The sequence below is a fragment of the Pararge aegeria genome, chromosome 20 (assembly GCF_905163445.1).
Source record: "Pararge aegeria chromosome 20, ilParAegt1.1, whole genome shotgun sequence".
Classification (NCBI taxonomy): Eukaryota; Metazoa; Arthropoda; class Insecta; order Lepidoptera; family Nymphalidae; genus Pararge; species Pararge aegeria.
The window spans coordinates 1,773,334-1,917,512 of NC_053199.1; the positions used below are offsets into that span (position 1 = coordinate 1,773,334).

At 35.4% G+C, this 144,179-nt stretch overlaps 3 protein-coding genes and 1 long non-coding RNA gene across 5 annotated transcripts; 1 reads left to right on the forward strand and 3 right to left on the reverse strand.

The window, feature by feature from the left end:
* Positions 1-18,974: 18,974 nt before the first annotated feature.
* Positions 18,975-97,143, reverse strand: LOC120632858 (gonadotropin-releasing hormone receptor-like). Its single transcript, XM_039902896.1, has 8 exons — positions 96,826-97,143; positions 92,481-92,602; positions 70,444-70,549; positions 63,659-63,863; positions 47,448-47,598; positions 41,356-41,546; positions 27,437-27,510; positions 18,975-19,076 (listed from the first exon to the last, which is right to left on the reverse strand). The coding sequence occupies exons 1-8, from the start codon at positions 97,141-97,143 to the stop codon at positions 18,975-18,977; spliced, it is 1,269 nt and encodes a 422-aa protein (XP_039758830.1).
* Positions 97,144-103,079: 5,936 nt separating this feature from the next.
* Positions 103,080-104,894, reverse strand: LOC120632796. Its single transcript, XR_005659150.1, has 4 exons — positions 104,800-104,894; positions 104,310-104,486; positions 103,793-103,903; positions 103,080-103,457 (listed from the first exon to the last, which is right to left on the reverse strand). It is a non-coding gene; the product is annotated as an uncharacterized LOC120632796 (long non-coding RNA).
* A 9,875-nt stretch (positions 104,895-114,769) lies between these two features.
* On the forward strand, positions 114,770-119,184 carry LOC120632740. The gene is made up of 2 exons (XM_039902727.1): positions 114,770-114,935; positions 116,801-119,184. The coding sequence occupies exon 2, from the start codon at positions 116,809-116,811 to the stop codon at positions 118,681-118,683; it is 1,875 nt and encodes a 624-aa protein (XP_039758661.1). The 5' UTR covers positions 114,770-114,935; positions 116,801-116,808; the 3' UTR covers positions 118,684-119,184.
* A 3,535-nt stretch (positions 119,185-122,719) lies between these two features.
* LOC120632571 (cytochrome P450 4C1-like) lies at positions 122,720-142,026 on the reverse strand. 2 transcript variants are annotated; one of them, XM_039902469.1, is made up of 10 exons: positions 141,887-142,026; positions 140,403-140,561; positions 137,712-137,821; positions 136,956-137,046; positions 133,095-133,286; positions 130,009-130,376; positions 128,696-128,764; positions 126,524-126,692; positions 124,416-124,589; positions 122,720-123,221 (listed from the first exon to the last, which is right to left on the reverse strand). In XM_039902469.1, the coding sequence occupies exons 2-10, from the start codon at positions 140,548-140,550 to the stop codon at positions 123,064-123,066; spliced, it is 1,479 nt and encodes a 492-aa protein (XP_039758403.1). In that variant the 5' UTR covers positions 140,551-140,561; positions 141,887-142,026; the 3' UTR covers positions 122,720-123,063. The 2 variants fall into 2 exon arrangements, with proteins under 2 accessions (XP_039758403.1, XP_039758402.1); XM_039902468.1 differs by having other exon boundaries at positions 141,883-142,026.
* Positions 142,027-144,179: the final 2,153 nt, after the last annotated feature.

Consider the following 144,179-nt stretch of genomic DNA (forward strand, 5'->3'; position numbering starts at 1 on the left):
TTTATTTTTAATTGTTTTATACTTATAAGGTATTCAATGTCATATACCGAGAAGGGTTAAGGCTGAACTACACACTTGTCTATATAATAAAGGTATACTTTTATTACTAGGTAACTAATATTTAATTAACTCTCACTCATCTAATTTTAATATCGTGCCGAAAGGAGTAAAAGCTCGTTTCTCAAATAGCGCTTTAAAAGCGGCGCCAGTTCATGCCGGAAGGCTGGTGTCGGCTTCTTCAAATACTCGGCATTTGGAGGATTCAGATAATTAAAGTCAAAGTCAAAAAAATATATTTCTTTATTCAAATAGGCACATAGATGGCACTTTTGATGCGTTGATTATATACAAAATGATCGCACGAATAGCCTTCTTCTGCAGCACGAAAATAGTGCCAATATCAGCAGCATTATTTACCCATAGTAAAATTCCATATGACATAATGCTGTGAAAGTAGCTAAAATTAATATTATTTCTTTAAGATAATTAAAAACTTAGTATTTATGTTATATTTATTAATTAGGGTTTATTTAAGTTATTCATAGATATTCTATAGCTGAATATCTATAATAAATTGTGTCACAATATAATTTAATTTCTTAAACCTAGCTGGCCGCTTCGCAATGAACACGACAACAAGCCCTTTTGTTAAACTGTACCTAATTGGAAGGCGTGAACTAATTAGACAGCAAGCAATATTGAATTACTATCGATACGCAGAACAGTAAAAGTTTGTGAACGCTTTAAGGGGATAATAAACTATGCCAAATTGCTGTCACATCGATATTTGAACCTTTTAAAAGGTTGTGAGAACAAAGTTGATAGAGACAAACTTTCAAAATTCAACAAAATTCAAAACGAAGATTCCTTGGCATTTTCACTAAGCAACTTATATTATAATTTATAACCTAACTTGTCTATGATTCTTAGCACAACGTGGTATATCGTTTTTGTGTTATCATTATTTTGGATTAAATAAAATCGAATTGATATGATGATCACGAAGTCAAAATAAAGACTTAGTGAACCAGAGAACGGCCTGATCATAATCCTTCTATCTTTTAGAAAAAAAATTGTTTGTTTATTTTTGAACGTTAAACCTTAAAACTACTGAAATCATTTTAATTATTTTTTCACCATTTGAAAGCTTTTTATACTAAATATCTAATTTGTCATTCCATCAATTGGACCGAAAAATACGTGCCGCTAAGCGGATTTTGCGTTCCGGTGCGATATCGCGTGGAAACCTATTAGGGTTAAACCTATTAGTATATATTAACCATATACTCCTTAACAGGTCAGCCCGTTACCATTTTAGACTGCAGCATCACAGGTTGTAGTCAAAGGCTAACTCGTAGTGCAATAAAAAAATGGTTTTGACACCATGTTCGTCTGTGACCTTTTCACGCCTTTTCCTTGAATGGACTTCGATAAAATTTTAAAAGGATTGAATTCGGCATACGATACTTTTTTCCCGTGAAAGTAATGAGTTCTCTAGGGAATTTTTAATAACTCTAACCCACACGCGCTATCTCGCGGGCATCAGGTTATTATATTTCAAAGGTTTTTTTTAGCTTAAAAGGAATATGAAACTCACAATTTCCTCACTGACAAAACTTTGTTTGTTAAAAAAAGATTTTTAAAATTTTAGGAAAATAATTATGTCAAAATAAGTATTATATATAAGATTTAAAGTTTTTGTTTTAATTTAATTTTGTTGTATAATTTTCGCTTGGTACTTATTCCTAAGCAATTGTGGTTAATGTTATCGTTTATGTATAACTAAGTTGTGATAGCTTCGTAGGTTTATGTTATATAAGAATATGGCATTACTCTTATGTGAATTAGTACTGTTTGTTTCCCTTGAAAAGCTAATGAATAAATAAAATAAATAAATTTCAACGTCACAATTAATTTGGATAGATAGATATAGTTACATCATATATTACCAGGGTCATCAGTGACGGCCGATTGGCGCAGTGGCAGCGACCCTGCTTTCCGAGTCCAAGGCCGTGGGTTCGATTCCTACAACTGGACAATATTTGTGTGATGAACATGAATGTTTTTCCGTGTCTGGGTGTTTATCTATATATTATAAGTATTTATGTATATTATTCATAAAAAATATTCATCAGTTATCTTAGTACCCATAACACAAGCTACGCTTACTTTGGGACTAGATGGCGATGTGTGTATTGTCGTATTATATTAATTTATTTATTCAAAGAGCCCAAAATAGAATACTCAGAACGATTGCAAATGCTCCCTGGTTTACACGCACCACTGAGATCCATCATTACTTAGAAGTGCTAACAGTAATCGACGAAAGTAATAGGTTTAGCGGTATAGGTAATAGGTAAATATCGGGAACGCTTGGTAAATCACCCAATCCACGGGCACACAGCATACTGTCAGTGGAAACAATCAGACGTCTGAAGCGGGCAGAAGTGCTCGATACTGTACAGACTTGAGGACGCTGGCCCTCATCACTGCAAAGACAATAAGAATTTCAAACAATCTAGTAGTAGTAGTAGCACAGGGGACGCTTTTGCCCGTGCACCGTTATATTCCCTCAGTCGCCTCGTACAACACCCGTTAAAAGAGGAGATTTGGGACAACTGTATTTTGATTTACATATGACATAGTCGGAAAGATCACAGAAACTACTCTTATATATTCATTACACTGACCTGTATTATAAAACCAATAAAGAGTATGCATAATAAAGTAACATATAAACATGAGCCAGTAACATTGCGCTTTATAGTAAGTTACTAGGGATAACAAGTAATTACAGACTACAGATAATAAACCACTGTTTTGAAGTTGCAATTTCATTTCTCGTGCAACGCTGAAACATTTTGTATCATTTAAGAGCGTTATCTCTATGGCGATAAAGCCAGAAGCACTCTTTCAAAACGCAATACTCGTGCTGAATTAATAGAAATTGTAATTACGACGTAATGATTTATATTTTTATCTAAATTACTGTTAACATGTCTATCCTTTTGTATATCATTGTATCTCTTGTTTTGTTAGTTTTCCTACCTTATTTATTGTAATTTGTTTAGTTTATTTTAATTGTAATGAAAGAGCGGAATATTCTGACACAGGGGTCGTAATACTACTCTTAAAATAAGGCTTCAGCGATATATGGATACCACTTTGTTTCTTACCGAAATAAACTATTAGTTATTATTTAACATATTTTATTCCTAAGGTAATTTTTGACCTACCAAAGAATAAGTAGAAATAATGTGTTAAGCACATATTTTATTACAGCGAGAATACAATACAATTGAAAATGTGTTATTAAAACATATTAATTACAGCGAGGTTACTATACTGTTTTAAGATTCGATGGCCGATTGGCGCAGTTTGCAGCGACCCTGCTTTCTGAATCCAAGGCCGTGGGTTCGATTCCCACAGCTGGAAAATGTTTGTGTGATGAGCTTGAATGTTTTTCAGTATCTGGGTGTTTATATGTATATTTCTATTCATTTGTTTATGTATATTATTCATAAAAATATTCATCAGTCATATTAGTACCCATAACACAAGCTACGCTTACTTCGGGGCTAGGTGGCAATGTGTGTACTGTCGCAGTATATTTATTTATTTATTTAGTATAAAGGAGAGTGTTCTGAAGAGTTTCTTGCATTAGTTCTTCTTCTCGGAACTTATAATCTGGATACCTGGTATTCTTGTACTATTTACAATACCAGATCATTTCTCCCGCGCACTTGCAATTTAGGTTTAGGTTTAAAGACATTTATTCCCATAAAAAGACTTAAGTCACTTACATAGGAAACTTAGTTTTCTATAATAAATTAATACACTTCGCCATTAGACTAAACTAAATTCAATTTTACTATTCTCTACTCATTCAATGTATTCGTCTTTATTTTATTGGTATTACTTAATATATAAGAAGCTAATTTAGTTTTGAATACATTGAATGAGTTTACATTTTTTATAAGTATAGGTATTTTATTATAAAATTTGGCGCCTTCTGTAAATTTGTGGTACAAATCCAATGGAATCTCCCATCTGATGTGTCCCCTCAAAACTACAATTTAGGGTTATTCAAATGGCGGATAAAGGCCGTCTTAAGGAGCAATCAGTCTATTTTTATTTGAATCGAAGCGTAGCGTCGCGTCGCAAAAGTATGTGTCCGCCTTCATTTTTCCGCTTGTGTACACTCGAAGTGATTAAAATCTATTATACGCTTTTCCGTTGTTACGAATGCAACAATTTTGTAATCACTTTGTTGACTACAGATCAGATCATTATTTAGACACTCCAGCTATTGCGAAATTTTCAAAAAATTAAGCTACATTATGACAGCTTAGCTAGCCTTATTGTATCTACGATTAATTATCAACAGATTACATCAACTTACTTACTACAGGATTTGAACCTGCGACTTTCTGGCAATCGCGGCCTGAGCGCTTTCTCCAATTAAGCATCCGGTCGGTTCCGAAAATTTTTATATGCATTTTGAATTTATAAATATTGATAGTTCCTCCAAGTGTAGGTAAAAACACTAATATAAATTATAAAAAAGCAATATGTCATCTCTTGTTACAAACGTGTCTCATTGTAATATTGACCTTAGAAAAAAGTAGATCGAAACTGCAACGTTTCATACTAGATGACGCTACAGTCGCTGTAAGACTGATGTGCAAGGCATATACTAATTTCGAAATATAATATATAAATAATTATAAAAAACAGATCATCACACAAATATTTTCCCTTTGTGGGAATCGAACCCACGATCTTCGGCTGTCTATTTTATTTCACAATTTAAGGCTTGATGCCTCAGGTTAATGTACAAAGGGCCGCATTTTGTAGGACGCCTTCCCGGCATGCCCTGCTGCAGTGTAGCACCGTTAAAAGTCGATGGTTTTTCACTTATCATCAGATATCCGTCAATTAGAAGTATAAAAAAATCTCACGATGTCGCTTAGGACAACTAAACAAAAACCAAAGCCTTAATTTATAAAACGTAGTCTTATTATGTCAGTGAAAATGTATTATAGTTATCTCAATATTCTACTAACTTAAAAATTTACGTAGGCCTCCCCTAAGTATTTAACACTGTACCTAATTAAACATAAAATATGCTTATTATAAATGTGGATGTTTTGTAAACGGAAAAAGTAAACACATTCTGAATTAACATCTTGAATAGAATATAATTCCGAGAAAGTTCATCATGGATTTAATTTAAATAATTTTTACGCTTTGAAATAGTTACTTTCACGTTTCTCTAACTTTTCTGTAAAGTTTTATTTTACCCGTACGCTCTGATGAACAAGAAACTCCCCGTTAAAAAGGCAAAAGGCGTTTTAGTTTCACGGTGCACATCGTCATGATCATATCACTACAGGGTACGGATCCCACAATGAGAATGGTCCCACAGTTTAATATGCTTAAAGCATGTGATATAGATCAAACTTGAAGGAAAAAAGTCGTGACGAAATCTGCATACCTGAGAGTTCGGCACGATGTTCTCAAGGGCGTTTGAAGTCCACGAATCCGAACTTGGCCAGCGTGGTGGATAACGGTCTGAATCCTACTCGTTCTGAGACCGGTGCCCTGAAGTGGGCCGGTTTGATGATGATGATGATGATAAATAATTTTTTTTCATAAAAATAAACATAAAAACATAAAAACTTTGTGGTAAATAATTGTTAACATTCCCGGCCAACTACCATCGAAAGAAATCGCTATGAAGCGATAAGGCCGCCAAATTGTAAGTATCCTTTCCTTTTTTTGTATGTACTTTTTGTGATGTGCAATATTCATTAATTCATTCATTCATTCGTGATAGTATAGATATATTCATCGATAACATACCTAGTGTTAAGCTTAAGTTAAAAAATAGGCAATTGCTTAGGTAATTTTATTTCCACAATATTTTTCCTTTTCTTAGTAATTTGTAATTTTTCTATATTATTTTTTTTTTTCAGCTGTTTGCAACAGTCTTATGTACCCAACGGATTTACATGCTACGTTCGCATCGAGAAGGCACAATTGTATACATATGCCAAATAGTGCTATAGTGTATATTAGAGTAAATTCAAATTCAAATTCAAAATTTCTTTATTCATGTAGGCCACCATCCCCTTACAATAATGTGTTTACATAATTGTAAGGGGATGGTGATAACTTCGTTCGCCAACTTAAATCTAAAGCTACGAGGGTTCCAAACGCGCCCTGGTCTAAGAAGAGCCCACAACAAACTTAGCCGGGTAATTTTTATTTTTGTCATCCCCATCTTCCAGTAAATTTATATTAAGCAATTCACACCCAAGCATTTTTATCGTTTAAGTAATCCTTAATATTATAATAGGATTTTTCTGTAAGCTTACGTTTTATATAAACTTTGAACTTATTGAGAGACATCTCAAAGATTTCATTTGGTAATTTGTTTTAAAATAATATACAATTGCCCTTGAATGAATTTGCAATTTCAGTAAGCAGTTGACTGTCAGTTTTGCGAACTAAATTAAAAAAAAAAAACATTCATTCATTTATTTATTGAATAAGCTGGCTTTCCAAACCCTCTCTCCTATGGAGGAGGGCTTTGCCGAACTGTGGAAGATGATGTTATTATTTATTGATATCATCACGATGTTGATTAACTACGATTTAAATATACAAATGCTACAAACTACAGAAAACTAAATATGTGAACTACTTTATAACTTTAACATTGATCGAGGTTGAACTGAACTTTAACAATGGCAGAGTGTCACGACATAAGATACTTATTCGAGTCATATAACAGTTCGAATCTTTCATGAATAGCTCATGCAAGTTTTTTTTTTACCCTATCGCTGGAAAGTAGTGAGTTTATCACAAAATGTTAGGTCTTGACAGCAATCTTTGCTGTTTGTTTTGACGGAGCTCGTCCGGGGAAGTACTATCGCCATGCTTTTTTCTGCCGCTAAACAGCATTGTTGCAATGCTGTGTTTTGGTCTGAAGGGCGTGGTTGCCGGTGTTACCTATTTAAAGGAAAATTTATGGACACCGGGCATGTCCCTTGCATACCCATTGCCCTGTGAATCGTTGCTGTCCGTCTATTTATATGTATATATATATATATATATATATATATGTATACTACGACAATAAACACATCGCCACCTAGCCCCAAAATAGCGTAGCTTGTGTGATGGGTACCACGTTGACTGATGAACAATTTGTAATGAATAATACACATAAATACTTATAATATACTTATAAACACCCAGACACTGAAAAACGGTTATTTTCATCACACACACAAACATTTTCCAGTTGTGGGAATCGAACCCACGGCCTTGGACTCAGAAAGCAGGGTCGCTGCCTACTGCGCCAATTGGCCGTCAATTAAAACTATAACGAAAAAATCGCTCTTGGTGTTATGTTATGGGCTAGACTGTTAGGAAAATGGCAGTTTTACTGTTTTATTGAACTTGGTGTAAATTACATTAAAATGGTACGATAGTTCGTAAAAAAGCGCAGCGTTTGGCGGGACGTCTTTCAGTGTGGTAACTAGCCGCGGTCAAGGCCTCCGAAAAAGCAGAAAGATGGTTGGGACCAGTTGGGAGAAGCATTTGGACAGGTTCAGGTCGCTGTAAAAGACACGTAATATACAAGAGATTGTTTATCTACGCCATTGGTTGCCTGGAAGAAATCGCTATGAAGCGACAAGGCCGCCAAATAGTATACGTTGTTTTGTTATACTTTTCTTTTGTTTATGTACTTTCTATGGTGTGCAATAAAAGTAATTTCATTCATTCATTCAAATATTCACATAGGGTACTCTATGGTCAGGGAAAGAAAACCCATGGTACTAAGCAGTGGCTTGCATATGGATATTGAACGAACGTCATAAATAAAGCAGGAATATCGCATAAAATTGGCGAATTTATTTTTGGAGTTTACTCCTTAAGAATCGATTTTCATATATAAGGCGCCCGGTATGAGAAAAATGTGAGGAGTAAAATCTACTGATGAATTCTGATACTCTACATCCACCTCAATCTCCCGTAGGCTACTTTTAAGAAGTTAAACTTCCGCTGTGTGTGAATAAATTGCACAGGATTTTTAATTTACCCTTTCATATGGTATTAATCTTTATTCAGCTAAATAAACTCTTTTTGTGTATGTTTCGATAGTCGAACTTAAGGAGTAAACTCCAGTCGTGCGTCGGAGCTGACACACACTTTTTCTATACGAGTTTTATTATTTTCTTAGGATAGGCAGAGTCTTTGTGCTTGTATGAATCGTATACCACTGGCGACGTTATCTATACTCAATCCAGAGGCGTTAGGAAGATTAGGATAATATATTTATTATCCTTGGCTAACGGGTGATAACTGCCCTGGGACTAAGAAACCATCTATTTAATGGAGTGGATATCTATTTAAATTTATTGGAGTGGATATTTATATATATTTTATATCTATGTGTATGTATGTCTATTTATTTTTGAATATATATGTATATAAAATTGCACTATCCCGCTCTCTTGCAGCTTTTCTTTCTGCCAGAGGTTGCCTGTAAGGGATTGTTTGCAGCAATAAGGCCGCCTTTGCATGCCTACAATTCTTGTTCTTTTGCTTATTCTATATTTTATGTATATTTTGATGTTTGTGTGCAACAAAGTATTTCTTCTTCTTCTTAAATACCCATTTGACATTGGTTTAATAAATAAAGAGTGCTGCTTCATATATATATAAAATATTTATATATACTACAATAATATACACACCGCCATCTAGCCCCAAAGTAAGCATAGCTTGTGTTATGGGAACTAACATGACCGACGTTTTTTTTTTATGAATAATACATAAAATACTAACAGTATATATATAAACACCCAGCCACAGAAAAACATTCATGTTCACACACACAAACATTTTCCAGTTGTGGGAATCGAACCCACGGCCTTGGACTCAGAAAGCAGGGTCGCTGCCTACTGCGCCAATTGGCCGTCAATTAAAACTATAACGAAAAAATCGCTCTTGGTGTTATGTTATGGGCTAGACTGTTAGGAAAATGGCAGTTTTACTGTTTTATTGAACTTGGTGTAAATTACATTAAAATGGTACGATAGTTCGTAAAAAAGCGCAGCGTTTGGCGGGACGTCTTTCAGTGTGGTAACTAGCCGCGGTCAAGGCCTCCGAAAAAGCAGAAAGATGGTTGGGACCAGTTGGGAGAAGCATTTGGACAGGTTCAGGTCGCTGTAAAAGACACGTAATATACAAGAGATTGTTTATCTACGCCATTGGTTGCCTGGAAGAAATCGCTATGAAGCGACAAGGCCGCCAAATAGTATACGTTGTTTTGTTATACTTTTCTTTTGTTTATGTACTTTCTATGGTGTGCAATAAAAGTAATTTCATTCATTCATTCAAATATTCACATAGGGTACTCTATGGTCAGGGAAAGAAAACCCATGGTACTAAGCAGTGGCTTGCATATGGATATTGAACGAACGTCATAAATAAAGCAGGAATATCGCATAAAATTGGCGAATTTATTTTTGGAGTTTACTCCTTAAGAATCGATTTTCATATATAAGGCGCCCGGTATGAGAAAAATGTGAGGAGTAAAATCTACTGATGAATTCTGATACTCTACATCCACCTCAATCTCCCGTAGGCTACTTTTAAGAAGTTAAACTTCCGCTGTGTGTGAATAAATTGCACAGGATTTTTAATTTACCCTTTCATATGGTATTAATCTTTATTCAGCTAAATAAACTCTTTTTGTGTATGTTTCGATAGTCGAACTTAAGGAGTAAACTCCAGTCGTGCGTCGGAGCTGACACACACTTTTTCTATACGAGTTTTATTATTTTCTTAGGATAGGCAGAGTCTTTGTGCTTGTATGAATCGTATACCACTGGCGACGTTATCTATACTCAATCCAGAGGCGTTAGGAAGATTAGGATAATATATTTATTATCCTTGGCTAACGGGTGATAACTGCCCTGGGACTAAGAAACCATCTATTTAATGGAGTGGATATCTATTTAAATTTATTGGAGTGGATATTTATATATATTTTATATCTATGTGTATGTATGTCTATTTATTTTTGAATATATATGTATATAAAATTGCACTATCCCGCTCTCTTGCAGCTTTTCTTTCTGCCAGAGGTTGCCTGTAAGGGATTGTTTGCAGCAATAAGGCCGCCTTTGCATGCCTACAATTCTTGTTCTTTTGCTTATTCTATATTTTATGTATATTTTGATGTTTGTGTGCAACAAAGTATTTCTTCTTCTTCTTAAATACCCATTTGACATTGGTTTAATAAATAAAGAGTGCTGCTTCATATATATATAAAATATTTATATATACTACAATAATATACACACCGCCATCTAGCCCCAAAGTAAGCATAGCTTGTGTTATGGGAACTAACATGACCGACGTTTTTTTTTTATGAATAATACATAAAATACTAACAGTATATATATAAACACCCAGCCACAGAAAAACATTCATGTTCACCACTCAAACATTTTCCAGTTGTGGGAATCGAACCCACGGCCTTGGACTCTAAAAGCAGGGTCGCTGCCTACTGCGCCAATCGGCCGTCGAATTATCTCCATTGAATTGTAAACTTTAACACACGTTGCTTTATGACATTAATCATAAACCCCACATTATAAATGTGTAACAAAATAGCCCGCAAGCAACATTATATTGTACTCGTACTTATAAGTAATGTGGAGAAATAAATAAATCATTCATTCATTCATTCATTAATCGCCAGGGAGGTGGGCAAAAACATAAAGCTCAAAGTCCAATGATCTAATTTCAGTCGGTGTTGATTCGGTATATTAGTGTGCGTAGGCCCTAAAGCCCTCTCATACGATTATGTCATTAAAATTAGCGTCGACCTATTTCGCTTTGTACACAACGCTAATAATAAGTTATAAATTAAAAATATTAAAGACCCCTGACTTTCCACGAAACGCCATTGAAACAAAAAAGCAAATTCGGTTCATCCGTGCAGCAAGACAGACAAGGATTCACACACACGCATGTACACACACACATAATCAATATAATCTTTATTAAACAAAACATAAGTAATTATAACCAAAAAGAAGATATGAACAGTCGACTTACTAGAAACGAACATAAATTATAATATGATACCGAAAGTAATATTAGATCTACCTTTACCTAAGTTTAAACAATATATCAAAACACATTTAACCAATCGTGGTTACCACACGATTGATAAATTCCTTAGCCACAAGGCTGCTTGGAAGCAGGCCACTCCGCTCTCATCTCTCACAAAACATAAAAAAATCTAAATATTGTTAAACTATAAAATGAAAATGATGTTGGAAAAGAGCAATCTGCTGAGTTTCTTGCCGGCTGTTCTCAGTGGAATCTGCCTTCCGAACCGGTGGTAGAGTCACTACAAACAGTTGACGTTTCAAAAGTGCTTATAAACTAGGCCTACTTGAAATAAATGAATTATGATTTTTTTCGACACACGCACACACACACATACACACACAGAGACGTCAATACATTCAAAGTTCATTTATTTCAAGTCGCCCTAGTTTATAGGTAAAATAAACTAACAACACCCCGTCGTTTTTTTGTCGGTTGTTAAAGTGATCGGAAATTGCTTTTTTAAAGACGTCCCTTTACTCGTAATCTTCTATATGCAACATTCCGGACTACAACGAAGTCACGTTGCAGACATTTATAAATGCGTCGCATAAATTAAGTTACGTGAACAACAAACATGTAGGGCTGTAACTGTAGTTAGTGTTATACGCAATTTTCAGTTTCTAAGCAGTCAGATAATTAGGTCGTTCTTCTAGTTTCATCATCATATCAACATGGGTCACCCCGAACAATGATAAGGGTTTAAGGCCGTAGTCCGCCACACTAGCCCAGTGCGGATTAGTGGACTCCAAACACATTCAAGAACGTTATGGAGAACTCTCACCGTTGAAGCAAGTGTTAATGCAAAAATAATAATTTAAATCAATTCATATTTGATAGAGTTATGGTGTAAAACCGTCAAAAACTATCGCGCTATTTTATTGGACGGTCGACTGGCGCAGTGGGCAGTGCTTTCTGAGTCAAAGACCGTGGGTTCGATTCCCACAACTGGAAAATGTTTGTGTGATGAAGATAAATATTTTTCAGTGTCTGGGTGTGTCTATTATAAGTATTTATGTATTTTATTCATAAAATAATTCATCAGTTATCTTAGTACTCATAACATAAGCTACGCTTACTTTGGGACTAGATGGCGATGTGTGTTGTAGTATATATTTATTTATTTACTAAGAGAACGTGCTGAATTTAGGGATAAAATGTATCCTATCTCCTAGCTCGAAGTATGAATTCAGTGTGATGCGGGTTTAACATAATGCTATGAAGGAATACAGACAGACAATGGTTAAAATAAATATTTTGACTACAGTACTGCCCCATTTGCACCCATTGCAAAATATTCATAAACAATATTAACATCTTCGTGTCTTAAGAAAGAACTTTATTAGAGTCAATGCACATATAAAGTGTCTGGGTGTTTATCTGTATTTTATAAGTATTTATGTATATTATTCATAAAAAAAATTCATCAGTCATCTTAGTACCCATACAAGCTACGCTTACTTTGGGGCTAGATGGCAATGTGTGTATTGTCGTAGTATATTTATTTGTTATTATTTATATATGTGCCGCGTGGTGGCGGAAATACCAAAATGTATACGTTGCTTTGTTATACTTTTCTTTTTTTCTATTTACTTTTTTTTGTGGTGTGCAATAAAAGTGTTCATTCATTCATTCATACAATATAGTTGTCTCCATACCCTCTACTCCGCGTGGATGTCGTACGAGGCGACTAAAGGAATAATCCCTTAGTCGCCTCGTACGAACAGTGAACGGGCAGGAGTGTCCTCTGTGCTAGGACTACCATCTACTGCGTCAACCCGTCTGCAGCTTGGTGATTATGGACTAATCCCCCTGTTTGCAGAGACCTTTAGTCCAACAGTGGACTTTTGTAGGCTATTGATAATGATGTCGTTGTTTAGATTTCATTTTAGAATACTCAGCATGTATATGAGCTATTTTATTTAATATTTTCTGCGGAAAATAAAACCGCGCTGACGAAATCGCTCGCTAATCTATGTACGTAGTTAAAGTCAAAAGCCAAATATTACTTTATTCAGGAGGCCCGCTGATGGCACCTTAGATACGTACATTACACAAAAGTGTACTACAACTAAAGCTCGTAGCTTTTTCCAAACTGAAGATGAATTTGAAGCTATTTTTAATGGTTAAAGCCGTATCAAAGACAGGAATCGAAGATATATTCCAGCTTCAGTATTTTTAACAGATCAAGGACCAAAAGTCATAGGACCAAAAAGCTAGATTTCGCCACATCGTGCTAGTGTAGTTTCTGCAAAAAATGACCATATATACGACTTCCAAAGATCATTCGAATGGTTGGACTTCAGTCACCGATACCCGACACTCGCTTGACCGCATCTTAGGTCCCGTACACTTATAATCACTGTTTAAAATCTTCATAGCGAAATTTATGTTATGTAATAAGTTAGCGAATTTTGTAATACGTATTCATTATCATCTTTATATTAAATGATAGACGTCCACTGCTGGACATCGGTCTTTTGTAGGGTCCAAGGTTCCAAGTTTTTGTGCCGCTTTCCATCTCGTGGTACACTGCCATTCTAGCACCTTGTGCCCCAACGTCCATCCGTTGCAACTTGATAAGCCATGTCGATAACTCTGATTCTCCTATATCGATAACGGAGAGATACTCCGAGCAACGCTCGGATGTCACGCATATTATGAAGTGTTAATGATAATGACGTAGGATTAAAGGCTTCTCTTATGTTCGGAGAAAAAGTTAAGGCTTAATTAGAATGTTCAAAGAGGGCTTATTAAGTCCTTAAAAAGGATTTTACATTAGAAATTTACTGGCATGAATTAGTTTGATGGAATTAATTTCGCTCGCAATTTCTCGTGTAAACCTCTTTGTTTACAATGCAGGCAGTTTTTGGGTTCCGTACCCAAAGGGACCCTACTATTAAGATCCACTGACCGTCCATCTGTCTCTTGTGTGCCTGCCTGTCTCTGTCTGTCTGTCTGTCTGACTGTCTCTCACTAGACTGTACCCCATGAAGCGTACTATCACGCTTTTAAACAGTTGAAATGATCACAGATGATGTATTTCTGTTGCCGCTATAAGAACAAACACTGAAAATAAAGAATAAAATAAATATTTATAGCGGATCGCATACAACAAACGTGATTTCTTTATGTATTAAATATTCACAGAATTTGTTCTAATTGATAAAAATAAAAAATTAAAATGGACATACAACAGACATGATTTTTTTCGGTATTAATAGATTCTCTATATTTTTGTAGCCTCGAGAAAATTAAGAAATTTTGAATTCGAAAATTGCCCCTGCCGCTAATCGACCCCGGCTCTTTTACAACTGACGACACCTGCAAGGAGTGATACGACCTCCCATGTAGGTTTATTAGTATGCGTGGGTTTCCTTCCGTTTCCTGTATAGTACAATAAGTAGAAATCCAGTCATGTGCCAGAGATTCCTCACTTTTGCAGGTACATTGCCAAAGATCTGTTTGGTGTGGAGTATAAGGATTGAAAAAGTTATAAATAACACCAAACAAATTCTGCTTAGCAGGAGAATCTGTTAAGCTTAATTTTCATAATAAAATATAAATTAATAATTTAAAACCGAACCGACTGTCAATATATTCTACAAGTAAATAAATGCGTAATCCATTTTGCGGCGGCTGCCATTTTGGACCTTCACCAAAACAAGATCAAAATCGGTTCGGTAGATACGAGGCCACAGACAGACACCCCCCCTCCCCCCCCACATACACACATACTCACAGACACGTCAAACTTATACCTCGGGGGTTAAAAGTGGCAACCTAACATATTATCCTGTGTCATCTGAGCTCAAAACCTATGTGAACTGCCTTATGTAGACGAACAATTAAGGCAGTGTAACAGACTCTGAAATATAACGGTTTCAATTCAAATGTCATAGTCTAAAATATTTTCATTAGAAAATCGTCGTATTGGACGATATTCTAATGGACGCCCCATCCCGTCTCTGGTATATACGTATTGATGAAGTCTGCAGACATATACAAAGCCGATTGGCGTGAAGTGGCGCAGAATAGGAGGCTCCAAACGCAGAAGAAGCCCACAACAAACATAGCAGAATCTGGTATGGGAGACCAAGATCTTTGGGTCACTGAGCTGTAGTAGTTTCAGTGTCGCTACACTCTTGTCAGAGTGGTCGTCGTGAAGTGACGCCGTTTGCAGCAAATGTGATTTTCTTTACGAGATTTTGCTACTTTTCCCTACTCGCAGGCAGTCTGGTACAGCCACTATCAAAAACTCATTTAAAAGGGTATCGACGCTCAATCCTCAATAATAAATGAAAGTTAAATTATTTTTCAGAATCACATATTACTCGTGTTTAATTTCATTCTTGCTGAAACAATATAAAAGTTCAACAATCAATGCCTTCGGAACCTCGCTTTAATAAACAAATCCCACTGCACTACCGTAGTATCGATAGTTCTAGAATAATGTGTTTTTTATTTCGTTTCGCGTTGGCGTTTTCGATTCGGAACTTTTATTAACAGTTAGCCTATATGTTTGACGTCTCGCTTTTCGCTAAGCCTCCCAGATTAATTTGTATAGAGTATAAAAGTATTTTTTCAATATTAAAATATATTTTGGTGGTTCGGTTAGTAGAATACATTTAAATGAAATTTTAAGTATATTTAATTATACAACGTGTAACGGAATTACGAAATACTGTTGAAGGGTGCATAAATATATTTCATAAGGAATTACCTTGTAAAAATAAAATATTAAATAAAAAAAATCATATTTATTTTTCCATACAAACTAATTCAAAACATTCTAAGTTATAACAACCCTATTGATGATAAAAGACCGTCACGTCCATAGTACCTGCGCTACGCGACACTTAACTACTAGAGTCACTGGAGTTTACTTTTGCATGTGCTATTAGGGCTGTATCTGATTTCTTTCGGTAAAAACTATGGTAATGTTTACTCAAAAACTAATAGCTTTTCGGTTTCACAGATAAGTTTCAGAAACTGTAAATAATGTACCTCTTAAGCATCTGAAGTATTATTTCGGGTTTTTATTTACACGTTGTATATGTTAAGCGATTGCAGATGTATTCTTTAGTAAACCTAATTTAACAAACAATAGCTTCTTTTGTTTTAACGCCCACCATAATACATTGTTATTATTCCTATACTTTTTCTTTAAATTTAGGAAAGTTTTTAGACAACTTTAAAGATCTTAATTAAATTTATTATATAGGCTGCTAGCCTGTGCCCGCGTATTTTAAGGTTATTTTTACAAATCCCATGGAAACCGTTTGATTTCCTGGGATTAAAAGTAGCCTACTCTCGGTCCTTTTGACTAACTATACGCCAAAAATCAAGCTGATTTGTCGCTTAGTTAAGACGTGAAGGAAGACAAACAAACAGACACGCTTTCAGATATTTTATGTTATCAGTAAAGATATCTGACCTGTTAGGGTTACGGGTAAATCTAGAGCTAATCTAATAAAGCTAAATCTCATCTCAAACTCCTTAATTTTCTGGCCGTGTGAAGTCTACCAATACCGCAACTTTGCCAGTGAACTACGGCATCAATCCTTCTCATTCGGACAGGAAACCCGTGGCCTGTAGTGGGCCGCATATCTTAATATATATAAATCTCCTGTCACGATGTTTGTCCGCGATGGACTCCTAAACTACTTAACCGATTTTGAATTAAATGGGCACACCGTGAGCAGTCTGGTCCAACTTAAGAGATAGGATAGCTTAGATCTTTAATTATAGTCGCAATTTTATTTTATTGCAAATTATTTGTCTATAATTCATTGACAGTCATATGTTATATATATATACTACTATAATCATTTAAGGCTTAGCGATACTGAATACTTTAAAAACAAAATCAAACGCAGACGAAGTCGCGGGCAACAGCTAGTGGGTTTATAAATGTTAGCAAATCTGCCTTTGTATGTACATTTGGTTAAAAATAATAATGTATATTCGTTCAGACTGGTCAAAATTATGCATAATCTGTGGTCGGTATAAGTTGGAGTAGAAAAAAAAAAATTCAAAAAAATTCAAAATTCATTTATTTCAAGTAGGCCTAATATAAGCACTTTTGAAACGTCAAGTCTGTCTGTTTGTAGTGATTCTACCACATAAAATCACAAGAACCCAGATCAAAAAGGAAGGTCATAAAAAAAAGAGGCGGGAAAAATAGAGGTACAGAAGGGAAGATTGAAGAATAATAAAATAATAAATAAATATACTGCGAGAATACACACACCGCCATCCAGTCCCAAAGTAAGCGTAGCTTGTGTTATGGGTACTAAGATAACTGATACGGAACGCCATAGAAGAGAACATATTAAAATAATGTGTAGGACAATAAAAGTATCGTCAATACCATACAAATACTACATTTCTTTTTTTAAATTTATTTATTTAAAATACACAAATATATACATTAAAGTTTTACACACTGATTCGATTCTTAATCTTAGTTAAAGTATGCCCATTTTTACCAAACCTAGGAAAAGCTTAAATCGGATACCTAATGATGGATGATGCGTAAAGAAAAAAGTTTCTCCAACTCTTTGGCAATGACTTACGACGTTACGCGTCGTCTAAAGCTATAACACCGATTTGGCGGTACGTAATGTTTAGGTAACTCGTAAACTGACACTTGACACTTGACCTTAATTCCATACGAAAAATGAAAAACATGATAATAGAAACACAAAATATCACAAGCTATTGGCTCTAGCAATTCAAAGGGGCAATAACCCATGCCCATAAGTGAACAGTTGACGGCTTATATTTTATGAAAATATTAATGTTACTTTGTAATTATTGTTACGTGTTTTCTAATTTGAATTCACCAATCAGAAGTCCACCAATCCACACTGGGCCAGCGTGGTGGGCTACGGTCCTAACCACTGCTCAAACACTGCTAAACGGGCCTTATTATTACAAAACCCGCAGGGTGATTACGTTTCTCGCGACAGGCTTGCGACAGGTGTAAATCTTTCAATCACTGCTGTCAAACGTCACTTTTCCATACAATAAATAAACAAAAGTGACGTTTGACAGTAGTGATTGAAAGATTTACGCCTGTCGCAAGCCTGTCGCGAGATACGTGATCACCCTGCCGGCACCACTCGTACCGCACGCAGTGCAGACGAGCGGGCCGGACAGAGTAGGTTTCGCGCGGTTTCATCGTCTCTAAAATCTATTAACACACTGATAGTTAACAAACTGAGTTCAGTAATATTAATGAAGTACTGGGCATCGCCTTTGCCGCGCAGCGCAGACAAACGTGTTGAATTCAGGCGGGCGCAGCTTTTTCACTGTTCCTTTAATGTATACTAGATAGTACACGCACTGTGTACAGTAATGTTCGTGAAGCACTTGGCAGCGCTTTTTAACTATTCATAAAATGAACACTTATTAGAAATAGAAATAGAAAATATTAATAAGAAAAACTCAGTACAATAAGATACGGGATTTCCTAAACTAGGAAATCCCGTATCTTATGGGCCAATGCCTTCCGAAACATATTTTCCAATAGTTCAAACACTAAGTTCACACACAAAATCCAATTATATTCGTGCAGCACCCAACCTGTATTTTTTTGTGCACAGTGAAGGCGAGCGGGAAGATGCTAGGTCGTTTTATAGCCCCCCAAATGCACAAATACTTGAGTTCACGCACAGGCTTTACACAGCCGTGGACTTGGACTTGTAGTACTCGTGCAGGACCCGGCACCGCTCGTGCCGCGCGCAGTGCAGACGGGCGGCCGGCTGTCAGGCGGGCCCGCGCGGTTTTGGGACCTCTAAGCGCTCGGGCACGGCTGTGAGCGAGGTCTCCGCAAAACGCACGCCTAGACGCGGCCTTACGCGCCCGTTCTACAAAAAAAATACTATTGTTTACTAGCTGTTGCCCGCGGTTTTTCACGAAGCCCGTGGAATACTTTGGTTTTCCTGGAATAGCATAATAGTAGCATAATAGATCATTCAACTAACTCTTTGTCAAAAATCAAGTCTATTGGTTGCTTGGTTCGGGTTAGGGGCATAAAGGACTAACAAACTAACACACTAAATCACTTCTTCAGGCAAATAGGCCCAAATAAAACACTTTTAACAATAACCCATAGGTACGTATAATAAAGTTGCAGTGTCTGTTTGTAACCTATACATAATAAGATGCAATGCAGCTATGAATTAATCAAGACAATCTTATTAATAAAAATGTAAAGTATGAGCTTTAAACCGAGTCAACCTAACTAACGTATAGCTAAGCGTTGTTACGAGTTCACCGTATACCCCGACCCACCGCGTAAGGTTGCCCACCTGTGCTGTTACTTCGTTTGCTCAGCTCTTGAAGGACGTGGCGTGACATGAACGGGCTCGATTTCAGAACGTTGCAAACTAAAACGCGACCTAATATGATACGTTGTTGCTCTGTTATTCTTTCCCATTTGCAAGATTTAACATAAAAAATTTAACATTACAAAAATAATCAGTAAAACCTACGTAATATGTAGTATTTATTATTATATCATAAAATTTAGTAAGCAAGTAGCTTATTGCAAATTTTTGTAAGAGGTGAGAGGAGCAGTTACATTTCTTACATTTTTGGGTCAAAATATGTAATCTGAAATAAGGTGCATTTCTAGGAATGCTTATCAATTTTATAAAATATCTTTATTTTATATATTTATTTTTTTATTACACAAACTACTAAAATTATTATTCTTCGCATCCTGAAACACACATGAGTTTATTTGGACGCTCCACATTCCTCTAAAATCTCATAAGTTTAAATATATACAATATCATATATTGACCATTAAAAAGCAATACAGTATACATCAGGTAGTACACTAATAAACCCATCTTAAACGTTAAGCATTAAGTACTTACTTAATGTTTCGTTTTGGGGATTTTTTTTTTATAATATATTTATAATCGTAATAATTGACAGACTAAGCAGATGACCCACCTGATTGGTAAGTGGAAAACCATAAGTTCAAATTCAAAATTTCTTGTAGGCCTATCACAGGAACTTATGAAGCGTTCATACATATATGCATACGTAATTGTAACGGGATGTCGATAACTTCGTTAGCCAACTTAAAGCTACGAGGGTTCCGCACGCGCCCTCGTCTAAGAAGAGCCCACAACAAACTTAGCCGGGTACATTTTCTGCATGCCTAAGAGTTCTCCATTAGGTATATTCTCAGAGAGGTGTGAAGTCTACCAATTCGCATTTTGACAGCGTGGTTGAAGATATCCTATATGACTATCCTACTCATTCTTTGACAAGATCCGTGGCCCTGTATTGAGCCGGAAATCTAGAAGGATCATGATAAAGAAATCCTTAATAAACGGAGAAGTTTAAACTTCGAGTGCAGTTCGACTTAAGAGTACATACGAGTAGTACTGACTTTGACTATGCCATTCCACAAAACGAAGTTTTAAAAGCATTCGTTCACTGTGCAAGCTGACAAACTGTGAACTTTCAATGATACAACAAAACGGATACAGAGTCGTAACAAGTAGAGTATCTATGTAAAATATTTAAGTGAGAGGCTTTGGCCGTGGCTAGTTACCACCCTACCGGCAAAGATGTGCCGCTAAGCGATTTAGTGCTCCGGTGTTATGTCGCGTAGAAACCGATTAGGCGTATGCCTACCATACTCTATAACAGATTAGCCCGCTACCATCTTAGACTGCAACATCACTTACCACCAGGTGAGATTGCAGTCAAGGGCTAACTTATAGTGGAATATAAAAAAAATATTATAACGATGATTTTTAATAATAACACTCTGTTTTATTTATTGTTAAGGTTGCCTAGAGATCGCTACGTAGCGATCAGGCCTTCATTTGTATCTTATTTCTTCATGTTTCCTTTCCTGTTGATGTAGTTAAGTGTAAATAAATAAAAAAGAAGAGATACAGTAATGAACGGTGTAGCGACCATATTTATAGAGCAGTGGCGTGCACAGGGTTTTTGACCAGGGTAAGCATAAAAAAGGAAGATGACATAAAAAATTTAAGGGTAGGCAGTGCTTTTGTGCATGTATGAAATGCACACCACTGTTATAGAGCCTATAAAGACTCCTACGCAGTGATGCCAGTTCTTTCCCTATCCCAAGCTTAACGCTCTGCTGTATCCAGTCGGCTTAGTTGGACCTCTGTAATTCTCTATGTTTCGTACTCTATGGTTGTATAGACTTAAAAAAATAAAGCCCTTGTCTATCCCAAAAAAGTTGTGTAAAAACAATTGGCATGATGACAGCAATAAAGAATCGTTAAAATATTGTATATATCTAATGAATCATGTATTATGGAAAACGTATTTTTATTTAGAAACTGCACAAAATCTAGCGTTCCGCCATGACAAGTGAAACGCAGAATTCAAAACTATGATGTCACGGATATACATACTTCTAGTGTAAGCATAAATTTGTACTGCTTAAACTTCCATGATCTCTTCCATATCAAGCATTTTGTGATTTCAAACTATCAGTTGCGAAGTTTATTATCAATGCGATAATAAATAATCTTTAGCTGTGGAACAAGGACTTCCTAGCCTGTGACGTCACGAGTGCGGCCATGACACCACCCGACGAGGGCTTTGGTGGGAAATATTTTTTAAAAATATCATTTTTTATTTACATCAACAAAACGTATAATTGCTGCTAAAAAATATTTTATTTTGATATAGTTAATATTTTCTTACATCATAGGGCAGTTTTTTCAAAATAATCGTCTTTTAGTAAGTGGAAAATCATCGCTTGATAACTAAACATAAACTTCGCAGGGTATGCAAGGAACACACTGTGACCATGAACGACACGAGCCGGTAATTAAAACGGCATCGTCTTTCAAACAAGAACACAAATCCAAATGCAAATTCAAAATTCATTTATTTTAGGCACTTTTGTGTTGTTTTGTTTATTAGCACTTTTGAAACGTCAAGTCAGTTTGTAGTCACTCTACCAATGGTTTGAAAGGCAGATTCCACTGAGAAGAGCCGGCGCGAAACTTAGCAGTTTGCTCTTTTCAAACATCATTTTATAGTTTAACATTCTTTAAAAATTTTCTGTTTTGTGAGAGATCGGAGCGGAGTGGCCTGCTTCCAAGCAGCCTTGTCGTTAAGGAATTCATCAATCGTGTAGTAGCCACGATTGGTTAAATGTGTTTTAATATAGTGTTTAAACTTAGGTAAAGGTAGATCTAATATTACCTTCGGTATCATTTTATAAAAGCATATACCCCACAAAGGATTTCTGTACTTTTCTCAGACGATATGCAAAAATCACGTATTTATGTCCGTTTCTATTAAGTCGGCTGTTTATATCGACTTTTTTTAAAATTACTTATGTTTTGTTTAGTAAAGATTATATTATTTGAAATATATTGCGAGGCTACTGCAAGTATACCTATTTCTTTAAATTTGGCACGAAGGGATTCGCGTGATCTAAGTTTATATATCGATCGCACAGCTCTTTTCTGTAGTATAAATATAGTTTCTATATTAGCAGCTCTGCCCCATAACAAGATCCCATACGACATTACACTATAGAAGCATAATATTGGAAAATAGACAAGCTTAGCAGTTTCAACATCTGTTAACTGACTAATCTTTCTGACAGCATAAGCAGCTGAGCTAAGCTTACCCGCTAGTGTCTCGATATGAGGCACCCCACGGTAGCTTACAATCCAAGGTTACAATCCTAGAAAAACTGTGGAAGTCTCAATTTTTAATGATTCTCCATTTATCATTACTTTTTTATCAACTTTCTTGTTACCATCTATCTAGTTTAATAAATATTATTTGTTTAATAAAGATATCATTATAAATACATGCGAGGCTACTGCAAGTATACCTATAAGTATACCTAATTAGAGGATTCGCGTCATCTAAGTTTATATATCGCAATGCATGACGGCAGGAATAAGCACAGCACAACTTCCCCGGACGAACTGCAAGACAAAGTTCTGCAACTAATTATTGCTTCTTCTAGATAGGAAAGTTATTAAATTTTAACGCAAATCTTGACTCCTGCTATTTTCACAAAGCAGATGTTTGCGAAGTTTTAAAACAAGGAAGGAGGCGAGGAAGTATCTCGATAACAAAACCTCGAGGCAGCTCAAAAGTTTACACAAGTCACAAGTTTTAATATGCTGGTATAAGTTAATCTATATATTAATATGAAAATATGTATATAGATATTATATTTTTAACAATTATTATTATTTATTAAACTATTTAAAACTAAATAAAAACGTCTTCGAAACCGCCGCAGCGAGGTACAGTTCCTAAGATTCTGGCAGCATTGCCCCTTTGGATGGCCAAACTAATTCGTTGGCCAAGGTAACATATTATATATATAACAAAAAGCGGTTCGTCTAGTCTCACTAAAACTCGAGAACGGCTAGACCGATTTAGGCCTTGAATTATGCGCTGCAGACCAGAAAGGTTTAAACGTTGTGATAGTACTAAAAACGACTACAATATACATAATTGTGTGTGTTTGTCACCCAATTTTTAAACACCGCTGGACCGATTTTGATGTAATTTTGTGTGTGTATTTCAATGGATTCCTGGATGGTTTGAACATAAAATCTTTACCGGGCAAGACGGCGCCATCACATTCCGTCCGAGTCAGATTAATAGAAATATTAATTTGGAATTACAGGTATACTTATATATATTTATATAAAGTCAATGAATACAAAGACAAACAGAATACAAAAAATTGTATACTGGTTGCGATTATTACAATCCTGGTGTCAGAATAATTTCGTTTAGAGTTTCATTTTCGTTTATTTACTTTGTAATTGCAAACATGTTTTACTCAGTAAGCACTTATACATTATTAACTTTATGCTTACTGAGTGGTTGAATACACATACACACACACAGGAACACGAGCTCACACACTACACACATACACACGCAAACACACTACATTTAGATACACTTATTGTGATTATCTTTGGTTAACCTATAAATCTTTAAATTACACATTAAGTAACTACTTATTTGTTTAAATTTTGCACGCCTCATAAGCGAAGCATTGAGGTAGGTATAACTGTCAGTTTACGCACACCGAGTGACTTCTTATAATGTCACTTAAAATGTCACTTTTTTCTTTATTGCTTTTATAAGTGAACATAAATAGACAAATGTTGAGAAAAAAACACTTTTTTTTTAACACTCATGATATTTTTTAATATCTTTTTATTATTTAAACTAATTAAAAAAATGTTTAAAAAAGTTCTGTCTTTGACGTCCGTGTGTCTGTATGTGCGGATCCCGTATCTTGTGATAACGAGCGAAATACTTCACTTATCGTTTTTTTTTATAGGCTTAAGGTATAATTAAATGTAGTTATATATCTCAATTTTATGGTAATGAATGAGATTATGAGGCGAGCACTTTTGGATTCTGCAACTATCTTTTTAAAAGATGTTATGGAAGAGCGGGGCCACCTGCCACAAATATAATTACAAGTAGTAACCTACTAGGATCGCCATAAATTCGATGTATTATTTTTTCAACTGTACGAAACGTAATAAATATTTTTTGATGGTCTGGTCTAAGTGGTAGGCTTCGGCCGTGGGTAGTTACCACCTTACCGACAAAGACGTGCTGCTAAACGTTTTAGCGTTCCGTTACGATGTCGCGTAGAAACCAATTAGGGGTACGGGTTTAATATAATCATATTAGAGATTGCAGTCAAGGGCGAACTTGTAGTGGAATAAAAAAAAACATATTTAAATGCTAAATCAAAATCAGAACAGAATGTTTCTCAGAATACAAACAATATGATAAATTCATTGGACCTTCTTAGAAAGAAGAAGATATTGGATAAGTTAAGGTAAAAACTGTTATTAACTAGATTATTAAGGTTCGAAATGAAAATGAAAGAACTTAATCTATTTATTACCTATCCATAAAAATATTCCGCACGTACCCAAAACGTTAACCAAAACTAAGAACAGATTAAACTATTTTATTATCTGTGCTTGTTTTGAGTTGTACTCAAGATAGGATGCTCTTATACACCCCCAAGTCTTATCCCCATTCTCACTAATCAAAGAGATCAGATGCCTAGTGATTTAGGAGATTCCTAGAGTAACAAAAACGTTTCACGAACTCTTATGTGATGTCTAACGACGTTGGGCGCCGTCTAAAGTTACGACACCAATTCGGCAGTGCGTAAGTTTAGAGGACTTGTAAACTGACACATGACAGATGTTAAAAAAATTAAACATGAACGATTATTTAGTAGTGTTTTAGAGGTCTATGATATCTATGCAAAAATATTTAGTAGTTCAACATAACACACATGAGATTTATGATAAAGTGTGTGGGTGTGTGGCCTCTAATCGGCGTTCAATAATTTTGAAATCAGACATGAGTATCTAGGTAGTTTCCGCGTGCAACTAAAAAAAAATTGACGGAAATTTACATAAATACTCCTTTAACGAATAAAATATTTTTCCGTCTGTAATGAAAGGATTGCAAATTTGACACTGCAATTTTTTTATAGGTTATACAATATTACTAAAATCTGATGTTTATATTCCAAAAGTATTGTACGCCATTTTGCTGTCTTCTGCCAGGTACCAATAGTTTAAGAAGTCACAAAGATCAGTGTGCATTTGTTCGGACTTATCAGCGAATGTCGTGAGGTCGAGTCTGGGTGGAACAAAAAGATTCTTCTTTCGCCCCAGGGCTCCACCGCTAACATACGGTTTTCCAATTAAAGAAAAAAAAAAATGTATATAGTTCTCATTAGATAAAGTATATCAGACAGACCAAATTGTTGTCCTCTTTTTACAATTAAGTAAAATTCGTGCGATAGAAATACCTCTAACAAAAATTTTAATTAGGTTTTTCTTAGTAATTTGTTAAAATTTTGGAATAAGTTTAATAGTACTACTTAAGTAGATATTAGGAAGTACATTGGTTGTTTTAATTAAAAAAGCACGAAAGTTTTGAATTTGAGTTTTGTTGTTAAGTAGTTTTTGGCGTTAGGTTAGGCACATAGTATAGTCGTTTCATATATGTATAGAAAGTATTCAATATGAGTTTTAATGTAATATTACCTCATCAATAGATCAATGGTGACGCACTAATGTATGCGTCCCTCCTTTAAACTGTTAAAAGCATCTTTGCCACGTTTTTTTCTGTTTTTTATAAAAACTCTAGGCGCCGTTTTTTTTCTCGTCATGAAAGTTTCCAATGTCTGACCTACCCGATAAAGGAACGTCGAGATTTTTTTTAATACCGTGTAAACCTACCATTTATGAACCAGCGACAGCGACATTATTAAGATATTTACGACGAGATACGACTGCCCTATACTGTGCCACTGTGTGAGAGTAGCAATCGGGCGAGTGTAGTATCGTTATTTTTATTATTTAAACGAATGAATAGGATAGGAACTAGGTTTTTTTTTTTTCTAAAATACTAAAAATCTATGGATTGAAATGTCTGAAATAAATGATTATTATACGACGATTTTCCACTTGCTGTAAGATTTTTCATCTGCTTTTAATATAAAAAAGTGTGTGCGTGTAACCTTTACGCGCGATTAAAGTAACACTTTTATTATTATTTATTGATGAAAGCGTAAAATGTTCCTGTGACTCCGCCATTTTATTTAATATTCAATATTTCATTTTATATTCTATTTAACTTCATGAATTAAATTAAATTTAATTTAAATTCATGAATAATGAATATCACTTTATAATTTTATAAAGATTTTCATTTGTTAAATGGAACAATTTAGAATGGAAAATTGAGCACATGTCAATATAACCTTGTCATTGAATATTATAGAACGTCGCAATCGTCGGAAAATTTATTAATAATTTATTTATTACTAAAATAATAAACAAACAACTATATTTAGAGATTTTTTTTTTTTTAAATGCAATTTAAAAACTTTTTTTAAAACTGTTGATTTTTTATTCACTTTGCTATTCACAATTTGTCCGTTTGAAAATATTGGAAATAAATAATCCTAATTGATTATGACATTTGCCACTAGCTGGCGTATAAGTCAAGAAGTGTGTAGTATATGACGCATACTTACGACCAATCCAAATAATTGGACGTTATATTACTGACGTAAGCGTTACTTCCGTCAGACAAAAATCTGAGTTCCCTAGTCGCGCCTAAAGAAGTTTTACTTCAAAAACAGACACACTTTCATTTATAATATTAGTGTGGGTACCTTGGTAGGCGTCGCGGCGAGACAGGCGCCCGGAGTGTTCCTGCGGTTCTTAGTTGAAGTCGAACCTGAGTGACCTGAAACAATGATGTTGCTGGAATTATACTGGGTTAACATTTGTGTGGTTTTGTTTGTGCTCGTGAGTAAACCAGCAATATTGCCTTTAAATAGAAGATAAATTTAAAGAGTAGAATATTAGTGGCTACCGGCGACCCGAGTCTTCGCTCATTATTTATTCTACCGCGCGGTTTACTTGACAAAGAAGTAAAAAAAAAAATTTTTTTTGAAGTTATACTTCTTTTGGCGCGTTAGGAAAAAATGATGAGAGTAAATTTTTATTCACAAAAAACCGACACCCTGAAGTTAGCCAAAGTCACCAAAGTAAAAGTAAGGACTTCTACATAAGTTTGCGTGAGAACAACTGTATTCACGAAATGTTTTTATTTGTGATATTAAAATAAACTTTATTTAACTATTAAAATAAATTTAAAATAAACTTTATGCGTTATAACAAAACTTTCAATTGATTAAATACCTTTTTTCTATTGTTAGTGTCGTTTTTTCTGCAAACGTAAAGTAGGGCGAAAGATAAAATTTTTGAAAACGTTTTTATATTGTTACGCCAAAGAAGTATAACTTCGAACGCGTGTACATAAGTACAATAAGTGCTATATTATATACCCGGACTTACATGGCCATCTTCTGGCTCCTAAATTTCATAGCGTACTGTTTAATTTCCTTATTAATGTAACCTTCATCTAGAATTTTGATGCATTGCGATATTATGAATCGTAGTATTTCGTAGAGCACCTTTTACGAAATGCTACGCAAGCAAAGACACACAGTGGGCAGCGACCCTGCTTTCTGGGTCCAAGGCCGTGGGTTCGATTCCCACAACTGAAAAATGTCTGTGTGATGAACAGGAATGTTTTTCAGTGTCTGGGTGTTTATATGTATTTTGTAAGTCTTTATATACATTGTTCATAAAAAAAATCAGTCATCTTACTACCCATAACACAAGCTACGCTTACTTTGGGGCTAAATTACAATTTCCTAAGTATATCAATATATAATACTAGCTGATACCTGCGACTTCGTTCGCGTGGATAAAGGTGTTTTAATCCCGCGGGAACTCTCTTATTTCCCGGGATATATGGTAAATTTTACTCGAGACTCTTTAAATAAAGCGCGTTTATAATATTGGGTAAGAAAATATATTAAACTAACTGTTGCCCGCGACTTTTCGCAGGATAAAATCTTATGTCCATGGGTGCAACCTAAGCAATGTTTAGGATATACCTTCGAATCCTTACTAATATATAAATATGAAGGTGGGTTTGTTTGTGTGTCCATCCTTCACGGCCTGAAACCAATCAACTTGATTTTTGGCACAGAGTTAGTTAATAAATAATAAATAAATATACTACGACAGTACACACATCGCTATCTAGTCCCAAAGTAAGCGTAGCTTGTCTTATGGGTACTAAGATAACTGATGAATATTTTTTATCAATAATACACTTAAATACTTATAATATATAGATAAACAGACACTGAAAAATATTCATGTTCATCACACAAATATTGTCCAGTTGTGGGAATCGAACCCACGAACATGGACTCAGAAAGCAGGGTCGCTGCCCACTGCGCCGGTCGGTCGTCAAATTATTATTCTGTTTAAAGGATCTATATGTGGTAGGTAAACCTTATATGGGGTCACAAAGTCCCTATGCGACGACATCTGATTCCATTCAAACTTTGTTTTCATCAAATAATTCCAAGCTCATGCAATAAGAGTTTATAATGGTTTCTATATCAATTCTATTTGGAATAAAATACTCGAGAGGATTTAATTTAATTACCCAAAGTCCTTCAGAGAATTAAAATATTTAAATTCACACTGAATTATTTCTTGTGTTTTTTTTAATTACTTGATGGTTGGATACCAAAATTAATTAAAGTTTTATCATTTTAAAATTTCTTGTCACAGAATGCTGGAATATAATAATAATAATAAAGTTTTTTATTAGAGGCATGTAAACCCATATATCAGCTTTTATATACAAAGAAATCTATAATTGAATGTATACATTAAAACTTACATCTAACTGAAATAGAGTATATCTACGCGATGGAATCAGAAATGTGGAGATTCGTAGAAGAACCAGAGTTACCGACATAGCTCAACGAGTCGCGAAGCTGAAGTGACAATGGGCCGGGCACATTGTCACTTCAGCTTCGCGATCGTTGGGGTCGTTGGGGTCCCAAGGTGCTGGAATGGCAGCCCCGAACTGGTAAGCGCAGCGTTGGTCGACCCCCAACGAGGTGGACAGACGACAGCGCGCGCGTATATTCTACTCAATTGATAATTACTATTTAATTATTAAATAGTTTTCCAAGAAACAATCAAAATAATATTTGATTAACAACCAATGTTCATGACATTGAGTTGGTGGGTATTTTGATATAAATACGACTGCATTAACGATGCACCGCAGTCCGAAGCATGTCCTTGACGACCCTGACGACAAAATAACTACCGACAACGTGTCCCAACAACACACACACACGCAACAAACACAGCGTCTTCGCCGGCGAAGACGAGGGCCCCGATTTCTGACGTCATGCGGACGTGGATCCTTACCACGGTCACGGGGGCGTTCGGACTAAACAATGATTAGTCCAAAAGTTCACCAACAGTCAGATTAACGTCGAACCGAGCCGAGGTCCGAGTCCTCGCAGGAGGCACCCTCGGGTCAACGTCACCCACTCTCCCCCCCGATGTCATCGAGCCCTGGGGCTCTTCTCATGGCGAGCTTTCGCGCTCGCCCCACTCCCCCGGGGACCGTTCAGGTGGTTATCGGCAAATGTCCATCCGAAAAAGTAAAAGATGCACCGCAGTCCTACATGGACTCGAACGATGCAAAGATAACTCCCGGTGTCTTAGTCGTTTATCACTTATCGGTCGAACCTGTTATTAGTTTTAAGTCAACCAATTTGTTAACTATTTAGTATTTACAACTGTTGGTTTTCCAATTAATAAAAAAAAAAAAATAACTACATTCGTAAACTGAAAACTAAAGCCACGGGTTCCAAACGCGCCTTGGTATAAAAATAATCTCACAAAAAACTTAGGCGGGTGTTCTTCTTAACACACCTTTACACACACAACGCAATCTTTCTACTCAACAATCTTTCAAAAGTGTCTTGTCGGTTTCTTCTCGGTAGAATCTGCCTTCCGAACCGGTGGTAGAGTCACTACACACAGACAGACTTGACGTTTCAAAAGTGCTTATAATAGGCCTACTTGAAATAAATGAATTATGAATGTTGAATCATACACCTCTCACGCAACGTGGAGAGGAGGCTATATAAGAGGTCTACCGGAAAGTTCTGTCCGCTCTGGTTACAATCAACAAGTATGCGCATATTCCTGGGACACATATTAGGCTCTCTCTTTTGACGCTAACTGAACTAGATGAACTAATACTAAGATCTTGTTATTAATTAGAGAGCCGCGATCGTGTACCCATGGCTACCGACAAAGTTCATTTACGCCACTGTATTTTGTACGAATTCCAACAAGGAAGGAATGCTACAGAAGCGTATAGAAATGTATTGAAAGTGTTTGGTGAAGGTACAGTTTCGGATACGAAAAATTTCATGTAGGTGACTTTGACCTTTCTGATAAGTCACACTCTGGGCGACCATCTTTGATCGACGACGATACTGTCAAGATCATTTTAGAGGAAATTCTGTCGCATCCACCATACTCCTCGGACCTAGCACCATCTGATTATCACTTGAATGAATGAATGAATGAATACACTTTTATTGTACAGCAAAGAAAAAAAAGTAGTTACAAAGATATAAATACATATAAAGAGAGTACAATTTGGTGGCCTTATCGCTACATAGCGATTTCTTTCACTTGTTTCTGTCCTTACAAAATTTCTTGCAGGGAAAACAATTCAAGATATCAGACAAGCACTGGTTCAAATTTTGGCCTCTAGAGATAAGACATTTTTTAAAAATTGGATATACAAATACGCTGGCAAGAAGTCATAAATAATGACGGCAATTGAAAAAAATGAAAAAATTATTTATTTGTTATCTAAATTTCATTACAAAACAATAGGCTAAGACCTCCATTTAAGTTTGGAAAAAACCTGTATTTGCAGGTCTCGCTCTTTCCGATACAAAGTTTACACATATACTAATAACATGACTTAACCAATTTAATACATTTTATAATTTTATACTTTTTTTTTGTTTAGAATTTTTCAAAATCAATCATGCAAGCATGCAAATTTGTGAGTGTGTGTGTGTGTGCTTTTACTTTAGAATCAGGAAGAGAGATTCTGTCTCATCGTACGTTAATGATTTTATCCAATTTGTTACTGTTTTTTTACAGTCATGCAGTTTCAGTGGATAAATATTCAAAACTCTATTTATTCTATTATAAAGCAGACAAGATGATCAAGATGGCAATTATTCTTCTACTCTTTATAATTATTCCTTTGTTTCATTCTAAAACGGAGACCTAATATATATATAGCGTCAGTTTGAAATTAGCCTTTGACTGCAAACTCATCTAGTGGAAAGTTATGATGCTAAGATGGTATGCAGATGGTAGCGGGCTAACCTGTTAGTCCCCTAATCGGTATCTAAGCGACATCATGCCTAAACGTTAAATCGCTTACTGGCACGGCTTCGTTCTGTAGGGAGGTAATTTTAGACTGGTAGAGCTATTCTGTGTAACTTCAGAACCGGTTGGTACGAATAGACACGAAGTTTAAATATAAATAAATATAGTATATAATATACTTCGACAATACATACATCGCCGTCTATCCCCAAAGTAAGCGTAGCTTGTGTTATGGGTACTAAGATAGCCACTGAATATTTTTATGAATACAAGAGAAGAGCAGAGTCGCACATATTACCCCTGTTGGGGATCGAAGCCGGGGCTAACTTACAAGACCACCGTGCTAACGCGCGAAGAAGGTCGAAAAAACCACTCAGAAAAATATGATATGAATTGAATTGCATAAAAATCTAATGCATACCTACCTATAATAAATTCAAAATACCTTTTTCATCGCTTTATAAAAATACAAGTGGAAATCTCTCACTTCAAGTTTTCCATTTAATTTTGAACGAATCATTCAATATCGTCTCTTATTTATTGTATTTATTGCCTCTATTCGTATTTGGTATTCAGATGAATAAAATTGATAAAATATATCTCGAAATTCGAAATGATTTTGATCAATTTAATATTCGTTCGTTTAACGTCCAGTTTAGGGCATGAGCCCTAAACTGGACGTTAAACGAACGGGTTCACTGACAGAACATATAAAAAAAACCTGCCTGCTACAAACATTATTTTTTTAATACTGGTTAGGTTAGCCCTTGACTGCGATCTCACCTGGTTATAACTTATAAGTGATGATGCAGTCTAAGATGGAAGCGGGCTAACCAGTTAGAGAGTATTTCTATTAAACCAATGCCCCATAATCGGTTTCCAAGGGACATCGTAGCGCAACGATTGATCGCTTATTAGCACGTCTTTGTAGGATGGTAACTAGCCACGGCCGAAGCCTTCCACCAGACCAGAGAAGAGAGAATAAATTCCCAAATTGGTCCTCCTGGGAATCGAACCCGGGAATTTGAACTAAAACCACAACGCTCACTGCTGTGCCAAGGAGGTCGGAGAATTGTGACAAATAGAAAATTAAAAGGACGAATAGTAATTTACTCTTCACTTAGTTTTAGTACAACCGCACTGCTTATATCTGCTGCCAAACAGCATTGCTGTGGGCTGGCATGGTAGCCAGTGTAACTCCAGGCACATGAGGTTAAAAACCAACACCTCAGGTTGGTGCATGCATGCACTTTTTAGGACGTATTCCTTGCATGACCTGTGCAGTTTTCTCTTACAAAATTAAAAAAAAAACTAAATTAATTCATTTCAAGTAGGCCTAGTTTTTATAATTTTTATTAGTGATTTACCTACACTTGGAGGAATTATCAATTTTATAAATTTAAAATGCATATAAAAATTATAAAAAAAGCAATGTGTCATCTCTTGTTTCAAACGTGTCCTCATTGTAATATGGACCTTTGAAAAAGTAGATCGAAACTGCAACGTTTCCTACTAGATGACGCTACAGTCGCTATAAGGTTGATGTGAAAGTCATTTACTAATTTCGGCATCGACGGTAGGAGAGCCGTAGCTTAATTGGAGAAAGCGCTCACGCCGCGATTGCCAGTCGCAGTTTCAAATCCTGTCGGTTCCGAAATTTTTTATATGCATTTAAAATTTATAAAATAGGCCTAGTTTATATACATTTGAAACGTCAAGTCAGTCTGTTTGCAGTGACTCTACCACAGGTTCGGAAGGCAGATTCCACGGAGAAGAGCCACTAAGAAATTTAGCAGTTTGCTCTTTTCCAACATCATTTTATAGTCTAACAATCTTTAGAATCTTTTTGTGAGAGATAAGAGCGGATTGGCCTGCTTCCAAGAAGCCTTGTCGTTAAGGATTTCATCGATCGTGTAGTAACCAAGATTGATTAAATGTATTTTAATATATTATTTAAAAGGTAGATCCAATATAACCTTCGGTATCATGTTACAAAAGCATATACCCATCCACACAAAGCAAAGCATTAAAAGGTAATTTTTTGATTTCAATTGATCAGGCAATTATTACTCCACCAAAAGTAAGCCCTTGACTGCAATCTCACCAGGTTGTTAGTGATTCAGTCTAAGATGGTAGCGGGCTAACCTGTAAGGGAGTATAATAATAAATAAATAATAAATAAATATACTACGACAATACACACATCACCATCTAGCCCCAAAGTAAGCGTAGCTTGTGTTATGGGTACTAAGATAGCTGTTGAATATCTTTATGAATATAATACATATGAATACTTATAATATACAGATAAATACCCCGACACTGAAAAACAATCATGTTCATCACACAAACATTGTCCAGTTGTGGGAATCGAACCCACGGCCTTGGACTCAGAAAGCAGGGTCGCTGCCCACTGCGCCAATCGGCCGTCAAAGTATGTACTAAAGTATGGTAGTCATACCCCTAATCGGTTTCAACGCGACATCGCACCGGGACACTAAATCGCTTAGAGGCACGTCTTTGTCGGTAGGACAACTAGCCACGACCAGTCTCCCACTAGACCAGAGAAGAGAAAAAAAATTCAGAAACTATAAATTCTTAAAGTGTCCCTACCGGCAATCGAATCCGGGACCTCCTACTTAAATTCACAGCGCTCGACGTTGCGCCCGGGAATTCGTCAATCTTGATGCGGGAAATAAGAGTTTGTTTAGGTGTATTTTAGGACACCTGGTATAAAAATTTACCGCTTGGCTTTTTGTATGGTTATTACACTTATGCAGCTAAGATCATTTCATAGCTATGTTAAATACTCACTAGAAGTTTCTACAAGCACTGCAAAGGTAATTAACAAGTTCTACTGCACCGACTTTCAAGCACTTAATCTAACTTGGATAGATGAGAGGAGAAATCTTCAGAATTTTTCTAATATGGAATCTAAATTGGATCACAATCTGCAGGTTTAAAAGTATCCTATGTCTACTTTCGAAATGTAAGCGTAGTAGTTTAGCTGACTATTATTTAACTCAATTAATTGCGTATAATTAAAAAAAAAAACATTGAATATCTATATGTATATATAAAAGGCAAAGGTGACTGACTGTCTGACTGCCTGATCTATCAACGCACAACTCTACTACTTGACTGACGGATCGGGCTGAAATTTTTGACACAGATAGTTATTACAACGTATGAATCCGCTCAGAAAATTCCAACCCTTAGAAGGTTAAATGGGGGATGAAAGTTTGTATAAAATCCTTCATTAACATTCTATTTTTCAAGTATACATACTTTGATTTTAGGTTTTCGATTAAAAATAAAGAAATACGTGTTTCACAAATTTTAACAACAAGGGCATTTTACTACTCCAACTCCTATTTGAATAGGGGATGAAAATTTGAAAGTTTCTGATTTACGGTCATATTTTTCTATTAGCAGCAAAACTTTTTATTAAGCTTTTGTAGTTAAAATGTACCAAATCAAAAATTGAACTTAACGTGAGTGAATCCGCGGGCAAAAGTAATATATTTATATACACACAAAAAATAAATTTCATAAGTATTCTTATTTTCAGCATTTTTGTAGTCCACTTTCGCAATGTTTTTGGAAATTATAAAATTTTAATTTTATCGACTTATAGAGTCCTACTCGGTCATTTTTATTATTCGCAACCACGGCCACGCAAAATAAAAAAAAAATAAAAAACTGTAGACTCTCCTGTAGATATAGGAATTGATGTTGATCAAATAGATAAATCTGATACCTAACAATTATTTGACCAAACCAAGAATCGAACGATACCTACCCCGGCGTTTTTATCAGATCTTGTCCAACGTAGTCTCAAAGAATATAGTTCAATAAATAAATATAAAACGACAGTAACACCTAGGCCCTAACACGAATATATATTCCCAAGTAACCGTAGCTTGTGTTATGTGTTCTAAGATGATCAATGAATATTTTTATGAATATTATACATAAATACCTACTCGTAATATAGAGATAAACAACCAGACATTGACAAACATTCTTAATTATCACACAAACATTTTACAGTTTTGGGAATCGAACACCCAGCCTTAGAACTCAGAAAGCAGGATCACTGCCCACTGCACCAATCGGCTGTTTAATAAATGTGTAATAAGTGTGTTCAACAAACCTGAATATTCTTTAGCAACATGTAGATAATAAAAATGCTTGTGTGTGCGTGTCGTGTAGATCGACGCAATATAACTTATTACTTTGGCATTTTATTTAGTTTTTTCGGAATCCTTTTTAATCTGCATTTATTACATTCAATATCTTTTATCCACCCAAGTATAGGTATTCGAAATTAATTTATTTCAAAGGCATACTTTATATACACTTACGATCTTGACGGCCGCTAGGACGCGCCGGCCGCGACCATACTTTCTGATTCCAAGGCTGTGGGTTCGATTCCCACAAATGGAAAATATTTGTGTGATGAACATGAATGTTTTGCAGTGTCTGGATGTTGATCTGTGTATTACAAGTAGGTATTTATGTAGTTATTTAAGATGACTGCATGATGCATCTTAGAACCCATAACACAAGCTACGGTTACTTTGGGGCTAGATGGCGATGTGTGTATTCACCCATCATCATCATATCAACCGATTGACGTCCACTGGTGGGCATAGGTGTTTACTCATTTGTAGGGCGTTCTAAATACCACGATTGTATCCAGCGGCTTCCCGCGACTTGCTTGATGTCGTCTGTCCACCTGGTGGGAGGTCGACCAACGTTGCGTTTACCGGTGCGGAGTTGCCACTCCAACGCCTTGGAACCCCAACGTCCATCGGTTCTCCGAGCTATGTGCCCTGTCCATAGCCACTTTAGCTACGCGACTCGTTGAGCCATGTCGGTAATTTTAGTTCTTCTACAGACCTCCTCATTTCTGGATCACGTAGAGATACTCCTAACATAGATCCTTCCATCGCAAGCTGAGTGACTCTGAGCCCTCAAAAAAAAATTTACAAATAGGCAATCTGTCCCATAAAAATCTTACTTGCCCCAACCTGGACCGGAATCTGGGTTCGCCCATACTCAGGTCCTATGCAGGTTGTCATAGGTTGTATATTACTGTAAGTTTTGTCAAAATGCATTCTGTAGTTTTTGCGAAGAGTAAAAAACATTTGAACTTTTGCATTTATAATTTTAGTAGGAAGAAGAATTCTCTTCCGATACGGTTTCCTAGTGATATTGAGTTATGTGAGACTCTAAACAGACCCACCCGTGAACATAGATACATGGCGCACAGACAGGTCGCTTCAAACGTTTGGTCATCTTGTTCGAAATGTTATGTTACCTCTACACATACTACGACGCGTCTTTCCGCTGTCGCCGTGGAAACGATTTCCACGACGCCGCGCCTCGCCTCCTCGGTAATTTCACTGTTTTCTATGTGGCAGGTGAAAAAGTAGCTGATGCGTGCTATTACACCACGCAATCAACATAATAGAAAGACTATCTCCATCTATCCGTATAAATGTTTTAGATGCTAAATGCTTCAATCTTCAGTCAATAATTTTTGCAGCTAATTATATAGCAATGGTTCGTGCCAACTTCTTAACCATTAGAAATGCGTTGTCAACAATAACACTTTAAATAAAAGAACAAAAAGTAGAAATCGAAAATACAATTTACAAATCTCATAAGATGACAAAAAAAAGTTAGGTAAACTAATCAGAAAAATATGAAAAATAGCTTTGTGATTAAGGATATATCTTATACTAACATATAAAGCTGAAAAGTTTGTTTCTTCTTTACTTGAACACGATGATCCCAGGAACTACTAGTGGACCAATTTTAAAAATTATTTCAATGTTGGATAGCCCAATTATCGAAAAGAAAAGCTATGGGCTATATATCATAACGCTGAGGCCAATAAGAGCAGACGTAGCACCAAAAATAACGTTTCCAAATCGTGGTTATTTCCCTTTTGAGACCCTTTTGAGTTTTGTTAAAATTAGGTATGAATGAATGAATGAATACACTTTTATTGTACACCACATAAACATATAGTAAAATAATAAATAAAAATTAAAATTTCACGATATGTAAAATATGACAAAGTTGTTCCCCTTTAAAAATCCTAAAAAAAAGTCTGCGTCAGTCAGCATATGTCTATCTTTTAAGGTTGACTCATACGCTAATGCAGTCTCAAAGCCGCTCGTAATTGATAAATTTGAAGACATGTTTCACTTCGAATAAAAGTTAACGCCCCCGATATCAGACCCAGTGCGAGCACCAATTCAATTCAACTTCAATTTTGGACACATTAGCAAAGACGGACACCAAAGGATTACCACCTTTATATATGTCAATGCCGGTGACATTAGCTCCGTCCCTGGTGACCTCGAGCGGGCGCGTGTATGCAATGGAGACGATACCGATGACAAATAGATAAGTCGACTTTTTATTTTAGTTTTTATTAGAAACCCACTCTCCTCGCACGGATGCAATATAGATACTAATGCAGACAGTTTGCAATAATATTCTGATTATAAATAGTGTTACCGGTTGTCCACCTGGCTGATACCTACGCTACGCCATAAACATGCTGTGACGTCACTACAAGATTCATAAATTTAGAATTGCTTTAAAAGTACTACTTTGCTTTATATAATTCATAATAATACTTATCTAAATATTTAATGTTTTTCCAAATAGAACTATATATATAAATAACTCACCGGAAACTAATAGAGTAAAATATTATTATTGGATCGTTTTGTTGTCAACATTGTAAGCGGTACCCGAGTCGTGTAAAAGTAGAAGCATTTCCTTCTCAAGCATTCATATTGCATCAAGTAAATGTAGGGGGAAACTCTGTTCGATTATATGTCAAATGAAAACTAGTATTATTCCAAGTGCTATCCCAACGTTTTCCAACAATAATCTATACTATAGAATTATCTGCCAACTGGGAGGGACGGACGCAGACGGACCGCCAGCCGATCTGCCCTCGCTTTTTAGTCAAAGTCAAAGTTAAATATTGCAGACCTCATAAGCGAAGCGTTAGACGGCCGTGTGTCTGTATGTGCGGATCCCGCATCTTGTGGTCACTTATTGTGACGAGCTGTACTTCACTTATCGATTTGTTTTTTTTATAGGGTTCCGTATTTTGAGGAATAGATATTACTTCTCACGGTATAATTAGATGTAGTTTTATTATTATTTACAAATAATCTCAATTTTATTGTAATGAATGAGATTATGAGGCGTGCACTTTTGAATTTTCCAACTATTTCTTTATTCAAATAAGCACATAGATGGCACTTTTGATGCGTTGATTACATACAAAATGTGTACATAGTAGTGAGGTGGTAGTTTTGCGATAACTACATTCGTAAACCTGAAACTAAAGCTATTAAGGTCTAAGACGAAGCCCACAACAAACTTAATCGGGTGTTCTTTTTGTTATCACCACTATCACTATTTAAATTTGTCATGTCTTCTGATATACTCATTTTAATGATTTGCTTTTAAATGCAATTTTGATTTACATGCAAATGCCCGTAAAACGTATCTTAATGATAAAGTGGGTAAAAATTTAACTTTTGATAACTATAAATTTATATTTGCCAGATATTCTTTTATTTATTAATAAATAGTTCTCAAAAAACAATTAAAAGTATACCAATTTCCATTATCCGAGAACTGGACATCAAGCAACGTCTCTCAACATTAGTGCATAGCCGCATATTAAAATTCTTCGGTCATGTCTCTCGTAAAGACAGCAACTCCATAGAACGCCTTATTGTGCATGGCAAGGTAGAAGGCACTAGAGCACGCGGTAGGTCACCCATGCGATGGACTGATCAAATCAAATCTTCAGTGGGAGGTCCCTTGCATGAGTGTAACAGACTATCTGCAAACAGGGAGAAGATGCGAATGATCGTGAGGCGAGTAACAACTGCCACAAACAATGTCCCACCGTGATGACCACGACCACTCTGGCAAGAGTGTTACGACAAAGAAGAAGAAGAATGTACATGATATTGAGTTTGTGGGTATTTCGATATAGATACGACTGCATTATCGATACTAATATAATATGGTCTAACATTTGGAATAAAAATAAATAATCAATTAGGTTCAAAGAACTTATATCGATACGACACCAGTTGTTGAGTATTCCCGACTCCTGAACGAAGACTATAGGTCTTGCTAGGAGGAATGGCAATGTCAGTGGGAAGAAAAAGGGAATTAACCGGGGCTGGTGGGAAAAACGAGCATAGTGAACTTAAAAGTACAGTTGGTAGGTTTAAAGGTGATTCTGTTCTCTTTCACCTAATAGTGAAAAGAAGTATTTGTCTATAAAGGAAAGTAAAACAAACAATCAATTACATTGACGGGAGTCGTTAAAACGTATTTTCTTACAAACCACAAGTTGCAAACGAGATTGGAAATGAGTACATTACATTTACATTAAACCTAGTTGCTAGGAGCTGTTATAAGCAACTAATGGTTAAAGTTTAGGCATGCTAAAGTCGGCAGTTACTATGACAAATTAATATAATAAATCGAAAGTAAATAAAATACAGTGCACATACTTACAAGTTATTTCTCATGTTTAGAAGTTTATGGTGGTAACTAAAAAAATTTCGAGGTTCAAAGCTAATAAATAAATTCTAAATATGTGCACTGTATTTTATTTATGTGAGCCTAACCCAATATATCTGACGATACGCATCGGTCCCACATGGTCTCGAACCATGCAAAGATACCGGTGTCTTAGTCGTTATCACAATCTTTGCAACGTTCGTTCCATACAGGACTGAAGTGTCGACACGAGTGACTGTGACACGAGACACTGTGAGTGTGTCAGGACGATAATGCAGTCGAATTTATATCAAAATACCCACCAACTCAAAGTCATGAACATTGTTTTTTAATCAAATATAATTTTAATTGTCATTTAAAAACTTTTTAATAATTAAATAATAATTATTAGCGTATATGTAAAAAAACCTAATAAATTTAATAAAGTATCTGGCCAATACGAATTTATAATTATCAAAAGTTTAATGTAATGTTTTACCCACTTTTTAAAATTACTGTAATATAAGTACAGAGATTAATTACAAAATAAACAAATTTATGCAGTGTTGTAGAGCGGGCATGACGGCAGAGTGTGTCATGCCATATTTCGTGACGGCATATGGGTCGATTTTAATGCCAATGCGCGCCAATAGATGTTTCACACAACCCCAACAAATATACATCATGGTTAAAAGTGAAGCCAACTTACCAGCTGTGTCAGTCGTGGGTGAAGCCCAGCAGCAGGAGCTCTTCAATAGCCGCTGGACGGTGCCGCTGAGCCGCAGTGCGTACGAGCCGTAGACAAGCGGATTCATGCACGAGTTAGACACCGCCATCGCGAACAGCAGGTCTTGGATCTGAGGCGACACCCGCGATGCAGACTCACGGTCTATCATGTACCTGTTCAGTTTGAGGGAGTGTAACTATGTAATAATTTAACAAGTTTTTGTAGAAAAGTTGTTGTTACGGTTCACAAAGGTTCCCTTTTACTAAGACTCCGCTGTCCGTCTGTCCGTCTGCCACCAGGCTGTATCCTTTGAACCGTGATAGTTAGACATTTTCGCAGATGATATATTCTTGTTTTCGCTACAACAACGAATTCTAAAAACAGCATAAAATAAATATTTAAGGAGGCTCCAAAACAACAGTTTTTATCAGTAATGGTACGGAATCCTTAGTGCGCGTGTCCGACTCGCACTTGGCCGATTTTTCAGCTTCAAGAAAAAATTAATAAATTTTTTTAGTAGCTCTTCAGCTAAATGATTATCAACTTGTCTTTTTATAGTATTCGCCTCTTAAGAAGCATTCTATGGGCCTCATAATAAGGCTCAAAATCACTCAGCAAGCGATGGAAGAGCTATGTTAGGAATGTCTGTGACGTGATCAAATAAGAAATGACGAGATCCGTAGAAGAACTAGAGTTACCGACATAGCTCAACGAGTCGCGAAGCTGAAGTGGCGATGGGCGGGTAATTAGCTCGGAGAACCGACGGACGTTGGGGTTCCAACGTGTTGGAGTGGCAACCCCGCACCGGTAAGCGCGGCGTCGGTCGACCCCCAACCAGGTGGACACACGATATCAAAAGAGTTGCGGGGAGCTGCTGGATACAAGCGGACCATAATCACAGAGTTTGGAACGCCCTTCAAAAGACCTATGTCCATCAGTGGATGTCGATCTGATGGTGCTGTTGAGAATTCGAGATACACATAAAAATAAATTCATTAATTTAGAGTCTCCAACAAGAGATTGGTGAAAAATTAATATTGTGAGCCGTCACGGGACGCCTGGCAGATGTGAAACATCAAAATTATTTTGTACAAGTAACAGGCACAAAAGTACAGATTATGACAGGAACTAAATATGACATGATAAAAAAATACAATATTACGAATTTTCTCCAGAACATGATGACTGTTTATTTAATATACATTTATTTTCTTCATATACAAAATGTTCTAATTCAAAAATTTCTTTAAACAGGTGACAACTCAAGTATTTTCATCAACGTATAGTGCATATTATATCATACAGCGTGGATATGCGTCGCCACGGCCTGTGTCGCCACGCCAAAAATCAGGTTTACCCTGCGCCTATAGATGTTTCACAACAAAACAAAGTGAGAAAAAAGTAAGGGTTTCTCGTCTGACTAGGTAACCCAAAAATAACAGAATGTGAAACAAAAATGAAGAAATACAAAAGATATTTAAGTAAACTCTGCAAGATATTTTACTTAATCAAGCGTATGCAAAATAATTTCGTTCTAAATGAATTCAACCCTTTGATAGCGACCTGTTTTATGCTTATATGAAAACGAAACAATGATAAAGGAAAAGAGAAAGAAAAGCAATACTAAAAATTGGGCAGAAATAATAAAAACCTGTTTGTCGATCTGTTACAGGATAACTCGTAACATGGTAAGTCTGTTTATGAATTCCTACTATCCTAACCTAACCTAACTAATGTAGCGATAGTATGTTTATTTGTCTGTCCTTCCTCCACGCCCTATCTAATCGACCAACCAACTTGATATTTGGCATAGAATTAGTTGAAATGGCTAGGGTAATATTTTAAAGAGTTTACATGGAAACATCACAACACAACTCTTCAACAACTTTCTAGAGTCGAGTCTGTGGTCGTAACTAATATTAGTTTTTTTTTTGTTTGTCATTCCTTCACGCCCTAACTAAGCAACTTTATTCATCGGTAAGTGATGATGCAGTCTGAGATGGTAGCGGGCTAACCTGTAAGGGAGTATGGTAGTCATACCCCAAATCAGTTTCCACGCGACATCGCAACGGAACACTAAATCGCTTAGCGGCCCGTCTTTGTAACTAGCCACGGCCAAAGCCTCCCACCAGGCAACAGCTGAAAAATAGGTAATTCAGGCTACCTTTTCATCCCAGAAAAACAAGTGGTTCCCATGGAATTTGTAAAAAACCATCGTAACCGCGACAGGCTTACTCAGTACAATAAATAAACACAAGTGACATTTGACAGCAATGATTGCAAGATTTACGCGTGTCGCATTTCTGTCGCGAAATACGAAATCACCCTGCGTAGTTTTCATGCAGTTTTAGCTTACCAATGTTCATGACATGGTGGTATTTAGATATATATATGACTGCATTATCGATACACTTCAGTCCTACATGGACTCGAACGATGCAAAGATACCTCCCGTAGGGTGATAACGTATCTCGCGACCGGCTTGCGACAGGCGTAAATCTTGCAATCACTGCTGACAAACATCACTTTTCCATACAATAAATAAAAAAAAAGTGACGTTTGACAGCAGTGATTGCAAAGATTTTACACAAACAAATTTGATTTTACTCCCTGAGCGCGTCGTTAAATACGCATCAGAAATGATTTTATATCATATTTCATAAAACCCCTAATGTGGTAAAGAGTTTGTAACCGTATTACATTTATAATTCATAATAAAAGTTTTTACAAAAAGTCCCTTTATAACATAAAAGATAAAAATAAAATGAAGCCTGGGACTTGAAAAGCTAGTTTTTAATTTTAAGTACTTTTAAATTAGATTTAGCTCGCATTATGTGATATTAAGAAAAACTTGTTGTGGCTTTCTCCCCGAGCACCCTTAGGGTAAGAACAGACACATCGGAAAAATGCGGAATTATCTGGTGATACTACTATACTAGTGCTACTTTGAAAATTCGAGCGTATATTCTGTTTTTATATTCCTACAATTTACTACTTTAAGCTATGACAATGCGGTCCTATTTTCAATGGTGCTAGTAAATTTTTTAGGCATTTCTCCGCCTAAGGGACCTGACCCTTAGACTGACACCTATACAGAGCGTACTACTTTGACTTTATTCGTGGCAAGTGCCAAAAGGTATCGATATATTGTATCAAATCGATGTTTAAGAAAATATTAATATATAAAATTGTGTTGATATAATTTTTTTCCAAAACACTTGCACTTCATGAAATATTGAATGTTTTTTTTACTTGTTCCTTAACACCAGCGGTTTCAGTCATTGAACATATATCGTATTCGATACTTTTTTAATATCAGATATTTTATATGTATCGACATAGTAAGTATAACCCGAAATCACTATATTTTGGGTTATACTTACTTCTCTACATTAGTAAGTATAACCCAAAATCGTGTTAAACAAAACCCACTTCTGTCTGCTCATAAGCTAAGACTCTTCTTAAATCAGTTAAAGGATTTTCTCACAGTTTTGTTGAGATAAATTTAAGCAAATGGTTTATAGTATAATATATTATATAACACTAGCGGACCCGCGCGACTTCGTCCGCGAATGAGCCGACTTAAGGTAATATTCGTATGTTGTCGCGGACTGTTTTATAGAATTCTAAAGAAAAAACAATTCCGACAATTCTGATATACTTACTACATACTTTCGTCGTTTGGTGTAACGTATACCGTTCACGCATCTCACGCATCAGAATCTCTCAAAAAGGATATTCTTTGCAGTTTTTGCCCGAGATTCCAGTATAAATGAATCCTAGCTAGATCGATTTATCGCCCCCGAAACCCCCTGAATACTAAATTTCATGAAAATCGTTGGAGCCGATTCCGAGATTCCAATTATATATATACAAGAATTGCTCGTATAAAGATAAGATAATATAGCCTAATCAAGTTTTTTGTGGGTAAATAAAACAATATTTTAAATAGTTTACATGGAAAATATAACTTTACTCTTTTTTTTCTTATTCATAACCGTTACTTTTCTTTTTGTTTTTTTTTGTCCTTCACGCCCTAACTAAGCAACCATTCGAATTGTTTTTTTTTTGCATAGAGTTAACTGAAAGTTTTTGGCGCATTCGGTATAATCACGAACTATGTGAACTTTTTAAAGAACCAAATGTCGTCAAGACTATTAAACTGTTAAGAATGCAATGGGCAGGGCATGTGTAACGCATGGAAGGCACGAGAGGCCCAAAAAGGTTGATGGAGGGCACTTTGGAGGGCATAGAGGCCGAGGGGTCGGTGGACTAATGGAGTTGAGAGGGATAAGGGTTCTGGGAGTTCGGAGCTGAAAAGAAGCAGCTTCTGACCGCCTCAAATAGAGAAATATGCTTGACCAAGCCAAGGCCCACCCAGGGCTGTAGAGCTTTGATGATGATGATAACTGATATTTTATACCAGGAAAACCAACGGGATACCATAGGATTTATATAAACGCGATTATATATAAAACGATATTTATATAAAACGATATTATAGATCGCGAGCGTTAACAGTATCAAATAAAAGTATCGATATTTTGCCTGCAAATCTAATTCTAGTATGTTATTAAAAAGTTATCAAAAGGAAGTTAGAGACTAATATATAAATAGTGTCGCAAGAAAAAGGCGGGAGGCTTCGTGCATGTCGGTTTTTTCAGATTTTTCTTTCAATTTACTGTGAACTCGTTTTGGGGAGGATTGGTGTTTGTATTGTGTTGTAGTTTTGGTGTCATTCTCATAAATCTCATAGTAGTTGACTGTTTGTATGGGTGAGTTCTTTTAAAGTTTTATAAAACTTTTAAATTTAAAATATAATATTTTGAAGAACTTGCCTGTATTCAAATTCAAATGCAAATTCAAAAATTTTTGACGTGACAACGTCTTATAAATTGGTTTGCCGGGTGACACTTCAAGAAACTGCGTTACGCTCCGCTCACGTTATGCGCTCACAATGAGAGCGAGTGAGAGGCACGCGCCCGCCTAAAGAGCGAGAGAGACAGACATAAAAAGTGAAAGGCACGCGTCCCTTTGTAGTAAACGCTGTTTCATTGTACGCAAATGTATTGCAAGTTATTGTATGTATATTTGTATATAAATACGTATGTATGTGTAAAGGTAAAAATAAAATTTTGTTAATATGAAATTCAGTGCGAGATTCTTTGTATAAATTAATGTTTTAAATATAATTCTTTGTATAAATAAATGTTTTAAATTGTTACTATTATTTCATCCTTCTTCCTACTATACGAATGAATATTCACATTAAAATTATTTTACCACTCAAAGTCGTTGTCACGTAAAACTTTCGCCCGTATACCGACTTTACAGGCAACCAATTTTTTTTATTCATGTAGACCTTATTACAGGCACTTATGAAGCGTTACATTTAACATGTTACATTAATGTTAGTGATGGTGATAACTGCATTCGTTAACTTAAAACTAAAGCTAGGAGGGTTCCAAACGTGCCCTGGACTAAGAAGAAGCCCACAACAAACTTAGCCGGGTTTTTTTTATCACCATCTCGCAGTCTAGTTAATGTTGAGCTATGAAGTTAGAGCAATTCATACCCAAGCTTTTTTATCATACATGTAATCCTTAATATAGGACTTTTCTATAAGCTTACGTTTTATATAAACTTTGAACTTATTGAGAGACATCTCAAGGATTTCATCTGGTAATTTGTTATAATAAGATATACAATTACCCTTAAATGAATTACAAATTTTATGTAGCCTAAAAAACTGCACTACAAGTTTATTTTTACTTCTATATAGGCCGCTAGCTGCTACTGGACGCTGGTACTGCGGTATGTACAGTATAACCAGTCCTTTTCGGGGCGAGTTTGCGCTAAGTTTCAGGAGGGTTTGGGGGGCCGCGTCCACCATTTGCGAAGGGTAGGAGCCCTTTTCGTCAGTCAATATTGCGTGATGTTTTATATTTTAAGTTTCACTAACTTTTATTAAACACGTATACAACTGACGCTTGCTTATCTGTGCGTTGCCAGAAAAAAAAAGGAAGTTGAATGGTGATAATGTGCAGAATGGTGCTGGATTATAGTTAACTCACCACATGGCCATGGTGGCGTATGGCAGCCAGCACAGCGCAAACACTGTGACGATGATGACGGTCATCCGTAACGTCCTCCGGCGGGCCCTTTCCAGGACGCGCCGGTCCGACCTCCGCAAATGCACGCTGGTGCCATTGTGCACGCACTTTTCTGCAACAAAAACCAGGAATTAACACCGACTCTGAATTAGTATGTAACCGAAATGAGGAATAAAAAAATTCTACTCACTTTTGTGCAACAAAAAACAGGGAATTAACATGGTCAACGCGAATGCGTAACTGGTTCTCGTTTTACGCACTGAGGAATCAACGTGGTCTTTAAACTAGGAATTAACAAGGTATTTATTTTATTCCACTACAAGTAAGCCCTTGACTGAAATCTCACCTGGTGGTAAGTGATGAAGAGGTCTAAGATGGTAGCGGGCTAACCTAACCCTAAAGTTTTTTTACCACGCTACATCGCACCGGAATACTAAATCGCTTAGCGGCACGTCTTTGTCGGTACGGTGGTAACTAGCCACGGCGAAAGCCTCCCATCATAAAAATGTTCAATGCGTTATTATGCAAGTAACATAATTCCTGGTTGCAATTTAAAAAAAGAAACACCCAAAAGCAGGTTCTTTTCATTAACAGTATTTTTTACTTAATGGTTTGCAATTCTTGTTCTCATTAATTAACGGCTGGTGATTATTTGTTGTATGGTGCCATTGGTTTTGTCCCTGTCACAACTTATAAGTAAGTATTTAGATAACTAAGACTTGTTTAATTATATTACAAAGAGGAAACAATGTCAACATTACGAACGACCTTGTCTTGTCTGAATTGTCTTCATGTTATTTTTTATGTTTATTGTTTTCGTCCGTTTGGACATGTACAGTAATTAGCCTCAACAAATATCAGGGCAGAGAGTATTAAAAGTATTTAGATAACTAAGACATGTTTAATTACCCACCTTATTTTAATTAAACATTGCTGTACTTGTTTAATTACATTACAAAGAGAAATTAGATAAGATACAATGTAAACATTACGAACGACCAATTGTCTTTTTTTATTATTTTTGTTTGTTGTTTTCGTTCGTTTGGACGTGTACAGTAATTAGCAGCCTCAACCAATATCAGGGCAGAGAGGGTGCTGATATAGATACTTAGGTAACTACAATTCGTATAAAGTTTTTCTAGCTCGCTAGCTATTCATTTATTTATTTATGAATATCCTTAGTATATTAACAGCTAGCCAAAACGTATACTAAGTCAGTTACAGATGTACATTACAAAAAATATGGTATGGTATGGTTACCGCATTATAATATAATGAGATATCTTCTATTACCATCATTATAAATTGCCTGTAACAGTTCAATGCTGGTTTAAAGGCCTCTCCAATGTACCTGTGTTTTATTTTGTGTTGTTTATGTTTATAATCAACACAAATATCATAATCTTCCCATCTGGGAGAATTCAGTGCTCAGAAGAAGTCCATTCGGGCTATTTTTGGTGCAGGCCCTCTCGCAAGCTGCAGTCCATTATTCAAAGAACATCATGTGCTATATATATTTTGATCAAAATATATCCTGGGCATTTTAAGCGCAAAAGGCGATTTTAATTAAAAGCAAAGATATTCAAATTAACTTTATGTGCCAAAATGTAATTTGAAAATATTAAAAACAGATTACCAGCACAGATACAGGCCATGCCGCTCCAAACTTTTAAGGTAAAAGTAAAGCTCTGGCTGATGGAGAGAAGCTTTTATAATATAAATGAATTTATGCGATTAAATTTTAATTAAAGCGTACCAAAAATAAATTAAATTACTGACATTGAAAGTTTGGACTAAGGCTGACAATATTATGACATTAAAATATTTTGTACGTAACTTTATAATTTGATATGCATCAATTAATATATTTTTATTAATACATAACTATAACCTAAAATAAACTATTTAAAAACTAAATAAAATCTAAAACGTCCTCGAAACCACCGCAGCGAGGCACAGTTCCTAAGATGCTGGCAGCATTTCCCCTCTGGATGGCCAAACTAATTCGTTGGCCAAGGTAACTGCCCGCTCTAGGATCACCGGTAGACTCGATAACCCTTTTCGATAATTCTTAATTAATTGTGTTAATTATTTTCTTTTTCTTATTACCTCTTTTTATTATTAATTTGATATAAATTATATAAAATCCGCGAGTTTTATTGCAGATTGCCCTAGATTTGTATAATCATTTATTTTAATTTTTATTTTTGGATACTATTTTATTAGTTGAGTGTTTATGAGTCTCAAATATTTATTGTAACACATAAATATTTAACACATTCTAGCAAATAAAGTAATTCTAATAGTAATTGAGATTGACCACAATGACGACGTTTTCTAAATTATTTCGTTTACGTTTAAGGTTTTTTTCTCATATTTTTTATATTTTTTGTCGCTGAATGAATTATTGTGGCCAATTAAGCATATTATTATTATTCATTATTCCGAGCATTTAACATTAAACTGGTGTAAAAGTAAATTTGATTCCTTGTAAATGGATATCGTCGTATACAAATGTTGTCTAACGACTATCTATCCCTAACCTTGACGTTTAAAAGACTTGGAGAGTGTGAAAGTTGCGGAACTATATACCAGCTGATTTTTATGGTCGGAAAAGCATGTTATTTATAAATAATATTAAAAATTAATAAGTACTTTTGAAATTGATTCCCTATGTTTGTACTGACTCTACAACAGGTTCTACCTAGAAGAAGTCAGTAAGAAACTCAGCTGTTGCGCTTTTCCAACATGTATATAATGTCTTGCAACATGCTTTTAAGAATTCTCCCCGCCCAAAATGAAAAAGCGCCATTAGGTAAATATAATCAGTACTGTAATACATATCCGTCGTCTATAATAAGAAAAATCCTTCATCATATTGCCGGAGGAAAAAATAAGTCATAATATTTCTTACATCGGGATTAGCTTAAGGAGTATTGTGATGAATTGACTATTTCTTGGCACTTCTATTATGTATTGTTTCTTTCCCTTTGTTATTTTTTGTTCTCTCGATGTTCTCGCGGATACGCTTCTAACTGCGTCCTGTGGTTTTACACGCGTAGGCTTATATTCCAACGGAATATAAGCCTACGCGTATAATAATAATATATTTTTTTTAGACTAAAATTTTTTTTTGAGGTTATAATGAGTACTTTAATCATGTAGTACCGACATAACTTTTATGCACGTCAACTAATAAATTCTATAGGCATTTTGCTACTTTGGATTACTTTGGGCAATATTCATATCTCTAATTTTTTATGCTGCTTTAAAATACAGAAATGCTGTAAATTATAATTTTATATCGATTAGTTAGCTGTAAATTATAATTTTATATCGATTAGTTAACATTTTGTTAACGTATTGTTAAAATAGGTCCCGTAGCTATGGAAACTATTGGGTACAAGCAAACGAACTAAGCAATTAACTAACCAATTTTTCTTCTTTATAATATTAAGTATAGACTAGCTGTTGCCCGCGACTTCGTCAGTATAATCTTACTGTGGGCAAATTTTTATCCAGATTTGTCAAGCCGTTCTGGCTTGGTTCTGGATTCTTTCCCACATAATAGTAGCAAGAATAGGTTAGGGCAGTATTCAGTTTCTAGGTAAGCCCGTAAAATAGAATAGAATAAAATATAATGAACTAGCGGTCCCTCGCGACTACGTCCGCGTATACCTTTGAAGATAGACATATGCTGTCACAAACTTTATAAGAACTTTTAAACATGATTTTGTCGAAACTTTAGCAGTTTAAGCAGCGCACGCAGAGGAAGCTTTCAAAAGAAAAATACCGCGTGATATTGGAAACATTCTTCATTGTTGCTATGCTCCTATTTGTCTTAGTGTGATGATATAGCTTAAAGCCTTTCTCGATAAATGGGCTATCTAACGCTGAAAGAATACCTCAAATCGGACCAGTTGATCCTGAGATCATAGCGTTCAAGTAAACAAACAAACAGACAAACTCTTCAGCTTTATATGTTAAGTATAAGATGTGTGTATTTACCAGAACAACACTAATAGACTTACATACGGAGTAACTCTATAATTTCACCCTTAGTTACTTATTATTAGTCTTATGTATGATGTGTGGTGCCAAATAAAAATGGTACCCAATTGGTATAAACGCGAGCTATAAAAAAATTTATAAAAAGGTTCTGATTCAGCCGAATGTTGCATATACTAATGTACAACTCTGAGTATTCTGTCAGTAAAGGTTAGTACCTACCGAGGCTAAGGCGGTCCTAAAGAAAGAAAATTTTATAATGGTAAAGAAAAGAATTGAAAATAGACAGACAGACAAACAATAAATGTTAAAACAAGCATTTTGTTATCGTTCGTACGCGAGCTTAATAAGTGGCAGTTATTTGAAGATCACTGTAGACGAACAAAGTTTTATATATTGTTTAACATGCTTTTATAAATCTGGGATAGTCGGCTTTAACGATTACATTCTCATGTAAGTTATAATAGCATCGGGATAGACCCCAGCAATTTCTTGAAGACCAATTCAATTCGTAGCTCGATCCAGGAATCGAAATCTCATGATCCGATTTTGAACATGCTAACCACTAAACCAACGAGGCTTTTAATATACAACCTTTAACCAAATTACGAAATACAATTAAAGATTGCATAAGGATATTTCATAAGGAATCACTGTGAAATATTTAATCATAAGTAGCATATTAATTTTTCATACAAACTAATTCAAAACATTCTAAGTGTTTACTTATGACAACCCTATTGAAGATAAAAGACTGACACGCGCATACTGCATGGTACCTACGCTACGTAACGCGTACGTCATAAGTAACAGGACTCACTTGATTTTAATTTTGCATGGTCCATCTAATCATAATTATCATCGTTGATGGCGATAAATAAATTCGTCAACTTAAAACTATCGACGATGGCCGACTGGCGCAGTTGGCAGCGACCCTGCTTTCTCAGTCCAAGGCCGTGGGTTCGATTCCCACAACTGGAAAATGTTTGTGTGATGAGCATTAAGTGTTTTTCAGTGTCTGGGTGTTTATATGTATTTTCTAAGTATTTATGTATATATAATTCATAAAAATATTCATCAGTCATCTTAGTACCCATAACACAAGCTACGCTTAATTTGGGGCTAGATGGCTATGTGTGTATTGTCGTAGTATATTTATTTATTATTTATTTATTTATCATATCAACCGATAGACGTCCACTGCTGGACATAGGTCTTTTGTAGGGAGTTCCAAATTCCACGGTTCTGTGCCGTTTGGATCCAGCGGGTCTGCGACGCGCTTAATGTGGTCTGTCCGCCTCGTTGGGGGTCGACCAATACTGCGCTTACCAGTTCGGTACAACGTACCATCAAATATGAATTATCAAAAACGCATATATGATTTTTTTCTTTGAGTCCAAGACTGTGGGTTCTATTCGTACAACTGGCAATTTTTTGTGTGATGAACATGAATGTTTTTCAAAGTGATTTTATCTGAATATTATAAGTCTTTATGTAAATTATTCATATAAATATTCATCAGTTATCTTAGTACCCATAAAATAATTACCCTTACTTTGGGGCAAAATTGCGATATTTTTACTGTCGTAACTCGGCCTATATGCCCCCCTATTTATAATAGAAGGCTTTGTCTAAGAGATTTATTTATTTGAATGATCAAGTAGTAAGTGCTATAAATAACGACTCTCAGCGGTGCAGTGGTGTGTGGTCTGAATCCACTTAATTCCGGATTTGCTTCCCCGAAATGAATGGTTCCAAATGGCCCTCCATTTTGGAATATAAATCAGATTTTTTTTCTGACGGAAGTAACGCCTTCGTCAGACGCTATATAGTTTCCGCTATTTAAAAATAATAATTTGGATTGGTCGTAAGTATATGTCTTATACTCAATGCAAGTATATGACTTATACGCCAGCTAGTGGCAAATATCATAATCAATTAGGATTATTTTTTTCTAATATTTTCAAACGGATGAATTGTGAATAGTAAAGTGAATAAAAATTCTCTGCTAAATGGTATGCAGTGACTGTTCGAGAAATACTACTAAAGTGGAGTGGTTTTTGTAGCGTCAATATTAGTAGTGTAAACGGTTTCCGTATATTCTTACTTCTGTGCAGAAATTATAAATTGCATTGTACAGATTTTCCTGGTTTTCGTGGATGATACCAAATTAAGCTTAATTTTTATTGCATAGAATTCCGCAAAATTACGCCTGCTTCTATCCAATAGATTATTCACTCTTAGCCCGTCCAGCCGCATTGATGCAGCGTGGTGGGAGTAAGCTCCAAAACTGTCTAACCTATGAGAGGGGAAGCTGGTGCCCAGCTATGGGACGTTAGTAGGCTGAGGATAAATAGCATACTACATTTACTTCTCAAAACAAAATACAAAAAAAGGTTTGTGTGGTTTTATGAAACCACGGTAAAACGGAAACTTTCTTCACATTATAGACATTTAACTAAAAAATTCCGGTATAATATTCCATTAAGGGTATAAAAATAGCTTCATAAAGCTTAATTTTATACTTGGAAAATGAGAATGATAATGGGAAATAATAAAAGTAGACTAGGTCTCCAACTAATATTTTAATTCAACTATGTAAGGCATACATAATACTAAACAATTATTTAGACGATGCACACATATTAAAATACTGTAAACAATATTTTATAATTGTTAAATCATTTTGATCAGTTTTTCAATTATTATCAATTCCAACTTCATCATGATTTTCACAGTTTATAAATGTAACCAATATTTCATGGAGCACTGGCACAAATTAGTGATAGGCTATCTACTACACGGTCTGCTGATGCGAACTATAGGCGCCGCCATATTGCCCTCGGCTGCTCTGACGAGCGCCTGTCACTTTATCCCTACTCCGCGCCCGACCGTCACGCGGCATGCAACACAAAAGTCTAAGACGATGTACCTAATAAAATTTCTCTTTAAATACAAATACAGTTTTAACGGTGTACCATAAATAGACATTACTCTCATTTAGTAAATATAATAATGTATAAATGTTAGCATATGACGTTTCTGGAGAGAACTGAATCAACTGGGTACATCTTGTTTTTTGAAGTGAAACTTCTTAAGAATCGTTGTGATTTCAAACTTGACGAAACGAAAAATAAGGCCATAGAAGACACAAACACATAAATGTATAGGATTCGGCCGGCGAGAAAATGAGATAGAACACATTAGACGTTCTCAGACTCCATGTGTTTAATGCATGTGTTTGCGCCTGAGTATTAGAAAGTTTTAGTATAAATCTGTTGATTGTTGATGAATTTTTTCATCTTCTTGATAAATTAATTTTTAAATTATGCCAAAAACTAAAGTTGAAAAAAATCGTCAATACTGGCGGAAAAAAAATTAAATAAAATGAAAATACCGCAAAAAGTTCTACGGAACACGTCCGAGAATTTCGTGCACGTCCAAAAAAGTTATTTTAGGTACTTATAAATATACAGTTTACATGAAGCGACTGTTAATTTTTTCAATAAGTTTTTTAATCAGGGAGTTTTCGGAAGTTCCACTTCTACCATATTTGACTTGCACACACACACACATTTTTGAGGGTATTTGGAAATAGTGTTTTTGTTAAAACCCATTTTAAATAATCTTCATACTGAAAAACCATCCCCGAATTATAAAACAAAAATATATATATTTAGGTGCCCGTTATTTTGTTGTTTTTAGTCGCTTAGATGTTTAAATGAGATAATTCCAGACATTTAATGTACAACAGGGGAGTTTGTCCGGACAGGCTAAATCCCCTGTACTTTCTAACTTCATTATAGGACTTTTATTGCCTTTCACAGCTTTTGATGTTCTTAAGAATTTGAGCCAATTTTGTAAATAATTTTTATTTAATAAGTAATAAACGCCTTTGATTATTTAGTAGTAGCTGTTGCCCGTGACTACGTCCTTATTGGGTTTGCCTTTGTGAGAAAATCTTGCGGAAACAGGTTATTTTCCGGTAATAAATGTATTCTATATTTGTCCCCTAGATCGGTTGAACACTCTACGCACGTTCCGCTCCGACACTGTAGCATCCTCAGGAGATGTTGACTTTGCAATGAATAATTGTTACGAACAATGTTTCATGGAATTCCGCAGAGAAACGCCTGCTTCTATCAGAGACGCGTATATAAGGTATGCACAGGGTATGCAGATGATATAAAAATTAAAAAATCTCCAGTACGAGTTATAAATACTGAAGGGTAGGCTTTTTATAACTCTTACAATGTCTATCCTTAAGTTTTTTATAACTCGTACTGGAGATTTAAATCATTTTATGTCTTGTGCACTAACCGGGCACTAACCGGGCACCAGGAGTGTGCCCGGTTAGAAGGTGATTGTGGCCCACAATCACCTTCTGCCCGTTCTCCGTCATATTCCTTTAGTCGCCTCCGACACCCGCGGGAATAGGAGGGGTCTTCATATTCTCATTAACATTTCTAAGGGTACTGCAGTGGTGTGCGCATTATGTATGCACAAAAACAATGCTTACCCTTAAACTTTTACGTAACCCTCATAGAAGATTTTTCCATTTTATGCCAGCTTCATGCTTTATGCCTACCCTGTGCTAAGCTAAGGGTGCTGACAACTGTATTCCGATCAGCCGACACTACATAGCCAAAACACATATCTACATATTATTTAAAATATTTTAATCCTAAACATCCCTATCCCTATCCCTATCCCTACTTAATATTATAAATGTCAATGTAAGTTTGTTTGTTACGCTTTCACGCAAAAACTCCTTAACCGATCCTCATGAAACTTTGTACACATATTCTTGGAAGTGTTAGGAGTAATAAAGAAAACTTTTTATCCCGACATTAAGCTCGGTTCCTTGGGAGAGGGGATGAAAGTGTTTGGCGATTTTACACCATAACTCCGACAGATTATAACCGATATAAACAATTATTTTTGAACTATAGAGGTTATAATATGTGTTTAATTTTGCCCAAACTTTGTGTGGATCTGATGAATGTTGTTGGAGAAAGATGACAGAACTGCTCAGCGGACAGCAGCAAACCCCTCATTTAAGGCTTAGCGATACTTTTAAATTTTTTTAGAACTATAATTAAATTGAATGCCACATCAAAAAACAAAAACAATACCAGACGAAGTCGCGGGCAACATCTAGTAAAATATACATTATACAATCATATGTAACTATTTTAGAGTCAGGAAGCCTAAAGGACAACTCGATGGAGTCCGCTGTTGTCATTTAATATCCGGCTCAACATGGCGATATCCGGCCAGGAAAAAAAGGTTTCTTTTCCGTTTAAAAGGAGGCGTGCCTTGGTGTTGGGTGACCTCTTACTAATATCATACTTTGAAACAAGAGGATAGTAAAAACAGAATCTCCATACAAACGTATTACCCTTTTCATAAAATTAAACTTAGAATTATTCCCACAACTGGAAAATGTTTCTGTGATGAACATGAATATTTTTCAGTGTCTAGGTGTTTATCTGTATTTCATAAGTATTTATGTGTATGTCTTCTTAAAATATCCATCAGTCATCATGGTTCCCATAGCACAAGCATACTTTGGAGCTAAATGAGAAGACGACAAAAAATTCACCTTTATTAGAGGACTCAATATATGAAAAAAATCAGCATGACAGACAGTAAGAGAAACCTAGATATCAGAGAAACATAAAAAGGCTAAAAACAAATAAATCGGCTCAGATTTTATGAGGAAACAGGGGAATACGGAACGTCGTTTCCCTTTATTTATTTTTTTAGGAAAAATCGTTCAGAGCTATGACAATCTATGAGGGAAGAAATAAGGAGTTTAGGCTCTGCGCCACGGCAATCCTTGTTTAAACAGCGGGATGTTATAAGTTTTCACAATGGCTTGCAACTGGCAACTTCAAATCAAAGATGGCCGCCACCACCAATTTTTTTCACAACTCTCTCAATATGGGTATTTCAGTTCAGTTTATATATTATTCATCGAATTTGACGCAGCGAAATACGCAGTAATAAAAGACAGATAAAAGATAGATCTTGCTAGGGCTGCCGCTATATGTACCTACTATATTGATTCTATATGTACTATGTTTTATGGCACAAAAGAGCTGCCCAATCAATATAGACACATAGATCACAGGGGGTTCTTGTGACCTAGGTTTTTATATTTACCGTGAAAAATTTAAAGGTACAAGTATACTTACGGTAGCTTCGCAATAAATCAACAATCGACTTCTTAGAAACGGACATAAATCAGTGATTATTTATGGTTTTATAACATGTTACCGAACGTAATATTAGATTTACCTTTACATAGATTAAAAACATGTATGAAACACATTTAGTACGTTGTATGTAGTATATAGTAACCTGCACTATTGATGAATATCATAATGATAAGGTTGATTGGAAGCAAGCCGCCCACCTTTCATCTCAAGCAAGTTAGAACAACAATTGTTAAATGGTAACATGTTGGATTATGGCAACTGCTGAGTTTCTTGACTGCTTCTTCTCGGTAGAATCTTCCTACCGAAGCGGTAGTTGAGTCACTACAAACAGACATACAAAATGCAGTAATTAGTAGCGACATTAATTTGTATTTATTTAATAACGATAATATGTATAATGTAAGTATATATTATGATAATAATGTGTATTTTAGTGTTGTGTTATTTTATTATATTTATGCTGTATACACTCATATCGACCCATAACCGGCCTACTACAGGGCATGTGTCTCCTTCCACAATGAGAAGGGGGTTAAGGCCAAGCTCCACCACGCTGGCCCTGTGCGGATCGGTGGGCCCCACATACCTTTGAGAAGATGTTGTATATATAAGTATATTAATATCATAATGTATTGGTTTAGTTTATTTACTTAACGTGTATGTTTATTTTATGTATAATATAAACATACAGTACAGTAGTATGGACAGACAGGTAGCTGGTACACCATTTTAATCCATTTATTTATTTATTTTTAATTCAATTAGTACGGTTAACACCAATTACACTAATTAAATACATAGCAGATTAAAACGAGAACAAAAAAATGAAAATCCAAAAATAAAAAGAGAAACAAAAACACAATTACAACAATTCATACTTCAATCCTTCAATATCTCCCTAGCCTAAAGGTTTTCTGGAAGAGATCGCTCTATAGCGAAAAGACTGCCTTTTTGTACAAACCTAGGTATAAGTTAAGAATTTTCATGTCATAATTTCTGTAATTTACAATAAAGTATTCATACTTGATGTTTTAAAAGTGCTTTTATTATTAGGTCTACATAAAATAACTATAATTTAGAATTGAATTTAAATATTCCCAGCTTCCCACATTGCTGAACACGGTCTGTTGTGAGTCTGTTATCTTGTGGTGAGTCATCTCGAGATGTTACCTCGACAACTCAATTATCGCCTTAAGGGCCTTCGCAGAATAGTTAAACGCACCGTCCGCACAGATTAATATGTTCGCCAACACTGTTAATGGAAAAGATACTGTAACAATGCGGACGTTAGTTTAAATTCGCAAGCAGCCACTCCATGTTATTTACCTAGTCTACAATATGTATACGGTATAAGCAATAGTCTAACATAACATCATACTAAACTGCATATTAGACGCAAAACTTGCTGCATTATGGACACGCTGTCAACGCGCGAGTGAATATTATGAGCTGCCCCGCGCGATTGTATAAAACAAAATAGTATATTTCTTAACAAAAAAACCTTCTGAAATAAATATAAATACATACTACGACAATACACACATCGCCATCTAGCCCCAAAGTAAGCGTAGCTTATGTTATGGGTACTACTATAACTGATGAATATTGTACATAAATTATTCACACAAATATTTCCCAGTGCAGAACGCCAGGGAATTGAATTCACCACAGCCTTGATTCAGGAAGCACGGTCGCTGCCCACTGCGCCAATCGCCCGTCGGTGTTAGTAGAAGCGCGGGGACAACAAGATATTACAGTTTTCGTAGCACTTTATACGAGACGTACTAAACATACATAAAAGACACATGCTTCGTTTATACGAAACGTACTAAACTTGCATAAACGACACTTGCTTCCTGTATATAAGACGTACTAAACTTTAATAAACGACACTTGCTTACTGTAAACGGGACGTACTAACTTGCATAAACAACACTCGCTTTTGTATGCAAGACGTACTAAACTTACATAAAAGACACTTGCGATCTGTATACGAGACGTACTAAACATACATAAAAGACACATGCTTCGTATATACGAAATGTACTAAACTTGCATAAACGACACTTGCTACCTGTATATAAGACGTACTAAACTTTAATAACCGACACTTGCTTACTGTAAACGGGACGTACTAACTTGCATAAACAACACTCGCTTTTGTATGCAAGACGTACTAAACTTACATAAAAGCCACTTGCGATCTGTATACTAGACGTACTAAACATACATAAATGACACATGCTTCGTATATACGAAACGTACTAAACTTGCATAAACGACACTTGCTTCCTGTATATAAGACGTACTAAACTTTAATAAACGATACTTGCTTACTGTAAACGGGACGTACTAACTTGCATAAACAACACTCGCTTTTGTATGCAAGACGTACTAAACTTACATAAAAGACACTTGCGATCTGTATACGAGACGTACTAAACATACATAAAAGACACATGCTTCGTATATACGAAACGTACTAAACTTGCATAAACGACACTTGCTTCCTGTATATAAGACGTACTAAACTTTAATAAACGACACTTGCTTAATGTAAACGGGACGTACTAAGCTTGCATAAACGACACTCGCTATTGTATGCAAGACGTACTAAACTTGCATAAAAGATACTTGCGACTTGTATACGAGACGTACTAAACTTACATAAAAGACACTTGCGACATTTATACGAGACGTACTAAACTTGCATAAAAGACACTTGCTCCGTATATACGAAATGTACTAAACTTGCATAAACGACACTTGCTTACTGTAAACGGGATGTACTAAGCTTGCATAAACGACACTCGCTTTTGTATGCAAGACGTACTAAATGACAGTTGCTTCCTGTATACGAGACGCACTTAACCTGCATAAACGAAACTTGCTTCCTGTATATGAGACATACTAAACATTCAAAAATTCTTGTTATATATCCTGTAGTCTTCTATAAGAATTGTCCTTTCGAATTTACACCCGACTTCTGCTTTATAATGACATAATAATAATTACAAACTAACATTAATATTTACAAAGAATATTTATTTTATTATTATTCTGCTTTATTATTTATGGATAATGCAGGAATATAAATTATTTAATCATCACTTAAACGCATAATTAAAATGCAAACTCGTAATTGAAACAGTATTTATAATGATTATCTTGTTTCGATTCTACGGAAAATTATATCAAATCTACTATATTCTTATTATTTAGTTACGAATAATCTTAACTGTCCATATTTATTCTCTCATTTAGATAGTCTAATAATAGATAAATTTTATATAAATTTTCCGCGTTATTTTCAAAAGTTAATTATTATTATATAATTACGTTTTGTTTAAATTTCGAGATTGCATTTTAATTGTGCTTTAAAGTGGTAATTAAATAATTTATATTTATGCAATATCAGTAAATAATAAAGCTACAGAGTTTTTTGCACATAGCCAGTGCTCTCCAGGTTTAGGGACCATAAGGCCCAGATCAGCAGATCGGCTACAGAGCACGGATCTCCTTCCACAAAAAGAACGGCCACGCTGGCTACGTGCGGATTGGTGGAATTCACACGCCGCCGTTTAGGACACTATGGAGAGGTCTAGGGCACGTAAATTTCCTCACGATGTTTTCCTTCACCAATTAAATACCACTTGCTTTAAGTGATATTTACAAGATGGCAAAAAGTTTAGTTTATAACGCACATAACTCAATTTAAAAAAGTTAGATGCGTACCGGGATCCCAACCAGTAGGCTATCACAGGTCAAATTTTAAGTTAACATTTCTTAATTTTACCATTAAACTGGCATAACAGAATAGCATTTCGCAGAATTTTGGCCGAGTTGAATAATTTAGAGCTGTCAGATTAAATTTTAGCTGAGCAATATCATTAAAGGGGTTTTCTGAATAGCATTTCTCTAAAAGGTTCGCTACGCCTAAAAAAGCAGTTTATTACAAGACGTGACAATGGAATCGGCACCATTATATTATTTAACTAGCTCTGCCCTGCGGTTTAAACCGCATAAGTTACATAAAGTAAAGATTTAATAAAGTATAGTAAGAGATAGCGATGAAACTTCTTTAACATAATAGGTTGGGGAAAAAGTCTTTTCGCATTATAGTATGTATGAACTTGTAATAAAATCTCTTTGGCTATACTATTTGTATCTGGCTGGTTTTGGTATCATTAAAAGTTTAAATTTTAAAGAAGAATATTCTAAATTGAAATTAGCAAAATGTGTGATGTTAAGTAGTTTTTCGTACTGAAGATGAGTGAGTGAAACTAATGAAGAAAATCGATACATTTTAAAATTTTACTACAAAAAAGGTTGAAATAAACTGGGTACACATAAAAGCTGGATATTTAGTCACCTCACGAGCTCAGTGAAAGAAACCTAATGAGCCGTGTACTCAATTGTGATTCTTTATTACGACGTAATTAAACCGAACCATTTTTGAAGAAGGTGATGAGAAGTGGATCATGAACGACAAGAACGTGCGAAAAAGGTCGTGGTCAAAGGCCGGTCCGGCTTCACAGACTGTGTCGAAACCCGGGTTAATTCGCAATAAGGTGATGATGTGTGTATGGTGGGATTGTAGGGGCATTATTCATTATCAGCTGTTACCACCAGGCATCCATCGATTCTGAACTCTACTGCGAACAACTGATGAGATTAAAGCAAGAAGTTGAGAGAAAGCGGAATTAATCAACAGAAGGGGTGTGGTTTTTCATCATGATAACGCTAGACCTCACACATCTTTAGCCACTCAGCAAAAATTAAGAGTTTAGCGTACCGTTTACCGTATAGTCCTGACCTTGCAACTTCAGATTTCCACCTGTTTCGGTCTCTTCAGAATTCTTTAGGCAGTGTTAGGTTATCGCGAGAGGACTGCCAATACTACTTGTCGCAGTTTTTTGATCAGATGCCCCAAAATTCCTATAGCAATCGGATTATGTCCCTCATCTGACCTACAAGATGGCAAAAAGTTATCGAACAAAATGGTACCTACATACTCTAGTTAAAGTAAATAAACTATATTAAAAAATGTTTTGAATTTTCTTAATTCAAACATTCTTAACGACTGAGTTGTACGCGAATAATTTATGTAGTGAATAATATATTTTCAATCACGTAAAGTGCGATTGCCAATTGCACATTTCCGTCCCGGGGAAAGTGAAGCTGGAGTAGGTACTCCAGCTTCACTTTATTTATTATAATTATAATTCCCTAACACTAATTACTGCAAATAATGTGTGGCCTTGTCTAAGTAAGCAACGTTGACCCAAGTTAGTAAATGCCACTCCAACAGCAGATAATTTTTATATAAACAAGGGTACCTGGTAGAACCCAGCAAAAATGCAGCAAACTATAACTAAAAATTAAGTTTACCTAACATGCAAAAGTTTCTCTAATGGGTTGCGACGTACACTATTCATATTACCATGAAATAATTTCGGGGTAATTGTTAACAAAATTAAGGAGGTGAGCGACACGGTTACAAAATAATTAAGTATTACTATTACTGTTCTACTATGGGCCTCATAAGAAGTATCAGAGTAACTCAGCCAGCGATGGAAAGAGGATCAAATCAGAAATAAGGAGATCCGTAGAAGAACTAGAGTTACCGACATAGCTTAAAGAGTCGCGAAGCTGAAGTGACAATGGGCGGGGCACATAGCTCGTAGAACCGATGGACGTTGGGGTTCCAAGATGTTGCAGTAGCAACCCCGCACCGGTAAGCGTAGCATTGCTCGATCCTCAACCAGGTGGACACACGATATCAAGCGAATTGCGGGGAGTTACTGGCCCAGAATCGTGGAGTTTGGAACGCTCTACAAAAGACCTATGTCAAGTAGTGGACGTCAGTCGGTTGATTTGATGATTACTGTTATCTTTGCGTCGTTCCCTTCAAGTTTTCTTCTATTCTATTCTACTCACCTTGCAGGTCGTTGCTGCTGCGCCGTATCTCGCAGAAGATGCACACGTAGCACACGCTGATGATGAGGAGCGGAGCGAAGTACATCGCGCACAGACAGAACATGTTGTACGCAAGCTCGAGCCGCGCGCTCGCGAACGCGTCGAACGACACGCACTGGGTGAAGCCCGCTACGTACGGGTGGTGCATCACCCGGAACACTACGCTCTGGGTGGGCAAGAAAACACGCCAATTAGAATTAATAAATAATTGTTGACGGCCCAATGTCGCAATGGGCAGCGACCAAAAACATGGGCTCGATTCCCACAACTGGAAAATGTTTGTGTGATGAACTTGAATGTTTTTTAGTGTCTGGGTGTTTATAAGTATTTCAAAAGTATTTATGTAGTTATATTATTCATAAAAATATTCATCAGTTATCTTAGTACGCATAACACAAGCTACGCTTACTTTAGGGCTAGGTGGCGATGTGTGTATGGTCGTAGCATATTATATTTATTTCTTTTTATTTAATAATAATAATAAATCTACTACGACTGATAAATACGAAAAATAAATATGCTTATTTTGATTTAATATTTTTACAGGAAGATTCCTTACAAAATATCCTTATGCGCGCCCTTCAACAGTATTTCGTTTTCGGTTACACGTTGTATTAATGTAGGTATATAAAATAGGTGGTTAGTAACAATGAAGGTTAAACGGAGGATAAAATTGCAGAATATCATTGTTTGAATAAAATATTACAATAGTCGATTATTTTATTTTACAATTAACTAACAAACTCCGCGGGGAAAATGTGTAATGTTTTTGGACGCGCTGTTTCAACATTGTTTAAATCTGTGGCGTTGGCGGTTTGCAACTTTCCAAGCGGATATTTCAGCTTCTACGTTGGTCGTTGTGCAGAGTTTTATGTTACAATATGGCGACGTGTGGTGACGGCAGAAAAGAATACAGTTGGCACTAAAACTCTTCTTACCACGGGTGTCGTACGAGGCGACTAAGGGAATATAACGGAGAGCGGCAAGCAGCGTCAGTGCTACTACTACTACCATCTACTGCGATGCCACCAACTGCCTGCCCAGCGTGGTGATTATGTGCAAATCCTCCAGTTGGGAGAGGCCTTTAGTCCAGCAGTGGTCTGCAATAGGCTGATGATGACATCTTAACTTTTAACTCATCTATTGACAAATTTCTGATCTGTCGTTTACGCTAAATCGGCGGTGAAGACTCGATTATTTGAGCAAAAGCTCTTGGTCAGTGAATAGTACACGGGGCGTGTGCGATAGTTGTACAATGTAGAAGTCTCTATATTGTGAAAATAAAGCTTAATTTCCTATACTCCGGGAAAAGCATGAGAATCCTTATGGTGTAAATCTTCGGCAATGTACCCTCTACGCACGTTTCGCTCCGAAACCGGAGCATCATCAGGAGATGTTGACTTTACAATGAATAATAGTTACAATTAGATTTTCCTGCTTTTCGAGGAGTATAACAAATTAAGCCAAATTTTCATAATATATCATGGTTTTCCGCAAAGTACCGACTGCTTCTATCCAAGTCTCTATATATTCTACCGCCCTTGTGAGAATTTCAGTTTGGAAATTAATTAACATGTTGTTTAACTCTTAGTAGGGCTCTTCAATTTACTATCCGAGATCGTGGTGGTAAAATATACTTATTTTGACGTGACAACGTCTTATAAATTGGTTTGCCGGGTGACACTTCAAGAAACTGCGTGACGCTCCGCTCACGTTATGCGCTTTCAATGAGAGCGAGTGAGAGGCACGCGTCCGCCTAAGAGCGAGAGAGACAGATATAAAAAGTGAAAGGCACGCGTCCCTTTGTAGTAAACGCTGTTTCATTGTACGCAAATGTATTGCAAGTTATTGTATGTATATTTGTATATAAATACGTATGTATATGTAATTCTTTGTATAAATAAATGTTTTAAATTGTTACTATTATTTCATCCTTCTTCCTACTATACGAATGAATATTCACATTAAAATTATTTTACCACTCAAAGTCGTTGTCACGTAAAACTTTCGCCCGTATACCGACTTTACAGGCAACCAATTTTTTTTAATTATTTACCTTTTTTATATATAGAAGTATATACATTTTTTTTTCTCTACATGTTTTTTTTTTTTAAATTTTATTTGAATTAAGGAAAAGTTTTTTGAAGTGAAACTTCTTTAGAATCGTTGTGATTTTAACTCGATGAAACGAAAAAAATAAGTCCAACGCAAACACATAAATGTATAGGACAGAGTGAAAGAGAAAACATTATAGGTTTTTTTACCTATTCTAGTTACCATGGAAACTAATTAATAAACCTTACATTTATCCTAATAGTTCTGATACTCTACATCCACCTCAATCTCTCGTAGGCTACTTTTCAGAAGTAAAACTCCTGCCGTGTGTGAATAAATTACACAGGTTTTTATTTATTAATCAACTACAAAGTAGCCCTTGACTGTAATCTCAACTGGTGGTATCGACCACCTGTTAGGGGTATGGCAGTTACATTAGATAATAATAAAAATAAAACCTCTTTATTGCGTTCGTCATTTCTAGACACTGATAAATATATCCTAAATAAACTTACCTACTTATAAATTTACAAGGAAAACTAACAAGATACAAATCACTTATCAATATAACAGAAGCTGTAACGCTTGGCCCGTCTTCGTCCGGAGGTTGGTAACTAGCCGCGGTGGAGCCTCCTACAAGAAAAGCACCATTGCTTTTTATCTGGTGGGAGGCTTTGGCAGTGGCTACCACCCTACCGATAAAGACGTGCTGCTAAGCGATTTAGTGTGCATGCCGGTGCGATGTCGCGTAGAAACCGATTAGGGGTATGACTACCATACTCGACGGCCGATTGGCGCAGTGGGCAGCGACCCTGCTTTCTGGTCCAATTCCGTGGGTTCGATTCCCACAACTGGACAATATTTGTGTGATGAACATATATGGCTTTCAGTGGCTGAGTGTTTATCTATATATTATAAGTATTTATGTATATTATTCATAATAATTATTCATCAGTTATCTTAGTACCCATAACACAAGCTACGCTTATTTTGGGACTAGATGGCGATGTGTTTATTGTCGTATTATATTTATTTATTTATTTATACTCCCTAACAGGTTAGCCCGCTACCATCTTAGACTGCACCATTAAACACCACCAGGTTAGATTGCAGTCAAGGGCCAACTTGTAGTGGAATAAAAAAAAAATAGTAAATACGAGTTCGCACAGAATTCCCTCCAAATTCCAAGAACAAGTATTAACTAGTTATTAACTGTAGGCAAGTATCCTCAAATACCTATAATGCTTTGAAGTTTAATACCTATTCAATTCTGGTACGGAATTATCGAAGTTTAGGTTCAGGTATCGTTATGTTGTAACAGTAAACCTAACCTAAACCTAGGCGCTTCAATGTTGTAACAGTACCAAACCTAAGCGCTCCACTCACACTGCTCAATACCTTATTAGTATTCAGTTTACATTACTTAACACGGACTTGCTTCTCTAACCAATTTCACCCAGTGGCGTGCACAGGATTTTTGACCAGGGTATGCATAAAGAAGGAAGATGGCATAACATTGAAAAATCCTTCCCCTTTTATGAGTTATACAAACATTTTAGGGTATGCAGTGCTTTTGTGCATGTATGAAGTGCACGCCACTGATTTCACCAACCAACTCACAGCAAGGCGCCGGCCGACGGGTCATCAAAAACAACAGGGATGTTAACTTAATCTATATCTATCTATATATATAAGAGAAAGTCGTGTTAGTTACACCATTTATAACTTAAGAACGGCTGGACCAATTTTCATGATATTTGATTTTTTGGATTCCTCTTAGACGGGAATAGGATAATAAGTAGTAAGGGAACCTTTAAAAAAAAAGAGTTCGCCGGGACAGCTAGTACTTATAATAAAACTGTAACTGGAAGATTTCTGTACATTTAATATTTTTTGAAAATTTTGACCGGGGGTTTATAATCCATACTGAGTCGAAAACAGATTTTAATTTAATTTTTGTCTGTCTGTCTGTCTGTCTGTCTGTCCGGGCATCACGTGAAAACTACTGAACGGATTTATAAAAAATTTGGTATACTTGTGGCTGATACCCCGGGCCAACATATAGGATAATTTTAATCTCGATAAACTATAAGTTTCTTACGGGAAATGGGATGAAATTTTTTATCTATTTTACTTCATAGCTCCGTTAAATTTGAACCGATTTGATTAACTATTTTTTTATTTGGAAGTGTATACTATCAAGTATGTATTGTTTAATTTTAATGAAGATTTGATAATGATTGTCTGAGATAAAGGACATAACTCTTTACAGATAACAGCAGGTCGCAAGGCACATGGGACAACGATCGAATGCATGCGTATCATCCTACTAATGTTATAAATGCGAAAGTTTGTGAGGATGGATGTATGGATGAATATAGTTTGGAAGTAAAACTAGACCTGGTAGATGGCGCTGCAATTAGTTTCTAGGTTTTTTAAGATATTAAAACCTGTAATTAATATCATTTGGTGCAGACGAAGTTACGCGGTTCAGCTAGTAAATAAATAAATAAATATACTACGACAATACACACATCGCCATCTAGCCCCAAAGTAAGCGTAGCTTGTGATATGGGTACTAGGATGACTGATGAATATTCTTGAATATAAACACATAAGTACTTATAATATACAGATAAATACCCAGACACTGATATACTTTCATGTTTGTTACAAAAACACTTTTTTTCCAGTTATGGGAATCGAACCAACGGTCTTGGACGCAGAAGGGTCGCTGCCCACTGCGCCAACCGGCTGTCTAATTTACGTGTATTGGTGGCGATTATAAGCAAACCCTTCCTTGGGAGCTCTGTAATTCAGCAATCTATTGACTAAAGATTTTAAACTAAGATTTTCGTGGTTATTCAACATTTCTTAAATATAGTTCAACGGGTACATACCACAATAATATTTTTGGATCTGTCGATATTTCGACTCAGTTGCATGGTCATACGGGACCACGATCCATGCAACTGGGTCAAAATATGTAATATGTACCCGTTGAACTATATTTAAGAAAAGTTACGTGCATATATATTATAAGTATGTATGAAAAGAAAAACCTTTAAAACCTTTTTCGCGTATTATCCTACGAAACAAAATAATTTACGTGTTACGGTGGTGATTATGAGCAATTCCTCCCAAGGGAACTCTGTAATCCAACACTGGACTGTTTATAAATAGGCTTTTGATTGATTGAAAAAGCAATATTATACGTGGATATAACAAGTATGCCAAGATCTGGAATGCTCTTTCTCCTCCGTTCCGTACATGTGATAATACTCTTAGCGAAATAGTAGTAAAACACAAACTAAAGAAATTCTACCTTACAATTCGAAGCTGCTAGATTTATCAAGGTCAAATGAGTTTGGTTTGCAATAAATTAATAAATAGTAAGTCGTTCATTCAGTTTATCAATGTATTTGTTGTTTTGTTTATTTTCTATTTAGATTTTTTTCTTTAATTATTTTTCTTTTTTTTACTTTTTACTGTTAAATATGTACTGATCATGTTCGTTTTGTTTGTTACACAATTTATTTCAATTTTTTACAAAAAAAAAAAAAAAAAATAACTACCTTTTTAAATTCTCCATTTAAAGTATAATAACTGTTATTGAAGTGTTCGCGTTATGAAAGTAGTTGGACCCGAACTTTTACAGCGGAACCCTTTTACCGGTAACACTCTGGTGACACTCTAATGTACTTGTCAGGTCGATGTCGGACCGAGTTCTCGGGGTAAGCTTCCGCTCAAGGATATTTTTATCTTAATAATTAAAAAGCTGGATATTAATTGTCTGTAAGATGGTGATAACAAAAAAATTACCTTTACAGTCGAACCCTTTTACCGGTAAGGCTCTAGTGGCACTTGTCTAATGCAAAAAATACCCGGCTAAGTTTGTTGTGGGCTCTTGTTAGACCAGGGCGCCTATGGAACCCTGGTAGTTTAAGGTTTAAGTTGGTGAACGAAGTTATAACCATCACCTCACAATTATGTAAACACATATATATACGATGTGGTAATAGCCCAGTGGGTAGGACCTCGACTTCACTTGCGTGGGGCCGAGTTCGAATCCCAGCACGCACCTCTAACTTTTCCAAGTTATGTGCGTTTTAAGGAATTAAAATTGTCGCTTGCATCAACGGTGAAGGCAAACATCGTGAGGAAACCTGCATGCCTCAGAGTCCTCCATAACGTTCTCAAAGTAGTGTGAAGTCCACCAATCCGTACTGGTCCAGCGTGGTGGACTACGGCCTTAATTGACGGACTGATTGTTAGCGGAAAATCATCGCCTATTATACAAAATGTAAATTAAAACCGTTATAATATTTCGGAGGCTATAGAGGTAAATTATTTACGGACTCTGAGACTTATTTATGAAACCGAAACTCTAATAGTTTTAGTCTAGACTTCGGGTAGCACTCCCACTCGGGTTCCTACTGTGCCAGGGTAGGTCTTGAGAAACCTACTTAAATATTCATTTTTTTTAGTTCTAAAGATTGTTAAACTATAAAATTATGTTGGAAAAGAGACATTTATTGAGTTTCTTGCCAGCTCTTCTCAGTGGAATCTGAAATCTGAAAATCTTCCGTACCGGTGGTAAAGTCACTACAAACAGACTGACTTAACGTTTCAAAAGTGCTTATAGTACTAGGCCTACTTGAAATAAATGAATTTTGAATTTACTTACTAACCTGTGGTAAGCTGCACGCCAAAGCAATGGCCCAAGCAGCGTACAGCATTTGCTTGCTTCTTCTTCTCGCTACGGACAGCTTTAAGGGGTACAGCACTGCAAAGAACCTGCGACAAGATATCAGTATAAAAGGCAAGTTGGATAACGAGTTACTCCTAACGTAGCGGAATTACAATATTTATATAAATGAAAGCTATGATAGCCTAGTGGTAAAGATTTTAGCTTCACTTTCGGGGGCCCGAGTTCGTATCCCAGCACACACGCACGTATTAAAATATATCGTAAAACTGAAACTTCTCCATAATGGTCTCAAAGACGTGTGAAGTCCAATCCAACAACCAATCTACACTTGGCCAGCTCGGTGGGGTTCCGCCTAAGCCCTTCTTGTTCTGAGAGAATATAGAAATAAAACTTTATAAGTTTTCATAAATAAATACGCAATGACAACAATATCAACAACTGCGCTTAATGTCAAATTAGCTGACCCGTGCAACAAATCGGTTATTACCGGAAAATACAAATAAAATGACATTTTCTAAAAATCGATTTATCGCCCCCGAAACCCTGTATACTAAATTTCATGAAAATCGTTGAAGCCGATTCTGAGATTCCAATTATATATGTACAAGAATTGCTCATTTAAAGATAAGGGCTGTCAAGCTGACATGTCGTATAATCAGCTGCTCGTATTTTATTTATAATTTAAGTTTTAATTTTAGTCTTAATATTCGTAAAACTGTGTAAATTATTTGTAAATAAGTGTTTGTTGATTTACGTTCAAAGGATTTTACTGGGGAGTATTGCTTTTATTTTCTTTATCGTTCTCTGTTATCACGTTATAATATCCCGCTAGCTATTAAATACATTACTCCCTACACAGTACATTCTCGTTGATCACGAGACACGTCCCTATATACACTCTGACAAAATCATTCTTGCTTTACTTGACGGATTTGTGGAAGTGAAGAAAAAGAATTATTGAAACTGTCTCAGACAACATTTACTGCATCTACTCATGCACACCTTATGATATAGGTCACTGTTCTAGTAATCTACTTTAGTAATTAATACATTTCAGAAATAACTTCAATAGTCAGCGCAAAAAATAGTATTTGTAACTGTTGGATATGCCAAACTAGTATGTTTTTATATTTCTAATCAGATCTTTAATATTACTCTGTTTAATAATAATTTGAATCCTACTTTTATTCCTTTGGTCTCTCTCTTCTGTAGGTCATCTATTTTCCTTCACTTACATACAGTGTTTGGTGTGTTTCAGAGACAAGTTCTATAAAATGGCTCCTCCAATGTTAACCAGAAGAACGGCTGCATTGGAAGAGCAATTAAAACTAAAGAATGCCCTCCGTGAACTCAAGTCACTCAAACAAGTAAATGCTGACTTGGTGAGGGAACAAGATGACAGTGAAGTTGAACTGAGAGCAATTATAGCCAAGAACTCCCAACTGAAAGGTGAACTAGCAGAGTTAAACAGTGCACACAATCTGGTCATAGAGGAGCGCGACCAACTCTAGAAGGCAGTCAGCTCATTTGAACAATGCATATCAACCTATGAAGAAGCTCTAGGGAAAATTTCTATGTTGGAGGGTGAATTAAGTAGGGCATGTTCAACAATCAATGACCTTCAGTCACAATTACACAGTGCTGAAATACTATCAACAAATAATCTGTACGATGAACTTGTTGCTTCATCCTCAACAATGCCAATGTGTATCGATCTGACTTGTGATAGTCCTTGTATTAAAAACCCCAAGCCTCAGCAACATTCCTGTTCCTATTTAAATAGCCATAACAAACAAAAAAAATACATTAAAATAAGTAAAATAATTAAAAAAACTCAAACTTTAATAAAAAAACAAAGGGCTGGCACAAAAAACCTGGTATTAAGAAAGGAACGCTCAGTTTTAGTAAATAAATTAAACACCCTTTCATTATCCTCTCAGAGAAGTAGAGGAAACTATGAAAATGAAATTCAAAGCCTCAATGATGTAATTAAACAATTGGAGGACTCACTTAAAACTGTAACCATTAAATATGAGCTATCACAAAGGCAGATTGATGAACAAATTCTGGCAGCTGATGAGTTGTTAGCCCTAGCAAATAAATGTAACTGTACTCATGAGATACCTATGACTAACCTAAAATTATGTGATACAGTATCTTCCAACCAATTAGAAACATGCCTGGAGCAGTGCACAACTGTCATACCAGACCCTTCACCTTTATTAAAAAGTATGCCTAAAAAACAGACGATTATATTTTCCGGCATGTTAGGTAAAGGTTTTGGACCTATTATGAACCATTACCTTGATCACTCAGTGACTAATAGATGTTCACCGGGGGCTAGTTTAGATTATCTTATTAATAGTTTGAATAGTGACTATTTAGATGTAAATAAAAATGTTGTTCTCTTAATAGGAGACAGTTTGAATGTCAAAAAGCATCAAATTATAAGATGCATTGATAAATTACTAGCTTTACATAGTAAAACTCAATGTAAATTCGTTATGTGTGCCTTTCCTTACTGTGGCACATTTAGTTCAAAGCAGAATGAACATATTTATAATTTAAATTTATTAATTTATAACCTGACATGCCGTCATAGTGACGCAGTTTTTTATTTTGACATCAATAAATCCATGTCATCCCTATTGTCTAGAGATAGTTTAATTTTATCTAAGAAAAGTAAGCATCACTTGGCATCTTTACTAGCTTACAACTTAAATGATACTGTTACAAGAATTGTAACTAAGTCTATTGACACCTCTACATATTGTACTTCAAGTACCACCAATATTTCTAATATTGACCCTAGTACTTGTTCTAGTACTATAATTAATTCAAATAGTTATTTAAACTAGACAGTGAGACAACGGGGAAGCTCTGTAATATGAACATTGTACATCAAAACATACAGAGCTTCACCGGCAAAGAATTAGAAATAGAACTGTTTGTTGAAAAATTCAATATACACATATTGTGTATAACTGAGCATTGGCTCACTGGAGCACAAAGAGCAGTTAACATCAATAACTTCAAAATGTCAAGTGTGTTCTTTAGAAAGACTGCTATTCATGGTGGATCCTTAATTTTTGTACGCAATAATATAACATGTAAGGAGTGAAAAGATATAGTTAGTCTTTCTGTGGAGCGCATAATTGAACTGTCTTGTGTGGAGCTGGAGCGTTTTATAATAGTGTGTGTGTACCATCCCCCCTCAGGTGATTTCAACCAATTCGAGGATGTAATGGAAGATGTCCTTAAGCGATTGTGTATGTCTACTAAAAATGTAATAGTATGCGGGGATTTCAATGTTGATATCTTATTACATAATACTACTACGACTAGGTTGTTAAACTTATTAAAATGCTTTAATTTGAATAATGCTTTCGATGAACCTACTAGAATCACAGCAACTTCAGCATCTTGTTTAGATAATATTTTTTTTAACTGTGATATCTTAGGTAAATCGATATTAAACAATTTAAGGTCAGATCATTGTGGCCAACAAATTACTGTTGTTGGTACAAATAGAAATAAACATATTGTTAAGTACAGGCCGATAACTCAGAGTAAACTGACGCGATTTGAAGGTGAAATATCAGCCAAAATTCCTGCTCTCTTTTTTGAAAACTGTCATCCCGACAATCTTTATCGTACGCTTTTCAATGAAATAGAAAGTGCATTTAATAAAGTATTTAATTTTAAATACATAGATTCTAATAAAAAAATGAGGTTTAGTGATTGGGCGACTATAGGCATTTACAAAAGCAGGGATAAGTTGTATGAGCTATATGATGAAAAACAATACAATCAGACTCCAACTTTCCTTGAATATGTAAAAAGTTACTCCAAAACATTTAAAAATGTTTGTAGACAAGCTAAGTCGCTATACATTAAAGATCGGATAGTAAAATCTGAAAACAAAATACAAACAACCTGGAAAATTGTTAATAATGAATCTGGGAAAACTAAATCTCGAGGCGGAAATTTTGAATTAATTATTAATAATAATATGGTAACTACTGATACAGAAGTTGCTAGTACTTTTGAAAACTTTTTTCAGAATGTTCCTATTTTGTTAACAGATTCACTAAATTCCTCACCTACTGCAGCTCAGAATTTATTAAGAGGCAACATTAATGAGTGCAAAGTTTTATTTCATTTCAAACATATAGATGCATCGGATATCAGTAAAAACTTCAAGTTGTTAAAATTAAAGAAAACAGGTGATATATGGGGAATGTCGGTAAAGGTAATATCTCAAATTATTGACGTCATTGCTCCTCTTTTAGCCATAATTTTCAATGAATGTGTTGATTTAGGTACTTTCCCGAACCTAATGAAACATAGTAAACTCATTCCTCTATTTAAATCTGGTAATAAAAATGATATAAACAATTACAGACCTATCTCAATCTTACCAGCTCTTAGTAAGATATTTGAAAAAATTATATTAAATCAACTCCTATATCATTTTAATGTAAATAACTTACTACACCCTGAGCAGTATGGCTTCACTAAAGGTCGTAGCACAACGGACGCAGGCGCTAAACTTATAAAACATGTTTATGATGCCTGGGAATGTTCACAGAACGCCATGGGTGTTTTTTGTGATCTATCTAAAGCTTTCGATTGTGTTGATCATAAAACCTTGCTTCTTAAGCTAAGCCACTATGGTATCCAAAACATTGCACTAAATTTGGTTGCCTCTTATCTCAGCAATAGAACCCAAAGAGTTTGCATAAATGATGCAAAGTCTCAGGGTTCAAATACCTCAATGGGTGTCCCACAAGGCTCGATTTTGGGTCCTTTTCTATTTTTAGTGTATATAAATGATCTACCGTACCATGTCAGTGGAACATGCGACATTGTATTGTTTGCAGATGAAACATCTCTAATTTTTAAGACTGATAGGAGTAAAGATAACTCTGACGAAGTAAACCGTGTTATGTCGCATGTGTCGCACTGGTTTACAGTTAACAACTTACTTTTAAATGCAAAAAAAACAAAGTGTGTCGAATTTATCTTACCAAATGTAAAGAAAATTGATAAAAATATAATGATAAATGGTGAAACACTAAAAATAGAGACTTCCACAGTTTTTCTGGGCGTGACCTTGGATAATAAGCTACAGTGGGGTGCCCATATAGATTCACTAGCGGGTAAACTAAGCTCGGCTGCCTACGCAGTCAGAAAAATTAGACAGATTACTGACGTTGAAATAGCTAGGCTAGTTTATTTTGCGTACTTTCATACTGTTATGTCCTATGGAATCTTGTTATGGGGTAAAGCAGCTGATATCGAAACTATATTTATATTGCAGAAAAGAGCTGTACGGTCAATATATAAATTTAAATCATGCGAATCCCTCCGTGAGAAGTTTAAAGAAATAGGCATACTTACTGTAGCTTCACAATATATTTATAACAATACATACATAAACAGTCGACTTACAAGAAATGGTCATAAATTAGTGTCATCTGCATATCGTCTGCGTAAGGTACAGGGATCATTTGTGGGATTGAGTATACGCTTTTATAATATGATTCCTAAGGTGATTTTGGACCTGCCAATGCACAAGTTTAAAGAATTTGTTAAAACACATTTATTACAGCGAGGTTACTATACAATTGATGAATTTTTTAATGACAAGGTTGCTTGGAAGCATCCGGCTCCGCTTTCAGCTCTCACAAGATAGAAAAATGAATGTTAAAATGCAAAATGTAAATTGTTGATGTTGGAAAAGAGCAACTGCTGAGTTTCTTGCCGGCTTCTTCTCGTTAGAATCTGCCGAACCGGTGGTAGAATCACTACAAACAGACAGACTTGACGTTTCAAAAGTGCTTATATTAGGCCTACTTGAAATAAATGAATTTTTAATTTGAATTGAATTGAAAAGGATAAGGATGCAGGTTTTCGGGATAGTGAGAGCTATGCTCGGAGTTTCTTTACGTCATCAAATCAGGAATTAGGAGATCCGTACGAAAACCATAGCTACCAACCTAGCTCAAGGAGTCACGAAGCTGAAGTGGTAATGGGTGGGGCACATAGCTTTTAGAACCGATGGACGTTTGGATAGCAACTCCCAAGGTGCTGTAATGGTGACCTCGCACCGGTAAACCCAGCGAGTTGCGAGCAACTGGACCCAAGCGGCACAAGACCGTGGTATTTGGAACACCCTTAAAAATAATTGGATGGCCAGTGGTTGATTGGTTTATAGGTCGCAGACGCATGTGGATGTGTGGGGATTTATCTATTAGCGAAATTTCAAAACAATTTTGAAAAATGTCGATATAAAAAAAAATAATTACCTCTACCGACACAACATCCCGTTTCCACCCCAACAAAGGGTTTTTTAAAGAGATACAAAATATAAAAACTTGATTAATATTTAAAGAGGATTTTTATTGAGTCTCGGTTAATATTATTAATTTCGCTTAGGAAAAAATTTTACTGGAAAAATTTAAGTTAAATTTTACCAATTTTAGTCTCTATTCCCACCTAAATCCCTATTAAAAACTGAATTTATTAATTGCTAGCTGATACCCGCGACTTTAAGATTGTTGGGATTGTTTTTAATCGCGCGATAACAAAATTAAATAAATAAAATGCATAAATAGTTTTACAACTGAAAAACCCGCGGTCTTTTGATATAATGTATTTTTATTTCTTTTATTAATTACTAACAATGCTTACAAATAAATTAAAAAACACTATTAAAATTTTATAAAAAAAAACTTCCACCCCCGCTTGCGGGGCTTTTGAATGCCCAAGCAATCGGTGGTCAGGGCTCCAGAGTGAGAAACCTCCTCACAATACGCGCCGTTTCAAGGACTACTGTCTTCTGTATCCGACCCTTGATCCAACAACCAAGCGAAAGCTTCTTGAGATGTTGGTCGAAGCTTTTCGCGAGAAGACCATTGACTGAAACGACGATCGGAACAACAACGGTCGACTCAACATTCCACATGGCGGTAATCTCGTGAGCAAGGTCCAAGTATTTAGATACTTTTTCCTTTTCAGCTTTCACCAGATTATCGTCGTGTGGAATAGTTATGTCAATAATTATTGCACGGCGCACTGATCGATCGACTAGCTCTATATCAGGTCTATTAGCTGTAATATACCTGTCAGTGATAATCGTTCGATCCCAGTAGAGCAATGCACTGCTATTTTCAAGAACTGACGCCGGGTCGTACCTATAGTAAGGCATCTCAAAATCGATAAGGCCAAACCGAAGAGCAAGTTGTTGATGAACTATCCTGGCTACTTGATTATGTCTGTGCAAGTATTCGCCGTTAGCAAGATGAGAACACCCGGAAACTATATGCCTGAGGGACTCCCCAGGACGATGACACGCTCGACATATGTCATCTTTCATAATGTGTTTCCGGTAGTTTCTCGTCTTGATGACTTCGTCCATAATTGCAAAGACAAAACCCTCGGTTTCCCCAAATAGGTCACCGAACTGTAACCAGGATACAGATGCGATTTGATCTACATCTGGTCCCGGGCCTTGTAGAATCTGCCATGCAACTCCTTACTCTTCCATACACGATCTGAGTTGCTAAGTACTTTAATATAATAGTAAAATAAAATAAAGTAAATAGTAAAAATAAAGTAAATAGTAAAATAAAGCTAAATACTTTAGTACTTTACTTTTTTAATATAATGTATATTATTATACTAGTAAAGCCCTTTCATTTGATACCCATATTGAGGGAATTATGGAAAAAAGAGTAATTTACCATTTTGTAGTGGCGGCCATCTTGCATTTGAAAATTTAATATACCTAGTGTTAAACACTGTACACTCTAATAAATTGATATCGGCTACAAACAAATCTTTCCACTCTACAATATTAGTTTAGAGTTATAGTAATAGATAAATAACTCACTCAACGTAGGATGGTAGTTTGAATGAATTTAAAGCCCCTCGCAAAGGAAATCCTGAATGGATTTAAAGTAAATACTTATAGCTAGAATTCTAGCTAGACGATATAGCGGCGGCGCTGGAAATCGTTCAATTCAGAGACATTGGAGTTGATTGGTGAGGAAACTGTTTACTTGCGAATGCGCCCAATACCGCCGAAAAAAAGCCGATATAGTAACAAATAATGTACCATACGCGTTTCTTAGGACGATTTGCATTACACTTGCGAGGAAAAAAACATGGTAAAGTTTTAAATACGTTCTCAGAAAATAGCAAACCACTTTTTGCTGTTTTCTGTTGCTGATAATATATGGGCGAAAGAGTAACGATGTTTAATTGTTGGAAATTAGGCTGCAAAAGTCTGTTTTATTTACATTAACTATTAGTTGGAAAATCTCTCTGGAGATTGACCACCAGGGGCAAAATCGGTAATAAAGTAGTTTTTCGTTACTAGTTAATCGTTAATATGACGATTACAATAATCTCCCCTCTAATATTTTTTATTCAGACGCAACTTTGTAACGAAACTCGAAAACGAATACAAAGCAAGCCTACAAATCTAAGAGAATACTTGTCATATAATACGATTCAACGCTTCTTGCCAGCTTAAAGCGAAAGGAATACAAATTGAGGATATAAATTTCGTTCAAGATGGGTCCACTGTGGTCGCAGGTCGTAACTCCTAATCCGTAAGGATTTAGTAATGTCACAGTTTAGCAACCTCACAGTATGCATTAAAGTAGAAAATGCTGCAGCGTTCAAGTATTTGAAAAGACTGCCTAAAAGTATTGCACAGTGTAAATTATCTAGAAAATTCGTAAGCGATTGTTTTCGATTTTATAACAGAGACTTTCTGAACAGAAGAGCTAAATTATATAAGTATCATAGCTAAGCTTAGCTAAACTCTTATGGAAGCGAGTTTGACGCAGCTATGCTTTTTGTTTACATGATTCGTGGTACGAATGGGAGCTAAGTATGTGAACTAGAGTGAATGAATGAATGTTTACACATTTATTGTATGTACAACAAAGAAAAAAAATTATCCGAGGGAAACAAACGCTTCCCACGAGATTTGTAAAACGAAAGAAAGAAAGAATATAGTATTTATTGATGATGCATTTTTATTAACAAATTACAGAATACAGTATAAATGAAAAGTAGTGTTTTAATGAAAACGGTCATATGGTTTCGTAATCTAGATTGACTTCGCTAACTGCTTAGCTGCATCAACCAGCTCTGTTGGGCCGACCGATCGCCATTTTGTATTAACTTTATAACTCTATTAAAATAAATAAAAACATTAATAAATAAACTACGACAATACACACATCGCCATCTAGCCGCTGAGTAAGCGTAGCTTGTGGTATGGGTACTAAGATGATTGATGAATATTTTTATAAATAATATACTTATCAAATACAGATAAAAACCCAGACACTGAATAACATTCATTTTCTAGATCAGGAAATCGAACCGACGGTTTTGGACTCAGAAGGGGGGGGCAGGGTCGCTGCCCTCTGCGCCAATCGGCCGTCAAAAACTCATGCCATCTTTTTTCGACGACTTCCCTGGCGCAGTGGTAAGGCGCTGTTATTTGTAAGTGGGATGTCCCGGAACCAATTAAGCATTGTGGTACAGATAAGGGGTATGGTTTTAATATAACTGACATACTCGAACAGCTTAGTCCGTACCATATAAGATCGGATCCGTACCATATGAGATTGCATTTCTTTGACTAAGTATGTGGTGAAAAACAAAACTTAAAATAGACCCATTCAACTGTATGATTGGTAAACTGTAATCACCTATTCTGTCTATACCGAAGGCCCTGTTAAAGGGTTCGAAAACAAACTCTAGCAAAGATAACACGTATTAGGTTCATTATAATTTGTATGGACTCGCCTCTAGATAATAATATCCCGCGACGTCGTCCGCGTTGATTTCGGGTCTTCTGAAATTCCGCAGCAACCGTTTATTTTGCATGCAAAACAAACAAATGCATTTTGCAATTTTCATTTCACTACGACTGGTTCAACGATTGAGTGTTAGTGCATACATCATCGTTTGCTTGCATATTCCTTATGTGTATTCCTGTGTTGCAATTTGCAATATGTTTGCCATTTTCATTTCACCACGATTGGTTCAACGGCCGAGCCGATCATACTGCATACATTTATAATTCTAATTACCTGACGCGATTTTGTGCGCTTGGATATTCTTTATTTATTTATTTCATTAGATATACCAACGATACACTGTATTATCATTAATCAGTTTACATTATAGTTTATTGTCCGAGTACAGTTATCACTTACAGGTATACACAACATTGAAGTAAATCCAGTTAAAAATTATTAAATTTAATTGTGTGTTTTCCTATGTCATTCTCTGATACCTGATCTACCATTATGCAAAATAACATGCCGATCCCTTGCTCTGGGAAAACCAAATACAAATCTATCTCACGCGAACTTTAGGTTTCTTTGGGATAGACACTTGCTTTTGTACCTAATTGCTTTAATTTTTTTTTTATTATTATTATTTTGTAGACCTAAATTTATGTTTGTAAATATTGTTAAGTTATAAGGACGTAGTGTTTGCGTTATATTTGTTATTTATAAATTACTTACCCATAGAGTATACAAACACTACGTCAGTCTTTGTCGCTGCCTGTCCGCGAAAACCCGTGACCTTTGGTCCCTACTGAAAATCAGCGTTGCAGTATTCCTTGGCACAGAGCTGTTTAGGTGACCCGTTGAACACAACGAAGCAACATACCAAACCAGACTATAATCTGTCTCTCCCTAGTAGTCAGTGGCGTGCATAGAGGGTATGCACAGGGTATGCAGATGATATAAAATTAAGAAAATCTCCAGTACGAGTTATAAATACTTAAGGGTAGGCTTTTTATAACTCTTACAACGACTGTCTTTAAGTTTTTGATAACTCGTACTGGGGATTTTCTTCATTTTATATCTTCTGCATACCCTGTGCATATCCTCTTTGCACGCCACTGCTAGTAGTAGTAGAGCTTTTAGTGACAGCTCGTCCGTGGAAGTACTATTGCCATGCTTATTTTTGTCGCTAAGCAACATCGTTGCAATGCTGTGTGTCGGTGTAATTACAGGCACGTGCGGAATAACAAGCGCTTTGAAGTGCTAGAAGCTTTTGTACACATAGCTCAGAGAACCAATGGACGTTGGGGTCTTAAGGTGCTGGAATGGCGACCCCACAAGCGCAGCGTAGTTCGGCCCCCAACGAGGTTGACAGATGATAAAGGTTGCTGCGAAAGGTGCAGGGGTCATTTGTGGGATTGAGTATACGCTTTTATAACATGATTTCTAAAGTAATTTTGGATCTACCAATGCATAAGTTTAAAGAATGTGTTAAAACACATTTATTACAGCGAGGTTACTATACAATTGATGAATTTCTTAATGACAAGTTTGCTTGGAAGCGTCCGGCTCCGCTTTCATCTCACAAGATAGAAAAATGAATTTTAAAATGTAAAATATAACTTGTTGATATTGGAAAAGAGCAACTGCTGAGTTTCTTGCCGGTTTCTTCTCTGTAGAATCTGCCTTCCGAACCGGTGGTAGAGTCACTACACACAGACAGACTTGACGTTTCAAAAGTGCTTATATTAGGCCTACTTGAAATAAATGAATTTTGAATTTTGATATCAGGCAAGTCGCTGGGAGCCGCTTGAGGCAAGCGGCCCAGGAGCGTGTATTGTGAAACTCATTACAAAAGACCTATGTCCAGCAGTGGACGTCGATTGGTTGACGATGCGGCTTAACGCCTCAGGTTAATGGACACAGGGGGGCACGTAACGACGTGTTCCTGGCATGCCCTGAGAAATGGTGCTCTGTCTATAGGCGATGGTTTTCCGCTGACCAATTATTATAATTTAAAAATTAATGGTATCCAAAGTCGTTCATCCGTTCTGGCGGGTTATAGTAACAAACATCGATCCAAACTTTGAGATATGTAATATTTAGATAAGGTTATACAGTTTCAACAAATGAAAAATTTATTAGTTCTTCTAGCTTGGGATTGTTAGAAAGGTTTCGATAGGCAGTTGATTGTAACTACCTCGTCGGTCTAGTTGTTAACATTCTCGACTACAAATTACAAGGTCCTAGGTTCAATTCCCAGGTCGGAAACTTATTCCACTACAAGTTAACAACTATACTAAAGTAGACACGATTGCAACCTCACTTGGCGGTAAGCAATGATTTTGTCTATAATAGTCTAGAATAGGAGTTGTGTTAAACCCCTAATCGGTTTCTATACAGCATTGACGGCCGATTGGCGCAGTTTGCAGCGACCCCGCATTCTGAGCCCGAGGCCGTGGGTTCGATTCCCACTATTGGAAAATGTTTGTGTGAGCATGAATGTTTTTTCAGTATTTGGGTGTATTTATGTATATAGTTTATAAAAATATTCATCAGACATCTTAGTACCCATAACACAAGCTACGCTTACTTTGGGGATAGTTGGCGATGTGTGCATTGTCGTAGTATATTTATTTATTATACTACAACGTTTATAGCTTAACTGCACGTCTTTTAGGATGTCCGCACACACGTAATTGTTATTGCCAATATTCTGTATATTGATAAAATATAGGGAAGCGGTGATAGCCCAGCTTCGACTTACCTTTCGGAGGGCGAGTACGAATCCCAGCACGCAACTCTAACTATTCCAAGTTAAAATATCACTTGCCTGGGAGTTCTCCATAATGTTCTCCATAATGTTCTCAAAGGCATGTCAAAGTCAAAGTCAAAGTAAAAAATATCTCTATTCAAGTAGGCCCATAAAGGCCCATAGGTGGCACTTTTGATGCGTACATAAGAATAACACGGTAGTGAGATGATGGCGATAACCACATTCGTAAACTTAAAACTAAAGCTACGAGGGTTCCAAACGCGTCCTGGTCTAAGAAGAAGTCCACAACAAACTTAACCGGGTGTTTTATTTTTGCGTATATATTACTTATGCGTATTTATTAATGGGAATTTTATGTAACCTAGTTGTATTGCACTGTAAGTTTATTCTTACTTGTAATGTTAAAATTATTGCAGTCAAATTTTTTTTTTAATTTAGAAATGTTTTTATGAACGTTTTTTATGAACGTTTTACATTAAATTTTCGAATATGTACTGACTATACACTGTCATTATTTTTAAATCTTTAAATTTTTCTCTCAAAAATGTGATGTCCACACGGCCCTGACTCCTTATTTGTAGAAGGAGATCCGTGCCCTGTAGTCTGCCTGTAGTTGATTGATATGTTAATAATGACAATAATATTGCCTGTGTGCAGGGCGTATTGAAGAGTTGAAATATTGGTATTAACAATATTTATATTGTCAATAATATTGGCAGTAGGATGGTAGCCAGCTACGACCGACTGTAGCAAACCAAAGATAATTCTGAGATTATAAATTCCCATATTTTCCCCTAACAACTGGTTTTGACGTGACAACGTCTTATAAATTGGTTTGCCGGGTGACACTTCAAGAAACTGCGTTACGCTCCGCTAACGTTATGCGCTCACAATGAGAGCGAGTGAGAGGCACGCGTCCCTTCCACTCGGGCCCGGTTAGCACGCCTAAGAGCGAGAGAGATAAAAAGTGAAAGGCACGCGTCCCTTAGTAGTAAACGCTGTTTCATTGTACGCAAATGTATTGCAAGTTATTGTATGTATATTTGTATATAAATACGTATGTATGTGTAAAGGTAAAAATAAAATTTTGTTAATATGAAATTCAGTGCGAGATTCTTTGTATAAATTAATGTTTTAAATATAATTCTTTGTATACCTAAATAAATGTTTTAAATTGTTACTATTATTTCATCCTTCTTCCTACTATACGAATGAATATTCACATTAAAATTATTTTACCACTCAAAGTCGTTGTCACGTAAAACTTTCGCCCGTATACCGACTTTACAGGCAACCAATTTTTTTATATTTAGTTTAACTTGTTAGACGGTTCTTGGGATCCCGTAGTCCCAAGAACCGTCTAGGCTAAACTGTAAGGGAAAAAGGTTTTCCCATAACCAAGCAATGAACGCTGGTGAGTTCCAAGACCAAGACCTTTAGTGTTTAAGTATTTCGTTTAACTTGTTTAACAACAGAATCCTAAAAACCGTCTAATCTACAGTGAAAGGGAGAAAGGTTTTTCTTCCCTTAACCAAGCAATTAAGAACACTGGTGTGGATTATGACGTCATTAGCAAAAATGCTGACGTCACCCCTTTTAAAACCCCGATGGCCCATTTACATCTTCATTGTCGATTTCGACGAAAAGTGAATAGCTGTAAGTCAAAATGGTTCTATTCTTTGCCTGAAATACGATTGCGGTGGTTCATAAAAAATATATGTAATATTAATATATATATAAGGGATAGGTTTATAATATTAGTATAGGACAGCGATCGAATGCATGCGTACCATACGCATGCATTCGATCGCTGTCCTATATGCCAACTTGGTGTTTTCTGTGAAGAGTTATGTCCTTTATCTCCGACAATATTTAGCAGATCTCCATTAATCTTCATTAATGAGACAGTACTTGCTTGGTAGTATACACTTTCAAACAAAAAAAGAGTTATTAAAATCGGTTCAAATTTAACGGAGTTATGAAGTAAAATTGATAAAAAATTTCATCCCGTTTCCCGGAGGAAACTTATTGTTTATCGGGATAAAAAGTATCCTATATGTTGACCCGGAATACCAGCTACCACTATGCTAAATTTTATTTAAATCCCTTTAGTAGTTTTCACGTGATGTCCGGACAGACAGACACAGACAGACAAAAATTAAATAAAAATCAGTTTTGGACTCTGCATCCCCAGGATACGATTTTCAAAATATATTAAATGTACAGAAATCTATCAGTTACAGTTTTATTATAAGTATAGATATTATATATAAATACTTTATGGGCATACGTGTACATTTAAATACAAAGATGTATTCAAAATTTCAAAAAAAAAGGCGTGCAAATAAATATGTATAATCTTATACAACGTGTAAATGAAAACTGAAATAAGCCTTCAGAGGCTTTAGAGGTATTATATTTGCTGTCTCTGAGACTCATCTATGAAACTGAATGATAATGAAGTCTTAATAAAAAAAAATGTGTTTCCGTCACGGGACGCCTGGCAGATGCGAAATATCGGAATCGTTATTTTATTAACTTTTAGGAACCGAATACGACAGGAATCAGATATTGCATTATGAAATACAACCGAATTCATAACCGAGTCATTGGACGGCCGATTGGCGCAATTTGCAGCGACCCTGCTTTCTGAGTCCAAGGCCGTGGGTTCGATTCCCACAACTTGAAAATTTTTGTGTGATGCGCATGAATGTTTTTCAGTGTCTGGTTGTATATTATTAATAAAAATATTCACCAGTCATTTCAGTACCTATAACACAAGCTACGCTTACTTTCAGAGGCTTTAGAGGTATTATATTGGCTGTCTCTGAGACTCATCTATGAAACTGAATGATAATGAAGTCTTAATAAAAAAAAATGTGTTTCCGTCACGGGACGCCAGATGCGAAATATCGGAATCGTTTTTTTATTAACTTTGAGGAACCGAATACGACAGGAATCAGATATTGCATTATGAAATACAACCGAATTCATAACCGAATCATTGGACGGCCGATTGGCGCAATTTGCAGCGACCCTGCTTTCTGAGTCCAAGGCTGTGGGTTCGATTCCCACAACTTGAAAATTTTTGTGTGATGCGCATGAATGTTTTTCAGTGTCTGGTTGTATATTATTAATAAAAATATTCACCAGTCATTTCAGTACCTATAACACAAGCTACGCTTACTTTCAGAGGCTTTAGAGGTATTATATTGGCTGTCTCTGAGACTCATCTGTGAAACCAAAACGCTAATAGTTTTTGAGTAAGCCAATTCCAAAGTTTTTACTGAAATAAATCAGATACAGCTCTACCTACATTACATGCGAAATGAAAATCAATCACTTTTTTTTTATGTTTATAGACGAGCGCTTGACTGCAATCACACCTGATGGTAAGCGATGATGCAGCCTAAGGTTGCGCGCTTGCCTAGAAGATACCTATTCACTCTTGATTTGAAGGTACTCATATTGTAGGCACTGGGAAAAATGGCATTCCAGATCCTAGCGGTGCGGATCAGAAACGAAGATGCGAAGCTCTTTTACTTTATAATAATTGTGTGTGCAATAAAGAATGCAAACAAACAAACAAAAATAAAACTAGATACAGAAAACAGTGTTACGAGATAAACTTGGAGCGAAGAGTACTTACGCGCGGAAAAGGGCGTAATTCAAACCTTTTCAAGAGATACTCCTTGACCAGTCTCTTAAATGGCTGTCTAGAAGGGGCTCTTTGTATCGACTTTGTCTTACAAGTAAGAGTTTAAAAAGGAAAATCAACCTTTTTAATATTTATTATACTCACAGTTAACCATAACTTACAATTAGTAAGCCAGTTGACGGCCGAGTGGCGCAGTGGGCAGCGATCCTGCTTTCCGAGCTCATTACTGTGTTCGATTCCCACAGCAGGAAAATGTTTGTGTGATGAACATAAATGTTTTTCAGTGTCTGGGTGTTTATCAGTATTAATGTTGTAAGTCTACGGAAAAAAATCTGAAATTAAAAAAAAAACCTCCGTACCGATAAAGACGTGCCATCAAGCTATTAAGCGTACCGGTACGATACCATGTAGAAACAATAGGGGTAAATCAATAACTCTCATACCCCCAATAGGTTAGCCCGCTACTATTTTAGACTGCAACGTCACTTACCATCACGTGAGATTGCAGTCTAGAGCAAGCCTGCGATCCCCCAGTTTGCCTACGATGTAGGTATTTGAACATACACGTGCAATAAATAACATGGAGCCTTTAATGGCTTCATCACACGATATTGGTTTTTGCCCTTTGGTGCCATTCACATGCGGACGGTATCAAATGAAATCTTCAAGCAACTCGCCTAGAAGGAGACATAAACACAAATTTAAAATTCCGTTATTTTAAGTAGGCCTAATATAAGCACTATTGAAAACTCAAGGAAAGGAAATTCTTGACCTACCAATGCATACATTTAAAAAATGTGTAAAAACGCATCTAGTACAGCGAGGTTACTATACATTTGATGAATTCCTCAATGACAAGGTAGAATGGAAGTAGCCAGCCTCGCTCTCATCTCCCGCAAGATAGCAAAATGATTTTAAATGTTGATGTTGGAAAAGAGCAACTACTGAATTTCTTGCCGGCAAACAAACATACATACTTGACGTTTCAAAAGTGCTTATAAAGTAGGCCTACTTGAAACAAATGAATTTGAATTTGAATTTGAATTTCAAGTCTGTCTATCTGTAGTGACTCTACCGGTTTCGCAGGTCCTATTTAGAAAAACCCGGCAAGGAACTCAGCAGTAGTTCTTTTGCTCCATAAGCAATTTATTAGCACTAATGTACCAACTAAGTAGTTAGGTACCCCTTTTTAAACAAGGCTTGTATAAGATTTGTTATCTGTGTATTAAGATGACTTATCTACTATTCTACTATCCTACTAATATCATAAACTAGCTGTCCCGGCGAACTCCGTATCGCGGATATATATATTTTATTAAGAATGTTATATTTTAATATTTTGTATTTTATTTTGATGAATCTCTGTGAATGGGCGCATTAAAGACTAAACATCACCTGGGTCTTCTCGCTTCTGTTCGCTTCATTAGTCAATACAATACCGCAGGTTCACTCGTTAATACATAATGGGTGAACCTGTATCAATTGTCTTAAGGGTTCCATGCTCAAGATGTGTATATGATATATCGGTTTGTGCGAATAACAATTTAAGCACAATTTGTCTTTATAAAGCGCTGCTTGCTTAGTAGTTAGAACTTCGGCCTGCCTTCGGATCTATTCTTTATTAATACACCAACGAAAAATATATTTTTCTAGGGTAATAATAATTACAAACTAAAATTAATATTTACAATAAATATAAGCCGTCTAACTATTCACTTATGGGCATTGTACCCAAAATGCTATGGCGCTATTGCCTCTTTGAATTACTAGACTTAGCCGTTGGGCTAAATAAACGCCAGCTCTTGGATCACCAGATGTAAGGACTAATTTTTGGGACACGACGCTAATAAAATCTTTCGTGTCCGAAGCCCATGGGCCCAGAGCCTCAAACGCAAGCGCTGCAAAAACGTAGTCATTACAAATAACGGATTATTTACGGCGCTTAAGCATTTGAGCAGATTCGGCAGCTGCTACCGCTTTTTGGGACGTACTCGGCAAGTGAGAAGCGTCGTGTCAACGCAGGTCGCATCCCACACCATCGCACGCCCCATAGACCGAGGTACTATAGTCATACTGTCGGGTCTCTTGCCGTCAACCCTTTCGAATTTACATTCAAATTCAATGTTCAAGTTCAAGTTCAAATATTCATGTAGGCCAGTTGTGAAGCCTTCATTCATATTTTATGTTACCATAATTGTTAGGTGATGGTGATAATTTCGTTCGCCAACTTAAACTTAAAGCTACGAGCAAAAACACTTACCATTAGGTGGGATATCTGCTTGGTCCATCAATTACCAGCTATAAAAAAAGCATAACTGGAAATCTTTAATACGAGATAAAGCAATCCCAGATCATTCTTCCGAACATATTGTTTATTTATCCCCAATCAGAAACGATTACCTACTATATTATATGTACTCTGCACTTAAATCGTATGTGGTTTTAGTTTTAACGATAAAAGAATATGATACTGTATTTTTTCTATTTATTAAGAAGATAGTGTAATATAACCAATATAAAACTAAACTCAATCTAAAAACTATACGTTATGACGGTGCGGTACGGTTTTCATTGAATCGCTTGAAGCGTTTGTTACGAGGAAATCTAGTCTTTAAAATTATTTAAACATCTGCTGAGGATGCTCCGGTTTCGGAACGAAACGTGCGTAGAGGGTACTTTGCCGAAGATCTGTTTTGTGTGGAGTAGAAGGATTGAAGATATTATAAATGACACCATACAGATTCTCCTGCTTTTCGCGGAGTATAGCAAATTAAGCTTACTTTTCATAAGGAAATCTAGTGTTTATATTATCTTCCTGGCGCGGGTCCCGGGTTGAACGTCGGCTGTTCAAATTTTGAATCTATTAATTTGGAAATTTTTCTAGACCAGTCATCCTTTACCAACAAACATGTGCCGCCAAATGACCGAGCTTTTAACCCGAAACGAATGTGTAAAGTACTCCCTGCGGCAGAAGGACGCACAAATTGTATTTTATAACTCTTAGTACCTACCCAGAATTTGCTTGACATAAAAATCTAATACTTAAAAGTTTCTGGCCCGTCATTTCAGTAAACTTCTGCGCCAATATACTAACTTCAAACCTATTAACAGGTGCATAAGTTAGGCCCCTCTGGATAGATTCTTTAGAAAATATTTTTCAGCGAGAACTTGCCATTAAAAAGTTCCAACAGTAATACATTGTAAAAAGTTGGAAACGAGTCCAAACTAGCAGCCTTTCTAGCGCAATTCTACAAGTTATATTTAGTTCTCCATGTAACTTCACACTCGTGTAAGTAGGTACCTACTGCGTGCATCGTGACTATGTTTTGACGACCTTCATGGCACAACAGTGAGCGCTGTGGTTCTAAGTGGGATGTCCCGTGTTCGATCTCCGGCTGGAGCAATTTCGGAATTTAAAATATATGCATTTTTAGTTGATAAAACCTTAACTTAAACGCAACATTGTTTTTACCGATGAAAATTAACAATTCTCGCGTGATATTGGAACCACAGAGAGCAATTTTAACGTACCGTCGTGATAAAAGTAGTACATAATATAGGGGTTTTCGGTATAAAAAGTGTCGTATAATGTTTCAAGACATAATATACCTTATTTTTACATTTTAACCATTCAATGAAGAAAGTACAGAGTCTCATTTAATCCCCTGGAATGTTGCTAGGTCACAAATATTACCATTTTCCCATTTTATTGTGAATGCTTAGAACATTAGAGGTAAAATAATTAGTGTCAACTGCTAAATGGTATGAATTGAACAACCGTTTAATCGAAACCAATATAAAGTGGTCGTATACACGGTTTCTGTATGTTCTTAATTCTGTGATTTTAGTCTATTATAACATTTTAGCCTGAGGAGATAATATCAGACAGGGTTTCAAGCTGTATTCGTAATAATGTGGTCTTAACACTGTTCTAAAAACAGCTTTATATGAAATACATTTTTAAATGTAACAGAAACAATTTTTGTAAAGGAATCTTTAAATATAATAAATATATAAATATTTTACGACAATACACACATCGCCATCTAGCTCCAAAGTAAACGCAGCTTGTGTTGTGGGTACGAAGATAACTGATGAACTATTTATGAAAAAAATAAATTAATAGTTAATTATACATATAAACACCCAGACACTGAAAAACATTAATGTTCATAACACAAACATTTTTCAGTTGTGGGAATCGAATCCACGGCCTTGGACTCAGAAAACGGGATCGCTGCCCACTGCGCCAATAGGCCGTCCTCGGCAATTAAAAAACACATTTAAAAATGTTAAATGTTGATACCGTTACAAATTCATACTGCAACAGATGTAACCTCTATTATGTTATGTTACGTTACAAATTCCTACTGCAACAGATATAACCTCTATTATGTTATGTTACGTTACAAATTCCTACTGCAACAGATATAACCTCTATTATGTTATGTTACGTTACAAATTCCTACTGCAACAGATGTAACCTCGTTTATGTTATGTTACGCTACAAATTCCTACTGTAACAGAAATAACCTCTATTATGTTATGTTACGTTTCAAATTCCTACTGTAACAGATATAACCTCTAATATGAATAGAATTGCACTTGAATAATATTTCATAAGGATCAAAGCATTTTTGCGTTAAAGTTTGTGATTCTCTCGCATGTAAACGATCTCTATGTTTAAGATCACAGCAAGCTGAACGAAGTGTTTGCCGATAACCGAGTGGATGACGTCTTCGCAAACTTCCTTAGAATATCACCCTTCCCGAGCTTCCCGGTCGAAAGCAGTTCCAATATTATTCAAGAGTCCTAACTGACAGTGAGACATTGTAATTGACCTCGCAGCTAAAAACAAAAATTTATTTTAAAAGAAAAACTTTAAAAGGAGTTATGGAACACTCAAGTGTGTCTGTTTTAAGTGATTCTACCACCGGTTTGTCGGATTCTCAGCTATTTTTGCGTATTTTTGGTCAAACATTAATTAATATAAGGGGCCATTAAAATATTACGTAAGCAGATTTTTGAAGTAAAACTTCTTTAGGCGCGACTAGGGAGTAATTCAGATTTTTTTCTGACGGAAGTAACGCTTACGTCCGTCTGTGTAGATTCCGCTATTTGAAAATAATAATTTGGATTGGTCGTAAGTATATGTCACATACTCCACGCTTCTTGACTTATGCGCCAGCTAGTGGCAAATATCATAATCAATTGGGATTATTTATTTCCAATATTTTCAAACGGATAAATTGTGAATATCAAAATGAATATAGTGACGATTGTAACATTCCATAATATTCAATGACCAGGTTATATTGACATGTGCGGAGCTAACCTTCAATTTTCTATTTAACAAATGAAAATATCAATAAAATGTGAAATTGATATTAATGAATCTTAAATAGAATTTAAAATGAAATAGTAAATATTAAATGAGCAACTCCCCCAACGTACATAAACATTGGTATATGCATTTTTCTTTTAATGTTCGGGATTGCTATACTTTTATGAAAAAAAAAATAACTACTGCTGACGTAATCATGATCCCACCACCCTAATGTCATCAAAAATAAGCACAACAAAGCCCCCCCCCCCCCCCCCATAGTGCTTGCATATTACTTACTTGAATGGCCCCTTAACAATATTCAATCACCATCAGGCTACTGCTGTCTATTGTCTTACTGCTGGCTGCTAGGTAACCTAAACCCTCCACCTACCACCTACAAACCGGCGAGTATGGGGCTCCGAATACGTACCTATCAATGGAAATGCAGACGAGCACGTTGGAGGAGAGGTAGAGTCCGAAGGCCCTCATCACAAGCAGCACCTTGCACAGAAGGTTACCGACCAGCCACGCGTTGGTGTACTTCCAGCCGATCTGAAACCATTCATCATCATTAGCTTACTACACTACAGTAGCCGAGGAATCGTTTTCGCATATCCAACTCTGTATCATCGAAGTAAAATGAATCTAATGTTACTCGTTTCAGAGTCGCAAATCCTGTACTTCTGGTTTATGTTTTACAAATGCCAAAAGTTAAAGCAGGTTTATTTTGAGCTTTAATTCAAAGCAGATAAGATCCATTTTACTCCGATCTTCAAGTATTTTATACTCGTCACTAGCTAAACGTGAATGGTTGGCTTCACAAGAATTTGAGTACTTTATATAGAACACCCAGGTATTAAGTGTTCCTCGCGATGCTTCCTTCGCCGTTAAAGGAATTGATATAACAAAGCACATAACTTAAAATAGTTTAATAGGGTTAAATAGGGCTTACCAGGGCGAAACTGGGACACCCGAAACTGAAGTCTTAACCAAAAGGCTATCAGCGTTACTACAAAGTATAAGATCTCTGAGTTACGGTCCCACCGGTACGAAAAACCCAATACCAAACCATTTAAATCACGACCCGATAATCGAAACTAGGACCACGTCATCCGCGGTCAACATGCTGACCACTAGACCAACGAGGTCTTCAAACAGTCTGTATGTAGGCATCCTTACTTATGTTATAAATGCCAAAGTGTGTTTGTTTGTTTGTGCCTTCATAACGCCCTAACTAATCAACAAATCTACTGAATTTTTGGCATAGAGTTAGTTGAACGATCGGAGAGTAACATAGTCAAAAATGCCAAGTAAACAAACGGTTCTTCCTTTTCTTTTTTTCATAACATCTTAGCCCTTAACTGCAATCTAACCTCATCGCCTGTTAGGAGTCATCATCACCATCACATTAACCCTTTACAACCCACTACAAAGCACGGGTCTCCTCCCACAATGAGAAGGGGTAAGGCCGTAGTCCACCACGCTGACCCAGTGCTGATTAGTGATTGGTGGACTCCACTCCACACACCTTTGGGAACATTATGTTTAACTCTCAGGCATGCCGGTTTCCTCCCGATGTTTTGTTTCACCTTTGAAACAAGTGATTTGTTAAATAGCTCAATGTTTGTACACATTTTGTTAGAGAACAGCGAGACCTCCTGGTACAAGTATATTATATGCTTAAAAGGAGATCTCAGCGTTTTAGTTAAGATATGAAAGTATATATATAGTAATTTATTATTATTATTCTTTTAATGTGTTTTACTGTATCATTTATTGACTTTCAATTTTTTTTTAATTCTTAACAATGCTTATAGAAATAAAAAAACACTACTAAAAATGTATAAGAAAAAACATCCACCCTCCGCTTGCGGGGGTTTTGAATGCCCAAGCGACCGGCGGTGAGGAACCTCCTCACAATACGCGCCGTTTCAAGGACTACTGCCTTCTGTATCCGACCCTTGATCCAACAACCAAGCGAAAGCTTCTTAAGATGTTGGTCGAAGCTTTTCGCGAGAAGACCATTGACATGACATGATTGAAACGACGATCGGAACAATAACCGTCGACTCAACATTCTACCCGCGGGATTTATAAAAAACATAATAAATGCGCTCGAGTATTCCATTAAATGTACGAAACGAAATCAAATATCACGTCTTACTCGAGTAACAGTATATCATAACGTGAATATCGTATATTAAAACGAAAAGCTTTAGTCAAATAGAATTTTAATTATATTTATTCCCAACAAACATGAAGTCTGATCTCGTTTATGATCCATTTCATCTACAAAGACTTAATTGAAACTGAATTTCACACAAGTTCATTTAAATCATAACATATTTTTATCTTTGAATCCTTAGTCTCGGCTCGTTTTTGTCAAGACGAATGATCACAGGAAAGAAAATGATTTTTAAACAGTGAAATGATTATTGAATCATCATTGCAAATAGCTCCGCTCTCATCTCCCGCTATTAATGTTTGAAAAATGCATATGCTGAGTTTCATGCCGGCTTCTTGGTAGAGTCTGCCTTCCGAACCGATTGTAGAGTCACTACAAACAGACCGACTTCACTTTTCATAATATATAAATTTTAAATTTAAAAAAATCCGACTTTCAATATAGTGTACATTATTCTACTAGTCGAGCCCTTTCATTGTATGTCGATACTGAGGGAGTCTTGATAAATAACTAATCACCCATCTTGGACCAATATTCATTTCTTGGAACGATGCCACAGAAACGACAAACATATAACACGCTTAAAAAGGGCTTCTCCTAAAGTAGGCCTACTTGAAATAAATGAAGTCTGATTAGAAATTTGACTTAAACGAGATCTATCTGAAAATTCGCTATAACACATGCGTCACCAGGTACAAAATATACTTTATATGGATTGTTTGTATCTCCTTACCCCATATTGCTTATCACTGTAACTTGAAGTCAAGTTACAGGCAAGTCGACGTTAAGTTGTTTGTACTTGAAATACTAACATATCACAAGGTATTATAACTGATAAATGAATTTCCTCGCGATTTGCGTAAATTTTTTAGAGCGATATACAATTCATAACATGTATATTTTTTAGCGAATTAAATCCACACGGCACCGCCTAGAAATATGAAAGCACAGCTTTTTAGCGCGTGATTTTTTAATCGCAATTGCGTGTATCTCATGATTGCGGATGCCACAGAATTGCGAAAAAGAAATAGCGCGGTATTTTTCGCAGTGCATGCCTTACACACTCTGCGAATCTTCGCAATTTTTGACAGTTTTTATATATAGTTGTATAAAGTCCAATGCCTATAAAAGTATTTAACCATCTGCCAGATTTTATTAGGAACACTGAAAATAACAATTAATTAAAGAATACCTAAAAATATACCTACTAATATTATAAATGTGAATGTAAGTTTGTTTGTTACGCTTTCACGCAAAAACTACTTAATCGAGCCTCATGAAACTTTGTACACATATTCTTGGAAGTGTTAGAAGTAATATAGGATACTTTTTATCCTGACATAAAGCTCGGTTCCTTTGGGAGAGGGGATGAGTGTTTGACGATTTTACACCATAACTCCGATAACCGATTTAAATAATTATTTTTGTACTATAGAGGTTATGATATGTGTTTAATTTTGCCCAAACTGTGGTTGGAGATAGAGGACAGAACTGCTCAGCGGACAGCAGCAAGCCCCTGATTTAAGGCTTAGCAATACTACATACTTTAATTTTTTTTCGATCTACAACTAAAATTAATGCCACATCAAAAACCAAAATCAAACGTAGACGAAGTCGCGGGCAACAGCTAGTAAAAAATATTTAAAGAATACCTCAACGAGCAATTGCATTTTTTTTAGCATCACGAGTTTTTTTTTTAGCATCCCCAATAATACCTATACGATGTCTTTCATAAAATTATTTATTTAAAAAAAATGGCTGCGCCCAAACTGGGTGTACATACGTTTTAAATTATATAATTAGATTTATTTTTAATATTGTTATATAAATGTAACATTATATATTGTGCTTAAGTAATTGAAATTGAAATTAAAGTCAAAGTCAAAAAAATCTTTATTCTATCTCCATTACTAAAAAAATGTGTATCTGTTAGTGAGATGATGGTGATAACTTTATTTCAAGTTAACACGCCCTACCTTGGTCTTAGAAGAAGCCCACAAGAAACGTAGCGGGTGTTGTTTATGTTATCACAATCCCACACGTGGGCTATTTTATTGATCTTTTTAAGATATACAATGCCGTACAAGAATGAAGCTTCCTCCTGAACCGCTCTATCTACTGCTGAAAACTTCATCGAAATTAAGTCAGTTTAAATAATCTAACCGCACCAACGACGGCAGCGACTTTATTTACATGAATTACAAAATGTTTATAACGTAAGTAGTATTTTGCACTGCATGTTTCTCTCTCATATTGCACAAGTAATTCGCACGAATTTATAACAGAGTCGTGTGGAATTTGTATCAAACCATAATTTCTGTTGCCGCGTCAATTTTAAATCGCATCAGCGTGTATCTCTTTATGATTGTAAATGTTACAATATTGCGACAAAAAACACGTGTTTTTCTATTCTCTTACTTATCTTATCCTACCTTACTTAAAGAAGTTTTCACAAAAATAAAGGAGGAGGAAATATCAAATTTATAAACTTTTTAAATGCATATGAACATTTTGGAACTTACAGGATTTGAACATATGACTCTGGCGATCGGGACAATTTTAAAAATGTATAAATTAATTACAATTTTACCTCTAAAGGTATGACTCCACAGGTGACGCACACGTCAGCGACTGCTAGATGCGTCATGAGCATGTCGACGCGTGAGCGCCGGCGTCTCGCTCCAGCCAACGCTGCCAGCACGACCACGTTGCCTACAGCTCCAACGCCCATTAGAACTCCATACGCACTCAGCACGGCGCCCTGCTGGCGCCCCGAAACCTCCTCCCAGGTAATGTTATGCCTCTCATCCGCCATCTCGAAGTAATCCCAGAACTGGCGGTCAATCGCCGACGTTGACGTTTCCAGTGACGCATTTGAGGACACATTTGATGACATAAGTGACGTCATTTTTCCACGTTTTTGTGTATTTCCAAAACTATGTCACTTAATCATTTTATTTTTATTGAACTGCACACGTTTTTTTAGTATTGGAGCGCGCACTTTAATAAAGCGTTACTAAAACTTTGTTTGCATACTTAAAGTCTCTTTTTTGATTACTTTTATACTATCTCATATATAACTGCGATTGGTAAATAGGTTTTCTTTTAAATATAAATTCATGTTATTTGTTTAAGAAGACTGAACTATAATTATATTATAATTTATATTATTTAACTTAAACCACTTTTAACTTAAAAGTATATTAAACATTTGATAGTTTTGGTGCATAAATAATTTCCAAACATAAATGTAAAGTCCCCGTTGTTCTTGTTACTAGATAAACTATAATTATTTTTCACGCAAAATTAACCACTTTTCACTTACTTGTAAAACATACTATTTTAATGTATTCATAATTTCCAAATTCCAATATATTTTACATTTTATTATTTTATTATTTTTATAATACAGGTAGTAAATATGTTAAAACTTTTTAACCGAATACATAATTTGTTGAACACGAAATAACTAACTGTACCACTGTTATAAGTGCCTTAATCTTTTGCAAAAATACGATCTGGTTTAAAAAGTTAGACTGACGAAGTTTTTATTTACGAGACGACACGCGGCGTAGACATTCCACGTAGCCACGTACGTCACGGGCTGAAAGTTAGCGCCAACTGAAGCCGACTCGTAGAGCGTGCATTTCATGCGGGCTACGGGGTGTAGCCACCGTAGCACATAAACGCACTTTTTGCTACGGCTACTGGGCAAAAAGGAGAGCCATCAGGTTGACGAGGAGTTAAAAGGTATAATGAGTCTAAACAAGTCATATATAATATCGTTGTCCCTATCCCTACTACTATTATAAATGTGAATGTAAGTTTTTTTGTTACGCTTTCACGCAAAAACTACTTAACCGATCCAAATTAAACTTTGCACGTGCTAAGAAAATATAGAAAAATGGAAGGCCCAGGTATTCAGATATTCACTTCAATACCCACAATGTTCAGGATGGCACTTAAATCTTTCATTAATTAACAGTATTATTGAAGCTAAATACCTAGTTTCTTAGCAGTTCTTATTTATTCTCATGACTATTATTCTTCCTTCCTATTAAAGTATTAAATTTATAAAAGACATCATTAAATCCCACCAACCTGCTTTAGAGCAGTGTTGTGGGTCTGTACTCTATAAACCTGACTTCCCAAGGAGTGAAATAAAACAACTGGACTGACTCTAATACTGTATATTAGGCTTCTCTATAATTCATATTACTTGTTACCTTCAAATGACTTTACTACCAGTTCGGAATGCTGTCTTCGGCAGAGAAGACCACTGGCAAGAAACTCTACCGTTGCTCTTTTATTCAATCAATTAAAACAAAACTTATAAACACAATTACAACATTGTCATATGTTATAACGCTAAGCCCTTTGATACAAGACATATAAGAAAGGTCAAACATAACTACTATGATCACTTATAACATCAGGACTTTTGGAACAAGTTGTTTGTATAGAGCAACCTCTGCTACATACGCTATCTGTATAAAATAGTGCTAGGGCTCCATATATTATACCTGAATAACCCAAAGGATATAAGAGATATACTTATCTGATGCAACATCAGGTACCAACATAGTACCAACAACTTATCTCAACTCCATCACCAATACATACGACTCTTGTTTCGTCACAACAATATTTCCTTAAGTATATCGTTTCCATTATAAATCATCTATTCCCAATTTGTAACGTTCTATCCAGAATACTTTACTTAATCTCCTTTTCTCAATTCATTAATTTAAATCCGTCCTCACTTTTCTTTTGCCGCCAATCTAACTTGTCAAACTCGCGTCTCTCGCCATAGATCCTATACTTTTATTTGACAGTCTACTAAAGTCCATTATTCTATTTTCAATACATTATCAATGAGTATACAAACTATGATTTGTTGATATATTTAATATAATCATGGGGTTTATCATAGATAAAGTGCTGTAATTCCCTATTTCCTAACATGGCCATTCTGACAAGTACTTCGTTCTCGAAGTACATAGGGTTATTCTTTTTAGGTATATGTATTGTATCATAAGTCTTTAGGTTCAAAGAACATCCTTATAAGTACATCATCTTATGTACATCTCTATAACATTAGTTCAAATGGTATATAAGCATAAAAAATCATCAAATCAGTTACATTCTGTATACACTTTTATCAATAAACTGTAAACAATATTTTATCAAAAGATAGGCATAATCATAACATTTTATAATTAAAGTGAAAGAGACCAAAAAAAATTTTCATTAAAATTCCACACCATTTAACATATTACAACAATATAATACTTCTAATAAAGTAAAATGATTAATTTTCAACAATGTAAATAAAAAATACTCATTTTCTATTATCTTGTACATTTTAACATGTACAATCACAATCCAAATATTTCCATCTCAATATAAATCTCAAAACAATTTATCCTTTTGCCTCCAGTCCAACTATCAAAATATCCACACAGGTAAATGTATTTCCCATCAATTCTGTCATTGACATTGTTAGTCTCATTTAGTCACAGATGCAATCGGTACAGTCTAATAGTCAAACCAATATATACCAAAACACCAACACCCACTGGTGATATCAACAACATCATCACTCTCAAGTGATATCAATAACATCATCACCCACTGGTGATATCAACAACATCATCACTCTCAAGTGATATCAATAACATCATCACCCACTAGTGATATCCACATCATCATCACTCTCAAGTGATATCAATAACATCATCACCCACTGGTGATATTCATATTTTTTCCACTGTCCAAGTCAAGTAATATATAAGATAAATATAAAACAATTAATATAAAAACGCTAAGATGGAATTATTTCTATTAGTTTACATCTTTTTTTTTTTATCATCTCATCATAAAAGCCAAGGTATATTCAATGTTTGCTCTTTTCCAACATCAACATTTACAATCATTTTGCTATCTTGCGGGAGATGAGAGCGAGGCTGGCTGCTTCCATTCTACCTCGCTGTAATAAATGTGATTTAACATATTCTTTAAACTTATGCATAGGTAGGTCCAAAATCACCTTAGGAATCATATTATAAAAGCGTATACTCAATCCCACAAATGAGTTCTGTACCTTTCGCAGAAGATATGCAGATGACACTAACTTATGCTCATTTCTTGTAAGTCGACTGTTTATGTCCACTTTTTGTTTATAAAGACTAATATGTTGTCTTACAAATACTATATTATTATAAATATATTGTGAAGCTACAGTAAGTATCCCTATTTCTTTAAAATTCTCACGGAGGGATTCGCGTGATTTAAGTTTATATATTGATCGTACAGCTCTTTTCTGCAATATAAATATAGTTTCGATATCAGCTGCTTTACCCCATAGCAAGATTCCATATGACATAACACTATGTTTACATAATTGTAAGGGGTTGGTGATAACTTCGTTCACCAACTTAAAGCTAAAGCTGGTCTAATAAGAGCCCACATCAAACTTAGTCGGGTAAATATTTTTTTTAATTTTCCCTATCTCACAGTAAATTCAAAAAGCTATGAAGTTTTCACTCAATGAAGTTTGCAATTCACACCCAAGCTTTATTATCGTTAAAGTAATCCTTAACATTATAATAATGATCTAGGCAAATTCCTTCATTCTTATTTAATAAATGTGATCAGTTTTATGTTCGATTAATCGCGAATTATCAGGTATTGGGTTGTTTTGTGAGGCGACTAATATTGAAGCATAAATAACCACTTTTGTACTTAACTTTAGTACAGTTTTTCGAACAGGGGGTTAGTTACTTCACTTCATTTAGCAGTTGACAGTAATTATTCGACAGCCGAGTGGCACAGTGGGCAGTGACCCTGCTTTCCGCGTCCAAGGCCGTGGGTTCGTTTCCCACAACTAGAAAAATGTTTGTGTGATGAACATGAATGTTTTTCAGTGTCTGGGTGTTTAAATGTATGTTATAAGTATTCATGTGTATTATATTCATAAAAATATTCATCAGCTAACCATAACACAAACTACGCTTACTTTGCGGCTAGATAGCGTTGTGTCTTGTAGTATATTTATTATTATTATTATTATTTTACCTCTAATGTTCTAAAAGATTATCATAAAATGGGGAAAATGGGAAAAGTGTATTTGCTAGCAACATTACGCGGGTGCCAAGTGAGACGGACTATTGGTCGGGAAGTCAAACTAAGCGCGCGCTTTTTGAGTTCCCGATATTATTTTACTGGTAAATTAAACTAATGTATCTAAATATCGAATTTAACACAGCAAATTAATTAATATTTTACCGTCGTATTAATGCCTATAAAATAGGTGTCACCTTTAAAAAAACAGCATTGGCCAAAAGTTTTCTGAAGCTACAAACTTTCCTAAATACTAATAAAATAAGAGAATTTATTCCCGCTCACTTAGTTGAAAAAGTGAGAATTATTAATTACTAGCTGTTGCCCGCGACTTCGTCTGCGTTCATTTTTGTTTTTCGAAAGGCATGTGGCATTCGATTTAGGTGTAATTCTACTGAAGTTTTTAAGTTGTGTATTCTTATATAAAAATAATTGGTGTAGTTTAAAAAAAAAACAATTCACATAATAAACAATATCTAAAAAGAACTGTCTAATCAATCTCAACTCCTCCTATCACTTACAAGTTACAAAGAATAGTAATCGTTAGAGGAAGAATTCAAATCATATTATTAGTTTATTCATATGCTAAAGGTAACGAAGAACATTTCTGACAACTTTTATTTAGTCCTAGAACTGAGAGCCTCATAAATGTGGCAGCACTATGTATTCAGGATAGCTAATGATAGCCTTAAATGACGGGTTGGCTGCCGTCCGCTGAGGAGTTCCGTCCTCTATCTCCAATCACATTCATCAGATCTACACGAAATTTGGGAAAATTAAACTGGCATTATACCCTCTAAAGTCTAAAGTACAAAAGTAATTATTTAAATCGGTTATCATTTGACGGTGGTTACGATGTAAAATCGTCAAACACTTTTGTCCCCTCTCCCAAAAGAACTGAGCTTAATTTCGGGAAATAAGGACCCTATATTACTAATAACTTTATGAATATGTGTACAAAGTTTCATGATGATCGGTCTATTAGTTTTTGCGTGAAAGCGTAACAAACTTACATTCACATTTATAATATTAGTAGGGATAGGGATAGGGAGTAGGCATGTACCTACCAATATGTCCAATGGAGAAATTTATAAAAATCGAACATGTGATGCAGACGTAATTTCTATCAAAAGATTCATGAAAAGAGATTCTGAAAGGAAATTAATACCTTTAACTACAGTTGCCATTATATTCTTAACAAAGTTTGTATATTTAAATTTATTCAGATACCAAGTTTCAACTTTCACATCACAACAAAAAAACTTAAATAGCACTCCCACTCCCTCTTTTGTAAATAAAAAACCTAATCTACGAGGTTCCAAACGCGCCCTGGTCTAAGAAGAGCCCACAACAAACTTAGCCGGGTAAAATTATTTTTTTGTTATCACCGTCTCACAGTAAATTTATATTCAGCTATGAAGCTAGAGCAATTCACACCCTAGCTTTTTTATTGTTTAAGTAATACTAAATATTATAATAGGATTTTTCTGTAAGCTAACTTTTTATATAAACTTTGAACTTATTGAGAGACATCTCAAAGATTTCATTTGGTAATTTGTTATAAAATAATATACAATTGCCCTTGAATTAATTTGCATTTTGTGTAGCCTAGTAAACTGCACAACAAGTTTATTTCTGCTTCTAATATGAATGTGATTGGAGATATTAAGTGTTAAAACTAGTGTAGGTCATCTGTCTTTATTAGTGCATATAGTCCGCTGAGATGCAGGAAGTTGAAACAAATTATTGATAATTCACCTTTTATGTTATGTGGTGACTTAAATTCACATCATGTTGCAATGACATGTATAATTTGCTAGACCAATGTGATCTTTGCATTTTAAATACAGAAGCATCAACTACTGTAGGTAGTATTCATCACAATCCTTCTGCTATAGATATTTCATGTGTTAGTTCCACTGTAACACCTTTGTGTGATTGGAAAGTGTACAACAATCCTATGGGTAGTTATGATTTTCCCACAATTGTAAATATTCAAAGAGCCATTGAAAAATATGAAATTGGTTTTCCATCCGAACGCTTCATCAAGCAAGCAAGACTGACTGAGCAAGGCAGACTGGTCAAAATATTTATCTGAAACTGAGAAAGCATTTGATGATTTGAACACGGAAACAGATAATTCACTAGAGATTTATAATAGATTTTGCAACTATTTTAAATAATATCAGACAGGACTGTATTCCAAATATAGTTAAATGTCTTGTTAAATTAAAAAACCAGTTCTGTGGTGGGACAGTGAATGTTCCACAGTTGTTAATAATAGTAAATTTGCATGGCAAAATTATAAATCAGATCCTACAATAGACATTTTTTTTAAATACAAAAAAGTGGATGCAATCAAAAAGAAAACACCAAGCTAGGAAAAGAAGATAGGCTGGAGAAAGTTATGTTAAGTGTTCAATAGATATACTTACTCCTGTTATTTGCAACTACATTCTTAGATTTAGGCGTAACGTATCAAATGCTGCCTAAAAATGATGAATGGATCCCCTCTTTTTTGGACAAATATGCTCCTACATCTCCACCTGAAAAAGATATAACACAACAAGGTCAAATGTCATTTTTGAATCAGCAGGAAACACCAAAAGTAACTTTTTATCTGAACCCTTTACTTTTAATGAATTCCAAATGGCTGGGAATCAAGAACATACACAACACCGGGTCTTCATGACATACCATGTAGATTAATTCGCAACCTCCATATTAAAGCAAAACTCATTTTTCTTAAGATATATAATTTATTATGGAAATCTAAAATCATTCCTAATTCATGGAAAACACTGTGTGTTATTTCGATTCTTAAACCTGAAAAGCCTGAGAATGATTGTAACTCATAGAGACCTATATCTTTATCATCTTGTTTAGGTAATCTTTTAGAATGTATGTTAAAATTTAAACTGAAGTATTAAAGGGAAAAATATAATATTTTACCTGGGCAACAATTTGGTTTCCGTAGAGGTAAAAGTGCAGTTGAAAGCTTCACTTCTCTTTTAGCAGACATAAAAATATCTTTTCATAGCCACTCTTATACTGCATGTGCTATATATATAATGTTAATCCTTCCATCCTTATCCAGATTCTAAGTGATATTGGTGTACCAGGAAAAGTCTGTAAACGGACATTTTCATTATTATATAATAGGATAATGTATCTTAAATATATTTTTACATGGTCCTAGACATTTATATAGGAACAATGCAGGGCAACAACAAATAACAACTTAACCATTTCTCCACTGCTATACAATTTGTACACCTCGCAAATCGCTTTTATTTGCTGAGGATATTGTCTTATACAGTGTAAATAACGATATAAACATATGAATTAGAAACTTGAATTTAGGTTTAAGACAAAGTTGTACTTATTACAGTAGCCTAAATTTGGAGATTAACAACTACAAAAGTTGAGCTATGTTATTTACCAGAAAACCTATTAATGTTGAAATTCCTGAAATTTTCATGGTAATATGTTCTGAGACACTTGTATAACGTAGATTAGTAGTATCCATGGCCGTTACATAAACTAAAAAAAAAAAAAAAGTAGATTAGTAGTAGTCAAGTGTTTATATCCATAAAAACACTATTAATTGCACCAGGTTGCTCTTCTAATAATTTAAAATGACATTGTGAGATGGTGATAACAAAAAAAAAAAACACCCGGCTAAGTTTGTTGTGGGCTTCTTCTTAGACCAGGACGCGTTTGGAACCCTTGTAGCTTTAGTTTTAAGTTTACGAATGTGATTATCGCCATCATCTCACTACCGTGTAATTCTTATGTACGCATCAAAAGTGCCACCTATGGGCCTACTTGAATAAAGATATTTTTGACTTTGACTTTGACTTTGACTAATATAGGTAAGTTTATGTAAAATACAACACGTGAAAAACCGCATCACTCTATGATGCGGTTTTTCAAAGAAGATGAATTCAGAGAAATGATTCGAACATTGTATTTATCCTCGTTGATTTATTGATTAGTTAACACTTGACCAGTTAAGAATAATTTATTTTAAATATTATTCAGTGCTGTTGAGCAGTGTTGGAACGATAAACGTCTGTATACATTGTGCACGCCGCATTGCTATTGTTGTTCAACAGGTGTTTTAGAACTCTATTGCAGTATTATAAGCCACAGTACCCTTGAAGAAGATATTCTTACTCTTTTATGCTCTATGACTTACTTTTAACGATTTTCTTATAGCGCACGCACATTTTAAAAGGCAGTCTAGCTGATTACTAACGATCAAAAAACGTGAAAACTTTTATGCTCTATGACATATTTTAAACGATTTTCTTACAGCGCACGCACATTTTAAAAGGCATTCTAGCTAGGTAATTACTAACGATCAAAAAACGTGAAAACAGTTTTTTGGCGCTTTGCATTTATATTTATTATAATATACAAACGGTTCCCCGCGACTTCATTTTGTGTTTTCCAATATCTTGCAGGAACCCTTTTTAACCGTCCTTTATTACTTTGTAACCGTCTCCAGGATGCTAACTATTTTTAGGCAAAATTTCACCAGATAAGTTAAGCCATACCTACATAGTTAACAAAGGGTATTTTTATAAAAAGCCTGGTTAGGTATATAAATATAATTCTTTGCCCATTTTCACCGAAAACAGGTGACAAAAAAACAGACAGACCGACACACTTTCGCATTTATAATATAAGTAAGGTAGTATGAATAGATAGCCTAGTGGGTAAGGCTTCGGGTTTCCTTTCGTGGAGACCAAGTTCGAGCACCGGCACGCACCACTCACTTTTCGGAGTTATGTGCGTTTTTAGTTTAAGCAATTTAATTGTCACTTGCTTTATACGGTGAAGGAAAACATCTTAAGGAAGCCTGCATGCCTGAGAGTTCTCCATAAGGTTCTCAAAGGCCTGCGTGGTCTACCAATCCGCACTTGGTAGACTACGGCCTATCCCCTTCTCATTCTGGGAGGAGACCCGTGCCCTGTAGCGGGCCGGTATGGGTTGATGATGATGAGGAATGAACACAAGAATCACAGGCTTCTGTCTCTGACTATGGAATTGGATTTCTTTTTTTAATTTTTTTTTTAAATACTTTTTCCTGACAATAACGAAGACAAAAGATAAATTTGACCAATTTGGTGCATCGATATAAATCTATTGAAGTCGTTGGGTGCAGTCTAGTCGTTCAGAATTTTTGCATGTGCATACATATTACATAATAAGGATTAATTTTCTACGTAAATAGTATAAAGAGGATTTTTTTTTACTTGCTCCGAAACTACTGGACGGATTAAACCGTTTTTTTACCGATAAGAAGCAAAACTATAACGAAGTAACATAGGCTATATTTATACAATAACTCAGATATATAAACAAATTAGACATCCTTAAGAAAATTACAATAATGTAAAAAAATTGCTCAAAAAAGTTATTGCTCGTATTTCAAGAATACTAGCTATTGCAACCTTACCCGCTTGTTAATAATAGAGGTTATTTACCTTACCCAAACACCGGCTTGACTTTTTGTCCCCGATAAACAAAAACTATATAGGTATCCTCTTTGCTATAACTACCTATGTGGGGAGAGCCATTATCGCAGAGAAGAAAATTATCCAACGGAATAATGATTGGCCCGAACATATAAACAAACTCCTGTATTTGTATCGAAGATTAACCAAAAATTAGCTTTAGAATAATAATAGTAGCTCAAACAGAATTTATTAAACAAAGATTCCCACAAAATATAGTAACATTGGTATCGGGCAATTAAGCAGATTTTTTATATGGCAGCACTGATGTTGTAACACAACTATAATTTCCGACAATATTATATTCTAAAGACTGGTCATCAAAAACATAATAGTGCAAGAGTTTGTGGGAAACAATCGTATGTCTGCCTAGAGTGCATATTCAACTAATTTATTTCTATTCGCCGATAATAGAAAATCGGACTACTCTTCAGTTTGTGTTTTAAATTAATAATAGTGCTTAAAGATAACCATAAAAAATATTTTACATTTCTTTACAGCGTTTAATGTACCCATAAACGGGCTTTGAAATTTGTGTTCCGTTGCAAATGTATATTACAGGGGCTGATAATTTGTAACTTACTTGGTTAACCCGCACCTTAAAAATAAGGTGCTATTAAAATAATTAAAAAAAGACGGCAACACAGGTGTTTTTTTTTCTTAGACCAAAAAATCTTAAAATATTATCATACCTATTGCAAATTCAAATTCAAATTCAAATTCATTTATTTCAAGTAGGCCTACTTTATAAGCACTTTTGAAACGTCAAGTATGTATGTTTGTAGTGACTCTACCACCGGTTCGGAAAGCAGATTCTACCGAGAGAAGAGCCGGCAAGAAACTCATTAGTTGCTCTTTTCCAACATCAACATTTACAATCATTTTTCTATCTTGGGAGAGATGAGAGCGAGGCTGGCTGCTTCCAATCTACCTTGTCATTGAGGAATTCATCAAATGTACAGTAACCTCGCTATACTAGATGTGTTTTTACACATTTTTTAAATGCATGCATTGGTAGGTCAAGAATTTTCTTAGGAATCATGTTGTAAAAGCGTATACTCAACCCCACAAAGGAGTTCTGCACCTTTCGCAGACGATAAGCAGATATCACTAATTTATGTCCGTTTCTGGTAAGTCGATTGTTATTTTCAGCTATTTGTTTATAAAGAGCAATATTTTGTCTCACAAAGACTATATTATTATAGATATGTTGCGAAGCTACTGTAAGAATACTTATTTGTTTAAATTTTTCACGAAGCGATTCGCGTGATCCAAGTCTATATATTGATCGTACGGCTCTTTTCTGTAGTATAAATATATTTTCAATATCTGCAGCTTTTCCCCACAGTAAGATCCCATAGGACATAATACTGTGAAAGTATGCGAAATAAAAAAGCCTAGCTGTTTCAAAATCGGTAAGCTGTCTAATTTTCCTGATTGCATATGCAGCTGAGCTGAGTTTATTCACTAGGCTTTCTATATAGGTACCCCACTGTAGTTTACAATCTAAGGTTACTCCTAGAGAAATAGTAAAGTCTAGTGTTTCTCCATTTATTATGATGTTTTTATCAATTTTTTTTACGTTAGGCAAAACAAATTCCAAACACTTGGTTTTTTTGCATTTAAAAGTAAGTTATTAACAGTAAACCAGTCTGACACATGTGACAAAGCACGGTTTGCGTCGTCAAAATTATCTTTGTTTCTATCAGTCTTTAAAATGAGAGATGTATCATCTGCAAACAGTACAATGTCACAAGTGCCCCTGACATGGTGTGGTAGATCATTTATATACACCAGAAACAATAAGGGACCCAAAATTGAGCCTTGTGGGACACCCATTAAGGTAGATGATCCCTTAGACTTTGTGTCTTTTACGCATACCCTTTGAATTCTATCACTTAAATTGAGTGCAACGTTTTTGATGCCGTTGTTATTAAACCTCAGCCAGCCTAACAACGTTTTGTGTTCAACGCAATCGAATGCTTTGGACAGATCACAGAAAACACCAATGGCATTCTGCGAACGTTCCCAGGCATCGTAAATATGCTTTATAAGTCTTGCGCCTGCATCCGTTGTAGTTTGTACTACGACCTTTAGTGAAGCCGTACTGCAACGGATGAAGTAATAACTTACTTACATTAAAATGATTTAAAAGTTGATAAAGTATAATTTTTTCAAAAACCTTACTAGGAGTTGGCAAGATTAAAATAGGCCTGTAATTGTTAAGGTCATTTTTATGACCGGATTTAAAAAGGGGTATTAATTTACTACATTTCATTAGGTTCGGAAAAATACCCATGTCAACACATTCATTAAAAAAGGCGGCTAGATAAGGGGCAATAACGTCATTAATGTTAGAAATGACCATCACCGACATACCCCACAGATCACGGTTTTTTTCAACTTTAATAACCTGAAATTCTTTACAATATCTATTGCAGATATATGTTTAAAATTAAATAAAATATTGCACTCTTTAACATTATCTCTCAATATACGCTGAGCTGCTATTGGTGAAGAGCTTAGAGAATCTGTTAACAAAATGGGAACACGCTGAAAAAAGTTTTCGAAAGTATTAGCAACTTCCCTGTCAGATGTCACTTTATTGTTATCAACAATAAGTTCAAAGTTGCAATCAAGTTGCATTTCTCGAACTGGCATGGCTGAAGCTAATTGTGTTACAATTAAATAAACTGGCAGATTTTTTCGTTATTTACAAATCTGCGTTATTTTGACTAATGTAGGGAAAAGGGTATGAAGTGTTTTATGTTTTCCAACTTAAGTGTAGTCTAGTAAAGAATGGTGATAGATCTTTTGCATCCAGTACTGTAACCTACACTACAGGACAGGTTTTACTTCTTGGCTGTTACAACGTCCATTGTACCTCAGCGCCTTCGAACGTCGAACTTTGTGGGTCTAAAATAAAAAAAAATGGTTAAAAAAACCCGCGGAGCACAGTAAGGATCTGCACACATACGTGGTTGATATACAGCGGACGCGTACGAAACGTTTTGCATTCGTTTCTGATTCGCACCGCAAGAATCTGGAATGCTCTTCCAGCTTCCATAGTCCCCAGTACCTATACATATACCTATATATATAATAGGAGTCCCTTCAAATCCCTTACAATCAGGTGGGATTGCAGTCAAGCGCTCGTCTAAAAACATAAATAAAAAAAGCGTCATTGCAATTTCCCACTGCCTCTCCTCTCTGCACTAGGCAAACGTTCTTGAATATAGTACGGAAAAACCCCCGGCATAGAGTCGCTAGAGTTAAATGCCGCTGATATGCCGCGTTAGTGTTTCGTATGCCGAATTTTGAGATATCGATGTTTTTAGTTATTTTTAATTATATTCTACTACAAGTTAGCCGTTAATTGCAATCTCACATGGTGTTTAGTGATTATGCAGTCTGAGATGGTAGCTGGCTAAACTGTTAGAGAGCATAGCAATTATATTTACCCATACCCCTAATTGATTTCTACGCGATGGGGTACAGGAACGCTAAAACGCTTAGCGGCACGTCTTTCGGTAGGATGATAACTAGCCACGGCCGAAGCCTCACACCACACCAAAATAAAACTTTCAAAGAAGACTGAGTTTCTTAGTGATGAGATTATTTTTCAAAGCCGATTTCGCTCAGTTTTTTTGTGATTAAAATGTCGTAAACTTGGACTATGTAGCTATTTAATTTAGCACGTAATTTCATGAAGAATAAAATGAGGGGAAAAATTGTGACATATTAATTTTTATTCAACTTGGTTTTTAATTAGTTTTCTTGTTTTTAATTTTTTACTTTAAGATATAAGATGTTCTCTACCAGACATTTTAATAAAACTTAGTCACCTACTTGACCTTTTAAGCTAAGAAGTAGGAAGTTTAAAGGTCATCTAGGAAACATATATAAAACAACCCACTAAAAACGGGATGAGAAATTTGAATAAACCTTTTTTTTAAATAATGTGTAAACGGTGCTGGCCCAGTGAAAAGGTTGAAATTGAAGCGGTGATAAGTAGGAGGACGACTTCACTTTCGGTGGGGCGAGTTCGAACACGCACTGCAACTTTTCTAAGTTATGTGCGCTTTTAAGTAATCAAAATATCGCTTGCTTCGACGGCGAAGGAAAATATCGTGAGGAATCCTGCATGCCTGAGAATTCTACATAATATTCTCAAAGGTGTGTGGAGTCCAACAATCCGCACTGAGCCAACGTGGTGGACTTCGGCCTTAACCTCTTCTCAATGTGGGAGTTGACCCATGCCCTGTAGTGCGCCGGTAATAACACTTTTATAAAAATATTAATAGTAATTAATGAACTCTACTAATTCATAATCCGATTTTGTCAATATTAAGCATATCGGCAAAATTAGCTTTAGAATAATAATAGTAGCTCAAACAGAATTTATTAAACAAAGATTCCCACAAAATATAGTAACATTGGTATCGGGCAATTAAGCAGATTTTTTATATGGCAGCACTGATGTTGTAACACAACTATAATTTCCGACAATATTATATTCTAAAGACTGGTCATCAAAAACATAATAGTGCAAGAGTTTGTGGGAAACAATCGTATGTCTGCCTAGAGTGCATATTCAACTAATTTATTTCTATTCGCCGATAATAGAAAATCGGACTACTCTTCAGTTTGTGTTTTAAATTAATAATAGTGCTTAAAGATAACCATAAAAAATATTTTACATTTCTTTACAGCGTTTAATGTACCCATAAACGGGCTTTGAAATTTGTGTTCCGTTGCAAATGTATATTACAGGGGCTGATAATTTGTAACTTACTTGGTTAACCCGCACCTTAAAAATAAGGTGCTATTAAAATAATTAAAAAAAGACGGCAACACAGGTGTTTTTTTTTCTTAGACCAAAAAATCTTAGACCAATTTTTAGGTACCCCACTGTAGTTTACAATCTAAGGTTACTCCTAGAGAAATAGTAAAGTCTAGTGTTTCTCCATTTATTATGATGTTTTTATCAATTTTTTTTACGTTAGGCAAAACAAATTCCAAACACTTGGTTTTTTTGCATTTAAAAGTAAGTTATTAACAGTAAACCAGTCTGACACATGTGACAAAGCACGGTTTGCGTCGTCAAAATTATCTTTGTTTCTATCAGTCTTTAAAATGAGAGATGTATCATCTGCAAACAGTACAATGTCACAAGTGCCCCTGACATGGTGTGGTAGATCATTTATATACACCAGAAACAATAAGGGACCCAAAATTGAGCCTTGTGGGACACCCATTAAGGTAGATGATCCCTTAGACTTTGTGTCTTTTACGCATACCCTTTGAATTCTATCACTTAAATTGAGTGCAACGTTTTTGATGCCGTTGTTATTAAACCTCAGCCAGCCTAACAACGTTTTGTGTTCAACGCAATCGAATGCTTTGGACAGATCACAGAAAACACCAATGGCATTCTGCGAACGTTCCCAGGCATCGTAAATATGCTTTATAAGTCTTGCGCCTGCATCCGTTGTAGTTTGTACTACGACCTTTAGTGAAGCCGTACTGCAACGGATGAAGTAATAACTTACTTACATTAAAATGATTTAAAAGTTGATAAAGTATAATTTTTTCAAAAACCTTACTAGGAGTTGGCAAGATTAAAATAGGCCTGTAATTGTTAAGGTCATTTTTATGACCGGATTTAAAAAGGGGTATTAATTTACTACATTTCATTAGGTTCGGAAAAATACCCATGTCAACACATTCATTAAAAAAGGCGGCTAGATAAGGGGCAATAACGTCATTAATGTTAGAAATGACCATCACCGACATACCCCAAAGATCACGGTTTTTTTCAACTTTAATAACCTGAAATTCTTTACAATATCTATTGCAGATATATGTTTAAAATTAAATAAAATATTGCACTCTTTAACATTATCTCTCAATATACGCTGAGCTGCTATTGGTGAAGAGCTTAGAGAATCTGTTAACAAAATGGGAACACGCTGAAAAAAGTTTTCGAAAGTATTAGCAACTTCCCTGTCAGATGTCACTTTATTGTTATCAACAATAAGTTCAAAGTTGCAATCAAGTTGCATTTCTCGAACTGGCATGGCTGAAGCTAATTGTGTTACAATTAAATAAACTGGCAGATTTTTTCGTTATTTACAAATCTGCGTTATTTTGACTAATGTAGGGAAAAGGGTATGAAGTGTTTTATGTTTTCCAACTTAAGTGTAGTCTAGTAAAGAATGGTGATAGATCTTTTGCATCCAGTACTGTAACCTACACTACAGGACAGGTTTTACTTCTTGGCTGTTACAACGTCCATTGTACCTCAGCGCCTTCGAACGTCGAACTTTGTGGGTCTAAAATAAAAAAAAATGGTTAAAAAAACCCGCGGAGCACAGTAAGGATCTGCACACATACGTGGTTGATATACAGCGGACGCGTACGAAACGTTTTGCATTCGTTTCTGATTCGCACCGCAAGAATCTGGAATGCTCTTCCAGCTTCCATAGTCCCCAGTACCTATACATATACCTATATATATAATAGGAGTCCCTTCAAATCCCTTACAATCAGGTGGGATTGCAGTCAAGCGCTCGTCTAAAAACATAAATAAAAAAAGCGTCATTGCAATTTCCCACTGCCTCTCCTCTCTGCACTAGGCAAACGTTCTTGAATATAGTACGGAAAAACCCCCGGCATAGAGTCGCTAGAGTTAAATGCCGCTGATATGCCGCGTTAGTGTTTCGTATGCCGAATTTTGAGATATCGATGTTTTTAGTTATTTTTAATTATATTCTACTACAAGTTAGCCGTTAATTGCAATCTCACATGGTGTTTAGTGATTATGCAGTCTGAGATGGTAGCTGGCTAAACTGTTAGAGAGCATAGCAATTATATTTACCCATACCCCTAATTGATTTCTACGCGATGGGGTACAGGAACGCTAAAACGCTTAGCGGCACGTCTTTCGGTAGGATGATAACTAGCCACGGCCGAAGCCTCACACCACACCAAAATAAAACTTTCAAAGAAGACTGAGTTTCTTAGTGATGAGATTATTTTTCAAAGCCGATTTCGCTCAGTTTTTTTGTGATTAAAATGTCGTAAACTTGGACTATGTAGCTATTTAATTTAGCACGTAATTTCATGAAGAATAAAATGAGGGGAAAAATTGTGACATATTAATTTTTATTCAACTTGGTTTTTAATTAGTTTTCTTGTTTTTAATTTTTTACTTTAAGATATAAGATGTTCTCTACCAGACATTTTAATAAAACTTAGTCACCTACTTGACCTTTTAAGCTAAGAAGTAGGAAGTTTAAAGGTCATCTAGGAAACATATATAAAACAACCCACTAAAAACGGGATGAGAAATTTGAATAAACCTTTTTTTTAAATAATGTGTAAACGGTGCTGGCCCAGTGAAAAGGTTGAAATTGAAGCGGTGATAAGTAGGAGGACGACTTCACTTTCGGTGGGGCGAGTTCGAACACGCACTGCAACTTTTCTAAGTTATGTGCGCTTTTAAGTAATCAAAATATCGCTTGCTTCGACGGCGAAGGAAAATATCGTGAGGAATCCTGCATGCCTGAGAATTCTACATAATATTCTCAAAGGTGTGTGGAGTCCAACAATCCGCACTGAGCCAACGTGGTGGACTTCGGCCTTAACCTCTTCTCAATGTGGGAGTTGACCCATGCCCTGTAGTGCGCCGGTAATAACACTTTTATAAAAATATTAATAGTAATTAATGAACTCTACTAATTCATAATCCGATTTTGTCAATATTAAGCATATCGGGATATCGATATTAAGTATATCGATATCCCGCAGTACAACCCTAGTCAATACTGATTTATAATATATCCGTTTAGTATACGTTGTAAACTCCCATAGACCAAGCAAAAGCGAATAGTAATCACTGGTATTGCATCTAATTATTCATTGGTAGAGTGCCGACTGCAGAGTGGTGACCAGTGAATTATAAGCTCTTATTTTTACATCTAAAAATAAAAGTAGTGCTCGAAATTAATACCTAGAATTGTTTATTCTCATTAATATCAATACATTACACGTAAGTAAACTGTTTTGTTTTACCAATTCATAAATGGGGTGTAAATAAAAGACGTTTTAAATAGAAAAGACAAATTTTAAAAATTATAAATTAGTTACAGAAAAATATTTTCTCCGATTTCGAGATGTTCGGAACGCTTTATTGTTTGCCGTTAATGTAAAATAAATTTTCATCCTAATTTGTCAAAAACTTTTAGGGAAGCATGGGCATGGCATCTTGAACTCTACTTCTTTTAGACGTTCATAAATTGACGAGCCGATTTTAATATTAATATGGTCCTTTTTAAATTCATTATAAAACAACAGCTCCAAGCTTTCGATATTCGCAAAATCACCGGGTGGTAGGTACCATGAGTAAACTTTGATCAGATCAGATAGGTAATGTGTCTAGTTTCTGGGCTGAAATTGCAAGGCACTGATTGACATCCACGTAGAGTAAAATTTCACAGTCCTTATGAAAATCTACACACCGTTTTAAGAAAGCGCCAAAAACATTAAAAAAGATTTTTTTTCAGCTACCTAGCTGAAATTGTGTATAGTCAGAACGTAAAAATTTCACATACCTAAAACATTTTCTTTTTCGTGTGTTTGATTGGTATCGTAGCTGTTTGTTATATTTATGTCGATTTCTCTGCATAGTTATAGAAATATATAGGTAATAGGTATATTGAAAAATTATAAGTCCGGTTTGTCGTAGTCGTTATTGAAACACCCGAAGACACCACAATACATTTTGGCTTTTTTTGAAGTCATAATTGTTATTAATAGGTAGTACTTTTATTGATAAATTAAACAAATCAAAAAAGATTAGTCTGCTCAATTTGCTGTATTTGGCGATAAGAAGAATCTGTATGGTGTTATTTAAAATTTTTGCGATCTTTTTACTCTACACCAAACATTGTTAATAATTTGTCAGCCCACAACTGGACAATGTCTGTGTGATGAACATGAATGTTTTCAGTGTCTGGGTGTTTATAAATAATTATACGTATTTATGTATATTATTCATAAAAAGTATTCATCGGTTATCTTAGTACCCATAACACAAGCAAACAGTGATGTGTGTATTGTCGTAGTCTATTTATTTTATTTAATTATTCATTGTTAAGTCAAAATCTCCTGACGATATTCTGATGTGTTGGAGCGAAACTGGCGTAACATTGACGAAGATCTGATTTGTGTGGCGAATAAAGATTAAAATAAATTAAACCATACAGATTCTGCTGCTTTTCGTGGAGTTTAGAAAATTAAGCCTCATTTTCATAACTAACATTACATCAAATATACTATATAGAGAAAGTCCATACGATAAAAAATAACATTATTTATTCAATAATAATCATTTCATGTAACCTGGTTATATAACCGAATTGGCATGCGATTACATACACACATAGGTATATAGTAAAAATATAACCCTCTTTTTGGAAGTCAGGATATTAATCATAGTCAGGATAGGTATAACCACATTCATAACTTCAACACGATTAAAAAATTTTGCTTGGTTTTATTAGAATAGATGAATTGATTCGGAACTAAATAAATTATTATCGGATATCGGATAGAAAGAAGCAGGCGTTACTTTGCGGAAATCCATGATACATCATGATAACTAAGCCTAATTTGCTATACTCTGCAAAAAGCAGGAGAATCTGTATGGTATAATTTATAATTTCTTCAATCCTTATACTCCACACCAAACAGATCTTCGGCAATGTACCCTCCGAGCACGTTTCGCTCCGAAACCGGAGCATTCTCAGGAGATGTTGACTTTTCAATGAATGATTGATGAGATTTTAATTGACTTTACAATGAATGATTGTTAATAATTTTTATTTTCATGATAAATAAATTATTTGCTTACAGGAATAGACATGCGGATAAAAGGCCTTACTCCCATTATGCTCGGTGAGTTGGAGAACCAGAAAATAAATAACACGACATTGGTCGTCGACGGTCAAAGTATATTCTTCAAAATGTACCAAGACTCGATGCTCCCGTACGCTTTCGGCAGCGAAAGTGACCAATTCGCAGGCTATATTAAGAGATATCTCGACAGATTTAAGAAAGCCAACCTGGATTGCCACTTTGTATTTAAAGGAGGGCACGTGGATAAAGAGAAGCTTGATATTCATTTCGACGCTAAAAACCGGCTACACGGACGTAATTACATTCCTGGCGTAGTTTATGATGACATAGTCAAGCCGATATTTGTAAAAGAGATATGGTTTCAAATATTAAACGAAATGGGGTTCAAATATTACTTTGTTAATGACAATGATGATTATATCACGGAATGCATTACATCGGCTCTGAAGCTCTCATGCCCTCTCCTGGGCAACAATATGCAGTACTTTTTCTCACAAGTACAGTATATTCCGGAACGTGGAACTGTGATAGATGAAAAAAACAACCTACTATGCGGCATATATAAGCTGTCCAGGTTTTTGGAAAAATATAGCATGACAGAAGAAAAAATTATTTTATTTATTATGCTAACAGATAAACACATATTCGGGGAAAATGTTTTCGAAGCTTTTTTTCGATCTAACAGAATGATATCTCGGTACAACAATATAATTCATAGAAACTTAATGAAGTGGATTGCACAAAAAAGTACAGAACAAGCCTTAAAGGAGGTATTTAAATATCTATGCGAATCTGATAAAAAAAAGTTTATTGAAAAGAGGACTGAACTAGAGAATTTGATGATAGAAAGGAAAAATACGGATACCAAAATGGCCCTCCATGTGACGAGTAAGTTAATGGAATGTAAATTCACACAATCAGACCCTGACTGGTTTGAAAAAGGTGTATTCTCAAAGTACATCCCTTTACCTTACGTTAATCTGTACAAGTATAAAATTATTAAAGCTTCTAATTATATAGAAGACTATGAACAAGAAAACTCAATAATGCTTTCGGTAGATATCGTGAAATATGCTTTCGATTTGCTCACGAACTTTGAAGGTGGTGAAATAACTGTGCAGCACAAAAAAAGCGATGCAAGTGACAAAACTTACCAAAGTTTTACATACAGCTCCTCTATTCAAAAACCAGATTACGAAGCCAAGTTAAGCGTTTTCGAAAATGGCTGGGACAGTATAAAAGAACTGAACCTTTTTGATCATTTCATTATTGAATCATTGCAAACGTTCGACTTCACTCGTTTAAACAGGGCACCGGCAGACTCCAAGCTTCTTCTCATCGCGCTAGTGTACTTTTCACGAAAAAAGCCAGATGTGGAACTGGAAATATACAGTATATTGTTATCTTATGTTATGCTGGGCGTCGTTAAAGAGAAGCTGAGCGAAGATGTTGACAAAGCAAATTACAATGTTGAAAGCAAGTCCGAGAAACCGTTCCTTGACTCCTTTACTGATAAAGAATTAGTTAATGCAAGAGATTGTGATATTGCTTGGTCTCTAATGAGTAAATATTTCAACATAAGAGAGGATGAATTGTGTTACATGTTTCAAAGAAAAACCCTTCATCCGTTGGTTGAATTCCAACGTTGCTTGGAAGAGCTGAACTTTTTGAACCAATTGTGCGGATCACCGTTTGATAAGACGGTTTATAGTAAAACCTATAACGGCACGTTCGTTTACAAGCTACTTTACTCCATGAAGGAAAACGAGTGTCAGGATGGTCTACAATTTATCAAGAACAAGTTGAGCCCAGCGCCAACAGTTCTAGCATTTCTATCAGGAATACTTGGGATTTACGAATCCATTTTATTTGAATACTAATTGCATATTTTGCTAAATTGATCAAAGCTGTATCACTGTTTTTTGTTTTTAAACTTTATAACTTATTTTTTCACGTATATTAATACGTAAGCAAAAAATGTTCATACTTCTTACACTTAATTCGTGGATCTTAAAACAATGCTACACTTTACTACAAATTAGCTGGTGAAAATGAAAGCAATTTCATTTAGCAACTGTCAGTCTAAGAGGCAATAATATAGGTATTTAAATAATGCATTTTTCATATTCACGTACCAAGGACATGTACTTATTACTTCTATGCTGTTCTCAGTGGCGTAAATCATCCGAATGTATGTTTACATTTTTATTTAATACTAAAACGCAAACTATTTTATTGATGTTCTTGCAACTAACTTAGATGTTAAGTAATTCTTAGATATTTAAGTGTACAACTATTACTTTACTAAAGAACTTATATTTTAATGTCGTTTATTCTAATGAATCTGATATATTGTGTGAACCAAGTTTATTCACATATTTTAATCCATTAATCTATATATTGATGTTTAAAATTCAATAAAAATTCAATTTTTATATTTTCTATTATTTATTGATTTTCATTTTTATTTAAATTCTTAATGCTTAAAAATAACACTTTTAAATTTATAAGAAAAAACATCCACCCTCCGCTTTGTTGTTGGTCGAAGTTTTTCGCGAGAAGACCCATTGACTGAAACGACGATCGGAACAATAACTGTCGACTCAACATTCCACATGGCGGTAATCTCATGAGCAAGGTAACCATTTAATAATAATAATATCGTTTATTTCTTTCATCAAAATTGCACATATAATGAGTTGACGAACTGGCTGTCCTAGCTAGATTTTATCTGTGTTAAGGATAACCAGCCCTCGCCCCCGGAACATACATAGACAGATTGAAATTCAGATATTACTATTATGTAGCTTTAATGGTAACTTAAAAGAAAAAAAAGGAAATGATAAAAAAAGTTAGTAAAGTGTGTGTGTGTGAGTGTGAGTGCTTGTTTGTGTGTGTGTTGTGTTATAAAATATTTGGGATTAGGGTTCAAGTAACAATGACAATTGTTATTTATTGAGATACTTTTTCTTTTTCAGATTATTATTATTATTATTTTAGTTTATAATGATTGAAAACTTGATTTCTTAAATTTTATAAATTTCCTCGATTGATGCAAGCTATAGATTCAATACCACACTATCAAATTAATTAGTAATATTTTTTCTAAATTTGGTGAGGTAACTTTTATTCATTTTGCTTGAGAGACATTCTCGCAGCCTCGTGATTTCACATTGCACGAAACCTTCACGATTATTTGAAGCGGTGATAGCCAAGTGAATAAGATCTCGAATTCACTTTCGGAGAGAGCAGAGTTAGAATCCCAGCACGTACCTCTAATTTTTCTAAGTTATGTGCGTTTTAATCAATTAAAACATCACTTGCTTCAACGGTGAAGGAAAATATTTTCTTTATCTTTTTATTAACATCGTAAGGAAACATGTATAGGTCAGCGTAGTGGACTACGGCCCTTCTCATTGTGGTAGGAGACCCGTGCTCTGTCATGGGCTGGTATGAATATTATGATGATTTGAAATAATTTGTATGGTCATAAGCGTAACCTGCCTGAATATGATGATGAACTATACATGTTTAAGGTCTTAGAAGAATATGTGCATGAATAATAAATGACTTTTCAACCTGGCCATTTTTATCAAAATAATATTGTGAAAAGTAAACAAAAATCCAAGTTGCAATTCAAAACTAGCTACCTGTTACTTTAAAGACTTATTACCTCATACTTTTCAGAGTACCAATTACCTGTTACTTTAAAGATGTATTTCCTCATTTAAGGAGTGTGGCAAATCTGAATAAAATATATTATTCCTTCGGAACCTCTTTGACTGTAGTAAAATCTATTAGGTACTATTCTCTCGAATAAGCGAAAAATGTAAAAATAAAATTAATTTGGCCAATTAAAAAAAACATATTTCCTACGTGTACCTACCTAAAATGTTTCCGCGCCTCTCGTATCCAATATCACTATCTAAATAAATAGAAACTAGAACAAAGATAGGTCAAATTCGTATTTCAAATTATTTAGTTAATACCTACTAACCTATTATTAATTCATGATAAATCATTATTGACTTGATAAAGTTAAGAAAGGATGGCGCCTTTTTTATTACCTACCTAGTGTTAGCGGTTGCCCATCTGGCTGATACCTACGCTACGCCATAAACATGTTGTGACGTCACTACAAGATTGATTAGGTAATATATAATAGATTACACGCATGATAAAAAAGCTTGGGTTTGAATTCTCTAACTTCATAGCTCAACATTAACTAGACTGAGATGGTGATAACAAAAAAAACCTGGCTAAGTTTTTTGTGGGCTCTTAGACCAGGGCGCGTCTGGAACCCTCCTAGCTTTAGTTTTAAGTTAACGAATGCAGTTATCACTATCACTAACATTAGTGTAACATTTAAATGTATGAACGCTTCATAAGTGCCTGTAATAAGGTCTACATGAATAAAACATTTTAGAATTTGAATTTATTGTGCTTTATATAATTCATACGAGAAAACTAATATTGTAAAATATCATTATTGGTTCGTTTAGTTGTCAACATTGTAAACCTGAGCAGTATAAAAGTAGAAGCATTACCTTCTCAAGCATTCATTCTGTATCAAGTAATTATATGGGGAAACTCTGCTCGATTATATATAAAATGTAATAAGCGAAAACTAGTATTATTCAAAATCCTATCCGAAGCCTGTCTGAATAAATCGGCAGTTCGGATCCCTTTGCAGCCGCTGTTACATAATATACATCAATGCTAAATTTTCAATAAGGAACTATATCTATAATTTTATCGATTGCGGTGAAGAACTAGTCTTCATCATTAATCATTATCAACATCCGCAGCCTATAAACGTACTGCTGCTGGAGACAGGCCTTGTCTATCGTAGCAGATACTGTTTCAGAGCGTTGAACCACCACGCTGCTTAAATACGGGTTGGTGGGCTCTAACGACTATTATCACAAGTTAATGATAACCACGACAGACTGCTCAACTCTGAGCCGAGGTACCTAGGTACTGAATATTCTTTAACTGAAGAATGAATGAATGAATACACTTTAATTGTACACCACATAAACATAACAAATTAAAAGTAAAAATTTAACAAAAAAAGTATACAATTTGGCGGCCTTATCGCTATATAGCGATCTCTTCCAGGCAACCAAAGGCGTTAAAAACAGCTCCAGAAGAGAGGTAGGTGGTGCATTTAACTGTACTGTGTTGCAAATAAACATGCATAAACCTATATACAAATATAATATATAGGTACATATAACAAACTTACAATAAAATATATAGATAGTGATAATAAATAATATATACCTATATAATTAATATCAATAATAAATAAATATATACAATATTGTCAAACCACAAATAAAACTGAAGGGAATAGGCAAGTTAAAGATCCGCAGATGCAGACAAAAAATGATCTTTGACAAGTTTTTTAAAAATGGTAATAGACTGTGCCTCTCGGATTTCAAGAGGCAAGGCATTCCAAAGCTTAACAGCCTGAACAGTGAAAAATCGGTGGAAGAAAGATGAATTATGTTAAGGCACACTTAAGATCAACTTCCTTGCAGTACGGAGAACTGAAGAACATAAAAGACGGTACCTACCGAACAATTTTTGGCCAGGATTTGAACCCAGCACCTCGTGATGTGTTAAATATGCTAACTAGCCCAACGAGGCAGTCTGCACCGTAGACTAGCATAAAATTACACAATCTAAAGGTATCTGCACCATACCTTCCGGATAAAGACTGATTTATTGAGAATTCCAAACGGATATTGTGACCTTGTAAGGGGTCGAAATCTAAAAAAATTGCCGAGTTCGAGACGGACATGAAGGGTTCCGAATATCTGTTGTATGGCAGCCCCTAAATATTTATTTTTGTTGCATTTTTAGTAGGTATTTGTTATAGCGGAAACGGAAATTAGGTACATCAGTAAATACTTCAATTGTCTCTCTATTTTTATTTATACTCTGTATTAGTACAACATGTAAAGAAAATAGAAGAAAAGATACTTCAAGTAGTTGGATAAAAAATGCGGCTAAGTAGCTATCTCTGCCAGACAATCTTAGGATTAGAAAAACTAAAAATAAAACAAAATGCTAACTATTACGGTGTATAACATACCGCCTGGGGACAGACGCACACGCGACGGACGGACAGCGGAGTCTTAGTAATAGGGTAAATAAACCCTTTGGGTACGGAACCCTAAAAATATTCAGGGAATCCTGGATATCCCGACCTTTACCCATGCCATAATATAAAGGTTCCATTAGCTACACACTTAGCGTGGGATAAACCGAACATGAATGGGTTCTATGCAGCGAAGTACTATGTCTGTCTTGAGCGTGGCTCGGACCCCCCTCTTCACTGGTACCAGGCGGAAGTTGCGAACAATCTCGCTCAGCACACATTTCATCTCCATTTTAGCGAAACGTTGTCCTGAAGGAAGAAAAGAACTTAATATAAAAAAAAAAAAAACAACCACAGAATACTTTAAGGAATTTTTAGATTTCAAAATGGCGGCATATCGTTTTTTTTCTAATACAGTCTGTGACATTTTGGATTATGTAGGAACTAGTAGTTGCCCGCGTAGGTACTTGGTCCGCTTTATGCAAATCCCGTGGAAACCATTGGTTTTACTGCTCTCCTGCTAACTGGCAAATATCTATTTGAATGCTTTCTTACTTACGGTGTGAAGGAAGCAGAAATCAACAAACCCACTTTCACATTTATAATATTAGTAAGGGTTATATATAAATAAATAAATATACTACGACAATACTCACATCGCAATCAAGCCCCAAAGTAAGCGTAGCTTGTGTTATGGGTACTAAGATGACTGACGAATATTTTACTAAATAATATACATAAATACCTACTTATAATATATATGATGATATATTATGTATATAAAAAAGAAATTATTTATCAGTCATCTTAGTAAGTTGCTAACCATAACACAAGTTCCGCTTACTTTGGCGCTAGGTGGCGATGTGTGGATAGCTGTAGTAAATTTATTTATTATTTATACGAGGTTCAAAAAGAATTTTAGAAGATTTCTTAGGTTATTTATTCCTTTAGTGTCTAACTTGCTTTCTAAGGCACGACGGACAGGACAAACTCAGACTTTCTAATTTATTATTTATATATATGTATGTAAGCTCATAGCACTGTCCAGCTCTCTTTCAAAAGGTTCTGTCATTCTAAGGTTGCCCGTAAAAGATTGCTTGCAGCAATAGTGTCGCCTTTCCATACCGACATTTTAAATTTATTTCTTATTCCTGTTCAAAATTCGAACAATTCAAAATTCCAAATTCAAAAATCATTTATTTCAAGTAGGCTAATATAAGCACTTTTGAAACTTCAAGTCTGTCTATTTGTAGTGACTCTATCACCGGTTCGGAAGGCAGATTCTCCCGAGAAGAAGCCGGCAGGAAATAGCATAGCAGCAGTTATTTTGTGATATCTGTATTATTTTATGTATTGCGTGTTTAAAGTGTTATTTAATAAAGTGTTTATTTTTCTTCTTCAAAATCAATGATCAATATTGAATCTGGAGATATAAATCTTATAATACCTACTTTCCAAATATCCTTTACGTTCGACGTCAAAAGTCACAACTAAGTTACTAACCAATGCAGTTTCTGGGTCCAGCGCTAAAAGGCACATAGGCATAAGAATGCCTAGAGTCCGCCTCCAGAAATCTCTCCGGCTTAAAGGCCTCTGGCTCCGGGTACAGTTCGGGCCTCCGCTGCACATCGTATATATGCACTACCACTTCTGAGCCTTTCTTTACTTTTATATCACCTGAAAATATAAAAAATTATAGGATATTATCAGATGGCAGTGATGGAGTATGTTTCTGAGGCGAGAGCTGCGTTCTGGGATCAAGCAACTTGGTATTAAAGCAAATCACTATTCAGAACCTTCAAAATTATGTATTCCATAGAACTCCCAAAGGTATACGAAAAACTAACTAGATCTAAACCCCATTGGGATATAGGCAGCCCCTATGATTTAAAATCATATTTGAAATATATCTACCTATGTATAACCCATATACAACGTGTAACATTAGAAGGGTGCATAATTTATATTTCAGTGTAATTTATATTATATTTCATTTGAATCACATTGTGAAAATATTAGATCAAATGAAGCATATTTGCTTTTCCATCCAAACGAATTAAAAACATTCAGTGTTTACTTATGACAACCCTATTAAAGATAAAAGACCGACACGCGCACAGAACCTACGCTACGCGACGCGTACCTGACGGTACGCGTCGTCGTAACGGCAGTCACTTGATTTTAATTTCGCATGTGATGTTAGGAATGATTTTTTTAATTAAAAACGAGCTATGATCCCCTATCGCCACTTTAACTAATTCAATAACTCTGGTTCTTCTGCGGATCGCCTCACTCCTGCACGGCTAGACTCCTAGCACGGGCAGGAGACCATTATCTCCCCGGGGAAAGGATAAAAATGTATCTCCTCCCACAGCTTTACTAACTTGATAAGAATTTAATTTAAGAAACATTGTTTTAAGAAATCTAATTTGCATGTCAATCGATGGCGATTGTATCACTATTATAATATTGTACCTATGTAACTCAATCTGCAAATAAAGAAATTGAAATTGAAATTGAAAATTAACTGTCAGAGCACTGGCTCTCAATTGGAAATAATATCCAAATAATATATGTGTAACAAACAAACGGGGATAAACTTCTACCTAATTACGCACGGCGAGCCCTAGGCGGATCGGGTACAAATAATACTAGGTACCAACACTCTCTCACCGCAACGAGAGCCTTAAGCGGCTCGGGCCGTCCAGACGATTATAAGCCACATTTTTTTTGTGATAGAGTTAACTTTTGTTTAAACAACTTATGACCATAGACAAATTGAATAACTTTTCTATTCATATCAACAATAAAATGACAAGTGTCAGAAGAAAAATATAAAATAATGCTTGTTTAAATCTGTGTCAGCGCGCCACCGTGACCGTGCGTGGCGCTCTTGTGTTTATCGTTTTTATCCCGGTAAGTACAGTGTTTTGTGTAGTAACTAGCTTAGTTTATGTTCTTCATAAAGCAACAAGAAAGCTATTTTATCAATTGGATTTGTGAATTTCGTTGTATTTTTATCGCTATAAAGGTAAAATACCGGCACCACGTTTTAGCCGCCTTGCACCGAAATCGCATGAAAATCATGCGATTTCAGTGCAAGTTGACGCATTCTTTTCGATTTTTATATATTTCATTTATATGTTTATAGAAGTAGGTATAACTTCTATAAATAGCACTATGTTAAGATAAATTACTTATGAAGCCAATGCCGTTTACAGAATCATGAAAGGTGGGATAGATATTTTTTTTATACGGATTTCGCCAAAAAGTGTCGTAAATGTAAGAATTAAAAAAAAAAGAACGGCTTCCAAATATGAACTTTTTGAAACTGACATTTAGATTTCTTCGTGGCTGAACAGGTTCGTTTTCCCGTGCAGGTGGAGACGTTTTATATATATACGGAACGCAGTTGCGTACTGTTTCTGGTTCACTTAAGAGCAGCGGAGATTTTGTGCAATCCTATTGGTTAATATTTCTCCGTTTCTCGGCTCCGCTGCCTCGCTCCGCTCCGATGGACTGGCAGCTTTAGCAGGTGGACACGTTAAAATCCCATGTCTGGGGATATAATCGGGGGATATAATTTTTGTTTCCTGCCTGTGTTTACTCACCTAACATAAAATCTTCAACTATTTCCCGGCCAATGAAGGGCACACTGGGGTAAAGCCTAAGTATCTCCTTTATAACAGCCTCCAAGTACTTCATCTCGCCCAAGTCGGACATGCTGATGCTGTGGCTCGAATCACTAAATATGTCTTTACATTCTTCGAAAATACGCTCCTAAAATAAGAAATCATCATCATCATAACCCATTACCGGCCCATTTCATGGCACGTGTCCAATCCCACAATGAGATTGGGTTAAGGGCGTAGTTAACCACGCTGGCCCAGTACAGATTGGTGCACTCCACACGCCTTTGCGAACATTGTGGAGAACTCTCAGGCATGCCGGATTCCTCAGGTTTCCTTCACTATTGAAGCAAGTGATATCTTAATAATTAAAACGCATATAATTCAGGAAAGACACATGTGCGTGTTGGGATTCGAAATCGGCCACCCGAAAGTGAATTCGGGTTAATTTCTTAATTTGCGATAGCGCCGCTTCGCAAATTAAGAAATACGGTAAGTCGATTAGAACGCCTAGAACCTCAATAACGTTTACGCACAAGCAGTGCCGTGCACTTAATACATGCACAAAAGCACTGAGCGAATTGCAACTCGCAACCAAAATTCAAAATGGCGGGCCACAACAACGAGTAGATATTTATTAGCAATGTAACGATACCGATACTGATACCGGTCGTATCGGTGCCGATTTAAATACACGAACGTCTTTTTTCAACTGCAGGCCTCATACAAAATGATTTGCGCAACAGATTATCTGCTTGTAATTTGAATAAACTTTGTTTGATTATTATTATTGATTTACTTTTGATTTGATTCCTTGATAAATAAATTTTGATATGATATTTTACCTTTTTTTTCATTAATTTTAATTTCCATTTTTGCCACACTTTACAGAATGGAGTGTCTATTTATTCTATGTAACATAAGTAAGTATTATGCATATAAAGTACATCATTCTTTATTTACTGGGAGTATTTACTACTAAGCCATCGATACCGGTATAGGTATCGGTATCCGATTATTTTCCTCGATAATCGGTATCGGGATCGTATCGGCAAATTCATGTATCGTTATATCCCTAATATTTATGTATTGTGCTGGGTTGTTAACTGTTAGTAGCAGTAGAGCTTTTTGTGAGTGTTTGTCCGGTGAAGTATAATCGCCATGCTTATTTCTGCCGCTAAGCAGCATTGTTGAAATCATTGAATTAAGAACATACAAAATCCTCATTCAGTTATTGTCTCCAAACAGTGAAAACCATTGACTGGTTGCAGTCTCCCAGGGGAGGGACCCGAAGTTTGTATTAAATCGCAAAGATAATAATAATAATAATAAATTGGTTGTTAGATCAAAGGTCGGATACAGAAGGCAGTAGTCCCTGACGGCGCGTATTGTGACGAGGTTCCTCACTCTGGAGCCCTGACCGCCGGTTGCTTGGGCATTCAAAAGCCCCGCAAGCGTAGGGTGGATCTTTTTTCTTATAAATTTTTAATAGTGTTTTTTGTTTTTGTAAGCATTGTTAAGAATTAAAAAAAAATAATAATAAATGATAGAATAATAATAAGTTTATTTCAATTAACAGTTACACAGTAAATTAAAAATAGTAAAAAATAAGGCGAACCTAAGGTAATGTGTATCATGAAACCCAAATTCGATAATACTGCTATAGTGCAAGACTGAGTCGCAGTTATTATCGCCCATCTCCGGAGCGAGCACCATACACTTAAATTAAATCTAGTGAGATGAATTAAATTATTACAATTAATTAAATTATTTAGTTTTTAAATAGTTTATTTTAGGTTATAGTTATGTATTAATAAAAATTATATTTTAGAGTGAGATGAATAAAAATAATAACTTAAATTTTTTTTTTTATTTACATAAAAAGATATTTGTACGAAAATACCCAAAGGCATCACGTTACTTAAGTAAGTTAGGTCAAATATTTAGATAATTTCTTTAAATGTATTAGCTACGAATTATTATCAAAATCCTAAAATGGCAATTCAATTTTATAAGGAAGCTGACAGTTATCATTGCGTTACTTGCTTATGTAACCCTGTTGCACATAACAGCATGTGAATTAAACTTCAAATTGCTAACCTGAGCTCATAGTAGGACAAGAAAAATGTAAGTTGTAAGCAAGAAATAACTCACCTGTACTTCTTCATGATCAGCTAAAAGCATCAATCCAAATGATAAAGCTATCGCCGTAGTGTCATGGCCCTGCAAAAGACATACAAATTATTCTTAACCTATGTTAAAAGACACGCTGACAACGGGCAAAAGTCATCCATCTAGTGCTTTACCTCAGATACATACCTTCATCTGAGGTAAAGACAAACCTATGCTTTGTCTGATTAGGATAATTATTTTGAAAGCTCACAGTGGGACGTATAATCTTTAATAAACCCATTCGATAATCGATTATTATTCTCATATCGATAGTTGCATGGCAATGCTGTATGATCAGATTTGAATTTCTTATATAAAACTTTTAATATTTCATTTCCTTTAACGCATTCACCTATATTTTTTTATTTTTTTATTAAAGGAGCAGCTCGTTCACAACAAATTTTAAAGAAAAATTACAAATATTTTGTTTCTAATCGTAATTAGATTAGAAACAAAATATTTGTATTTTTCTTCTAAATGACCGATTTTAGCACTACGAACTATAATAATAGATACAAAAAAAAAGTTAAACAAAAGTACAAATTATGATCCCAAAGTGCAGTCTAGATTGCTTGACAAATCAGAAATAATAGCACGTTTAAAATCATTCAGCCTTTGACAAAATAGATCATTAATTTATTTCAAGTCCGCCTCTATAACATATTTGAAACGTCAAGTCTATCTATTTCAAGTGACTCTACCACCGGTGTTAATTCAATGTTTATTTCAAAACCGATATTCGAGAGTCTGTAGGTGTTCGTTATTTGTGACATTCAATATGCGGGCGATACCCATCAATGAAGTACGACTTTAACTGTATTATATTTTACATTGATTTAATACTAGCGCGCCCTTGCGACTTTGTCCTTGTATAAGTCAACCTTTGTCATACACGATTTTATCGAAACTTTAACCGTTTACATATCGCACGCAGCGGAAGCTCTCAAAAAGAAAAAAGAACCCCGATTTTAAAACCTGCATTGGTGCTATGCTCCTATTGGTCTAAGCGTGATGATATAAGACTAAAAAGTTCCTCGATCAATGGGCTTTCCAACAATTAAAGAATTTTTGAAATCGGACCAGTAGTTTCTAGTAAACAAACAAACTCTTTAGCTTTATTTATTACAATAAGATGTTAAGCGTGAAAGACGTGTGCTGTTAAAATTATCATCCGTAGGGCCTGTTTCACCACCTTCAAACAAGTGTCGGATTATTGTCACAAAATTTGTGAATCCATCATTTATCGGTGGTGAAACAGGCCCTAAAAGCGACAAAGTTAAAGAATAAAGACCTACCTCAAACATAAACGTATTGACTTCTTCTCGTATACCCTCTAAATCTATTTCCCCCTTTCTCTCCGATTCTAACAACAAATCAAGGAGTGCCAATCTCCGTTTACCCTCTCCATTATCAGCGTTTAAAACAGCACCACTATCATACGCCTTTTTCCTTTCCATAATAACATTGTCCGCGAAGGAGTGAACTTTGGCCAAAGATTTGGCAAACCTTCTGCCCAATGGATGCAGATTGAATAGGAAATCGCTATGAAGATAAAAGGTTGTGAGCCTCTCCATGACCATAGCTCCAATGTCTAAAATTGCTTTTTTGTATTCCACTTTGGTTTCGGTTTTGTCCGCATCCAATTTAATGCCCATAGCCGTTTCTGAAACAAAAATAAATCTTCATTCCACTAGCCACGCGTTATTTCTTACAAAGGTTGCATATGAGAGATTGCTTGAAGCAAGGAAGCAATATTTTGTACTTACTTATATTTAGGGTCGCAGCCGGTTGCAGGATAAAAAGATGTTAATTTATTAGTCTAAGAATTACATTTATAATCTTATATCTTTAAACGAGCAATTCTTGTATATATATATATACTTAGATATAATTGGAATCTTGGAATCGGCTCCAACGATATTCATGAAATTGAGTATACAGGGGATTTCGGGGGAGATCAATCGATAAAAATGAATCCTAGCATTTTTAAAAAATGACATTTTATTTGTGTTTTTAGGTAATAACCGATTTGGTGCAACGAAGTTGCACGGGTCAGCTAGTTATTATAATGTTATAAACTATGCTTTGCCGATTTGTGAGCTGGCCTAGGTCTTACAATTAATTCCCATAAGAAGCGTGGTAAAAAAGACATTGCACCACGATTCAAAGCTAGCCTTCAGAGTTCGCTGCGCCGACGCGACGTAACTTGAAAATGATTTGATATGACTATCCCGTAGGTATGTCTACGTAACAAGTATCTGTATTTTATATTTTGTGTGCCATAACAGTTCTTTTAATTTGTAGGGTTCTTTAACACCGAGCTATAGAAAACGAGAGCTTTGGTCGCTAGTTAACTTCGCAGGTGGGCAATGTGTATTGCAGGTCAGGGTGTATTGCGTAAAATAGGATGAAAGTTTGTTAATATTGGTAGCAAATTTTTAGAAAGTAAAGAAGCGTTTGTAAGTTTCTCGCGAACAGAGTCGTAGAAAACCGCTAGTACCTATACATATTCAATCATACTTATGCTTTATATTCGTTAAGATGAATAAAGAAATATTCATTTGATGTAATCTTGCAAAAGAACCAGCAAAGCAGAAAACTTCATTCTGTTAAAGTTAATTTAGCGTAAGTAATTTTCTAATGGTTTGGAAGATTCCTTAAATCCCGGATAATTATTTCGGTTGATGTGCTATAAACGCGTTTTTTAGCATTAAGAATCTATTATAAACCACAAAATAAAAAAAAATCTGAAATGTTTTATCACAGGCAACATCAAGAATGGTTGATGCTTAATGTTAAAATGTTTTTTAAAACAGTTATAACCTCTTTCGTTCCTCTATCGCAATTTTTTTAGGGTTAAGATGGTTAACCTTTGGAATGAGCTACCGAGGGAAATAAGACAGTCATTAGTCTAAAAATCTTTTAATCGCGCGTAAAAGACAGCAAAGTATTAAAATATGCAAGGATTTATAAAGTCAAAGTCAAAGTCAAAAATATCTTCATTCAAGTAGGCCCATAGGTGGCACTTTTGATGCGTACATGAGAATTACACGGTAGTGAGATGATGGCGATAACCATATTCGTAAACTTAAAACAGTATGTAATGTATCAATAATTTATTTTTAAATTTTACTATCCCGTTTTCCGTACCAAACAAGCTTCATCAACCAAAGATTGTCTGAAGGAGAACACTTCAAGCTACTTTCTATGTATTTTAGGTATTTTTTTAAATAACATTAACTCCTCGATAAAATTAATAGCAATGTGTAAAAACACAGACAAATAGTGTAATACATCATCATTATCATTAGTATACATTATATACTAGCTGTTGCCCGCGACTTCGTCTGCGTTTGATTTTGTTTTTATGTGTCATTCAATTTAGTTGTAGTTCATCAGATCTACACAAAGTTTGGGCAAAATTAAACACATATTATAACCTCTATAGTACAAAAATAATTACTTAAATCAGTTATAATTTGTCGGAGTTATGGTGTAAAATCGTCAAACACTTTCATCCCCTCTCCCAAAGGAACCGAGCTTAATGTCGGGATAAGAAGTATCCTATATTACTTCTTACACTTCCAAGAATATTGAGTATGCTTTTATAACATGATGAACGAAGGTACATTACAACAGTAAATTTAATATTACCTTTGATATTGGATATTGGATATAAGCAGGCGTTACTTTGCGGAAATCCGTAATATATTATGAAAATTAAACTTAATTTGCTATACTCCGCGAACAGTAGGAGAATCTGAATGGTGTAATTTATAATTTCTTCAATCCGTATGATCCACACCAAACAGATCCTCGGCAATGTACCCTCATCCTCCTCCTCCTCCTCCAAAACCGGACCATCCTCAGGAGATGTTGACTTTTGAATGAATTGTTAAGTCAACAATTATAAATTACAAATTATAAATTACACCATACCAGAACGTGCGTAAAGAGTACATTTTAGAAGATCTGTTTGGCGTGGAGTATAAATATTGAAGAAGTTATAAATTGCACCGTACAGATTGTTCTGATTTTCGTATATAATAGCAAATTATAGCAAGCAAACCTTATGTTTGTTGTATAAGTAAAATGGAATTCCGCTGCTTTTCTTTTTTTTGACTGCACTATGATGATTCAGTCAAGATGGAAACGGAATAACCTGGTTTTAGGAATTATAATATCATACCCACACGCCTAATCGGTTTCTACGCAACATCGTACCAGAAAGTTTAATCGCTTGGCGGCATGCGTACATGACCAAGGCTGCAGCCTCCCATCAGACCATACTAGAGAAAATCGACAAATTATAGATCCCAAATTTCCCCTGCCCGGGATCGAACACGGGCCGTCAAAAAAAGGTACTGCTTTGGGTACTTACCACAAATGGTATAAAGCATGTGATCGCTTATAAATGGTATGACGTCCAGAACCTCAGTGCCCTCCTTGTTCAACTGGCGAAGTGCCTCCACCAGGCTCTGACTTTGCTCCTCGAACACCTTCAAGAAACTCTTCAGGATGTCAAAGTGGAAAGCCGGAGTCAATATCTTCCGTCGCCTGTGCCATTTGTTACCTGAAACCGTGCCATAGAATTATTGCGAAATAATAAGTATACTATATGTAATGTAACATAATATATGTATTTCATTTAAATTGAGGATGTTATATATTTACAGATTTTTAGTAGGTTCCATTAATTATGGGTAATGTTATTTCATGTATGTTTATTGTTTATATCTTATATTCTGGAAGAAATCGCTATGTAGCGATAGGGCTACCAAATTATACTCTCTTGCTCTATGTTTATATCTCCGTAAATTCATTTTTTTTATTGTGTACAATAAAAGTATATTCATTCATTCATTCATGCATACATACTTTGACAATACACACAACGCCATCTAGCCCAAAGTACGCGTAGCTTGCGGGTACTAAAATGACTGATGAAAATATACATAAATACTTATAATATCCCGGTTATTATCACTTATATAATGATAATTGTCGTTAAAACCTAAGTACCCACCACACTGCAGCACGACAATGATAACAAGTAAGCAATTACCTAGCTGGCTGGGTCCGACAGCTAAAAGTTTGTCCCTATCAGAATCGCCAAACATTTACGTTTGGTGTTGACGTTACGAGTATATCTATACTTAAATTATTTATGATTTAAGTAGACGTATATATATTTCATCATCATCATAATTAACAACATATTACCGGCCAACTACTGGGTACAGGTCTCCTCCCAGAATTGGAAGGCTTTAGGCAGTGGCGTGCACTTCATACATGCACAAAAGCACTGCATACCCAAATTATCTTGTAAAACCCGTATTGGAGGGGACTTTTTCCATTTTATGCCATGTACCTTCTTTATGCATACCCTGATCACAAACCCTGTGCACGCCACTGGCTTTAGGCCGTAGTTCACCACGCTGGCCCAGTGCGGAATGGTAGATTACGCATGCCTTTAAGAACATAATGGGAACTCTCAGGCATGCAGGTTTCCTAACTATGTTTTCCTTTCGCGTTAAAGCAAGTGATATGTGTTAAAACACATTTAAGAAATCATGGTTACTATACGTTTGATGAATTTCTAAACGAAAAGACTGTAAAATGATGATGAAAAAGAACAATCTGCTGATTTTCTCGCTAGCTTCTTCTTGCAAGAATCTGCCGTTCAAACCCGTGGTAGAGTCACTACAAACAGACTGAAATGACAACCCAAAAGTGCTTTTAAACTATGTCCACTCATATAATGAATATTTTCTTTGAATTTTGATATTTTAACTAAGCAAAAACGCACATAGCTCCGAAAAGTTAGAGGTGCTTGCCGGGCATCGAAAGAGGTCCCTACGGAATAGAGGCTGAAGCCCGGACAACTAAGCTTTGACCAACACATTAATATATACATTTAAACATAGTAGAAGTAGCTTAGGTACCGGCAGTCTAATCGCAAGAGAGCGATGTCTTCCAGATAACCCTAAGGCTAGGGAGTTATTGATAATGTAGAATATGATTGTGGCGTGTAAAATAAACATACCCGCTCAACTAAAATAAACGAAATGATAATAATCGTTACTAACATTATAAATGCGGAAGTGGGTTTGCGTGATTGTCCTTCCTTCACGCCTTTAAGCAAAAACAACTAGTATTTCTACATTGACCACTTTGTATCCCAGGCATACAAACGGTTCCCATGGTATTAGTATAAACCGTAATAAGCGCGGGCGACGAACGCGGGCAACAGCTAGTCACTAATATACAACGTGTAAATGAAAACCGAAATAATACTTCACAGGCTTTAGAGGAACATTAATATGTACTGTCTCTGAGACTTATTTTATTTTATTTAGTTTTTGAGTATACCACTGCCTTAGTTTTTATTGAAAGAAATCAGATACAGCCATTTATTGAAAGAAATCAAATAATTTGACTCCTGTGACTATATTAAATACGCGTCGCGCAACATAGATACTATGCGCGTGTCGGCCTTTTATCTTCAATAGGGTTGTCAAAAGAAAATACTTATAATGTTTTGAATTCGTTTGTATGGTTAAATAAATATGCTTCTTTTGATTTAATATTTTTACAGGGTTGCCTCCTTAAGCATTCTTGAACATTATTTCATAATTCGGTTACACGTTGTATGCGAAATTGTATATATAATACGTTCGTGGGTAATTATTTCGGTTTCTATAAATTGAAAGTTTTTATTCTCAAATTATCCCTGCCGGGGTTTGACCCCGGGACCACCCACATACAAGCCCGCAACTCTGACAACTGCGCCAGGATCCTTGAAAAATGCCACTGTTGGTCCAAAAACTGCATTTCGCAACGTTATAATAATAATAATTTATTTATTGCTCTAAAAACCCAAAAAGCACAAAAGTACAAAGGTAAATAATTAAACATTAAACATTAATAATTAAAAAATAAAAAGTTATGATTTTTGGCGTCCATTTTAAACCTATCAACAGCTATAACCAATGAACCCCGGGCATAATCCCGCATCGTTATAATTCCTTAATCAATGAAATATGTATTCCGTGATGTTTATTCCTCAGCATCAAATCATATCAAATATGGATTTCACATCCCAGTTAGATGTGAGGTAGGTACTCATTAAACTAGTTTTCAACAAATTCGATCAGGAACTAATCGATTTACATAATATTTCCAACAATCACGTTATTTTCTCGGATAACGTTGTATAGAAAAGGTCTTGATTCGGAAGGCTCGTAAAGTTGTCACCACAATTGTTCCTAAGGGAGTGTAAAAGCGCAAAAAGCGAGTTGAGCCCCAGGGCTCGAAGACATGGAGGACATGCATGGAGGCGTTAACCATAGGGTGCCTCCTGTGGCACACGGACGTCGGCACAGGTTTTGTTTTTATAGTTACAGAGGTTGAGAATTAGTCTGTTTGTTGGTTCTTTGGATAAGACCCATTTCCGGATGTCGTCAGAACCGGAGACTTAAAAGGTTGTGCACTCTGCATCACTGACCTCTAATACCAACAACGCATCGACACGTTTGAATTACCCTTTGCATCCTCGTTTCTAATACGCACTGCAAAGGTCTAGAATACCATTTGGGTTTCCGTCATCCCCAATACCAGACAGAGTTCCTTCAAATCAAGAGGGAATAGCTTTATTTAAGCCGCGATCATGAAGAAAAACTTACCATGAGCTGCGATGAAAGTGCGAGCTGCGATTATATTAAAAAAAAGGACTATCGCCTAGCGATTGACAGGTACGTCAGTATTCTTCGCATAAATCGTTAAACAAGGCTTCAAAGTATATTTCAAATCAACGTTTTGGTATCAAAGAATAAAGTATAAAAGGTCATGGAAAGGTCAGAATTACTCAGCGTTTACATCAAAGTTTTGGTTTCAAAGGAGGAAGAAAAATTATACTTTGGTCATAGGAAAGCTCAGAATTACTGAGCGTGTGATAGAGAGATATGCTTGTATTTTCTCAGTGATCAAATTAGAAGTAAGGAAAACCGTGAAAGACCCAAAGTTATCGAAATAATTCAGAGTAAACAAAGCTAAAAGGACAATAGATGAATTTCTTAAATAGGAGACCTTGTAAGTCACCCGCGGAAAGTGTAGGGGCGGTGACAGCTTTAATCCGAACTGCCGTCGTCACACGGCAATTCGATCGATGATGACAAAACAACTTTGACTGGCTGTGAACGTATAAGATGATAAGATGATGAATAAGTATGGATGAACTCACCAGTGCTGATGAGGAGACCTGTTCCAAGCCAGGGCTCCATAAACCGGTAAGCTATACCTTTCTTGATGTTCCTCGAATGTGATAAAATTATCTGTAAAGAAGATATATAAAGTTAACTTTTACCTACTTATAACCTCTATCGGCAACCATTTCAATCTTTGCGTTCTGACGTATCTTTAATCAATATTCATAATGTGCTAAGTTTACATACTTATAAACAAAAACTAATAGATTGAATGTAGTTTTGAAAGCGCTGAACCAATTCAGTACATATTCTAAATATTATATATTTTTTAACAGTGATAACAGTCAATACAGGGTGTTTCTTAGTGCAATTTTTTTATTTTTTATTTGTATTATAATAGATATAGTGTTATTTTTTTGTTGTAATATTAGGTATATACTTATTAATTAATTAAATTTTCTTATTCTTTCTGGTAAATAGTGGCAACATTACCTTCGTTGCAATATATATTACGTAGCTATTTATGCAAATGTAAATTAGTACGTAATGAGTGTCATTACCAATAACTCGAGTGAGGTGTTTAGATACGAGGCTTTACAAGTATGCGAAACCCTGCATGCAAGAGTTCTCAACGATGTTCTCAAAGGCACGCGAAGTATTTCAATCCGCAGTTAGCCAGCGTAGCCGACTACAGCCTAAAGCCATTTAGCCTTAGAGTATACTTTGTAACCTGTAGTGGGGTGATGGGTTGGTAATCATGAAGTTTTCTATAAAATGGTAATAACACTTGCCTCGATATCCTCTTCTTTGTACGTGTGCAGGATGTGTCTGCGGAAAGCTGTGATCACGACACGATCTCCGTAATCGTTTCGTAGATTACTGATCCTCTTAAATACTTCCTCTGTAATAATAGAAAAAAAATATATATATATATTATACTTATTATTTCTATCTCTTATACGCATATTACGGTTTTTTTACAAATCACTTTGGAATCATTTGTTTTTCCGGAATAATAAGTATCCTACAACTCTTCGTCATTTCAAATAATTCTGCCAATTAAGTTGACTGGTTGCAATATCAACCACCTGTCTTCAGAGGATTCTCGAGTACTTCTGTCACATTGCCAGAAGAGATGGAGACAATCTTAAAAAAATATAGTGGTCACTGGCTTACTGGCTACTTGTTATGGGTCCTAAGATCGCTGATGAATGTTTTATTAATAATATAAAAACACACACCCAGACACAGACAAAGATTCATGATCAATACAGAAACATTTTCCAGTTGTGAGAATCGAACCCACAACTTTGTACAAAGAAAGAAAGAATAGCGGGTCGCTACCCACTGCGGCAATCAACCGTCGTAAATATTATTTTGTATGTGTGAATAATACACGTGTTTTTATGCAAAACTACTTCTCGTGAGTTTATATTTAATTAAAACAAATACCAACAACGTACTGTAGTAACATTAATAACAATTAGCAAAGTGGGCATTAATGAGTCTGTCTCGTGCAACCATCAATTATAGGTAATAAACAACAATAAAACTGAATAGAAGCAGGCGTTACTTTGCGGAGTTATATGGACTCTCTCAGGTGCGTTCGGTTTTTACAACAAGTTTCTTCTAAGGTTAGTGTTCAGACAGGCTGTTAAAATTTTCATACATTGAAATACGTTTTTGTTACACAGTTCGTTTTTATATAGGTAGATGAGTACAAAATAAATAGGTATACAGTTTTCGCATTGGTAATTAGGTAGTTAGGTGACCTAAAGTTCATTGTTTGCGTAATCCAAATTGTAGTTATTTTTGGTAATTTAGTCAGATAATAGTTTTACTGTTTTTATGTAACTAAGCTTAATTTGCCATACTGAATAAATTATAAATGACACCATACTCATACAGATTCTCCTGCTTTTTGCGAGTATAGCAAATTAAACTTAGTTACATAAAAACAGTAAAACTATTATCTGACTAAATTACCAAAAATAACTACAATTTGGATTACGCAAACAATGAACTTTAGGTCACCTAACTACCTAATTACCAATGCGAAAACTGTATACCTATTTATTTTGTACTCATCTACCTATATAAAAACGAACTGTGTAACAAAAACGTATTTCAATGTAGGAAAATTTTAACAGCCTGTCTGAACACTAACCTTAGAAGAAACTTGTTGTAAAAACCGAACGCACCTGAGAGAGTCTGTAAAAAGTGTCAAAATTGACAGGCAACTCGGGAATTTGGCACGTCAAGTTTAACGGCTAACGGAAAAATGGTGGTCAAAGATGGCATCCCTACTTCCCTATCCCAACTAATATTCTAAATGTCAATGTGAGTTTGTTTGTTACGCTTTCACGCAAAAACTTCTTTACCGATCCTCATGAAACTTTGTACACACATGCTTGGAAGTGTTAGAAGTAATATAGGATACTTTTTATCCCGACATTAAGCTCGGTTCCTTTGGGAGAGGGGATTAAAGTGTTTGACGATTTTACACCATAACTCCGACATATTATAACCGATTTAAATAATTATTTTTGTACTATAGAGGTTATAATATGTATTTAATTTTGCCCAAACTTTGTGTAGATCTGATGAATGTGGTTGGAGATACACGAAGAACTACTCAGCGGACAGTAGAAAATCCCTATTTTTGGCTTAGCGATACTGAATACTTTAAATTTTTGTAGAACTTAAAACTCAATTGAATGTCACATCAAAAAACAAAATCAAACGCAGAAAAAGTCGCGGGCTAGTAAGGAAATAAAAAAAACGAGTTAAATCACGATAAGAAAATACTGTCAAGGCACAGAATGAGAACATGAAGAAACCCACTACACTTTAGAAGTGTTTCTTGAAGAGGCGATTAGACATTTCATTCCATTTAGCAGTTTGCAGTTATTATTTTAACTCTTATGTTCGAAACATTCACCATAAAATGGGGAAAAATGGGATAATTTGTGAGCTAGCAACATTGCAACGTGTGCGAGGCGTTTTCACTGTTTTTTTGGACGCAATGCACTGCATGCAATAATGGCTCAATGAGGGTTCTGCATGTTATTAATTCTGTGAGTCAAGGTATAACAGTGTTCAATTAGGTAATAAAACAAAACTGAGGCCCTTTTTTCGATTTATTTCCATTTAGAATATAACGAGTATAGACTCACTCAGTCACATGCACAATTACACATATTCGCACACACATATACACACATGCACACATACACACCAAGAAAAACTAAACTCTAACGTTTTTTAAACTTTTTTATTTGCAATGGAAGCTGTGTGCTCCTGTGTTTTAAATCTCAACTAGCCTCCACAACATTTATCTTTATTACGTCAGACACGATTACGGAGCCGAAATTGCGTCAATCAATTGAAGACAAAAACAAAATAGCAGCCAGAGTTGTAACATTAATTTTGACTGACCAAAGCTGTAGTAGGTTTAGCAGGTCTATATAAATAAAGTTTACCTGGTGGTAGGCCCATGAAGGTCATGGCGCTGCCTACAATTGGCCAACTGGGCGGTCCAGGTAGCCGAGACAAGTCATTCTCCTCGCGGCTGAAATACTTCCACAGCGCGACCACTATCGCCACTGCCACGACGAGTGGCCACAGCATTTTGACTCAATCTGTAAATTAATTAATCTTCATGCAATTAAATATCAATTAGCGGTGAGATAAACATCGTGAGGAAAACTACACGCCTAAGAGTTCCTCACAAAGTGCTCAAGCTTTTATATATCTATCTTTATATATATATTTCTTGTGTGCGCGTGCATGTCACTGAACTCCTCCTAAACGGCCGGACCGATTTGAATGAATTTTTCGGTATGCGTTTGGGTGGCACCCTGGATGGTTTAGATTCACAAATCAGCCCGACAGATGGCGCTGGGGTCCGCTAGTATATATATAAAAATGTTACGTTGGTTTGTGTACGCTTCAAAAACTCAAAAAGTTCTGCACCGATCGAGCTGAAATTGTAGCATGATATATAATACGCATCAAGGATTGTTTTTATCTATTTTTCTCAATTATATCACTGAACTTCCTTGTTTTTAGTATGAGACGATTTGTGACTGGACGTCTTTCACACCCAACCGCTTAAACTCGCAAAGGAAATTAAATTCATGTTGTTGTTGTTTCATGTGTAGAATAAGAATATAAATAAATAAATAAATGTTACAAGAAAAGTAATTTGTGAATTGTTAATTGTTATTTTTACATAGGTGTTACATTTAATAAATTATTTTTGTTTGATTTTGTGTTACAAATGAAGGTTGGGGAGACGTGTTGAGACTGTTATCTCTCCCTGGAGTCTCCGGTTATCTATCGATAAATAAATAATAATATTATAAATATAACATATTTATAGATTTTAGATTATATTTAGATTTAGGGTATTTTTTGCTTATTAATTAATCTAATTTTGATTCAATTAAACAATATATCCAGTCATATATATTTAAATAACATCCTTTTAAAATATGAATTAGTTAAATTGGGAAACTGCTGTCTCTCTGAGTATCTCTCGATAAATAAACAATAATATTACAAATATAACATATTTATAAATTTTAGATTATATTTAGTTTTATTTTGGTTTTAAGGTATTTTTCCTTATAAATATAAATAAATATACTACGACAATGTTATGGGTACTGAGATGACTGATGAATATTTTTATGAATAAAATACTTAGAATATATAATACCCTGAAAAACATTCATGCTCATCACACAAACATTTTCCAGTCGTGGGAATCGAACCCACGGCCTTGTACTCAGAAAGCAGGGTCGCTGCAAACTGCGCCAATCGGCCATCTAATATATATTATATTTAAACTTATATTTGTATATACATCTAAATATTAATAAGTTTACTCTAAAGATTTGGTACCAATTTTATGTTTGTTATCAAAGATAAACATAAAGAACCCAAAACACAACCTACCTACCAAGCAGGTAACTAAAACCAGTCCTTCCACAAGAAACACAAACTTTTAAATATCCTTAGACCTTGAACCTGGTATTTTAAACCGGTGTATCGTAACTTTTATAACAATGATCCTAAAAGTTAAACTCTAGCCCACGGCTGAACACACACTGAGCATATAATATGACTGCTCGGTATTTGAATCATCGCCGCTACACATACATAGGGTTGCCAGACGGTCGGGAATTGGCGGGATTCTCCCGAATTTTTGTATGTCCTCCCGACTCCCGACAAAGCAAATAATCTCCCGAAAAACAAGTTTGATAATTTAAATAAATAAATAATAAATATACTACGACAAACACACATCGCCATCCAGCCCCAAAGTAAGCGTAGCCTGTGTTATGGGTACTAAGATGCCTGATGAATATTTTTATGAATTATATTCATAAATACTTAGAAAATACATATAAACACCCAGACACTAAAGAACATTCATGCTCATCACACAAACATTTTTCAGTAGTGGGAATCGAACCCACGGCCTTGAGCTCAGAAAACAGGGTCGCTGCAAACTGCGCCAATCGGCCGTCAATTTTAAGTTCACATTTTCACAAAAAAAAGTACAAATACTTATGGCAAGAACGAAAACAATAAACATGCTCATTCGGTTCTTATCTTATGTGTCACAAATACCTACTATGTTTTTTTTTTCTCATATCTACAGTGCTATGCAAAAATATGTTTGTTTACTTAATATATTATGTATAATTAATATTATTCACTTTTTAATAATAATAATAATAAATTCTTTATTGCACACACAAAAACAAAATACAAAGAAACACATTTACAAAAATAATTAAAAAAAAAAAAACTAGTTTAGGTGTGCAAAGGCGGTCTTATCGCTAAAGCGATCTCTCCCAGACAACCTTTGGCGATAGTAGTTTTTGGAAGGAACGGGTTGGTGCGGCAATAAAAATTTCTACCTACATAAAAATATTGCAAACTAAACTACATACATGGTATAAATTCTAATACTAAACATATAATTATTATATATAATAACTTTTTTTTTAATTTCTCCCGACCAAAGCCCTAAAATCCCGAAAAATCGGTCATTGATCCCAATAACAGGAAGAACCGATCTGGCAACCCTAGCTACACAGAATCAGGTAGGTATATATATTATACTGAGCGTTATATCACGCAAGGGAATCGTTTATATAAAACGCGACGATTGCGATCTTTGATTGGAATCAACAAGTGACTTAGCGATTTTATGCCGGATGTACACTCAACGAACTGGTTGGTAAGTATACGTTAGTTTCATCGTAATCGTAATCATCATCATTACAGTTAAATTCTTTTACAGTCAATATATTTGTACTCTGGAATGGATTGCCAAGAGACATTAGACAGTCTAAATCATGAAGCATCTTCAAAAGTCGTTTAAAAGAATATTATTTATCTACGGAGTCATAAACTTATATATTTGCTCGGTATGTATTTGTATATATTTATATTGTAAGTATTTAATTCTTTATTATTTGTATTTATATGAGCTATTTGTGTATTATTGTTGTATGTAGTTTATGTTATGACATATTTTTAAAATTGCACTATCCCGTTTCCATAACCATTTTCTTCTTTCATTATGGGCTGTCTGGAGGAGATCGCTTAAAGCGATAAGACCGCCTTTGCGCATTTTTATTTTCTAGTATTTATGTTTTCAATATATGTTATCTTTATCCCTTAATTGTGTGCAATAAAGAATTTATCTATTAATCTATCTACCAATCAGACACGGGTCTCTTGTCAGAATGAGTACCAGGTGAGGATTAGTAGAGGTCACACGCCTTTGAGTACATTATATGTACTATGTAGAACCTTTCAGCAGTGGCGTAAAGGTTTTAGGCAGTGTAGGCATAAAGCAGAAAGATCGCATAAAATTGAACAATTTGTATGAATTCGGACAAATGAAAAATATTTGTGTGATGAACATTAATGTTTCTGAGTGTCTGGGTGTTTATCTATATATTATTAGTATCTATGTATATCTATATTAAAAAAATATTTAAAAAAAAATGTGTGGGTATGTTCCGTATAGGCTCCGAAACGGCTGGACCGATTTCAATGAAACTTTCAGGGAATCTCCGAATTGACCTGGCGAGTAATCATGTAAAGTTTGGTGACGATCGGAGCACTCCTATTTTTGAACTTTCAAACTGTCAAATACAGCTTTAATTTACTATAATGATATTCTGTTGTTGGGTGTACATGGGTGTAGATAATGATCTTCACCCGCTCGATAA

What these genes read in the sequence shown, in the direction of transcription:
- LOC120632858 (XM_039902896.1), bottom strand. Translation starts at nt 97,143, where the DNA reads ATGACGTCACTTATGTCATCAAATGTGTCCTCAAATGCGTCACTGGAA. An exon ending in GTCTGCATTTCCATTGATAG is followed by an intron (nt 70,550 to 92,480) that starts GTACGTATTCGG and finishes ATCTTGTCGCAG; the next exon opens with GTTCTTTGCAGTGCTGTACC. An exon ending in CAGCAGCAACGACCTGCAAG is followed by an intron (nt 47,599 to 63,658) that starts GTGAGTAGAATA and finishes TTTTTGTTGCAG; the next exon opens with AAAAGTGCGTGCACAATGGC.
- LOC120632740 (XM_039902727.1), top strand. Translation starts at nt 116,809, where the DNA reads ATGCGGATAAAAGGCCTTACTCCCATTATGCTCGGTGAGTTGGAGAAC.
- LOC120632571 (XM_039902469.1), bottom strand. Translation starts at nt 140,550, where the DNA reads ATGCTGTGGCCACTCGTCGTGGCAGTGGCGATAGTGGTCGCGCTGTGG. An exon ending in CTTCATGGGCCTACCACCAG is followed by an intron (nt 137,822 to 140,402) that starts GTAAACTTTATT and finishes CTATTATTACAG; the next exon opens with AGGAAGTATTTAAGAGGATC. An exon ending in ACAAAGAAGAGGATATCGAG is followed by an intron (nt 137,047 to 137,711) that starts GCAAGTGTTATT and finishes TCTTCTTTACAG; the next exon opens with ATAATTTTATCACATTCGAG.